Raw genomic sequence first — 144,179 nt, forward strand, 5'->3', positions numbered from 1 at the left:
CTCCCATGCTCTTGGATAGGCAGAATTACTATTGTCAAAATGACCATACTACCCAAAGTGTTACATAGATTTAATGCAATTCCTACTAAAATCCAATGACATTATTCATAGAAATATAAAATTCAATCACGAAATTCATTTGGAAAAATTAGAGACCCAGAATAGCCAAGGGAATCCTTAGCAAGAAGAGTGAAGCAGGAGGCATCACACTACCAGACCTTAAAAGATACTACAAAGAAATAGTAATAGAAACAGAATGGTATTGGTACGAATGGTACAAAACAGAAGACACAGAGACAAACCCACATAAATAAAATTATCTCATACTCAACAAAGGTGTCAAAAATATACACCGGAGAAAAGATAGCCTATTCAACAAATGATTCTGGGAAAACTTGAAATTCATATGCAACAAAATGAAATTAAGCCTTTATCTTCCACCCTTCACAAAAGTCAACTCAAAGTGGATCAAAGACAGGCACTAAAACAGAGACTCTGCACCTAATAGAAGAAAAAGTAGGCCCAAATCTTCATCATGTCAGCTTAGGACCTGACTTCCTTAACAAGACTCCTAAAGTGCAAGAAGTAAAATTAAGAATCAATAAATGGGATGGATTCAAACTAAAAATCTTCTTCTCAGCAAAGGAAACAATCAATAATTTGAAGAGAAAGCCTACAGAGGGGAAAAAAATCTTCACTACCCTCACCTCAGATAGAGCACTAATCTTCAGGATATATAAAGAACTCAAAAAACTTAACACCAAAAATACAAGTAACCCAATCAACAAATGAGCTAAGGAACTGAATGGACACTTCACAGAAGAAAAATACAATTGATCAACAAATATATTAAAAAATGTTCATCTCTTGCAATTAGAGAAATGTAAATCAAAACTACTCTACGATTTCATCTCTTGCCAGTCAAAAAGGCAATTATCAGGAATGGAAGCAATAATAAGTGTTGATGAGGATGTGGGGAAAAAGGTACACTCATACATTGTTGGTGGGACCACAGATTGGTGCAACCACTTTGGAAAGCAGTTTGGAGATTCCTCAGAAAACTTGGAATGGAACCACCATTTGACCCAGCCAGCCCTCTCCTAGCCTATACCCAAAGGACTTAAAATCAGCACACTACAGTGATGCAGCCATGTCAATGTTTATAGCAGCTGAATTCTTGATGGCTAATATGGAACCAACCTACATGCCCTTCAACAGAGGAATAGATAAAGAAAATATGGTACATATACACAATAGAATATTACTCAGCCTTTAAGAAGAATGAAATTATGGCATTTGCAGGTAAATGGATGGGATTGGAATATCATGCTAAGTGAAATAAGTCAATCCCCCAAAACCAATGTTTTCTCTTATAAGAGGATGCTGATCCATAGTGGGCAATGGGTAGGGAAGAATGAAGGAACTGTGGACTGTAGAGAGGGGAGAAGGGGAGTGAGTAGAGGGGTGGAGTGGGTGAGGATGGGAAGGAGCGTAGATTGAGACAGACATTATTCCCTTATATACATGTATAAAAATTTTTTTTAATTATTTAGCACTGTCAAAAAAAGTGGAAAAAATAAATAAATAAAAATTTTAAAAATAAAGAGTTAAGGTGTTCCTGAAGAAGAAGAAATTCTGACTGTGGACTGTAGTTCACCATTGTGCTTGAGTGTTCCAGCCAGCCCTCCCTGATGGCTGTGGAATTAAACTTTACCTTACAAGCCCCTACCACTGCATAAGACAGTTATTTGTGTAATAAATTAATCATCATCTGTTGATCATCTATTGATAGATAAAGTGATCTTATTCATTCTATTTCTCTGGTAGAGACTTAGTTGATACAGACATTTGTACGAGGAGTTAGGGTTCAGAGTAAAACAAATGTAAAACAAGCAAATATACAAAAGGTGTTTTGATATCATATAATGGGTAGGGGCCAGAAAGATTTTGAGACACGTGACATAAAAACCCTAGATTGCCTTGAACAGACTGCTGGTAGAGATATGACCATTAAAGGCACTTCTGGTAAAGCTCAGAAGTGCTATACTATGAGAAAGCAAAGGAGTGTCTATTTTTATTGTACAGTGGCAGCTTGTTAACTGAATCGTGCACTATACTAATGTCAAAGGGAAGACGTGAAGGAATGAACTCAGGCATTTATCTGAGATTTCAAGCAAAATGTTCAAAGTGCAGCTTAAATGCTTTTTTTTTTCTTCCTGTTTTAGTAAAATGTGAGTGGAAAGAGGTAAGTTGAAAGAATTGTATGAAAAAAAAAAAAGAGTCAACACATTTTTAGCTGGAGAAATTCTCAGCAAATTCAGACTTCAAGAGATGGCAAAATTATAAAATACCCCATGGAGAAAGTGTGCTCTGGAGAGAAGATCCAAAGTGTGGCTATACAACTCTTGTTAGTGCTGAAGAGATATGTGGATCTCCTCAGTCATCTCAGCAAAAGACAGGGATACAGAGAGGATTAACCAGGAAATATCTTTAAAGGACTGTTTAACCTAACAGAGGACTGTCCATGATATAAATAGGAAAGCTCAACATTTTTGAGAATGTTATATCAGCAGAGACACTGTCAGGTGGAACTGAAAGTAACAGAGACAGGACAGAATTAACAAAGTCTGCCAGACTCCAAAAATTCTAGAAACAAGAAACAGGTTAACAAAACTTACTCAACTTCAGACAAATTTTACCCTTGAAGAAAAATCAGGTATAACTCCAAAAGAGAGTAGTAGGCCCAAACTTTGGGCCACATAAGATCATTTGCAGGCCCTGAAACATAATGGGGTTTTCCCTGTTGAATTTCAAAATTAGTTGGAACCAGTAAGTTCTTTCTCCCTTCCATTTTCTTCCCTTGGGTATAGGAAATTTGTGTGATTATTTTACTATGTCTACCACACCATTGTATTTTGTGAACAGATAATATAATCTCTAGTTTCACAGATTCACAGATGGAGAAGTTTGACTCAGACAGAATCTCACATATTCTGACTGAGGTGTTTTGGTGATGAGATTTGAAACTTTTCATCTAATGATACTTAATAAGATTTTGGACTGCAGTTTATGCTGTAATTGATTAAAATTGTTGGAGACAATGGGATGAAGCATGTTTTAGCTAGCTTTTCCATCATGATGACCAAGTACCTGACAAGAACAAGTTAGAGGATGAAAAGTTTACTTGGGGCTCATAGTTGCAGAAGTTCAGTCCATGATTGGCCAGCGGCATTGCTCTGGGCCTGAGATGAGACAGCACATCTTAAGGAAAGAGCCCAGTCAAGGAAATATGCCTACCTCATATCAGGGCCAGCAAGCAGACAGAGATGGAGAAGGGATCTCAGGGAAAATGTACCTTTCCAGGGTACATACTCCAATGACCCACCTCCTACAGCTACACCCCCACCTGTCTATAGTTACCATCAGTCATTCAAACTAGGTTGGACTGATTAGGTCACAACTCTCACAATCCAATCACTTTACCTCTGAACATTGCTGCTTTAACACAAGAGATTTGGGGGAACGCCTCATATCCAAACCCTAATAGTGCAAATGTATTTTGCATATGAGATGGATATGAAACTTTGGTGATTGGAGAGAGGGAAGGATTAAACTATAGGAGATTCAATGATGGTCCCCAAAGATTCTAGTCCTTGGAAGCTGTGCTGATATCATCAGGAGGAAGTATTTATAGATGTGATTAATAAGGAATTTGGGATGGGGAAATTATCCTGGATTATCTAATTGTGCCCTTGATGCCATCACAATTCTCTTTATAAAAGGGAGACAGAAATTTGACACAGATGGAAGAGGAGAAATCAGTGTGACCACGGAGGGGGAGCATGGAAGGATGTGGCTACAAGCCAACAGATGTGGTTAGCCACCAAAAGCTGGAAGAGATAAGAAATGGCCCCTCTTCTCAAACTGAGGCAGGAAGGTAGACCACCTGTGGACAGGTAGTGTGAGAAGTCATCCTTATTTAGCAGAATCAGACTAGGTTGAGCCATGGGACACAGAGACCTGGCTTCTAGGAACTGCCAGGAAGCATGTGGCATTGTGTGGGAGTGGTCCTCTGTCTCCTTCTGGAATTTTCCCCTAAGAAGATGGCTCCCTAACTCCACCCTATCCTGTCCATCACAGCAAAAGGTCCTCCTGGTCCTTGCCCCCTTTACCTGTATATTATAAATAAAGGAGAGTTGGGTGACTCCATGTTATAGTAAGAGGACAGAGCTGGTATGCCAGACCCATCACGCCCCCTCTCACTAGAAAAGAGTATTGGCTCTTGTGTGTTCATTGAGTAGATAAGTTTTTTGGGTATTAGATAGAAAAACTGCCAACATCCTCCTCCGGCAGTTAACCCTTTTCTTCTTCACACGAGGCAGAGAGGACCCCCCACAAGGCAGGATAAGGGCCTCAAAGAAGGGAAGGAGGGAATGAGATCATGCCATCCTAGAAGGAGACGTCAGGCCTAGAAAACACCCTGTCTCTGCCTCTGACAGTTACAAACACACCAGCTCCTCCTTGGCTAGAACATCTTATCCTTGCCCCTGACAGCTTCAACCACAACTGCTTTCCTATTTACCCCTAGCCCTAGCCCTAGCCACAGTCAACCACAAAATTTACCCCTTCTCCAAGTGAAAGAATGGACATTTTTTAAGCTGTCTGTTTTATCTCAACTCCCTAAGGTTTCCCTCCCAGTAATGGGAACAAAGCCCTTAAAGCTGTTCCAGGAAACAGCCCCAAACAGAGAGTAAAAGAGTAATTGGAGCAAGATAGTATTCAGGAAGTTAAGACACCAGAATCTACACCCTGTTGTAAAACATTGTGAAACATGTTGTATGTTATCAGCAAACCCAGACCCCCTTTGAAATTTCCCGGCAGCTTTGTTCCCCTTTTCCCTTTCATGTGCGACCCCTCCCGATGTGTGGTCTCTGCCTTTATAAACCTACAAGATTTTCTGCTAGGGACTCGACTCCTGGACTCCTGAGTGAGTCACGAGTCGGGTCCCAGTGCGCTGGAATAAACACCTCTTGTGGTTTGCATCAAGTGATGCCTCCTGCGGTTGATTGGGGTTGCCTTCGATCCATGGGACAGAGTTGGGGTTTCCTTTTTGGGGGCCTTACACAAGCACTCCCTCTTCAGCTTACAAATCCTTTCTCCCACCCTTGTGCTAGTATAGGCTTAGAAATCACTTTCCTCCAGATTTGCTAAAGAAGACAACATAGAGTTGATCGGCCCCTTTCTGAATCCTACATTTACATATCATCCCACCAACCACCTATAGGGAAAGCCAAGTTCATAAAACTAGACAAAATACCCGATTGGCATCCCTCTCTTGGGACTCTTCTGACCTCAAAAGCTGTACTTTCTTTCTTTCTGTTACTCTAATAAATCCTGCTACTTTACTCTCACCCTTGTATCTGCAGATTTCATTCTTCAAATTTGTGACACAAATAATCCACCCGTCCAGGCTTTATGCTACTAAACCACCTGCTAGAGGCACAGTCCAAAGAAGACTTGAACTTGGCTCAGTGACACCTCCAGAACTGCACTTCGTTTCAAGTCACTAAGTTTGTGATAATTTGTTGAAGAAGACACAGGAAACTAATACAAAGGAGAGTAGGACAAGGATCCTTCCACAGAGATGGTCAGTCTGTAGTTTTTCTCTTGTGCCAGGTTAGCTCATATGCAGGTTAAGGGTGCAGAGTCAAGATCCCAGACTCTGGGAGTTGGGTGGAAGCAGGATTGTGGCCATCAGCCTGCCAACTAGTTTATTGTGGGAACAGCTATACATTTTATAGGTTTCTTGCCCAATCACAATGTGCCACGGGGGATCAGACCACCAGGTTCCTATATGGGTTCCCTTAGTTACACTGAGTTAACTTGGGGCAGTAGTTTACTTTCCTACGTAGGAGAAGCTGAACACTCCTCCCTGCAAGTTTTCCCTACACACTTAAGACATTCACTGCTGCCAGCCAAGAACTAGGATTTCTCCCAACATTAGTCTCAGGGTCCAGAGGCATGTCAAAAGTCATTATAACTCTTTACAGTAAGAGGTGGGGCACACAGGAGGAAGCATTAATTTATTCTTGAGTCAGGATGCACAAATGTTTTTCAGTGTAGAGATTAAATGCATTTTATCCAGAAAAATAAGAGAAAGAAGATGTTTAAATTAACAAAAACAAAGTAAAAAGGCACAGAGGTAATGAAAGAGTAGGTGTAGGCACAATGGAACAGAAACGTATTTGACTGGAGCAAATGATGAATAACAGGCTAGAAACGAAGTTAAGGAGGTAAACTGAAGACAATGAACATCATGTAAGACGTGGGGAACTCTAAAGATTTTTATAGCAGTAAGTCAACAAGGGTTTAGGAAACACTGTTGGGTCCATATTTTAGAGTGTTTACCATAGAAGCCATGTACAAGAAGAAACTACGATGGGGTCAGACAGAGATCACGAGACCAGTTAAGAAACAATGACAACACGTTGGTGAGATAATATGACAGAGGTGAGAGGAGGGAAGTTTAGAGTTATTTTTGAGGTCAAACTGCTGGGACTTGCTGACCAAATAAATATTAGGAATGAGAAAGAATCCAAGGCTTTTTACTGCAACCAATAATCGGATACAATGTCATTAGCTGGAAACAGAATGATGGGAGGAACTGTGGGCTGTTTACACCATCCACTCATTTACTTAGTAAATATTTACTCTCCACCTACTTTGTCCGGAATCTGAGCTGGTAATACTCAGTAAGGATTCAGATCCTTGATGGGGTCAAGTAGCACAGCAAGGTGAGGAAGGATTGGAGTCACTGAGGCACTTGTGTGACTTTTTGTTTGTTTTTGTTATGCTTTATTTGCTTTGGGTTTAATTTTGTGTGCAGTAGGCTGGGTGGGAAGGAGAGATAGTAAGTGAAGAGGTTTCAACCTGGGATGATGGTGAACTGGAAGTGGGGAAGGTGAAGAGTTTTCACCCCCAGGGCTGAATCCCATGTCAATAACAATGTCAGTGTTGCCTTGAATACCAAGGAACTTGATGACTTTTTTTGCTCATCCATTGACTTTGAAATGTCTTTGCTTTAAATATAAATGGCACACCCTAATCATAGTCTCCAGCAAATACTCCATAGCATTGCTACCATGGGGTCCTGCAGTGGAGCCCCTTCTAATTATTAAAGGACCTGCAAAGTAGCTGGTCCTATGAGCAAATGACTTCCACTCCACAGGACATTGCTGCAAGGGAAATGTTATTGTAATAGATACGGAAACCTGTAGTTTTCTCATTTTATTACGTGAAGAAAATATTATTTTGGACATTTTAATAGATGAGGAATTTAACTGGCAGAATTGAGATTCAAACCAAACATGTGACTCTTCAAACCCAAAGTCATGCTATTCCCAGCATAATGAGCTTCCTTATAAACACACAGCTTAAAATCCTAAAATAATCAAGTCACATAATTCTTTTGGTGGATTTGACCTAGATTCAGTTCTTTGGAGGAAAAAAATTGTAGTTTTTCTATTACCATCAAACTTTAGCATAATCACAGACATTGTCCTTAGTGGGTTTGACGATCAAGGAGTACATGAACACTTGGACATGCCCCATCTTTGAAGTTCAAAGTATATTTATTAATTTTTAACCAAGGTGTACAATGGCCCATAATATTCAAGGTAAATAAGAACTCATAGCGTAGAGTCATTTGCATGTTTTGTAGATAAATTATTTTCTTAAAAATGTTTTTTGTTGTTTTTGAAACATGAAAAGTTGACACCATGGATTTATCGACTCTTCTTTATCTTTTCATGAAAACCCAAAATGTTAGAATAATTAATCAAATTCTTCTCATGCTCTTCTAGGCCACTCTTTCCCATATCCTACTCACTCCTCACTTCTCCAAAATCTCCTTTCTTCGCTTTTGTCCAACAGCCTTATTTCCTAACTATTGAGAAAACAGAACTCCCACAAACTACAGATTTTTATCTAAAGTGATATGCAGTTGTCCCTGCTGATCCTAGGGAATTGCTCCAGAACACCCTCAGACCACAAAACCCAATGATGCTGGAGTTCCTTAAGTAAAACAGCATCCTATTCATATATAACCTGCACAATCGTCCTGCATACTTTAAATAGATTATTTTTAATACCTAGCACAATGTAGAAACTGAGTGGATAGTTGCTATACTGCCCTGCTTACAAAATAATGAAAAACAGTATTATTTAGCACAAATGCAAATTTTTCCAAATATTTTCAATCCATGGTGAATTCACCTTTTATTCCAATGACGCAGAACCCATGATTACAGAGGTAATCATGTACCAACTGTACACAGAAAGAAGAAATGGGAGAAATATATAAGATCAACCTTAGCTATTGTGAAAAGTCACTGGATGATGAATGGAACTGATAAATTAAGAAAAAGAATTAACAGCATCTAGAAGTACAGAAATACATATCTATTTAGCAGCCAAAACACTTTTAAAATGCAAACAGTTTCTTCTGAGGAATAGAGCTAGTGGGTCTACACATGAATGAGGATACTATTTTTTGATTTGAATGAAGGTACTATATTTTGACCTAAGTCTTTTGGAGACCAAAAAAAAAAATTAAATTAAAAAAATTTTTAAAAATTAAATTGTGAATTAAAAGCTATAAGAAAATACATGCAGATTATATTTGCTTTACTATTAAGCTGTTATTCTGGATAGGTACCATATTTTTTTCAACTTTTTTCAGTGTTATGCGATCGATCCATACAATTTACAAAGAAGTCTTCAAAAGGAATAGTTTCTTTTGTATTTTATTCAACTTTAGAAAGCATTTAAGTGCTCTCTAAAAGTAATTCACTGGTGAGGAAAGGGGAGAGTCCTGGGATTTTTGTCTGTGTCTATTAAACTTTAGTACTGTAACCAGGGTGAGGGGCTCCACTCAGCTGGTCCCATCATTGGACTCAACACATGATCAAAGGGGACAGAAGTGCTTTTCAGCACTAAAGGAGCCGCCAACCTTATCAGGAAATTGAAGATGCCAAAGAAAGAAAGTATCCAGGAGTGTTGTCAGCACTGCCACTGTAAAGTGGGTAAACTGGGGTGATGATAGGTTGGATTTCTTATCTGCAGAGTCAGGGACCAGACCTTAGTCCATGACAATTCACCAAGGTGATAAGAATCTCTGAGAAGTTTTGGTAGACAACAAGAGGACCTCAGAAGATAGTGCATTGACACCTCTGAATGACAATTCATCCAAAATTATCAAGAAGAAATATTCTTGATTAGGAAAACTTTGAAATGCAAAAGAAATGTCTAGGTTTCTGAATCTCTAATTTAAATTTCACATTATTTGTACCCCAGAAATAAAGATGAAGGCAAAATTTCTCTTTCAAAACCTTTGCCTTCTAATCATTCCCTAGATTACTCTAATACAATTCTTAAATTTAAAGCTAAACACTCAGGCCGTAGATTAAATGATTCAGGTGGACTTTGGTTTTCCAATACAATGGAATAATAAGGGATAATTTCCTATCAATAGCCTGATGCTCATATTCTGTCATTGATCACAGAATCTCTATAAAAATTAATTATTTGACATTGTTATAAACATATGCTACATAGCATAAAGGTTTTCAGTGTATATAATTAACAGATTTGAACAATAAAATTATCAGACACACAGTGGGCTTCCAGAGGAAGGACAATATTGATTAATTAAAAGGAAACAGGATTTAGAGTTGGAAAACTTTTATATTAGTTCCCACTCTGCTGTACATAAGTTTTTTTGGTTTCATTCAAGTCATGCATCGTTTTTAAACCTAAATGTACCTATAAGCAAAACACAGCTTGCTCTGTCCCTCTCAAAGTCTCTAAAGGGATTAAACAAACACATCTGTCCAAAAAGATTGCTATAGTGATTGCTTAATAAATGTTTGGTGATTAGTATTAGTACAAAATGAACACACATGTGCACAAGAGTATATAGCAAAGCTTTATAAAATGTATTTGACATTGTTATTATTGATTATTGATAGGGAATGTTTGAGACAAAGCACCAAGGAGAACCCGGGCAGGGGAAGCTGGGTAGGCTCTCAAGAGGTCATTGAAGTCAAGGACCCAGGACATAGGGTCTTAAACATTAGTGCATGTCAGAGAGCAGACCGTGCCAATGATGCAGCTCTCTGTGGCCTCCTGCCAGGGCTCTGAGTAGTTGGAAGAGCACTGAGCTGGTGACTCACTGGAAGTCAAGTTGCTGTAAGTGGGGAACCACCTGTAGTTAAGACAAGCGCCCCATTGAATTTAGGAGAGCATGAGAAAACTCAGGAAAGAGTCATCTCTTTGAAGCAAGGTGCGAGTTCTCAGTTCAGGCTCAGAGGGCTTTCTAGGAATTCCCTCTGGTCATGCTTGCATCTGTTCAAAGCTTCTCTCCCAAGTCTGCTTTTTTGGAGGAAACGTGACCTGTGAAGTACAGCTTCCTATAGCTACCCTATATTTAGGTGTCGCCTTCTTAATAACATTGAGGAATATGGGTTACTCTTAAAAAGAAAGGAAAGAGGAAAGAAAGGAAGGGAGGAAGGGAGGGAGGAAGGAAGGAAGGAAGGAAGGAAGGGAGGGAGGGAGGGAGGGAGGGGGGAAAAAGAAAGGAAAGAGGAAAGAAAGGAAGGGAGGAAGGGAGGAAGGAAGGAAGGAAGGAAGGAAGGAAGGAAGGAAGGAAGGAAGGAAGGAAGGAAGGAAGGAAGGAAGGAAGGAAGGGAGGAAGGGAGGAAGGGAGGGAGGGAGGGAAGGGAAGAAAAGAGGAAAGGTAAGTTATTTCCCTTTAGCTTTGTGTATAAACCATAGACAAGAAAGCCCTGGTAATTAGAGTTCAGTCTCACATATACTTCTATGCTTAAATTCAGTTTTCTAAACCAAAACACCATCACCAGTCACAAAATCCATTTTCCTTTCCCTCCATCATCTCCAGAGTGGTGTCCTTAACACAGAAGTCAAATCCTGCTTGGATGTTGCCATTATTACTGGACAGTTGTCAGTCTCTTCTGTCTTCACTCTTACAGCTTTATCCGTTCACTCATTTCCTCTGCTCCTCCAACTCGACCTGAGTCGGGCTTCGTTTTCTCTCATTTTGTTTTTCTAAATTAAAATATTCACAAAAGAAGATTCTGCCTCCTGCCACTCCCCTTTCTTTCTTCTCATTTCTAAATCCCCAGCAACATTAGTCCTCCCATTTTCTCTGAGAGTTTTTCACATTGTTTAACTGGGGTTGAAGGGCTTTGAAAAGAATAAGAGAAAGATTCTTGTCACATCCTAACACAGTTACACACTCTAACATTACTTTTTATTGATGTTGTTGACCTTGATTACCTGTCGAAGTAGTGTTTACAGGATTTCTTTACTTCCCCCTTTCCATACTTTGCATCTGAAGCAAGTAGCTAAATGAAGCTTCCACAAAAGTGATGGGAGTTAAGCTTCACCCGCTTCAAGGGAGAGATTATGGATATACTACGTGGAATCCTTCTGTATGGGAGACTTATCTCTTTTCTTCTTGTATTTATTTATTCAACAATGTATTCATGTAAGTATGGACTCATGGATGTTTATTTTATGTGTAGGGTTATAACTTAATTCTCCCGTATTGATTTTATTGCTCCTTCAATAAATATTGTTTTATCTTTGATCATTGGGGGCTCTTTGGGGTTGGTCCTATGTTAGAGTCATAAAAATTTCCCCCATTTTATTCTTTTAGATGAAAGAAGAAAAAGCATACCAGATGCACTCTTTTTTCAATTATGACAAAATCAAATATATTTATCAATATTTTTTGGTGTGTGTAATTTTTTTTTTAATTCACTTTGTATTCTATGCTTTTCCTCTTATTTTCCTTCTTGGTAATTTAGATTTTTAACAGTTCCTATATAAGTGCCTCTTGATTAATGATAAAATTTCTTAACCTTGGAACACAACTATTTTGATCTTTATTTTTTACTCATTTGTGGAAAATAATATGGTTGGGTATAAAAGTCTTGATTTAAACAATGAGTTTCCCTTAGTCCTTTAAAAACTTTAATTCACTATTTTTGTTATGCATTTTTGCTGACTCAGGTTTGCTGAAGATTTATCAGTCTGGGTTTCCCCCACCTCCAGTGGCTATCAAGATTAACAATAATCTCTCTTCTTAGGAAGATTCAGTGCAATGAGTCCACATTGAAATTATTTTCACTACTTCACTTTTATACTCAGAGCAAACTTTTGACCTAATGATTGAAAATAGTCAAATATTTTCTCTTCATATGCCACTTCTGTACCATTCTCCACATCCCAACCCTCTTGAGTTCTTCCTAATTAACATATGCATCTTTTACTGTTCTTTTTCTCTTGCTTTCTCTTATGCATGCTACATGAATTCTTCTGTACCTTCTTACAAATCATTAGCTGTCTTCAACCATATGTAGTTTATGAAATCCATTATAATAGGCTTAAATTTTTAAAGTATATTTTTGATTTTCAAAATTTACAATTAATTCCTTTCCTTTTTTTTTTCTAACCAGGGATTGGATTCAGGGGCACTTTATCTCTGAGCCATATTCCCAACATTTTTTTATTGTTATTTTTTAATTTGTTTTTTAATTTCGAGACCGGGTCTCACTAAATTGCTGAGGCTAGTGTAAAACTTAAATCCTCTTGCCTCAGCCCCCTGAGTGGTGGGAATTAAAGGCATGCTCCACTATACCTGCATCTAGTTTCAATGTAACATCTTTTGTGTATCTCAACAGGGTTGTTTTTGTTTGATTGTCTTCCCTTTTATTTTCCTCTGTGCTAATTCATCCCTGTTTAACCATCATTAATTGTTAATATTGCATCATCTGAGAGCTCCTACTGAAGGAAACACTGGGGATACCAGGTACATTTATCAGTCCACTATCTTCCTGGGTTCACCTTTTAGTTTTTGAGTTTGAACTTATTGCAAACCTGGGTCAGAGTTTACTACAATCCATTGCTACAGACAGCAGTTACTTGCCAATTTCTTAAACTCACTGTCAAGACCTAGGAATGGTGGGAAAAGACTTGAAGATTAGGGTTTTGAGTAATGAATCTAACTACAGACCTCCATGTATTTATATTAGTTTGGTTTTGTCCCATTATCCTTCAGGGACCAAACTCTTAGCTGTCACTTATCTACTTATTATGGAATCCACAGCGACTGACTTTATGACTTAGAGTTTGTTTCTGACCCAAAGATATATATCTTTAAAGAATGCCTATTTCTTCTCATTTTCTATTTTAGCTTATCCATCATTATTACATATTTAATTATAGATTTACAACTGTATGTGTTTATCATTGCAACTTGCAAGCATAAGAGTAAACTTCCTGTGCCTTCTTGACCATAAGCCTTCACATCTTGTTTTCTTGTAAAATATGTTTTTTCAAAACAAAAGAATAATTAAAAGATTATCAAGTTCTAAGTTACCACTCTGTCTCTAACAGTTCTAATAACAGCAACAATATATAAGAGACATATACACTGGACTTGGCATTATACAGAAGACTTTTAGTATTGGCAGGTAATGCTGAAGTATTTGGGAATAAGTCACAACTCTTCCTGAACCAACGGAGAAATAAGCTTCAGAGCAGATAAGGATTAAAACACAAATGGAAAAATCTCATTGGAACATGGTTTGAACTTGATGCACTGTTTTTCTAACTTACTTGTTTAATCCAAGGGACCTACTTATAGGAAAAACAAGACATCTACCAAACTTGTTGAATGAATTTCTAAGCACAGAGAATCATCCTACACCCTCCCCACAAAGGTCACATGTGCTCAAGATTGTGTCTGTCAGCTTTCAATTACTATAGCAAATTGTTGAGATAATCAATTTATAAAGAGAAAAGGTTTACTTTTATTCAGTCCATAGTCATTTGGCCCTGTTATTTTTCAGACTATACCAAGGCAGCAGCCTTGATGACAGGGAGCATGTGGCAGAACAAGACTGCTCACTTCATGACCAGGACAAGAAAGAAAGAGGAAAGGATTGGGGTCCTACTAATCGCTACAAGGATATACCTCCAAAGACCTCCCATCAGGTCTCACCCCTTGTTATGATTTATATATGAGGTGTCCCTCAAAAATGCATGTGTGAGTCAATGCAAGAATGTTCAGAAGTTAAATGAGTAGATTATGAGAACTGTAACCTCAAGTGGATTAATCCACTCATGTGGATTAACTGGTAACTATAGGCTTATAGAGTACAACTGGAGGAAGTAGATCATGGGGGACAGGCCTTTGTGGGTTATAATTTGTCCCTGGTGATTGGAGTTCTCTCTCTGTTTCCTGGCTGTCATGAACTGAGTAGCTTTCCTCCTCCCTATCCTTCAATCATGATGTTTTGCCTGCCTCACTTTGGGCTCAGAACTATGAAGTCAGTTGTCTATAGACTTAAACTCTGAAGTTGTGAGCCAAAATAGTTTTTCCTCCTTTAAATTGTTTTTGTCTTTGGGTCACAGCAACAAAATGTTGACTTAAGAGACCCTTAAAGATTTTAGTACCTCACAATGGTGCCAACCTGGTAATGAAGCCTTTACCCCATGATCTTTGGGGGCTACTTATCCAAACCATAGCAACAAGTGCCACACTAATTATACCAAACTGGAAAATGCAGACCAATGTTTGTCTCTCTCTTTCTCCGGAGAAAAATCAATGAAAGATGGAAATCAAGCAGCAGTATACTCCCATTTATGAATCTATCTGTGAATAATCTGGAGAGCGTGTGACAATAGAGATTCAATCCACCCTGGGTGTGGCCTGGGGTTTTGCACTTCTCACATGCTCCCAAGTCAGGTAGATTCTGGTTTTGAGTAGCCCTTCTTAGAGTTGGGCTTTTAATGCCCTCCAGGGATGCCCAAGGTCACAAATATTTATCATAATACAAAGACATTAGTGAAGTATTCTGGTGACATGTATTGGTTAAACGATTGAACATAAAAGATGTGAAAGTTCAGCTACCTTTTATAAAAAATTTTATAAAAATAGGTCTGGCATGGAGGTGCACACCTGTCATCCCAGCAGCCCAGGAGACTGAGGATCACAAGTTCAAAGCCAGTCTCAGCAACTTAGTGAGGACCTAAGCAATTTAGCAAGACCCTGTCTTAAAAAGAACAAACAAACAAACAAAAGACTGCAGATATGGCTCTGCAGTAACTCAGTAGTTAAATGCCTCTGGGTTTAATCCCTGGCACAAAAAAGAAAGAAATTTACAAAAATATAAGACTATTCCACTCATTTCACTATTTTCTTATTTAGAAGAATACAATTATGTTCATAAAATTGTCAAACCTATTAGCATGTAATGGGCTTATTTTCATTACAAAATAAAATAAATATCTATTTTCTAGTTCTCATTTGGATTATGGTAAATATCAGTAGATATAACTCATGCAGCCAAAGTTTTGGGGATGCCCAATAAATTAAAAGAGTTCCCCAAGTATTTGAGATTCATTGCTTTCTCTGGAGGATGGAAGTTTATTTTTCCTTGGTCAAGAGAAACATGAAGAAAGAGAAAATATGTTCTCCTACTTTAAAGATATGTTAAGAAAACGTTGAGAGCCCACATATTTCAATAAAACACCTTAGCACAAAGTACTTGTGGACATTTTTGAAGGAAAAAATAGAAGAGTTGACTATGGCGTGTGCTCTTTTAATGGAATGTCAATAAACATTCAGGGAGTTCTTCTTCAAGTCCCTTACTGTTGGGAAATGACAGAACAAGAAAACAAGTGAGTCTTAATCCCGAAATATGCTACCCTGCCACAAAAGTAGATGAGTCAGTTTATCCTTGGCTTCCTTAAAGCCTCATGTTTTCTCACCCATCTCATGGAGAATATTTGGGAATGTATTTTCATCCAACATAGCCAGTGTTTTCTTTGTTGAACATGCTATTTCTGTTCTATGAATTTCTTCTCTTTGAGAAAATACATGTGAGGCAATGAGTCAAAGAATTCATTTGTTAACTTTACATGTGGCAAAAACATCAAATGCTTCTGGAAGCTTCCAACCAACATTAAATTCCATGTGCTTAACTCAACTGCCTCCATCTTGCCTTCACCATCTGAGCTTTATAAAAACACACTCTTGACTATATCATTAAGCTTATTCTAATGGAAACCAGACATGGTCTCTCTTTGTTTGTTTGTTTGTGCCTAAAAATACAGTTGGCCTTTTTACAACTCTTTCCAAATTGGATTGTATTGCATTGGATTGACCACTTGGAGGTGCTGTCTCAACTACCTCCTTTTCTTATGCCTATAGGCAACATGAATGAAATTCCCCACTTGGTATCTTGATTCATTACTGAGTTCCCTTTTTAAATGGATCTATTTTATGTCTGTCTTAAAATAATATTGACTGAATTGGAGTCAAGGAGGCAGGTGCTTGTTGAAGGTCAATGAGGATAGTTCTGGCACTGGAGGCTAGTGCACATGGGGCCACAGTCCTCATACTCTGTGGAATGACAATCTAGCAAGTGCAAAAGGAACACAAAGATAAGTACCCAAATGGCTTTAATGCTATCAAGGACCAAAGACATGGAATGACACGAATGGAAAAGATAATTCTTTTCTTGTTCTTCTTCATAGCTCACACAGAAAGCAGAGGTAATGACTATTAGGATAGACATTCTTCTAAAGAGTTTTGAACTTTCCACTTCTTTGCATCAGGCTTTTCTTTGATCTTAGTACCTGAAATGTCTCAAATGTATGTATTCCTCGCAGCCTTGAAGACTCTCCTTCAAAATCTTCTATCAGAACGATGTCAGAAATAAACTCCTTGAGGCAAAATGTAAACATACATGAAAGAGTTAAAACAAAATCCTCAACAACTGTAATGGGTAATTAAAAATAATAATACATTTATTGTTCATTTGCTTTGTACCAAATATTCCCAACATATTCACACTCCTCATCTTCATAAGAATCAGTGAAGTCTGTATCTTGGTTTTCACTCTTTTGAAGATGAGAAAATAAGTACACAAAGTGTCTAATAGCTTCCCCAGCATCATAGGCAGTGGTTGCCCGGGATTTTGGCATTACTGGTTTTGAGGGATGTGCTGAAGCTCACAGAAAGTTACTCCATAGTAAATGTTCTCCCAGTTTAATAGAATAATTTTAACACTCAGTCTAGCAGTTTGCTCTAACTACTAAGAGCCACAGTGCTCAGTGTTCTTCCATACTGTAGGGTCGGGCACAGGGGAAGCAGGTGAGCCCAACATCTCTTCAGAGAACACATCGAAGGGGAATTAGTTTAAGCTTCAGGATTTCACAGGTGTTGCAATATTTAATAAGATTAATCTTATTATTAATAAGGTTAATAATAGAAATACGATTGAAGCCTCAGTTCTGGTTAACCGTAAATGTGAAAATTCAACACTTAGTATATCAACCTAAATAAGAGATGTTGATAATTCTGATCTAAAACCAACATGGACCTACCCAGTTAAGCAACATAAAACAGAACAACAGAAAATTCATTATAGGGTAAGTTAGTTTATTGGCATTGTAATTTTTAGTGATAAATTTGTTAACATCAGACCAATACACATAGAGTATTTTAACTCAGTATATTTTATTGAATACTCTTCGGTGAACTCTTTGAATCTAAAATATTTAAACTGTCTACCATATGCAAGGCACTAAACTAAGGGCAGACATCACATGTCAAGCAAAAAGGGGTGTTAATTCAGATTCTTTGTTTTAGGTAGCAGCACCCCTAATCATACTAACATAAACAAAAGTGAATATTTTATTGACATTGTTGGATTCAAGAATTCTAATGATTTATTGCTTGTTATTTTATCTTCTTTATTCTCTGTCTTGCTCCCTCTCTCACCTTGGTTGGTTTCATTCTGATGCTCTTTCTCCTTGGTGACATCTCTAGGATAAAAGCATAATCATCAGAACTAAGAAGGTGCTTTTTTCTCTTTCTTCGTGGCTCACAGCTGCTCTATATTCCCCAGCTTCCTGCCCAGTCTTAAGCCTGGGTGGGGCCATATGGCCTTTCCTGCCATATGAACTATATTTCTGCCAGTAGACTACAAGTATGCTGCTTCCAGGAAAAGGCACAAGGGAGGGTGTCCCTTTACTTGCTCTCTTTTTCCTTTTTTATGTCACTATCAGGGGCAACAGGTTAAGAATGGGATAGGATTAAAGGATAGAATAAGGTTGGTTCCCAAATAACTACACAGAGCAGCACCATACCAGTCATCAACCCATAATGGACTGTGACATGGCAAAGAATGCACTCTGTATGAAGCCATTGAGAATTCAAGGGTGTTTGTTACAATATTAGGCTTTCCTGTTTTTTTTTTTTTGTTGTTGTTGTTGTTGTTGTTGTTTTTATGGTACTGGGGATTGAACCCAGGGCCTTGTATTACACAGTGCAAGCACTCTATCTACTGAGCTATATTCCCAGTCCTAGGCTTTCCTTTTAAGTGGATGGGTCTTAGATTCCTTGATCACAGAAAAAAGATACATTTAGCTCCTGGTTTATGGGCATTCTGATTGGACTGAGATGAGATCTTAGGGTAATTTTGATTTGCATTTCTCTAATAGCTAGAGATGTTGAACATTTTTTTCATATATTTGTTGATTGTATATTTTCTTCTGTGAAGTGTCTGTTTAACTCCTTAGCCCATTTATTGATTGGATTATTTGGTTTTTTTGTTCTTAAGTTTTTGGGTTGTTTATTGCACTTTAACAGATGAATGGATAAAGAAAATGTGATACACACACACACACATATGATGGAATATTACTCAGTTTTAAAGAATGAAATTATGGCATTTGCTGGTAAATGGATGGAGTTGGAGAATATCATGCTAAGCGAAATAAGCCAAACCAACCAAACAAACAAACAACAACAACAACAAAAAATATTCAAAGGGCAAATGTTTTCTCTGATATATGGATGCAAATTCATAATAAGGAAGGTGTGCTAGGGAAGAATAGAGTTACTTTATATTAGGTAGAGGGGAGTGAAGGGAGGGGAAGGGGTGTGGGGATAGGAAGGACAGTAGAGTGAAACAGGCATTATTACCTCATGTACATATATGACTGCATGAACAATGTGATCCTACAATATGTACAATCAGAAAAATGAGAAATTGCACTCAAATTTAATGCATAAATTCATTCTACTGTCATGTACAACAAATTAGAAAAAAAATTTAAATTTTTTTAAAAAAATACTGCTATGGGCAGAGCTCTTTGCAGAACCAGCTGCTCTGGACAGGTGTAATGGGCTCTCTTAGTTGCCATGTTTGATATCCAGTGTCCAAATCCATGGAGAAAGAATCAGCTTTGTTCAAACACATGGACTGAATTTCCCTGAACAAGTATATTTGTATTATTAGAAAAAGAATGGTAAAGAAATGTGATAAGTAAATATCAATAAACACCTGCATACTTTTTTTTTTTTTAATGTTTACCTGTGTTTTATGTACTTAACATGTCAATTCATGCCTCCCTTTTAGTTACTGAGCTGGAAACTGGAGATACAGTGGTACAGAAGCCCCACATGGGTCCTGTTTTGATAGAGCAGGCTTTCTGGTGAAGGGGACAGACACAGAGAGGAAGAGGGGATCCAAGGAGAAAGGGAAATGTGGAAAGAAGGATGCGGAGGCCAAAACCAATCCTGAAATATTGCTATTTTTATGCAAAAAGATTGTTCTCACGTAGGAGGGACTCAACCATTAGATTCCTATCAACAGTCTAAATTTAAAACAAGATTTGGAAAAAAAAAATTCATAGTCTTTAGACATCATTTTGCATTTTTCAGAGGGTAAACTGACTGGCTGGAAGCTGTTAGCGGAGACTCTAATGAGTTAGCTTGTCCTTTAATCACATTTTTTAAAGTTATGGATTGCCTGAATATTTTGTGGAGTTTAGCAGGGGAGTACAAATTAGCTTTCTTTATGTCATACTGGCAGTTTTCTTCTGTCAATACCTCTATCACACTTAGGTTCAACGCACAACATTTTCCTTATTCAATTTTCTTGAAGAAAGACATCAAGTAAGCTAACAGATAAAATAATTACCTATTTGATTAATGTTTGTTGTCAGATGAGTATGAGTCTGAGCTGCAAAAAAAAACAGGTTAGAAATTCTATAGTTAATTGTAAATACGTGTTTAGTAATTCACAAGTTACTATTAGCAGTCAATTCCAGAAAGTCACAAGTCAGAAGAACCCTTTTAGGTATTGTTCAACAGTCACTGAAATGTGTGGACCCAAACGGACATGGTCCATCAAGGGTCTGGTGGTCTTCGTGGTCAAATTCGGTAGGTTCTGCCTTGGGAGGATGGTTTTGAACATGAGCTACAGTCTCACAAGCAGCAGCACCACAATCTTATCCTTTGCTACTTATCTCCATCTAGAAAGAATTTGATGACCAAATCCCCATTTGGCCCTAACATGAAGGAAAGGGTATTGATGGATTGAAAGAGGGTTCTGAGATGAGAAGGAAAAGAGCAAAATGTGACTCTGGGGAAGAGCCACACAGGAATCCACGGAGCAAAGATGAGTTTCCTGAACTGTGAATCAATCAAGCTCACTTCCTCTTCTCAGTTGATGCCTCAAGCTCATCTGCTTCTATTTTCAAAGGTCAGCAGTGGCAGTCTTGGGTCTGTGTGGGGCTTCAGCTGGAGTGAAAGGGGTGTCTCCAGCAGACACAGGTCCCGCCCAACAGGTTGGCCGGTGTGGGCAGGATTGGTAGTGAATCCCTATAAGGGAGTCCCTTCCTAGGACTCAGATCAAACTTTCTTTTTGTCAGGGTATCACTTCCTGTTTCCAAAATGATGAGCAGTTTGGGAAGCCAGAATGCAGGAAGAGTGTCATCTCCTAAGTAAAAGAACATGAATCAGAACTGCAATGTCTTTACCTGAATAGTAACCTAGATAACTGCTTTCTCACCTGTCAGTACTCAACTAGAAAAGGGGTGTTAGAGAGGTGTGTGATATCCATTGACAGTCATGAGTGAACGAGGCTGTGTCTGCCACCTAAGCAACTTGCAATCTCCTCCACATTGTGGGTACAGTGGAAACTCATTGATCAGGCAGCTGGTATCTCCATTTCCTTATATTCACCTTTGTTTACACTAATGTCAGCTCCTTATCAGAATAAGGCAAATGCATTAAAAATGGAAATACAGAGTAGTCTCAAGGAAGATTGTGATATATCTGAAGCTTCAACAAAGTGATGTTAAGACACAAACTTAGCCTTAAAAAGTGTGATTGTAGGACTCAAGAGCAACAGATCCTACTACCATTACAATCACAACTACAACTACTACTCATTAAGTTCTTTGAAATCTGTGCTTGAAATTTGCCATCATGAAGGAAAAATAAAAAAACCTCAAATGTTTCAAATTACTCTTGTCTGGGAATTCACAATTTTCCATGTGTTTCCAGTAAGGTTTGATTTCAAGATAATTTCTGGAAAATAAAGAAAAAAGAATTTGGGTAACTCATAAAAGCAAGTAATATGTGCATAATTGTGTGAGAAAAGCTAAAACAACATTTCACAGCTGGTCAGCATAAAAAATGACTTGTCGGTTTTACTTTACAGATAGCACCTGTATGTTTTAAATAATACATATGCACATTATTCATTTGAAGACTTTTTTACAGTATAAAGTTTCTGTGTATAGGAAATATGAAAATCTAGCTTTCTAAGAATTCATTTTTTATGATATTAAATAAAACGGATTCCAAAGCATATATTATCCATCACAATTGATAGATGGGTCATAATTTGTCCTATTCGGATAGCAGAGAAAATGATTTAGAATTTTATCAGGCATGCAGGAAACTTCTGTGAGAAAAGAAAAAATTCTTCACGTTGCAGGTCTCTTAAGTTTTCTTTCCAAGCAAAAGTGAATAATTGGTTCAATCCCTTCTTCTGTTGTCTGAGCTTTGATTGAAACTTTATCTTCACATATCAATGCAGCTGAGAGGGGACCCCGAGTTAGGGTGGGTGTTTGGGCATGAGCACTCATGTGTTGCATGTGCTAATGTGTGTGAGACTCTGTATGTACATTGGTGCAGTAAGATGCACGTTCTGCCATTGTAGAATAAAGGAAGGATTGGGAGGTTGGGAAAAGGAGGGGAAGATTGTTGAGGTGCAGTTTCACCCTCTAAAATCTTGAGATTGATTTCAAAGTTAGAACAGTAAATATACCCCTTTCCTGGCTGCCCAAAAGAAACCTTTGGTTTTGAAGTAAAGATTTTACTTTTACTGAGAACTAGAATTTGCAAACAAGGAGACACAGGGGGGAGAGATTCACCTGGGGTCTTCAAAGCTTGCATAAGTGTCCGGAAGCAGTAGTGGAGTCATTCTAATTCATGATAACCATGAAGAGGATACCAAGCGGACTCCCACTGCAGCAAGGTCTGGGAAGAAGTCTTGATGTAGGAAAGGAAAGCAGAGTTGGGAGATTGTGATTCTTCTGCATGGGAGGTAAGGTGCAGGTGTTTGGCTGGCAGGGAATATTTTACTGTCAGATATTTCCTCACTCTTACGGTTAAAACCATAGTTTAGGGTGGGGATGAGGAAATGACACTTTAGCAAATGGAAATTTGAGAAAATACTACATACGAGAACATAGAAATCCTGCAGAGTGAAGCTGTGCTGGAAATACAGAGCTCAAAGCACCTGCAGGTGTTTTTCTGTTGCTTCTTGTCCCCTCTGTGTTTGTATTTTCTCGCTTGGATTCCACGAAACTGTTGATCCAACTGGCTCCATCTCTAAACTGGGAGTGCCTTGCAAACATTAGTCATGGCTTATTCACCTTCACAAGACCCTAGAGAGCCTCACAAAACCCCCTACCCCTTGTTAGACTGGATAACTTTTAAGAGGAGTGGTAGATTAAGCAACAAACCAGAGTTACAGGATTTAGTTTTCAGAAGACTTGGCTACTAATAGATTTTTGACTACAGATAAGCTACTTGGACCTCTAGGTCTCCATTTCTCCCTGGTAAATGAAAGTTGCCTTAGATGATCTCTATGATTTGATAATTTCCAACTTAGCAATATTATGGAATAGTCTTTTTTCCTGCACAAAGTTGTTACTTAGAATAATAAAATAATGTACTAGAAATTAGTCCACCTAAACACAGTTGCCAGTATATTGTTTTCCTATGATAAAGAGAAATACTTCAATTGCTTTCATTCTATGCAAATTACTTCCTTGAATTAACATTGTTTTTCTAGAACATAGCTACTCATTCTAATTCACTAACATAAACTTTTTAACATATCACCAAATGAACTTTCTAAAGTGTTCAAGCAACTTACACAGAAAAAAAAAAAATTACTTCTAAGAGTTGTTCCAAATAAGTAGGAATTTATCCACTGTATTCACAAACTTTATTAGCTCCTTTCCTTGTGATGTGTTTCTAATAAATATTGAGCACTCGATATTCATATTTGAATTTTGTCTAAGTGTTCTTCAATGTATTCATAAACAATTGAATAATCTATCCAAACATAAATATCATTTGTTTATTAAATTTAAAGGCATAAAAATCATATCCAAGACTTATGTGAGAAGTTCAGCACTTTCAAAAGAGACAAACTTCAATAAGAAGAAAATTCAGTTGGAATTTCCTTAAATTCCAAATAAGAAATATTATGTGTATAAAAAGAATTATGTTTAATACATTTGAACCATTGTCATCCTACAATACCTTTCAAAATGATCCACTGAGATTAACAATGATGAAAAGGTTGAATTTCCTGAATCAAGTTGGCTTAAAGCCAAATACTGAATTTCACTAAAAAATGGTTTGAAAAACTAAAGTTTGCTATTTGTAAGAACAATGTATTGAACACTGGAGTAAGGATCATGAGCTTACTGCTGAAGTCAATTGGTTCGGAAGTTGTAATTGCTGGAACCTAGATCCTCTTCCTTTATATCCTGACCCATCAGGCTGGTAGTGCCGGCCTTGGACAACTGACTACTGAGAGCCTAGGACGGTGGAAATTCGAAGGCCACGGCCTTAACAACAGCAACTTCCCTACAGATCCTGACGAATTTCAGAATCCATCAGCAGCTATTGATTATTCCTGGGGCTTCAGAGGTACTTAATTTATGAGTGAGGATCAGATGTCAGAACACATTTTACTTGCCTCCCAGAGGACTGCAGAGGGTGTTCCAGTCAGAGGGAAATGGACCATCATTAGTGGACGCTCCTGGAAGTCCTCCAGAGGTTTATTGGTACTTTCAGGACCTCCAACCAGTCCTGGACCCTCTTGGTTCCCTTCCTGAGAAGCGATCATCAGCTTGGGGGCCACGGAGGCATCTGCGCTACCCTTCTCACCACCAGAGTTTAAAAAGATGGAAATGTGCTAATTATACCAGATTCGTTTTTCACTGGTGCTGTCGTGGATTAGCCCAAAGAACATTGGGAGGGGAAGTTTTCCTGCTGCTACAGTAGATCTTCTAGTTATTATGTCAGAAAGTCTTAGGAATTTCCTCCTACCTTCTTAGAATTGATAATTAGAGGAAACAAAGAGGACAGAGAAAAAGAGCAAGGGTGTAAATGCCACCCGCGTACTAATAAGTACCAAGCGCCTTCTCCACAAAGTATTCTTTTTCTCCTAAAAGGAATTTCTGAAGACTAGTAGTTTAAGGCCTATGGCGATGAGTGTTTGTTTCTACGTGATTGTACATATGGACATTTATCATTTTAATTATTTTTTAAGCAGGAAGAAAAAGAGAAAAAGTGAGAGCACAAAATTCATATATCCTTGGGGGGGGGGGATCGAGCAGAATTCATTTTCATAGCGAACTCTTTCCCGCCTTGCCTTTCTAAAGCAAAGGGCGTTCCAGTGGCTGGGATTAAGTGACAGATTGTGGGCACTGACTAAAGGCGCGCTTGAGAAAGGGGGGAGCCCATCGTTTGCACACAAAGCCGCGGAGTTCCCATGCCGCAGGCGGCCCTGCCCTGGGGCACCGCAGCGCTCCCAGCTCAGCGACGCGCCAGGAAGCGCCCGCGGCGGCTCTCCGGCAGCCCTGACGCTCTGCTGGTGGCCGGGAGAAGTTAGTCACCCGGAGACCGAACCAAGCTAGCGTCCGAGCTCGGATAGGCTGGGGAATGAGGAGGCAGGAAACCGGGTACCCGGCCCGCTGGGAGGAAGCGAAGGAGCGCGGGGGGCGAGGGGTCGCTTGGGAAGCCGAAAGCCCTGGCTGGTGGATGGTGTGGCACTGTCTGCAAGGCCAGAGCGCACCAGCATGCAAAGGGGAAAAACTTGCAGCAGGAACTTCCTACCCAGGCAAGAAAGGCAAGCAAGAAAGAGGCAGGGAGAGACTTGAAATGTCTCAATAACTTTAAAAACACACCAAAACATCCTTCCAGGAGATGAGGTAAGCCGAGGCTAACCAACCCGGATTGGTTGTGAAATAACAGACCGACCCGGAGTCGCTGTGGCTTTAAATGAGACCAAGTAAATTTTATGTTTTTCTTCCCAAATACTTTCCCCCCATCGCCCTCGCTCCCTCCTTTGTCCCTCCTTCCACTCCTCCAGGTCCCGGTCCCTTCCTCCTTCCTTGTCTCCCTTTCCTCGATCACCCTCCCCCGCCCCTGCTTTTGCCCTCCCTCATCTGATTAGGCGCGGACGGGGAAGGGTGGGAGCGGTGGGGGAAGCTCTCCCTTTAAGAGGCAGCGTGCAGTGACGAATTGTTGAAATTGCCATTGCAGGATGGCATGCCGCTATAAATTCATTGTTCCACCTCCTCGCATCTTCACAGCGCTCGCGCTGCTCTCCGCGCTCTCTACGGCCGACTGGGGATGACGGCGGGCAGGAGGACACCGCAGCCAAAGGGACTCGGACGCGCTACTTCAGCGGCTCTCCTCAGTTTGCCCCCCGCATTTTTGTTTTAATTTTTATGGCTTTTTCCCGTCTCTTTCTTCCCTTTCTCTGGGTTTCAGCAGAGCCGAGGAAACCCACGAAATAAGAAAGGAAGTGGCTCCGGAGCTTGGAACCTCCGCAGCCAGCCAGTCCGGAGCAGCAAGGGGGCGGGAGGCGGCGCGCACCAGTTGCCCGCCTGGTGCGCGATACCTTTTTTACTTTTCTTGGTGCAACGACCTTGGCTACATTTGGGTTTTTCTCCCTTTCCCATATTTGCTGAATCTCCATCACCTGGCTTTTTCTTTTTTTCTTTTTTCTTTCTTTTTCTTTACACCTTCCCCCCCCTTTCCGGAGCACAAATCCAAACATTTTCCAAACCAACAAAGAAAAGTTCGCACGCTGGCATCGCGGCCCGGACAGGCTGGCGCTGCTTCTGGTCCCCCTCCCTCCTACACTTGACTCAACCTTGCAAGCAAGTGTGTGTGTGTGTGTGTGTGTGTGTGTGTGTGTGTGTGTGTGTGTGTCCCCATCCCCCGCCCCGGTAACTTCCCGGCGAATAACAAATACCCATAAAGTCCCCGTCGCGCAGCCCCTCCCCGCGGGCAGCGCACTATGCGGCTCGGGTGGGCGTCCCTGCTGCTGTGCGCGTTCCGCCTGTCCCTGGCCGCGGCCAGCCCCGCTGAGGCACCTGCCCAGGATAAAGCCCGGCAGTCTCCGGTTGCTGCAGCGGCAGCCCAGCCCCGTAAGAGACAGGGGGAGGAGGCGCAGGAGAGGTTCGAGCCTCCGGGCCATCCATCCCCCCTGGCGCCGCAGCGCAGGAGCAGCGGGCTTGTGCAGAACATCGATCAACTCTACTCCGGCGGCGGAAAGGTGGGCTACCTCGTCTACGCGGGCGGCCGAAGATTTTTCCTGGACTTGGAGAGGGATGGTTCGGTGGGCACTGCTGGCTTCGTGCCCGCAGGAGGCGGGCTGAGTGCACCTGGGCGCCACCGGAGCCACTGCTTCTACAGGGGCACGGTGGACGGCAGCCCTCGCTCGCTGGCTGTTTTCGACCTGTGTGGGGGTCTTGACGGCTTCTTCGCGGTTAAGCACGCGCGCTACACCTTAAAGCCGCTACTGCGGGGGCCATTGACCGAGGGAGAGACCGGGCGCGTGTACGGGGATGGGTCAGCACGGGTCCTGCACGTCTACACCCGTGAAGGTTTCAGCTTCGAAGCCCTGCCGCCACGCGCCAGCTGTGAGACCCCCGCGTCCCGGCCAGGCGCCCACCAGCGCCCCCAGCTGCACAGCAGTCCAGGCCGACATGCAGCGCTGGCCTCACAGCTCAGGGACCAGTCAGCTCTCTTGCCTGCAGGGGACCCAGGACCGCAGACCTGGTGGCGGCGGAGACGCCGCTCCATCTCCCGGGCCCGCCAGGTGGAGCTGCTTCTGGTGGCGGATGCGTCCATGGCGCGGATGTATGGCAGGGGCCTGCAGCATTACCTGCTGACCCTGGCCTCCATCGCCAACAGGCTGTACAGCCACGCCAGCATCGAGAACCACATCCGCCTGGTCGTAGTGAAGGTGGTGGTCCTGGGAGACAAGGACAAGAGCCTGGAAGTAAGCAAGAACGCGGCCACCACACTCAAGAACTTTTGCAAATGGCAGCACCAGCACAACCAGCTGGAAGATGACCACGAGGAGCACTACGATGCGGCCATCCTGTTCACCAGGGAGGTAGGTCCAGCTGGGGTGGGTGCACCTGGCGCTGGCATAAGGAGGTAGGTGGAAGGGACAGTCTTGCTGATGACTTTGTTTCCCCTACAAACCATCTGCCACTATAGACTTGCTTAATTGCATCTTGCAGAAAACCCAGGCAGCCTCCAGCTCTGCTCCTGTGTTCAGATTAGCCTCCGCAATCATTCTTGCCTTAGTGACTAGACCTGCTTAGGCAATCAGTAATGCTGGATGTCGTCCAGTCTGAGATAGATTAGCACAGGTTCTCATACTTGGTGAAAGAGCACTAAAATGCTTGAGAAACTGTTCATAGTTTAATGGGAAGAGGGGAAAGCAAGATTTCCTTTGGAATCATCAATCTTTTGCTTTCCAGTGAAAGCAAACAAATAACTTTGTCTAACCTAATAGAAAGGGCTTGTTAGTTCATCCGGATAGTTCATCTGATGCTCTTCCTTTGTAAATGTCCCTACTTGAGCTCCTGCTGCAACACAAGGGAAGGGAAGACTTTCCGAAGGACCCCTTTTCCAATCTGGTTTCCTAGTGGAGTTCTTACAGGTCTACCTTACAGTCTCAGTTCCTGGGAAGGAAGAAATGTGGGAGGGTCAGGAGAACACAGAAGCCCAATCAGCTGACAGGACAAACTTGTGAGGTTGCTTAACAAGTTCTTGCTTAGTAGACCAGTGAATCACAAGCACTGTCCTTGCCAACTCAGCGGCCAAGGAAGGGTCACATCCAATTCACAGGTTTGGGTTTTGGAAGAATGTTTCTGAAGCTCCAGTGCACAAGATCTAGGCAAAAAGTCAAGACCTGAGCAAGGAGTATTTTCCCAGGATTTTAAGGAAGACCTTTACAGGAAAGAAATGGATCTTTATAAGGCCAGAGGTTCAGGGAAGAACACAATCTCTGTTTATGTAGTCATTAGACCACCACGTTAGTGCGACATTAACAAAAAGTCTGGATTGAATTGGGGCCTGGGTTGCTCATAGTTCTGAGCCTCAGTTTTCACAGTTCTGCTTTGATTGGCAGATTTCTGGATTCTCAAATGCCTGTTAAGAATCAACGTTTAAAACTCATTCTTGAAGTGTTTGAGACTCATCCCAGAATAGATGAAGGATTACAATCTTTGAAGTATTATCTAAAATCGAGAGATGGAACAAACTGAAAGGATAAGAAATTAAATGATGCATGAGACTTCAGAATCATGACTTCACTACCTGATTTTTCTCTTTTTACTGAGGCACCCATGGTATGAAGGAAAGTGTTGATAAATTTGGAGTGGTACATGTGGTTCATGGAGTGGACATAATGTAAACCACATGTAAACAAAGACACTGGAGGGCAGCATTTTAGGGAGAACCAGGCAGAGCTCCCGTGTGGTGCACAATGGAAAATCTTTCTCCTCATTAAGTGATATTCTGGAATCCATCCTTTAATTCCTCTGCACAACATTAGTCTTTGAAATGGTAGAACATTCATTTTGTAGCCCGCCCTATGAAGTTCTCCTGTAAAACTATCCCTTTCTTATTTAGTTTCCAAGTCCATTTTTTTTTTTTTTTCATAAGTAACTTTCCATGTCTGGGTTTCCTTGCTTTGCTACATCACAAGAGCCTGCCAAGCAGGAAGCTTTGGAGAGTTTATGGAAGGAGGCTCCCTAAAGAAAAAGGAAAAAAAAAAAAAAAACCTTTTGTAGGCAGACTGCTCTGAAGAGTAGGTCATTTTAATAATTCATCTCTAATACTAAAATATATTCTAGAATTCTAACATAAATCAAAATTGATAAAAGACCCATCACTCCTTGCCCTCTGACCCATAATTTTCTTAATTGTTTCCCAGACTAAAAGAAACGAGGCAGTGATTGTATATGATGTCTATCTATTGTTTTTTCTGGATTTGTTTTTTTGCTTGGGTGGTTAAACAGTTCTTATTTTCCAAACCATGAAACTTAATCAGAATATTTTAAATGGATGAGAGCAAGGAAGAAATAAACTGATGATCTATCTGCATTTTAATCAGTATGATAATAACATACTGTTTTCAAACTGATCTACACATGGGAAATATTTGACATGGGTCCTCCCTGGCCTCCTTGCCAAGCAGCAGCATACTTTAAGGAAAGGAAATCTCATTTAGTTTCCAGTTGGCCTTCTAGTGTACACATCTGACTTCATAAAAACCACAGTTGAAAAGCCAAATTAGTACAAGGTATTAGAATATATGCAGCTAAATTCAAAGAGTACTATTAGGTGACCGAGACAAGTATTTCAAGACTTCTATGCAGCATTCACTTGAGAGTACTCCAAATGCAGTTTATTTTTGCCTTATTCTCTAGAAAGAGAAAAACAAAAAGGCTGGAGGAGAGGTGATCTGGAAGTATCTATCTCATGGAAATCAGTTGTCTTAAGGCTTTAAGAATATCTTTCTCACCTAGTTCTATTTCAATGAGAAATGCCCAGAGTCGGCACCAGAATTCTACTTTTACAACTCTGTTTTGAATGTAAGAAGTGCGTCGCTTAGCAGCCAGATGCCAAGCCATCAAATCCATGTTTTGATAGGCTCTGAGTCCTGTTCAAATTTTGTCTCCAGATGTCTTCTCCTAAATTACTTGTTTTTCAGGCATGAAGCAAATGTGTGAGGATATGTTTTCCACTGTGTTTACTAGCCGCGGCCACCTTGAATGTTGTGTCTGGAAGGCAGCAGAATAGTGGCCATAATTTATCTATCGAACTAACACATTGCTCTCAGGTCTATACCCTGGCGTTTCAGTACAGTTCTAATTAGAGAAACTTAGCACCCCTCAATTTTCTGGCACAGAAGCCCTTTTCATTGTGGAATGGCACTTATGCTGGATTTCACACCACTTGTGCCATCAAATGGTAGAAATCGGACCCCCCCAGTCTTTATTTTTCCAAGAATCTTTCCTGTTCCTGACTTCCTCTTTTATTAAAAAAAAAAAAAAAAAATTCTTTAAAGACAAACTCTCAAACCCACTTTGTAGACCATTCACTCTCTTTTAAAAACAAAAGTCTCTCCAGTTGATGACAAAATTGAAAATTGTTTAACATCCCCTTCACCCTTGCATATCACCAACGAAAGCTTTATCCTGCTGTGGGTTGAAAGCATGGGATCGAAACTGAGTGTCTAAATTTGAATTCAAATCCATTTAAAGAAAAAAAAGGAGCCCTTATCAATGCATCATAGCCTACAGGTAAATTTTAACTAATAAAAGGCTAAATAACCCTGAAATGGGAAGACTAGTAGCAGATTAAGCAGCTCTAATTAGTATTATTAATATATGAGAAGTGTTCTGAAGACTCTAAGTTCGTCTATTAGAGACAATACCCCACCACACACAGAACCTATTGCCTTTCTGTGTCTCACATTGGGTACGAGCCTGTGTGCACCTGCCATGTGTGACACACTCACTAGACGGTGGTAGGTAGTAAGATGGAATTTACCTGGTCCCTGCACCGGGCTTATCACCAGCAGAGAGGATGCAGATATGTGCAGAGATCAGTCTAGTGTCAGGAAAACTGATAAATGCAGTACTGAGCCGTAAGCAAAGCCTATGAGAGGAAGAGGGAGGGGACTGTGAATTCTGCCAGAGGATTTTTATACAGGTCTTTTTGTACAAGTAGAATTCAAGTGGTCCTCAAGAGATGGATAGACTTGATTTGGATTCAACCACCTGTGATTAAGCACTTTATATGTACTACTCAGGGGTGTAAACCACACGATCATTAATCCTTTCAGCCGTCTACAACCAGTTTCATTCTTCTAGTTTGACAGATAAGAACACTCGTGTACAGAGAAACAGATAATTTTAGAGCAACAGCTGACAAATGGCAGAGAAAGAAGAGAGTGCTCTCTAAACTAAAAATATAATCACTAATTTATTCAAACATTCAATATGTTCCTCCTAGGCAGGGATTTAGAGATTTAAAAAGTGGCCACTTTCCCCAGAATCTATTCCAGGAAACAGAGAAGTGGATAATTTGGGTGGAGCATGATGACTTTTATGAAAGATGTGGTTGTAGGGTATCAGGGAAGTGTATGAGGTTGCCAATCACAACCCAGTTCAGTTCAGATTTGAAGAAAAGATAGGCGTTAGCCAGACCCATAAGGAGGATGTAGGCATTAAGAATACAACAGACGTTCATTCCTGTGGCCTACGGGTGTCCTGATAACTTTGCAAAATGCAAGGAGTCAGCTATGATAGGATAGGGAATGTGAGGGTGGAAAGGTAAGAGATGACCTGGAGAAGATAGTAACAACAAGGTTACAGATAAAGAAGAAACTGTCTACTACATTATCCATCTTCTTGGGATATCATAAAATGCCATAGAATGGGTGGCTTTAACAACGGAAATGTATTTTCTCTCAGTTTGGGAAGCTGGAAAGTTTAAGATCAAAGTTCTAGGTTTGTTTGGGGGTGAGGCCTCTTTTCCTGGCTTGTCCATGTTTTTGCTATGTGCTCAGATGGCCTTTCCTCTGTGAGTTCATTGAGGACACAGAAAGGTTTGAAAAAGATTGAGCTGTGGTGTCACTTAAACTGAAGAAGCTCACAGTAGTCTAAACTAAAGTAATGGCATTAGGAATGGAGGGGCACAGGTCCAGTTGAGAAGTGTTTAAAAGTTAGATGTGGATAAATGATTCTTTTCCTCTCTGATCAGGGACCCATCCTTATGACCTCATTTAACCTGATTTACCTTCTTATAGGCCCAATCTTCAAATCCAGTGGCATTGGGGTTTAGGAATTCAATTTAGGAATTTAGGGAGGACACAGTTCAGTCAGTCCACAGCACCACGGCAAGCAGTCTACGTTATAAATTAAATGCAGTGGGAATCAAAGGAATGAATATTAGTGGGAAAACAGCAATGATCAGAGGTGTGTTCTAGAATGAAAGTAGCTGGACTGGATCTAGTTGAAGCTAGGCTATCTCAGTAATCTAAACTGAAGAAACTCATGATGATCTAAACTTAAATAATGGCATTAGGAACTGAGCAGCACAGGTTCAGTTGAGAAATGTTAAAAAGTTAAATGTGGATAAATGACTCTTTTCCAGCAGCAAGACTATTTTGGTCTAAGGTTTGGGGACCAAAATATTCATAAGATATGCAGAAAATAGTGAACAGGACAGAGCAGGAAGTGTCAGCAAAGGAAAGCAGGAGAGTTGGGTTACATTGTGCAAGGGTTTGAATGCCAGGCCAAGGTCAATGGCGAGGGGTGGAGGAATTTTGAAAGATTTGTGCTCTAAGAAAGAAACTGATCACGGTGCAGAATTAGAAAAGTTACTGAGACACAGGACCAGTTAAAAGTCTCAGGTGATAGTCCAAGCAGGAAGGAATAATGGGAAGAATAAGAAATAGAGAGCAACTTTAGTGACTGACAGTAGATGTGGCAAGACAGAGAAAGACAAAGGCAAGTTAATGACATTATCAGGTTTCTTATCCATCACTTGTTTTCTTGTTTTCTGGAATATCCTTTGCAGTACAATTTGAATATTCAGTTGCCCTCTAAAATGACTGAGTTTTACCAGTCATACCCTCGGTATGAAGACCCTGTTGCTTTTTATTTACTATAAAAATTTTTTAGAAGTGCAGATGTCAGTGTTCAAGATAACATCAAGAATAACGTACTGATTTAACAATGCCATGAAATAAGTTCAGGAATTGAAATGTTTGGCTGCAGGTGTAAATTTGAGCCTCATACTGCTCCAGTGAGACTTTGGGCACTGCTGCCCCCTGAGCTTTAATTTCTTCTCTATAAATTGGAGAACACCTTGTCCAATTTCCTGATGTTAGTGATGAAGGGACTTTGTCTCAAAATCAGTAAACTATTTACATATTACTTCTTTTCTCCTATTTATTGTTTTTAAATATGCATGACAGTAGGGTGTATTTTGACATATTATGCTTATATGGGATGCAAACCATTGAAATTTTGATCCCATTCTTGTGGTTGAACATGATGTGGAGTTACCCTAGTCATGTATTCATATATGAGCATATGAAAATTATGTCTGATTCATTCTATTATCTTTCCCATCCCCCTCCCTTCCCTTCATTCCCACATACTTCTTACTGATAGAGGTAGAATGAGAAAAGCATCTGCTTTCCATGCACCATCTCTATCAGCTTTGCTCTCATTCTCCAGAATGACTCTTCCAAGCATCTCCTCCCTTCGATCTCAAGTGTGCTTTCTTTTACCCTTCCTTCCCCATATTTATCAGAGAACGTGTCCTATCTAGGAACTCTGGATCCAGACAATCTTTCCAGCTTTCTTAGCTAGTCCACCCCCAAAATCCTGAAATCCAGTCATAGAAAACTTCTCATCCTTCCCCAAACAGAGCCTGCCTTTTACCACCCATGTTGTATCCACAAGTCCTTCCTTGTTAGACTACCTTTCTTCCAGACTACAGAACCAGCAAAGGTGTCTCCAGTTCTTTGGAACCTTTACTGATTCTCTCAAGGAGGGTTCACTTCCTCTCCTGTACTCCTGCAACGGTCTATTCATCTTAGCACAGCTTGCTTTCCCTTTGACATATCTGGTTTGCTCACTGAATTATGATGTTTCTTAAGGATCAGGATTAGATCTTCTTTCACTTGTTCATTATAGTATCAGCACTTAAAACAGTGGCTAGCAGACTGTAGGCATGTAATAATTGTTTTAGGAATAAAAGTGCCTGGATTCCTTAGCTCCTAATATACGTGGGCTCTGCATATTTGGCATCACCCAGTTGTACCCAGAGGTGTGGTTAGAGATAATATAACATGGGTCATGGTGATGATAGGCCTAAAAGTCCCAATTAATACAGTTTGTGTTGAAGTGCAAAATAAAACCCTCATTATGATGGACTGCTATATAGGTAGCCAGAAAAGTAAATGACACCTGAAGAAGCAGATCCATGTTGAAGGCACAGAAATAAAAGGAAGTTGGATTTGTTCAGTTCATGCTGCATGGATGTGTGGATGTGTGGAAAAATCATACTGGAGACATTCATAAGTACAAGGAGCACATGTTAATCAAAGATAAAATATAATTTTAAAAAGTAATCATGTTCACAGAATGAAGATGCATGGGGAGTGTACATGTGTGTGTGATTAAACTATGTACCACCCCATTAATTCTTTATCACTAATCGCTCCTCTGTAAGAGCTGTGTGGAGAAAGGGGTGAACAACTCGTGTACATGAACCCTGTTTCCTACTCTTCTCTTGAGCATCACCCCTGCCTTACCAGGAGGTAATATTTACAGAAACAGAAATTGCTGTTATGTAACTTCTGTGTAAGGTGTTCTTCCTAAACTTGGGCTGTTGCCACTGTGGTTTTGGTGGTGTCTGCTCTTATCAGCATTTGTATTTCCTCACTGCTTATCAAAGCATGTGTGTGGGGCATGGGAGACCAGTCTCTCAATCAAGGCAGGAAATCCTTCAACTCCTGTGATGTGTTCGCCTTTGGATATTCACGATTGCTTGGTTCGTTTTTCCCAGCACTGGGACTTTCCAAGCTATGCTATTCTCTGGGCATTGGTCTCCCCAAGGCAGCATTATTTGCTCCCTGTCTTCTTCCACATAACCACAAACTTGTCTTGGGCTTCATCAGTACTTCTAAATTCCATGATAAATCACAAGATTTGCCACAAGCCAAGTCTTCTAAAAGGTCACACGTGGTGAATGGTCACAATGTCAGTGGCCTCCCTGTCAATTCTTTGTTGGTCTTGCAGACCAGCTTAGTTATTTTTTTATACCTTTATATTTTTACTTTTATGTGGTGCTGAAGATCGAACCCAGTGCCTCACACATGCTAGGCAAGTGCTCTACCACTGAGCCAAAACTCCTGCTCCTCAGATATATATATATTTTTAATTTTTTATTTGTTTTAATTAATTATACATGATAGTAGAAGGCACTTTGATACATCATATATAATGGAGTATAATTTCTCATTCTTCTGGTTTTACATGATGTTGAATCTCACTGGTCATGTAGTTACATATGTACATAGGGTAATAATATCTGATACATTCTACTATCCTTCCTATCCCTATACCGGCTCCCCTACCTTTAATCCCCTCTCCTAATCGAAAGTAACTATTCCTCCCTAGCTCCCTCCCCTTCGTGGATTAGCATCTACACATCAGAGAACACATCCAGCTTTTGTTTTGGGGTGATTGGCTTATTTTGCTTAGCATGATATTCTCCAACTCCATCCATTTACCAGCAAATGCCATAATTTCATTCTTTTTTGAGTTGGACACACTGTCTCAGTCTTGTAACCCAGCCAACACACACCAAAAGTCCACAGTTATATCTCTGCATGCTTTTGCAATTCTTCCATTTTACTAAGTCTTCTATTACATTTTTCTCTAAACAGTGGTAATAAGATATTGATCCTGTATAAGAAGAGCCATCTTTCAGCAAAGATATAATTAACCTTCAGACCCACAATAATAAAGCAAAAAAGTGTGTCACTACTTTTAATTCATTTACCTCTTCTGTAATAATGTATGCATAGGACCACATTTCTTCACTACCTCCTGCGCCAAATGTAGGTTATATATAACGATATATACATACATATATGCTATTGCTTCAATAGTACCAGTACTCTTACTCTGAATTTGAAAAGCAAATCCTATAGACATGAAATAAAGTTTGCGTATGTATCATTATAAACCACCACCAGAAAATAGAAAGGAATGTGATATGCTGAATTCTTAATAATTTGATACACAGGTTAGTTTTCATACATTTAGATGAGCATTGGTTCTCAAAGAAATTCAGATGTTCATTGTGAATCTTGAGAGTAAAACAAGTATATTGCTAAGTCTTGAAATCACGGGAGCGAAATGGAAAGGTTGCCAGTTGATAATTATAGCTATGGAAATATAATAGTGTGACTATGTAGTCAAGGGATTTAATCAGGGTGGCTGAAAAAATAACAAGTGCTTCTGTTCATAATTTTGTCACATGCACACATTTCCATGGCAAAAGGCCAGATGCATTTATTGCAATTCAAAGATGACAAGGAGAGCTGATGGCCCTTAATGAGCAATTGATTAGCAGTAAACAGAGAGAGATTAAGATTCTACTTGAAATGCCATTCAAGACAGAAAGGCCATTTCCTTTAGCTGTGACTTTTTACTCAACCTTATTAGTAAGAAGGGAAAATTTAGTTTTTGGATTTCACTATTTGAAGAAATAAACCCCAAATTATGAAATGAACATAAACCTTGATGCAAAACTACATAGGCATACAGAAATAACCTGCAGTATCTAGCAGCTCTCTTAAATGATGACCTGGGATTTGGTCTTAGGACAACTAAAATGATTGGAGAGGATGAGGATTTAAAAATGTATTTTACTATATTATTATCTCACAGACTGTTTATTATGCAAAAGTGTATCCCAATTTCAATTTTAAAAACTACTAATTTGTTCTCAACAGCTGTAATTTGGGATCCCATGGGATGACATATGAGAATACACAGGAAACTTTGGAGGGTGTTGTGGGTTTGGGGCCTTGATTCACCGAGGCCACTTGGCTGAGAATGTCTGCAGCTACACTAATATGGTGGCCACAGTGTAATTCATCACAGCCGGAAACACAATGTACAGAACACAATAATGACCCGAAAACACATGAAAGGGAGTACAATGGGGTGTCCCTTCACTTTGGTTGGATTTTTAGACAGCAGAATTGGGAAGAATTAGAAGACTGTGTTGACCTTGGGTCCGAGGCACAGCTTGCACGATCATAACATCTAGCTCTGTTGCCTAATGGCTGGAGAGGTCATACTAGCATGCAGCATAGGAAAGTGTGTGAGGGTTGCATTGAGTGTGACCACATGTCACCATTCAACTCAATTAACCAAATGTCCTTTGAGTTCCCGCATTATGGCAATTAGGAGAATGCAAAACTGGCAGCTATAATAGAAACAGTACTTTTAATTTCAACTTTATATAGTAATTAACATTTTAAAAATTTATTTTCCTTCTTACAGTTATTAATGTATGGCTGTCTGGAAATACTGTCTTATTTGGGGGGATGTCCACACTATTCATTAAATTTTACTGAAAATAATAGATAAGCACAAGAAAGTCTAATGTCTGTTCATTTTGAAATAACATTTAAAGAAAATATTGTCTTTACAAATCTTATATGCTAAAACTTATGGCTGAGTCATGTGCAGTGACACATTCTTGTAATCACAGTGGCTCAGGAAGCTAAGGAGGATCACAAGTTCAAAGCCAGCCTCAGCAACTTAGCAAGACCATAAACATCTAAGCAAGACCCTGACTAAAAATAAAAATATAAAAAGGTCAGGGATGTAATTCAGTGGTAAAGTGCCCCTGCGTTTAATCCCCAGTACCAAAAAATGAAAAAGAAAATGTGACTGACATTTTCTTTTTCATCTTCATATCATTCAATGTCTTCTTGAGGTTCCTTTCAGCCAAAACTGTGATTTTTAACTATTAGTGGAGTGCAATCATTTTCCCTTTTGAGAATCTCTTAAAAGCTGTGCAATTTTCTCACCAAAAAATTTGTATGCCCATATTCATTCTATACACATAAATAATATACCTGCATTATACATATTTTCTGAGGATTGATCAGGTTGAGAAACACTTAAATGCTGTGAGAGTAGAGAGTGCATATGTTTCTGAAGATGAAAACTATGAAATTACAACTCATTTTGGAAATCGAGAGATGATCTTTTGAGTGAATGTATATATGAATTAAACTTTAGTTTCCCTTTCAAGTTACTGAAAAATTTGTCTCATCATTAATATACAGATGTATTTTTTCCCCTGTGACAGAGAACAAATTATTAGGAGGATCTTCTGATAAATTTAGCATGTTTTAGGGTCAGAATATTAGGGCTTTCCTATACACGACCATCTGGGAAAGTCATCCTTGACATACCATATATGCTTTAGGACTTTGTTAAGGCTTTGATTGTAATGGACAAGGTACATTACTAACACATGCTTTCAGATGTACTTGAGTGCCTTTATCCTTTTGTGCTTCTGGTCCCAAAGTAGCTCAGAAGAGTCTCTGCCCTGGGTTTGTCTTTGGAACCTTTCCAAGAGCTGAGCAGGTGACACCATAAACATATCCCAGCCTTGCCATTTGGGGTGAGCAAGTGGCTGGACATGGTGGCTCTTTCTGGATGTAAATTGATTGTAATGATTTCTTTCTTTCTCCTGGGCAGGATTTATGTGGGCATCATTCATGTGACACCCTGGGAATGGCAGACGTGGGGACCATATGTTCTCCGGAGCGCAGCTGCGCTGTGATTGAAGATGACGGCCTCCACGCAGCTTTCACCGTGGCTCACGAAATTGGTATGCAGCGCCTTTTCTCCTCCCTGGCCAAGTCAAACACTTGTAGCAGCTGCAGCAGGAACCGAAATATTTGGCAATTAATTCCAGATTTCTTCTGGTTCAGATGTACCCTTTGGGGATTAAATTTGTTTATATTTGCACTTTTAGGGTTAACTAATATGTGAGAAGGAAGACGAAGTCAGCAACGTGGTGTATGTTTCCTTTTGACAGTGTCACTTAAAAGTTAAAGAGAAATTTGCTACTGCTACTATCTTCTTCCTGTCCTTTTAAGCTTTGCTAAGTGACTCCTAGACGAAATTTGTCACAGTCCACCTATGGAATGTGGAGATGTCCCTTTTGGAAGTTATTCAGCACAGTACTGGCTCACCCAGGGCTAATCAGTTTGCACAGAGGTTTAACATGTTTTGCTCTGTTGTGAGAGATGACAGCAGACTCTCATCAAAGGTAATCAGTAGCTTATGGATAATATTCCTGTCTCCTTCTCTGTAGCATGGGCAAGGGAAACCAAGCTGACACTTAACAGGTTTTGCTTTAAAATGTCATTTACCCAATTTGTTTGATTTAAGAAATGTATCCAAACCCTACAACTATAAATCTAGGACACAGTTAACTGTTAAAATACATACCTGCAATAAGGAATATGTGCTTTCTTACCACTGACCTAGGCCACTAGATGTATGAGAAATCAGCTCAATACTTAGAACTAGATGTTGCAATTAGACACTCTGGGTTCAATTTTTGGTAAAATACCTTTTACCTGGGTCGCATAGGTCCCAGGTAACTCTCAAAGCTTTAATTTTTGTATGTGAACAGTAGAGATGATAATATCTATTTTATGGAATTCTTTCAGGGGCCAAACTGGATGTATATATCCACATGTACTTCTCTTGTGCATTTTAGTTAAATAATTTATTTGTTTTCTTAATTTATATATCACCTTTTAGCATCATTGTTTTGGTGGGACAAAATATGGTTAGATCATTATTGTAGTTTTAAGGGTTTTTTTTTTTCTTATTTTTATTAAACAGATTTAGATGTTTTTACAGCTAAACCATAACTTTTAAATGAAAATTAAACCTTCTATTTCACATTCTTGGTAGGCAAAGAATATGTTCGCAAGGTGCAGAATTCTAGCTGCTGTATTTCTTTGAGGAGTCTAAGTAACCTCTAAAGGCATAATTTCATGAGTTCTAATACTGAAGCACTTAAATAGAATTAAATAGTTAAGTTTCACCTCTTATGGGATAATCATGACATTAATGTTTCTAACACTCCTGACGCTCTTATAATCTCGACAGCAACAACAAAACCCAAACATAAGCTTTAATGTAAATAACTGTACAACATCACAGATGAGAATTCAGTCCACAGTTGTGAGCATCCTTGGCCTCAGGAGCCAAAGATCTGAGCTGGAGTCCCAAGCGCTGCCTTAATGTTCTCTGTGTTATGTAAGTAATTTGGGCATGTTGCACTGGAAGAGCCCATAAACCTGAAGGTGTTTTTAAAACACAAGCCATTTGAGCTTTAAGGTAGGGGGCTTTTCCTCATGTGTCTCTCACTCATGCCAATTAAGCAGATTGATAAATACACAGTCTAATATAGATCATTAATCAGTATTTATTCCATATTGATGAATGTGCATGAGTAAGTGGGAGAAGGAATCATTGGAGTTGCTTAAGGCAACATCCCCATTCTGCAGTGGAACTCAAGGAATTCATCCAAGTATTCCAGAGGATTATAATTCAACAGAGGAGATTTTAAAAGTATACCAGTAGTTAGTCACCATTATCCAAAGTAAGAAAAGTCCCATACGAAAACATCTAAATCCCAGAGCAACAGCCTGGTTTGTCTTAGCAGGGTGGAGAAAAGACTAGGAATTGCCAGCCGAGCTGGGTTTTGGTGTCATCCACCCACAGGCCCCTGAGCTCCAGATCCTGCCCTTCACTGGAGAGATCGGGCATTCCTTAAGAAGGGCTCTTCCTTCCCTCCATCCTGCTCTCTGTAATGATCTGCTTTCCCAAGATGGCAGCATCTGGGAGGTCTTCCTGTAGGAGAAACACCTAGCTATCAATACAGCTTCTTCAGGGCTGACTCCCAAGCCAATTAGGCTGGAAAGAAAAGCCTGGCAGCGCCACCCTCCCCAGCCCCACCAAATTCCTCCAGTGCCTTGGTTACGCCAGTGTGTGCACAGTCTGAAAATCAGATATGATAAGAACAAATGTTGTACTGAAACTATGTACACATATACAGTAAGAACTTATCTTAATGGTACAGGATTATTGGACATAATTATAGAATAATGTCATAGAAATGTGGGCTTTCATATGCAAAATCAAACCTTAATCTTTAATGTATGATCATATCCTTGTGTCCCCTTTAATTTCTTGTTGGTTCACCTCTGTTTACCTCTTTAAAATTCTCTGTAAATCATTCTCCAAACAATTATTGCCCACTTGATTTCCCTTTTTGCATTATAAATGGCCTAATCTGAGACATACAAGGTCTGGAGGTAGGGAAATATGGATTTAATTCCCTGTTCATAAAGAAATCTGGCTTTCATTCACTTTATTTTCTAATTGCTTTATTATTTAATTTTGTTTTCTGCCTAAATATTATGAACATATGTTATAAAGTACCAGCCATAAAATTTTTAAGAAAGATAACCTCACAAAACATTCTTAGTCTTCAGTGTAGTATTAGAGTCATATCCCTACAGTCCCTGGGTCTTAGGTAATGCAGCTCACTGATCTGTTTCCAGTGCTTTTATTTTTGGATCTTTGCTTGAAGTTTTCAGCCAAACTCAAGCTCACCGTGTCCTGGATTCAAATTCTGCTCTATTCTTTCCATGCATTTTTCTTCCTCTCCTTTTATTACATGTTTGTTGATTTCCAGATTGAGGAGCTGTATATAAGACAGACTATGTATGGTGATAAAAATGACATTTGGAAACCTCAGTTTCCTGGTGTTTTGAATCTGCTTTAGCCTCATTCCAAACTGTGCAGTTTGCTTCATGCAAACAGATACTGTAAATGTGTTACTGAACTCAAAACACAAGCTGGGAGAACATTTTCAGGCTGTTCCTTTAATTTTTCTACTTTATTTCTTCTGTAAGCAGTAAAAGGGTATGTTTGATTAAGAATAACACTTCCCTGAACTGGCTTACAGGTTCTCATGGGAGTGTCCTGCTGCTTCCTCTTTTTCTCCATAGTGGTTTAAAATTTAAGGTCAGATTCATTTTGTGAAGGAACAAGTAAATCTAAATTTCCTTTTTTTTTTCTGCTAATTCTTCCAAAAAGAGAAAAGAAAGCAGCAGGGTTTTGGAGGTGCCTAGGTCACTGATGCCATTCCGGAAGATAGCTGTTGATTAGAAGAATCTACACTGGCAGTAATAAATAAATTGTCTTCCTCTTCACTTGTTCTGTGCATGTGAACATTGCCCAATTTGTTAGACTATTTCAAAAAGTTATTTCCAACCATCAAAAACACAGTCTCCGTCCATGTGCCTTGGGTGGAGGTAGGAATGTGTTTACGGCCATTTTACAATCCAAATGTGAACTGCAGAAAGTTTTCAAGTTGATGTAAGTTTACATTTTGAGTTTATATTTTTAACTTGTCAAACTTTTATTATAGACTTGTAATAATAAAGATTTCACCTGCTGCACACATGGTTGTTAAAAACAATCATTTTATTGATGTTGAGCCAGCTTCTAACACACTAGGGAGAACAATCTGATTTTATTTAGATTAATGAAATCCATAATTTGCAAACATGCCAAAGGTTTGCTTTATAGTAGTTAATTATAAAATGTGCTAAGTGAATCTCTGCACTATGAAAGACTCCAATGTGCTTCCTAAGCTAAAGCCAGGCAATTTTAAAAAGTCAAGACCACATACTCAGTGGCGACTTGGGAAGTGGCCGAGACACAACAGCAGGGCTGCCTGTGTTTTGCTGTGGTTCGAGGGTGTTCTCTGGTTGTGCTGATCTGCCTGTGACTACTCCCATCAATGATTAGATTAAACAAGGCCATGTTTTGAAAAGCTGTGGCAGCCCTTGACACACCATAGACCAAAGCCAAGTGCACAGCATCAGATGTCCGAACTGGCTGTGAGATGTGAGGTGTGAAGGAAGCTGGGATTTAACTTGTTTTTTATCCCCAAACCCATTGCTTTAATCAATTTGAATGGAGCATTTTTTTCTATCCAGTTTGGAGCAGTGCCATACTGTCTTTCTTGGCTCCAGATGAAAGGTCGGAATAGGTCTTTTCTATATGTCTAACATCATTGAGTGATTTAGTGCTTGTTAAGTTTTTAAAACATCAAATCCCAATTCGTGTTTCTCTGGGGGAGGCCTCTTGATTTTCTGCTGCATGTGTGGAAATCAAGTTGAAGGTGGCAGAAAAAGGAAAATTGCATATACTGTGTGATTGGTTTTTCCTCTAGTAATTAGGAATTTTTCTCTTTCCCTTCCAAATTAAGGGGTTTAGTAATATTAAAATCTATTAAAATCACTGAAGACTAGCATACCCGATAAGTGAGAGCAAAACCATCAGCGAGACAGTAAAGTTAGCTGGTCCCTTGGTCAAGCACATATTCTAAGCAGTTTACGTCTTTTATGTCACTTAATCTTCACAAAGTGCTCTGAGAAGTAGTTATGGGTCACCCAAGTGAGGAAGTAACTGACACACAGAGAAGTTTCTAAATCTAAGCCCAAGAACTATACCACTAGGATAAGATTTGAACTCAACTCCTCTGGCTCCAGAGCCCCGATTTTTTCCTACTATCCTGAAATGAATGATATTTTTAGAAAACATTTAGTTTAAAGGATATAATTTCAAATTTAATTCAGAAGGACATTGACACAGTTAGGAATAAGGTGAAAGGGATTATTTTCTTCCACCCAAATTACGTAATTGATATCACATTTACCCTTTATATTTAATGTTTCAAAACGGGCATTTGAGAGTTTTATCACTTCTGTATAAGGAGCTGTGTTGGACAGTGATCATCTGATTGTTAAGCTCATGGGTGTCTTCTTCAGTTCTAGATTATTATCCCATGTGAACTGTTGACTCACATTTTAATCCCTGGCCAAACCTTCTTGCACCTCCATAATCCCAGCTGGAAAATTAGGTAAAATGAAAACATGACCTCATTAAGAAACAGATGCTTCATCTGAGCAGCGCTTTCCCAAGTAAACACATTACAGAGCTTCTGGTAACTTTTTTTAAGATCTGGTGCTGTGTCCCCTTGACCATTGGTCAGTTTAGGATCAGGAGACAGGAGCTAGAAATTTAGTTTAATTTGCAGACCAAAGTTCAGAAAAACAACCAGTTTCCTTCCTGAGGTTAATACTGTAAGCCAGCCATAGCTGTGCAGCAATACCTGAGGTGAATAGGAAGCCTGCCTACCCGTTTCCTTTAATGTGTTCTGACTCCTCTAATGTTATCACTAATTTTTCAACACTAGATTCACTTATAAATTTAAAAAGATGAGATGTTCTTTAAATCTCTGTTGGGAATATCAAAGGTGAAATTATTTAACAACATTACCTCTGTGCCAATTTAAAAAGAAGATCATCACACTGGAAGAAAAATCCAATTGTTTGCTATTTCTGCAATAGCAATGTAACTCAGACTCATGACCCCAGGGGCTTAGATTTGACATGCACCATTAAATTTATTTCCTTAGTATAATTCAGAAAAAGAAATTCCTTCATGATCTTGTTTTGTGGGATGGGTACTCATTTGCAGGGCTTTTATATGTGTGACATGATTCAACATTAAGAATAGATGAATATTTCCTATCAAATTACACCTTGACTTTTGCCAATAATTTCAAACATCAAAATTTATTCTGAGATATAGGAGCATCTCACATTTTCCCCAATCTGTCTCTTGATCCCTTAGAAAATACTCATGAATTAGACAGTTGCATTATTCCGGAAATTTTACTCTACCTTCTTTCTCTCATCCACTCCCCCATTTATTTTATTTAGAAACCATTATCAAGTGAATTCACTACATAAGGCTGTTTGGCCTTTCGTTATCTCAGGATTTCAGGTGAGACGTTTCCAATTACATCATCAAGAATTAGGAATTCTCTATGAAAGATAGTATTGTAAACAGAATTGCTCAAGCAAACTGCTTTTCAGTGTTTTGCATGTCTGCTGATGAAAAATGGCTCTCAATAGAAATACTGTTTCTTCCCCAAAACACGGCTTCATGATATCTGGTTGAAGCCCCAATAGGGAATGGCTGCCCCTAAGTCCTCCTCCACCTTTTCTCTCTCTAGTTTTCACTCCCTGCTTTACTGAAGGAGCTTTCTCAAAGATTTTCTTTGAGCTCCCAATTCTCCTCCCTCTTCTGTTCCTACGCTGTGACTCTGGAGAAGGAAATGCTTCATCTCTTCAAGGGCATGAATTGCCTTTCCCCGGGTTTCTTGATTCCATTCTTGTGTCCCCTCAGCCAGTCTTGCTGCTCTGAATTACTCTCATAGCTCACCATTAAATACAACGTAATGGACGCAACGAACTACTTTAGCATTGTAAACACTTTTTCCAAAACTTCCTCAGATGCTTCATGAGCTGTTTTAGCCTCTGGGGCATGAATGTCTAAATCTCATCTTCAGGTAGACTTCTGGGGCCTGGCTGTTTCAGAAATCCTTCATCTCCAATCCACACCATTCATTTTGAATATCCCCATGAGTGATTTATGAACAAATTTTTCCCTGATAAGGCAGATGTTTGAGAAGCTTAGGTCCTTCTTGGATGATAAGTTTAAATTTTGATTCCCTTCACAACTCTTTGAAACACACAGTTGTCAGTTGTGATGTTGTATTTTAATTTCCTAGATCAAGGGTTACCAGCGTTAGTAAGCTTTGGTAGCATAGTGCTCTCTCTCATGTAAGCATCCCATTAAAGTATCTTCATGCTTGTATATGTACCTTACCATTCCAGGGTTCAAGAATATTGGGAAATTTAAGACTGACATCAGACATGTTAGTGTAACTGATTGGGGACTCACACTTTAAAAATTCCACTCCTCTTTGTTGTTCGCATCCTTTAGTATGTGTGTCACGTCTTTCCTGAAGAGCATCCAAACATTCCTCACATTGATCTTCCTTTTCAAATTCCCATCCAGCTCCTGAGGGGAAGTCACATGGGTCTCTCACTGTGACCTGGTTCCAGCCCCTCTGGAACTGGCTTCCTGTTTTGGGGTTGCTCACATGTTCTTGCTATTGCCTGTGACTCTCGCTGCCCTGCGGAGAGCGTACCTCTCTCAGCCAAATGACTGGCTTTCCCTGTGGAGAGCAGAACGCTCATTTGCTCTTTCAAATGACCCCCAGGCAGTCCTTTTCTTCCTGACTTTGGGGATCTTACAAAACTTACATCTCTTTCAGCTTTCGAGTAGGTGGAGCTAAGATTTGTGCATGATCAGAATGGCAATCTTCTCTGGTAGAATTTCTTAGATGTAACTTCAGTGGCAGTTAAGTTACTGAGGACTGAGATGGAGAAAACTGTTACATGCCTTTATGAGTAGGTCAGAATGAATCCCATTCTTACATATAACTATAATGCACTAAAAATTGATAAATAAAAAAATTCCATGGATTAACTAGTAAATTTGGGGAGCAAAAAATAAAATAATCATGATATGATGCCATATACGTGTCCAATGATCCATTAAATTGTGCCAAATATTTTAAAAGTAAGATGCCTTGCTGAAATAATTAAAATGTTTTACATTGATATGCCTTGACCCTCTATATGAAAGAAAAGAAAAAAAAAAAAAAACAAGGTATTTTGCCCAGCCCCTCAGAGTGAATTTGATGTTTGCCATACGGCCTGTATTTTAAATCAGAAATCTAAAATCTACCCTCCAAATGAAGTGAAAATCCCTTGATGCAATAATAAAACTGCTTGTGGAAAATGCTATTTATATCAATTTGGAGGAAAAGGCTGTTACTCCATTTAACACATATGAATATCTTATGAAATAGAATGCAAATATCACATTTTTCAAAATAGAAAATCTGGATTCAAATATATATATCATGTTACAGAAGTTACTTTGGGTCACTTTTCTTTTTTCTCTTACATACCAGAGTAAAAACTTAAGTTTAAAATTTCCACACAACTCCCACAGTGCAAGCTGATAAAGCTTCTACCTTGGAAAGTTCAGGATCTGCTCAGTGGATTCTCTGCAAGTGTTTGATGACGTGACTTCCAGTAATTTTAAGGAAGATTCTATTTTTCTGTGATCAGTGATCCTGAAAATCTTAACACACAGCTCAAAAATTAGATGCCCCCTCTTGATCTGCCTATGCATGTTATGGGACATACTGTATAATGTATGATGCACATTCATGCTGCTGACCACAAACTCAGCATAGCAGTGGAAGGGTTTCCCAGAGAGACCTTGCTAGTTTCATAAATACTATTGAAGTCAATTACTGAATAAATAGCATAAATATGTGGAGACTTGGAAGGTTACCGAGCCCTAGCCACTTAATTTCAGCCACAACAGCAGTCAGCTGCTCAGTGAATAATTTTGTTATGAGGTGTCAGTGATTTAACAAGTTGGCCAAAAGTAGTCGGAATGCAGCGTGAAAGATTTCCTCTCTGTTGAGTTTTACGGTGTACACTGGACTCCCGATTGAATGGCCAAAGTTTCTGTACTTGGCACTCAGGAATCAAAGGAAAATGAAGTAATCAATTTGCTATACTATATTCTACATGCTTTTCAGTGGGATTTCATAGGATTCTCGAAAGCTTTGGGAAAAAACGCTGCTGGGATGATTTGTTTTCTACTTTTTAGAGTTTCTACAAAATGCTAGAAGTGCTTACCTGAATTATTTTTTTTTAAAGTAGCCTTTTAGAGTTATTGAGGAAGGTCAATTCATCCTTAGACTGTTTGAAAACTGATATTAGGTAATAAAAAGCAATTTACTCAGATTATAGGAATGTGCTGATGTGCTGTGTGTAATGGCATCTGACTAATGGAATGGCCATGGTGTGGGCTGGGATTACAGAGAGCGTGGCTGAGAAGCTTAAGCACAAGTACCACCTGGCTGATCAATCACTTCCCAGGATCTTATTTGTTCTGCAGTCTCTAACCCTCCATGAAGGGCATCTTGAGCTTTCAGAGATTTCTTAAATGGAGACGGATATATTTTCAAAATAAGCTTTCTGCTTGTGAAACTAGTAACGAGTCACAGCTCATCAAGTAACAAAAAGAAAGTATGAAATAAGCTTACATTTGCATGGAACCTAAAAGCTAGTCACTTCCCTTCTCTATCTTTGCCTTCCCAGTCCATTTCACATAACTACCTATGTCCTTGATCAAGAAAATGAATCTCTGACATTCAAGAACCATCTCTTGAGTGTTTGCAAGTTGCATGGCATTAAGTTAAATGCAAAGGTTTCAACCAGGAATTGAGGGCAGATGCACTTTGATCTCATGGGGCTTAGGGTCGATCAGAGAAGGCAGAAAATTAGACAATCAAAATAATATGTGGTGAGGGCTATGACATAATCCCACAGTTGCCTCACAAATTCTAGATTCTAAACAAGGCTTTGTTTCTACATGTCATTGAGCATATGTGAGCCAGATGAATTATGGGACTATCCATTCTCTAGTTTAATTTTTCAGTTTTCTTCCAAATGTTCACCCAAAGTAATGGCTCCACTAACTAGATGCAGCTTTTATTTCCCTAGAGTGCAGTCTTTGGGTGAGAAAGAAGTTAAAATGAACTCATTTATAATTGGGGGACAAAAAACTCAAGTGTCAGCATAATTGTCAGGGAAAAATAAAATTGCAAAACTGCTCGTCATTTGCAGTTCCTTTTTTCACTCCCATATTGTGTGCTTCCTTGGTTCTCTCCCTTAGGACATCTACTTGGCCTCTCCCATGATGATTCCAAATTCTGTGAAGAGAACTTTGGTTCCACAGAAGATAAGCGCTTAATGTCTTCCATCCTAACCAGCATTGATGCATCCAAGCCCTGGTCCAAATGCACCTCAGCCACCATCACAGAATTCCTGGATGATGGCCATGGTATGTATCCTTCAGGACAACAGAGACTCAACGGGAAGTAAAAAAAAAGGCTGGTATTCTTAGGAGCTTTACTTTATTGCCTTCCCATAAAACGATGGTGGTTCAGACGGTGTCAAAATAGGAGCAAGGAAATTGATTGTCTGTTGGTGTGTAATGCCAGCATCCCTGGTGGCTTTATAGCTATGGTATTTTTGCTTTTGAATTGTAAAGTTCAAAAGAGAAACCGTGTGGGAGACCACACAGAATGCCTAGCGGGTGCCCTGAAAGCCTGGCTTTTATTCCCTCTCTTACCACTGGCTTCCTGTGAGAACTTTGGCAGACATCTTGGTTTGCCTGCTATTAATACAACTCTCAGAATTATTTGTTACATGCCTATTACAGGGGTGTGGTGTAGGTGTAGGTGACAGTTCTACCGGATTCTCTTTATGGCAACATGAAACCAGCAGAGGAAGCTCTCTAGCTTCTCATTGACTGGAAGAATTTGATTTCATTCTGACAGCAGATTCTCCTGCAAGTGAAATAAAAACTGCAGAACAGAAACAGAAAAGGAATCTCAATGATGGGAAAGCATTTTAAGAACTTCAAAAGAAAGTCTTTGGCTTATCCTTTAGAGATAATTCAGAGTATAGTATACACTTTATTAAACTCTTTAAGACTAGAATCGGAGCCATAAATTATATAGAAATACAGAGGAAGTTATAATTTTGGAAATAATAAATCCTAACCCCTAAGTAACTTCTGAAACAAGCTGTTGCAAATTTTCTCACATCCTTTATTACTTAAAAATAATAGGAAACCAGGAAGTGGACACATTAGAGTCAGGGAGCCATCTTCAGAGATCACATATTTCACTTCACTTGATCTACTGAAAAAGGGCATATTCTTCACTTTTGCTCTTTGAAAATTTTTCTCTTTGTAAAACTGGTGGTTGAATCAAATACCATAATAATTTTTCATAAAGTTATCTTGTGTATGGTTCAGCATCTGTAATGATGGCCTTTCCCAAATCCACAAAAGTTAAGACTTATTATATTCGTAATTTCTTAAGAGTGTTAGGCATCTTGAACTTCGGCTACACAGTGTCAAAACAATGATAGTTAAATTCATTTCGGACAGAAAGAAGTTCAGCTACACAGTTCTTTGATGTTAAATAGCCAGAATGTGTTCTTTCATTCATTCACACTACATCACTGATGAACTGTGAAGGCTTTTGCTGCTTGCTGCTATTTACATTTCCCATCCCTAGAACTAACCTGAGTCCAGCTTGGTGTTAAATTCTTCTCAATACAAAATAAATGCTGCTTATTAGTTGAAAGGACAGCCCAATCGCTTAAAAACTTCAGAATAGACTAGGAATCACTGTATTAGATTTTCCTTAGACTAATAATAAAATGAGCATTTATGTTTTATTAGTGTACAATGCTGGTTAGATGCTGATAAAGTCCTGAATTAAATCTTCATCTAATTATCTTTTTATCTACATGGATCAAGTCAATGTCAGATAAAGTCTGTCTTCAGTGGAACCTTAGCACTTCATCCCAAATATTACTTTTGCTGTTTTATTTTTTTAAGTTTGCTGAAAATGAAATAACATTAATATCTAATTTCAAAATCACACATTGTACATTCCAAAAGGTTGAGCTAAACCTTGACTCATTAAATGAATGGATTTAGTTGCTAAGACAGCAAATACTTACGGCTAAAATGGGACCAAATTTTTTTTCCTGAGCAAGTATTAGGTCAACTAATTACAATGCTGTGCAGAATTTTGTTCCTTATTGCCATAATTTTGGAATGATTCATTTATTTCATGTTTTGGAACTCATGGTCTTTGCTTTCTGTGCAGCAAATCAGCTTTCAGCCTCATCTTCATCTTTAAACATTATTTCTATATTTAAAGAAGTCCATGCTCTGAATTCTAACAGTTGTACAAGAAATTTACATGTTTCTTTTTTATCCAGTTTCTGTTCAAAAGGATTCTTGATACAGAACAAAAACATAATTTTTTGTAGATATATTATCTTATTCATTTGTGCTGATTAAAATCATCTGAATTTCCTGGATGCAAGTTAAATAAACATATTCAGTTACCAGAATTCTTTGAACAGAAAATGTTCAGTTTATTTATTGACTTTTTCCCTCAAATTTAGATTCTCTCACTTTTGAATATGTTGGTTTGTTTAGGCAGTGTTTTATTCCAGCCAAAGCAAAGAATTCTATTTGATGAGTCACCTAAAATATATAAATTAAATTAGTCAGCTAATTTATAGTGATTAAATCAGAATGATGAAAAATAAAGGAAAATAGTGTGAAATAGTGGCAAAACTAAATTATGTTTCATTTCTTCTCAAAGTAGCATACACAGAATTTAAGCAGGTACACTCTAGAGTACTGTTATTTAAATGTGAATTCAGACAGTTTAATAACTTTTTACTTGAGACTCCCCACCAGCAAAAACTGACTTGAGTCATTTTAAGTGTAAAGGAAGTCATAGGAACCAGGAAACCCAATTTCTAGATGATTGAGGTTCTGACATTTGAACTAAGGCACTTAGGAGCAAACCAAGGAGAATGTCAAAGCCCAAGGAAGGAAGGAAAATGAGCATAATATCTTTGTCTAGAGACCAATAGACTTCAGGAACCTTGTCATGAAACCTTTCACTTTACTCCTAGGGAGCTATGTAGGTTTCCACTCAGATACCAATCATTCATACGTTACACTTTTACTGTTTTTCTGCTCTAATTTCCTAGACCACTAACAATGTTAAACAATGAAAGGGTCATGGGGAGTGGAGAAGACTTCAGACAGGTAAACTGAGGGCAAGAAACAGCACTGTTTAACAATAAAGAAGAAACAAAAGCAGTAAAATAGAGCCCCAAAATATAAAAAGTCCAGTGGTCTGATACCATTTTCCAAGGGGTCTCTTTGTATTATCCCTAAAGCTACCGCTATGTTTTGGCATAATGGAATAAATTCAGAAAAAAAAAATGATTTTTTGTTATTGAGGAAGGTTAAGTGGTAAAAGTAATATAAAGAGTGCAAAGCAATTACTATTTTTTAAGTAGGTATTCTCACAAAATGTGTGTAATTGTGTGTGTGTGGTGCTGAGGATTGAACCCAGGTCCTCACACATGTGAGGCTAACACTTTGTCGCTGAACCACATCTCCAGCCATAAAACATATGTAAGTTTTGATGGTATCTTGGTATCTAAAGAGTACCGTATCTGGAAAATGCATTCTTGTGTAATATCTTATCACTTCCCTTCCCACCTCTAAAAGTGCTGGAGAGATGAGAAACTAAATTCAAAGCACTTGATTTATTTTAAAAATTATTAGCTATAAGTGGCTGGACATTTGTAGCACTCAACCACTGCCAAACTTAAATTCATTAGCACTGAGTGTTTCCTGATTTAGCTCCAACAAGAAATATGCAGCAATTAGTTTATGGTTAAGAAGCCAATGTGCATACTCAAAAGTAGCTGTGTCTGGAGATTTGTGATTCAGAAAGGAGTAGCCATTTCCCCTGGGACTCCTCCACCCTTGGCCAAGAGACTTGTGGAAGTCCTGAGTGTTTATACCCCCTAGTTCTAGGCAAGCTGGCTGGGAGTGTGATCTAAAGTAAAGGTAAGCACTGGCAGAGAAATTGTGCAGTGAAAGCAGACTATTGAATTTCCTCTCTCCAATGCTTAATAACCTTGAGGCCAAAAAAGATAGCTGTGTTTGCTATATCCCCAAGTCCACAGTGCCAGATGATAAGAAAGGCCACCACCTAGGTAGGGACAGCTCAAGATCACCCACAACACAGGCTGCTAAGGAAAATCTGCAGACAATCTTGAAATATTAATATGTAGTTGATTTAAAGAGCTCAGTTTATTTATAATCACTCACTAAACACTGAACTTTAGATTTTAAAAAAAAATGGTTTTGGAAAACCAGGTCTCAGAATCTTTTGCCAACTTTACAGCTTATCTGATTGTACAATTTAGCATAAGAGCTAAACATTCAGTTTTTAAGGTGGTAGTTAGCAAAATTCAGAGCATTATGGTTGTATCTTGATTTTCACAATAAATGTTCTTTATTTATTGTGCAAATGAGATGTTTTAAGGCTGGGGTGACCTATATTTTTCAAAAGCTTTGCTTCCTCCTTTATGGTGGAGCATTTTCAATTTTATTTCCTTGCCATTGCATCTGCTGATGTGCACCTCATGCCTCTTACAGCTTCACTCACAGACTCCTATTACTTCAGGTCAGTGCCCTTTGTTCCTTTATCTAACACTAGCTCCCAAATAACTCATTGAATAGCAGGCAAATGCACCCATTTCTCTTTTAATGCCAGATATTCAAGCTAAGACCCCCCCCCCCCAAAAAAAAAAATAAGTAAAAAAGAGGCACAGAGGCAGGGACATGAAGATAGGAAGCAACAAGGGAAAATATGCAGTCCTGTTGGTCCTCTTTGGAGGCTTCAGTGGGAACACTGATTGATTTCTTCTATGCAAAGGACATTTTAGGTCAATTCTTAACTTTATGCTTGAGTATTGAAAAGGATAGAAAGACAGAAACTTAATTACAGTGCTGGAAATACAGAAGAAAAGTGGAAATATAGAGCAATCTTCATCTGATAGTTTCCACTCAACATTAATATGAGAGATGAATAGTGCTATAAACTAGGTATATAAAACCAGAGATCACCTGGAGGCAAGAGCTAACTTCCACCTCATTGATAGACTTCGGTGGCCAGAAAGAGAAGCCACATTCTTTTTGCATCCTTTTCAAATTACCTCATTTCACTTTTTTATATTTTGCCTATTTTAAACATTTAATTCACCATGGACAATAAAAATGTGATTTCTTTTGACTTTATTTTATAAAGTATTCATTTTGTACACATAATATGTTAAAGCAAAGAAAGGAAGGAAAGAAGAGAGGGAGGCAGGGGCAAAGAAGCAAACTGGCAATTTGTGGAACAAAACAAAAAAAGTAAATGTTGGTAGCAAAGCCCAGATAGAATTTCAGACTAGGATAATTTCCTATACATGTGAAGTAGATATGAAAAAGTGATTGAGAATAAGAGATTAAGAGAAAGTCAGAAGTAGGTCAGGAGCCTATAGAGGTCAATATAAATGATCCTAAAAATTGATCAATTTCCCTTTCCCTCCAACTGTGCATTTTGAAAAGAAAAAAATGTGTATCCAATACACTATTACTTCAATTTTAAATATTTTATACTATGAGATTCAGAATCATGCTGTATAATGACTTTGGAATGGGTCTGCCTTTACGCAGAGACGTTCATACTATTTTGTTGCAGAAGGACATACGTCAACATGAAAAAGACATCCATAGACTATATGACTCAGAGTCAGCAGAAATGGTGCAGTAACACATTCGAGGACTGTGAACATGGTGGTAATAAGTTAGTCAATCAATTAATGAAAGAAATCATTTTATTTTCAAAGGTCATCTTCACACAACCGCTAAGAAAAAAAAAAATCAAAGATCTGATATACCTAATTCGTAGTAGCGAAGCAAATGTGCTTGGTTTACAAAATTTGTATTTCTGAATGAAGTGTCATGAAGAGCGACCACATCTTCAAGTCTCCTTTTTGTGGGGTGATTTCACTCATTGTCAGCCGATGAGGCACAGCCAGTGTCAGTGACTTCATATCCACAGAAAGGTGGCGACTCATTTTGGCTCAAGATAAGTGAGGCAGACCCATGCCACATGCACCCACGGTAAAGACTTCCCAGATCATATCTGCTTACCCAATTCCGTGATCTGTGCCTTGTAGTACAATTTTTTTAAAAGTTTCTTAAAACAGCACTTTTGAGGAATTGGAAAGCATTCTTGCTGATTCAGATTTGTTGACAGTCTTCAAACATCAGCAGTCTGCTAAGCCTTCCTGGTTTCCACTGCGTTCTTTTTCCATGTAGCAATGAAGATAACACTCTCCGTGGAGTTCTGTGTGCCTCATCTTGGTCCTGTAAACAGAGCTTAGTGAGGTTTTCCTATCATTCTTTCCTATTAACTTGATGTGGATGTTTTCCTTTCAACTTGATGTTTTTCCCACACGTTCTCTTTGGCAGGCCACTTACTTTTAATGCTTTTTCTGAGTTCCCTTCAGAAGCTTTACCTCTTCAAACACCCTGGCACAGAAGTTAAATGGGAACTTTGCTCTTTATTATTTTCATATAATGCCTCTGTCACAGATGGACAAATTCTAAGGTATTCACTTTGAAGAAACCTGAATGTAGCTATAAAAACATTTGCAGAACACTTAAAATGGGCCACTTCTCAGTAGCAAGTAAGGATTTGAATTTTTTGAATAAAAAGAATAATACATCTAAAATGTTGATAGATAGATATGTTGAACAGAGAACTATCATTGTTTCCTGTTTTTCTGTTCTCCCTTTGTATCTTTGTTTGCTAATTTTACCTTTAGACTATGATAGTGAGAAGAGATGATTTTCTTCACTGGGAATTAGGGAGAGGGTAACTGCCTTGGCCAATGGCATGCACCTTGATAGTGTTTCACTAGCCTTATAGGTAGACCAGTTGTTTGTACCATTAGCATGCCTGCCTTTCAGCAGCAGTGTAAGACAGATCTCCACATGCTTACAGAAGGCAAATTGGCTTGCAATGAGGGCAGGTACTGGGCATGAGGCCCTAATAGCCTTGTGGCCTTGGGTAAATGATCTGCGTCTTATGTTCCTCAGTTCTCTTATCTATAAAGTAAGCAAAATAAATAAATCTGCCTCATAGGGGTCTTGTGAGGATTAAATAGGTTATTACATGTAGATACCTGAGAACAGTATGTCATTATTGTTTTCATTGCTATTATCATCAGTGCATAAATCCTAAAATTAAGGAAACAAAAAAAATAAATAGATGGGCAGAGTGCATGCATGAGTATGTGACAAAAGAAGATTAATGGAGTCAACTCACTGGGGAAGGAATTCTTAGGCATGCTTTGTGAGGGCAGAGAGACATGTGTCACCTGTGGATTTGCTCCATCTGTGTCCCAGCTTCTTGTGGACTCCTCATCTCACTCCTGCTTGCCTGTCACCACCCTGATCTCTGGTATTTGCAGGAAGACACTAATTTGGTTTTGAAAAATGTATTCCAAACACCCAATAGATACCTGTTCACCAAAGAATAGACACCAAGGGAAGAGAAAGAAGAGAATACCAAAGATAAATTCTGTTTCTTAAAGTTGTAGAGGATTTATTATTACTATTAAGTACACTATCAGATCTCCTCTAGGTCCATCCTAATTTTGGGGGGAGGGTGCTTCAGCACAATGGCTATTTTCAAAGTATTTATTACAAATAATTTCGTGTACTCATATGCCGCCAGCCCCACCTCCACTGCAGGCACTCCCCAGCGCATCGCCCGCTAAGACGCTGGAGGGCGCTGCTGAGTCGGAGGCGCGCCGCCCGTGCTGTTTGCAGAGCCCCTTTTCCAGGCGTCACACTGCAGATTGTGGGTGCATGGCTCTTAAGCCCTTCCTGGAGTCTTTCATTTTTAGATGTCTCACCTCAGTGATGTGAATCCCAAACCTCGCGCAGTGGTCAATTTCGTTTATTCTTTTAGGTAACTGTTTACTAGACCTACCACGGAAGCAAATCCAGGGCCCCGAGGAGCTCCCAGGACAGACCTACGATGCCACCCAGCAGTGCAACCTGACCTTCGGCCCCGAGTACTCGGTGTGTCCCGGCATGGACGTCTGTGCCCGCCTCTGGTGCGCCGTGGTGCGCCAGGGACAGATGGTGTGTCTGACCAAGAAGCTGCCGGCTGTGGAAGGGACGCCCTGTGGGAAGGGGAGAATCTGCCTGCAGGGCAAGTGTGTGGACAAAACCAAGAAAAAGTACTACTCAGTAAGTGGTCACCCAACGCCTGGAGACCTAGCATGGGCCCGCCTGGGCACTGTCATAGAGGGCTTTATTTCTTGGTTGAAAGATTCTCCCTCCCCCCATCTATATAAGCTTCACCTTTGACCTGCCCTCGCCACCTTCAGTAATCAAACACTGGAGAAGATTTGACAACAGGAATTTCTTTAGGAATTATAGCCTTTCACAAATAAATGTATGACCCAGAACCAGTCTGACTGAGACCCCAAGTAGGGCCCCAGAAATTATTTTTTGAAGGCTCACTTTCAGATTCCTCTTGCTAAAATTCCAAACTATATATTTAATGTAATTATTTAAATTTAGTAAGGAAATGGTAGGAGAGTCAATGCCATGGTCCTTACATGTATTTGGCAAGCTCCAAATGGCCACGTTTCTTCCCTTGGTAGCAAGTTCATCTAACCTGAGGAACTGCAGTAACCTCCGGCTGTTCCCGGGAAACAGGTTTGCACTAAATGCATAGTCCCAGGTCAGGTCACAAACTGCCCCTTCATTTTCAAGGCCAGATCATACAGAGTGTTCACTCTCACTTGGAAGATTTTGCAGAGTCCTGGAGAAGTGCTGCCTTGTGTTCATCACCTGTGTTTCTGCAGGCTGTCACCAACACCAATCTTTCAACACTGTCAGACACCCTGACACGGGCAGCCAGAAGTAGTTCTGCACACTTTCCCTGGGCAAAATAGCATGCAGAATTTTTCCTTTGGGAGTCCCTTGGCTTCCTTCTGCAGTGTTTTCCCGGGACTAGACCTAGGTTGTCATCACAGAGCTCTTCCTTCCCTGTAGGGTACATGCATGAAGGTTCCAGGTATCCTTCAGTTTCAGTCACATCTAATTAGGACTTCAGCCAAGCCATCTCATTCAGCCAAATACATTTACATATGGTTCAGAGTCTGTCACAGACAGACAGAAACATGAGGTCATCAGAGGGACCCTAGAGTTTCGGGTCTAACAGGGGAAAAAGACATGGACATGCAGACTCAACCAAACAATGCCTGGCCTCCTGCAAAGCCATCAAAATTTTGCACTTCATCAAACACGTGAGATCAGATTTTACGGAAAGAGGACAAGGTCCAGTGGTTACCAACAGAGTTGTACAATATCAGAAAGCATGATTTAAAATGCCCATAGAAAATAGAAGACATTCTTTGTGGTGTACTTAGTACTTAAAGACTGGGAAAAGATGAATTGCTTAGAATTGAAAATGGGTTGCAATTCCAGAGCATGACCATGTTCAATTCCGTGAAAATGTAACTACATATGTCATGAAGTTTCCACCGTCCCGTTACATGCAAGTTATTTCCAAAGGTACCTTTGAATGTTTTCCTCCTGAGTTAAAAACAAACAAACAACAACAACAACAAAAAAAACCTTATCTTTTCTATTTCAGACATCAAGCCATGGCAACTGGGGGTCCTGGGGACCCTGGGGCCAGTGTTCTCGCTCATGTGGGGGAGGTGTACAGTTTGCCTATCGCCACTGCAATAACCCTGCACCCAGAAACAGTGGCCGCTATTGCACAGGGAAGCGAGCCATCTACCGCTCCTGCAGTGTCATGCCCTGCCCGCCTAATGGTATGCTACTGTCCTGTCAGTAACTACCCTATGCCACATGTGTTTGAACTGTGACAGAAATAGAGAGGCTGAAGAAATAGCATGATGCTACACAGTTCCAATGGTATGCAAATCCATAACAAACATGTGAGTGATGTTTAAATTATTATAAACAAGTTAGTGTATTCAGGGAATTGAAAGACAATGATCCTGCTTTCAACTTTGTATATATAAAATCTTTGAGCACTGGTGCATAAAGAAGCTCTGTGATAAAGTCAGCATCATCTCCTTAAATATTTAAATGTACAAGATTACATCTAAGTCTCAGAACAGGTCAAATGTTAAAGTAACGTGTTTTTTTTTTTTACCCTAGGTAAATCTTTTCGTCATGAGCAATGTGAGGCCAAAAACGGCTATCAATCTGATGCAAAAGGAGTCAAAACATTTGTAGAATGGGTTCCCAAATACGCAGGTGTCCTGCCAGCAGATGTGTGTAAACTGACTTGCAGAGCCAAGGGCACCGGGTACTACGTGGTCTTTTCTCCAAAGGTAACTACACTCTGCCTGTGCAAAAGCAAAAGGTATCCTTGGTGCAAATTATTTGGTAGAATGAAGGCTACAGATGCCAAACGTAAGCAGTCATTATCTTGGGGGCGGTTTGAATTTTGGAGACTTTTATTTTCATCTCTATAATTTTATATTTTAAAACTTTATACAATGAATAAAAATTATGTTTTCAACAGAACAAGTAAATGTTTTAAAAGTTATTTTTGAAAATTATAACTCACTGTCAGGGAAAGCAAAGTGTGACCTGAACTTCAAAATAGCCATGAAAACAACTAGTATTTCCTAGGCACATTTGCAAAGGGGAATATAAAGCAAGCAGCCTTTCTATTTTTCTGTCATTTACTTAAGACAGACTCTGCTGAGTCAGGAAGATGGGCATCAAGATCATTGTCTCTGACCAAGCTTTTGAATAAGTCTTGGACCCTGAATGTGAATCCGTGTCCTTCCAGTTAAATATATTTTATGTTTGTGGTTATCCCTTATTTTTCAAAGATGAGCATTTTCTGCTTAGAAAATATACTGCAGGTTTCCCTTTCTTACTTTCACTATTGTGCAGCAACTTTCAAATTCTGTTTAACTAATTTGCAAACAGGTGCAACATTTAAAAAATGTTCTGAAACTGGTCTTCAGATATGTACATTATTGCAAACTAAGATAATGTTTAATTTAAGTGATATCTTAGAAATATATTTCTTTTAGTATGAAATAATATATTTTCTTTAAAAAATAATACAGAGAGCCAGGCTGGGTGGCACACACCTGTAGTGCCAGTGACGTGGGAGGCTGAGGCAGGAGGATTCCAAGTTTAAGTCCAACCTCAGCAACTTAGTAAGGCCCTGAGCAATTTAACAAGACCCTGTCTCAAAATAAAATATAAAAGGGCTGGGGATGCTGCTCAGTAGTAAAGAACGCCACTGTTCAAACCCCAGTACCAATAAATAAATAGCACAGAAAAATAAAAACAAGAACCTGGAAATAGCACTATCCAGAGAACCATTAACCTGTTGAAGTATAGTCTACTTCAATTTATATACACCACACACCTTCAGTCATACTCAGACATATATATGAAAAGAAAGAGTTTTGTCTATGCACAAACAAATGCAAGTTTATATATGTGAGCATACGTACATGTTTGTGTTATAAACACTCACATGCATAAGCCACAATTTATATGCATGTTATTTTCAGCTAGATTTTTAACAGCAATTTATACTCCTTGTTTCAAAATATATTCATTCTCTTTCAGTAGTATTTTTCTGACTTTCCCATGTTTTATTTTCTACACTAAACTGTTGGTCTTTATTTCAATGTCTGACATTTAAATGCACAATGAGGAATGCTCTCCATCCAATCACACGGGTTTGAATAAGTTTAGATCTTCAAATTTGCTACCCTAAGAACATTTATACAGTAAAGAAGAATCTTTGTGTCCTTAATGTCCTTAAGCCTGCTTATATTCAGTTCTCCACAGGCACCATAGTTGCCCCAGTAAATGAAAAAAATTGTTTCAATTAATATAAAAAACCAAGATGCTACTGTGGGAAAGAGTTATGCACACCAAAATGGAGACAAGTACCTAGGATGGACTAGCACTTTAAGCTGAGAGAAGGGGCATTACTTAGATTTCCCCAGATCTTATTGCTAATATAGCAAGGATGTTTCAGTTAGAAACTCCTGAAAACTAAGTGGTGAGTGGATTTTTGATTGCCGTTCTATTTTTCGATATATGATTTATTCCAATCAAACTTAAATGAGAACTTGCAAGTTTACCAAAGGAATCAAACTGCAATGCACCCACGTGCCCACTGCTGCTGTGTCCGCCGTTTCAGGTGACTGATGGAACTGAGTGCAGGCCCTACAGCAATTCCGTCTGCGTGCGCGGGAAGTGTGTGCGCACTGGCTGCGATGGCATCATTGGCTCAAAGCTGCAGTATGACAAGTGCGGGGTGTGCGGAGGAGACAACTCCAGCTGTACAAAGGTGATTGGGACCTTCAATAAGAAAAGGTAATACGATAGAGCGCTTGCCCTTACGTGAATTGAGCAAAGCTTTAGACTCTTGCAAAATTGATACAGGGGATTCGCATTACCTCATAAGCTGTTTTTAGGGCAAGTCTGACAGGGTGCTAGGAACGTATTTCGGCTGTGAGAAGGGAGGGAGAGGATATGAACAAAGCCCTGATAATTCAGGAGAAACTCCTGGTGCCTCTGGAAAAAGATGGACGGCCACAGCTGTAGAGGTCAAGAGAGGACAGCATCCAACAATCCTGATATTGTGCAGATCTATTATTCCTAAAACATAATTGATAAAAAGATGCCTGGTTTCCATTTTAACTGATTTTTTAACAAGGCAATTCTTACTAGCCTGAGTTTTTCTTGAGAAATCATTTTTTTTCTTGCAAATTGTAAGTTTATTGAAGCAGTGTGGGTACCAATCTGGGTTTACAGTGAATATTCTGTTTTATATCTACACTGAAGGAAATACATAAAGAAATGCCTCCTGCATCCTTAGTTGTGCTTTAAGTACTTAGGTGTATAAATTACCAATTTCTGGCATGAAATACTATGCTAACAGATAGGATGGCTACCTCTAATGGAATACAGGATTATTTTTCTTCTTTGCAAAACCACATCTATACTGAGTGGGATTAGCTGAGTGGACCTGTATTCTTGATGTAGGTACTCTTTAGAGAGTAATGCACAAACCAAATTAATTATATAAGAATTTATTTAAAAGATTAAGCACGATGTCAATGTAAAGAACTGGAAGTTTTCTTTGATATGATAAAAATCTGTGGCTAAAAATTTATTCTGAGTTAAAATATGTGCCACTAATCTTAGTCAATCATGAAATAGTAATTAACTACCCAACCACATTGAACCATCTGTGATGATAAGCCCTGCACATTCAATTATATCCTGCATTTTTATACATCTCAAAGGTACAAGACATGTTACAGATGACGAGTTCAGCCTTTTGTTTTACAAATGAGAAAACTGACACTATAAAAGTTTAAGAAACAGATTTCTACATGGCTAATGGCTGTTGACCTGAGCAGAGGCTGTAACTTAAGTACAGGCCATTTTGTAATTTAAAAAATAATTTATAAAGGAAGGTAGGCATGGAGAGAGGAAGGAAATAAAGATTTATAAACTAGATGGGGAACAAAATTAATATAAATAACACCATATACATATATCCTATGTATTCTTCTACATGAAGTTTAAACCCCTTTTTCAAATGCTAAGTATAACATTTAAGTTTTTATGTTGACAACTAGTATCTGCACACTTGATGTCACATGAAAAGATGAAGAAAGTCATGATAAAGAGGTTCAGTACAACCTCTTACAAACTGATTTGACCAAGACTACATTATGTAGTACAATGACCTGTTTGAATGTCCCAAATAAAGTACCTAGGGGTAACATTGATCTTGGAGCTGGAATATTTACAACCAAGTTCTAGTTCAAAAATAATTCACTAACCACGTCATCTTTGAAAAGTCACTTAAATTTCCTTACCAGGATATTTCTCAAAAGTAGAATGGAAGTAGTAGCAATTATCTTGCAATTAATGAAACAATAGAGAGGATTAAATGGTGTAGTACACACTAAAATATTTCAAGTTCATACCTGTTCACAAATATGACCTCTCCTCCCTTATTTTGGTAAAATAGTAACTTAACTGCTTAAGCCCAAACTTTGGAGTTGACTTTTCTCTTCTCATTTTCTCTCACATCCCATATTCATCCACCAGCAAATCCTGTTGGTTCTCTTCCCACCATTTATCCAGATCAGTTGCCCCTCACCACCATGATACCTTCATCCCCAATCACCAAATCTTACCTGGCTCATCGGTAGTCTTCTTACTGATATCGCTGGCCCTGCATCCTATAGCCTCTTCTTCATACAGCAAGGACAGTAACTGCTTTATTACCCAATCGCATCCTGGTGTTCCTTGGTCAACACTCTCTGACGGCTCCAGTGTTACTTAGTGTCCAAGACTGGTTTGTAACCTGCAAGCTACTAAAGGATTTGGCCCCTGCCCTGCTCAGTGGTGCCTTCTCAACATGGTTCTTTGTCTCTGCTCCAACTACATTGGACTTCCCGATTCTTCTCAAACAACCAACCATCATGCATGTGCCGTTTCCTATGCCTGAGACACTTTTCCCCAATTAATAAGCTACTCTCTCTCTGGAATTCCTGTAGATCTCTGTCAAATGTCACCTTCCCAGATAATGGCTACCCTACATAAGTAGGAAGACCACTCCCCCAATCCCACTAGTACTCTTTGTCTTCTGACCTTGCTCTGTTTCTTTGGAGCTCTTTATAATGGATATAAGTTTTGTTTGGGGGAAGGGCTGTGGGTTTGACTGCCCCCCCCAACCAGCTAAAATGTCACTTCCATGAAAGCTTGCTTGGTATGTGAATGAATTTACTCCTTTATGACGGGCACTGCTCTTGGCACTGTGCAGGTAGCCCTGAACAAAACCCAGTTTCCTTGCTCTCCCAGCCAGATTTTATAATAGTTAAGTGAAAACAACTGCATTTATTTATGGTAGTCAAGGAACCTGGTTGCTCTCCAGAATTTAAATGATACCTCCCGGGGTGTAGAGAAAGTAAAACATTAATGAAACCATCTTTTACTAAGACACTATGAAATCAGGGCTCTAATCCTTAGCCTTACCAGTGTCTTGTAAAATTCAGTTTGAAAATCTGTTATGATGTTCACCTCACTGATTCTCAGCAAACTGAGGCAGGCTCTGAGCAAGATAAAAACAAAAAGCTCTCCTGTTGAGTTCCTTACCCTGCAATCTTTCTTTTCCTTACATCTTGGTATCATTCATACTCTGGACGTAACTAGAACTTAGTTTCAGTTAACTGGTATAAAATATGGATAAGGATTCAGGCAAGGAGACATGTGAAAAGTACTCAAATTGGGTTTCAAGAGACCTGGCTTCTAAGCCTAACACTGCCACTAGTGAGTTAGAGTGAACTTGTTTAAATACTTGAACAAATCCCCATTTCTTAGTCTTTGTATGTGAGACAAGACTCTCCAACATTCTTTCTGTCATTGCTTGAAGCTACTGTAGATTTGCATATCATTGATTGGTATTAGACACTACAAAAAAAAGTCCTGGAAAAAGGATTATGCATAATGTATTACGTTGTGATAATGACATTGATATTGATATTGAATCAGGTTAGAATAAGCAATGCCCTCAGCACTGCATCTTCTCTCTTCAACTCTTGGAAGCTCTGACACCGTTTGGCAATTACCGTGGAATAGATACCCAGTAGACTGGGCACTCTCTTGGGATGAACTTTTCCTCTCATCCAGAGGAAATGCTGGAGCAGGAGAATTACTTGGATTTTTAGTGTGTGGATAATGTCCCCTTAACTTCTAACTTTGATTAAGAAATAGACAATTCAATTCCATACATATCGGTCACACTGTACAAGCAATTTCTATTGAACTGCACCAGGAGTTCTACTTTAAAAAAAAAAAAAAACTAGCAGATTACGTACAGTAAATATATGGGGATTATTAGAAAATTTGCTTACAGAAGCAAAGATTTTGGCAAAGGTGACTCCTTCTCACTGGATTAGCCCATCGGTGCTTAATTAGCATTTGTGTCCTAGCATTTGCCACAGGCTCATGAGTATTAGAGATACCTGTGACTTTTCCTCTTCTCCTAAGCAGATGACTGAGGGACCTATCTTATTTGTCACCACTTTATTTGGTTTGTCATAATGTGTGGAGACTAAGCATTCAGGGAGATTTGATAAGGCATTAAACATTTATTTTTCTTTTGTTTCTATGATAGTACTAAGTTATCATTACCTAGTTACAAAATTTTAATTTCCATTTAGTGTCCTGTCTCTTGACACTAAATGTCTTAATGGTCATAGAAGAAATGGAAACAGAGCCGCTGCTCTGACATCAGAGCAACAAAGTACTAAATCTGTGCCCTTGAATCAGTCCACATGGGAGCAGTGTGAGAATTCAAAGGCTTCTCTTCTTGGTTCTTCACCCTGCATGATGGCCATTCAGTTGACCTGGAGTGTGGCACAAGTTTTGGAACTTCTTTCTGAAAGGTCTCCAGGTGATTCTGATATGCAAATAAGTTTGAGAAACAGTAAAAATTGCTAAGAGAGTAAATGAGGGCATATTTTTTGGTTATCTTATATATCACATTTTATCTAGAAAGAATGTAAAGTAGCTTTGTAAAGGTGATAGGATTTGATAAGGATGGCCATGGTTGAATAAATCTTTACATGAAGTTGGCATGAATTTTTTAAATCAAGGTAAGTTGCTGACTTCATCCTAATTTTGAACATCTCATATATACAATATACAAATGCATATTGTCATTTTTAATGTGCCATTAGAAAATTAATTTCTAAAGCCAATCTAAATGAATCTTTTAAATACATTGAAACTTTGTATGAAGATGAGGGAAGATGTCTAGAGAGTTTCTTTTTGTTTATCCATTTGTTGAGAGTATGCCTATTTTCTTTCTTTTCCCCCCTCCTCTGTGGAAATTCCTCTCTCCAGTAAGGGCTACACTGACGTTGTGAGAATCCCTGAAGGGGCAACCCACATAAAAGTCCGACAATTCAAAGCCAAAGACCAGACTAGATTCACTGCCTACTTAGCCCTGAAAAAGAAAAATGGTGAATACCTAATCAATGGAAAATACATGATCTCCACTTCTGAGACCATCATCGACATCAATGGAACCGTCATGAACTACAGCGGTTGGAGCCAGAGGGACGACTTCTTGCACGGTATGGGCTACTCAGCCACAAAGGAGATCCTAATAGTGCAGATTCTTGCAACAGACCCAACAAAAGCTTTAGACGTCCGCTACAGTTTTTTTGTTCCCAAGAAGTCTACTCAAAAAGTAAACTCTGTCACTAGCCACAGCAGCAATAAAGTGGGATCGCACCCTCCACAACTGCAGTGGGTGACAGGTCCCTGGCTGGCCTGCTCTAGGACCTGTGACACAGGCTGGCACACCAGGACGGTGCAGTGCCAGGATGGAAACCGGAAGCTAGCCAAGGGATGTCTTCTCTCTCAGAGGCCTTCAGCATTTAAGCAATGTCTGCTGAAGAAATGTTAGCCTGTGGTGTGTGCTCTTGGGCACAAAGATGACTGTAGAATCCATCACTGTGGTGAACATGAGGTCTACCCAGCGCACAGAAAGTCGTGCTTCCTTGTCATTGTCACCAGGAGTCCAATTATGGGCAGAATCTGCTCTCTGCGACCAAAAGAAGATGTACACTGCTTCGTGTGACAATGGTGACCTTGGAAATATAGGAAAACTTGGTAGTTATTGAACATCCCCTGGACCTACAAGAACGGAAAACACACTGACGAATGTAGAATCAGGGGACGTTTGAAGATGGCAGAACAGTCTCCGCCCCCCTTGTCACCTACCTCTTACAGAATGTCTTCAAAGACATCGTAATCATTTTCACCCATGATGCACAGTAGCTTATTTTTACTGTTTGTAAATACCTTCTCCCTTGGTATGTCACTTTATATCACTTGGTTCTATTAAATATATATATATACATATATATATATAAATATATATATATATATATTTCTATAAAATAGTGTTTGACCAAAGTAGGTCTGCAGCTATTTCAACTTCTTCCAGTTTCCAGAAAGAGCTGTGGATGTTTTACTGGAAATTAAGAACTTGCTGCTGTTTTAATAAGATCTCATATGTTTTCTGACTACAAGAGATAGATAAAAGGTATTCAAAAACCATTTTAACAGCAAGCATCTTCTGAGAAATTCTGACAAAGAAAAGGATCTCATTGTATCTAGTCATTTAAATACACACACGGGTCCATTTACTGAAATCTTTGAATGCCTGTATTTTTTTCAGGCAGCCAGCCAAATTAATATATTCTTAGGATATAGAAGTAGTGTGTGTGTGTATGTGGTCAGCATTCAAGTGTAAAACTCTGTTTCCTAGTGTTGGAATTTATAGGAGAAAAAAAAAAAAAAAAAAACATGTTATCCAGTTTTCAATTTAGATTTTCACAACTGCTTTCTCTTTCTCTGGCTCTCATTTGATATCTCACAATGTGTAATGTATATGCAGAACCCACATCCAACATCCTCAACACTGGTATACCTCTTACCAGCAAGCCTTTAAAATGTGTTTGTTTTTGCTTGTTTGTTTGTTTTGTTGATGGGTTCCAAAACACCTGCAATGTTTTGTACTTCTTGTCAACCTGGTTTAATAGGAATATTAAAGATCACTTGGAAATTAGTCACAGCTAGAAGAGATCTTTATCATTAATATTGTTAGTGCAAAGAAAAAAACAGTGATTAACATGAATAAGACTGTTTCCACACCATAGGCAATAATTTCATAATATTTTAATATATTTCTACCATACTAAAGATTTTTCTCAATTGGAAAGTGTTTGGTTGTATCAGTAAGTGATAAAATATGATTTCCAGGAAGATTTTGCTCTTATTTCCAGAGCTTTTCTAAGTAGTTTATAAGTTTGAATAGTTAGATGTTGAAAATATTTTACAATCATGCACATAAAAGTCTTTTTTTTAGACTATAAACTACATTCTCCCATTTCATAACTCAGAAAATCAAAGGTATTTATTTCACTGGGATTTCTTTCTTCTTTGTGAAATATTGCAAAGTCAATTAATTGTTTTATATGAAATTTTATAATAATCATACCAAATGTGCCTATTGTTAAAGATTTGCATATAATCATTTTAAGGAATTGCTGATTGAGTTCCATTACGCTTATGAGAGTTTATTTTTATTATCTGATATTTATAACATAAAAGAATTACACAATTGATCTGGCTTTTCATATCTATTTCAGTGGATCAGGAATATGAATGTCTCATTCTTTGAAGTATTTTCCTAGGAAATTATTTTTTAAAACAGATAATAGTTTTACAAAACAAATGACCATGCTTCAGATTTTCATAGACTGATTTTTCCTTAGAATTAGTAGTTTTATCTTAAGAAGTTATTTCAAAAAATGGAGTCTATACAAGACTGATAACTATATTTGATGGTGATCACCAAATACCAACGGCAGGGAATAAAGCCAGTCGGATGGGTCAGAAAAAATTTAAAACCTCATTAATTCAAAGAGAAATAATAATTTAATTTTTTTTTCAATTTTAAGAAGAAATTTTAATCAAGTAATTCAAATGTGACAAAATTCATTTTTATCTTTTGTGGTTATATTTCCAACAACATTAAAAAATTGAAGAGTAAACAAAGCTGTCTCCTACTCTTCTTTACTATACTGTATTCATAGAATTTTTTAATTAACATTTGTCAGTGATTCACTCTTCCCCCAGATAATGAAGTTTTATACACTTCTTGATAAAATCCTGAGGGGTTCAAAGAAATAAACCACTATTCCATGCTTGTAAGGAGTTTCTCTATCTTTTTTTTTTTTTTTTCTAATGAGTTTTAATAGATTGACTGAGGAATGTATGTCTAAACCCCTGAGAAAAATGATACAAATTGGAATCTGAATTTCAGAGATGGAGTGTTTAGTAGACATAAAGAATAATGAACAAAAGGAAAAGTCCTTTATGAATCCGTCTAATTCAGTCCAGTTTGATTTTGTACTGTCTATCCTTTCCATTGTTGCACCTTGAATTCTTTTTTTTAAAGTATAGGATTCAAGATGTTGAAAAAAGAAGAAAATGTATAGTTTTTCAGAAAATGCTCAGGTTTGTAAGAATCTAATCTCGTTTATATCACTAAACACTTCAGAATAAGTTTCATTAAGAACAAAGGGAGCCCAGAAGAAAATAACATGTATTCGGTCTAGATAAAAGATCTAATTAAGCCCTGACTTTTTATTTTCAAGTATGATAACATTGGTATAACTTATTTGACAAATTCAACTCCCTTTGCCTTCCTGTGGAAACAGTTTTATCCTATGAAACTAAGAGTTAAGGGATGAATCACAAATTTTAAAGAAGTTGCAGCACTGAAAAATAAGTAATTTATTGTTTTTGCAACTGGTATGTGAATTTGTGTGATAAGATTATTTATTCTTATTTAACAAAAGTATGTGCAAATTCTTCTATATTTAAAATGTTCTGCTGTTGTCCTGCTTTTTAATTTATGCTTCATGTTTGTGTATAAAGTACACTTTGTGAGTTTACATAATATACAGCACTGGTTGCTTTTGTATTTTTTTTTATGGAAAGGTTTCTGCATGAAATAGATCTATGTGTATGTGTATATATTCTTCATACACCCTTACTCCAACACTATCATTTTTCATAGTAAGGAAAATTTTAATTCAACCTTCCATGACTAAAAGTGTCATTACTTGTAGCTATGTTAATAAGTCTTTCGTATCCCATTAACACTATTTTTACCAAGTCACAGACAAGAAAAATGCTTATTCAATCAAATCAGGTGCAAGTTTTAAACTTGAATACAACACATAGCTGGGAGCCTCCCATACAAGCTAAGACAATAGCAAGAATCAGGCTCAGTCATATCACTGATGAACATAGACAAGGAGTTCTTTGTGCATGACATGAAAACTGTGCATGCATACCTCTGAAAGGTATGAATGGTAATGAAACCAGAAATCATCTTTTAATGTTCGAGATACTTCCCAAAATCAGTATTAGTTATCTCTAGTATCCATAGGATTCCTTAGATGAACACAAATTGGATTTGCATGGTTCAGATGCTGGTAGCCCTATGGGGCTGTCCACTGTCCACTGTCCACTGATTAAACGTGTTTGACATTTTGTGACATCATTCAGTCGCAGAGTATGATGACTATACCTGGAATAAGCAAACACCATTGGTAAGACCATATTGCCCCTTACTGTGACTTCAGTCTGATCCCAGCAATACAGCAAAGGACTACTATAATCACTGACCATTCCCAGAGTCAATCTCTGGTACTGATGCTTCCCCATGGACTCCTTCCTTGTTAACAAGGTCACTGTAACAGTTTAGGTGAGGACATCAGTTAGATTCAGAAGTCTATGACTTAGAGTTCACTATTTATAAAATAAGATTGAATTTTCAAAAGTAACTGAATTTTACTAGGTTGAATGTGAAAGGATGAATAACAGTACTGATTTCTTTATAACTAAACTTGAAGTCACACAGATACCCTATTTATTTTTAACATTTCAAAGCATAAAATAAACGAAATAACCTGGAGTACAAAAGTGGACATCTAAGTCTGTAATAGAACCAAATTCAAGGTGCTTTATCACTTAAGTACACCAAAAAGGCACTTGTATGTTTTCTCTATTATTTTTTTTTTCATTTATCAGGAGCATATAGTTCTAGATCAATTCATTAAAAAAAAAAGTTTTCCTAATAGACCTTTGTTAACATGAGCTACAGAAATAACATACTGAATTTTATCACTATGAAACACATTTGTCTACTATGCATAATTACATTCTATTCAATTAAAGTAAGGGAACATATTGAAACATGAAACTATGCACTAGTTAACCAAAATATGAGAATACAGATGGTGTTTGGATCAGCAAAGCATTTAATCTAGCAATCGCCTGGTGCCATGGTACAATTTTAGTGCAATTTCTGTGGGGAAAATAAAGGAATATGTTGTTAAATGTTGTTGGTTTTGTAGGAGAGTAAGACTTTAGCATTCACAGTAGCTGTCTCAGTTAATTGTACCCTACTAATATACTAGCACTTTGGCAATAATTTTGCTGTCTCTGGTCCTTATCCTGTGGCTCCATTAACTACTTGTGAACTGCATAGGTCCAATGAAAACATAAATAATAGTCCATGTTCTAAGGCACTGCCACACTAGTGACTCATAGTACAACACTGAGAAAAACTCATTTTTAAATAAAACAGGGAACACTTTTCCTTTAAATTTTTCTTTGGCACATCTAATGAAGAATTGTAACACTCTTATTGAGGTGCTAACATTTTCCCTAATCTGCTATCAAATATGGTATATCTTTTCAAAAATGTTTTATTGGTGCATTATAATTATACATGTTAGTATAATTCATTGTTACATATTCATATATTCACACAACAGAATTTGGTCAGTTTTATTCCCTACAACCATCCTGTCCCTCCTTCATCTCTCCCCGATCCCCCTTCTTCTACTCGACTGGTCTCCCTTCCATTTCTAAATTACTGTTTTTTCTAACATGATTTTACATTTTCCAAGAAAGACCTCCAAGCTTTTCGTCAAGTCTGAGCACAATTTAATACTGAATGTTCAGGAAATAAACACATTCAGTGGTCATTTTCGACTAACTGTGGTCAATAACAGAGACCCTATGTGCCTCTGATAATGTTTAAGTTGCCATCAAAACTTGAAGAGTGTCAGTCCAGAGTCATGCTTAGATGAATCATGTTTTACCCATTTCATGCAAATTCCTGTGGTTTTGGCCTGACATTTTTAAAACTTTTCAATACTTTATGACCACATTAAGCATGTAGTGACCGTATCTAAGCCTTTGAACAACTCAGTCTACTGCTACCTAAACTGATGGTATGTTTAAAAGAGAAGTTTATACTCTGGGTAATTTTGTAAGGCTAGATCTTGGATTAAGAAATATTGATATGGTATCTGCATTATGCACTCAGGCATGACTTTGTTGGTTGATCTCACTACATTTAACAGTTGACAAACTGCTTAAATTTTGTCAATGATTTATCAGTCAGTGGAAATCATGCACATGCTTTGTAAGTAGACATTGCAGATAACTAAGTAGATAGCCAAAATATGTTATATTTGATGTGAGCAATGGCACAAATTTTTGATTTCTGTGTTAGTGTCTTGTGAGTAAAGTAATAAACCTACATAGGTTTCACCTTGAAACACATCTTCATGGTAGACAATAATAATGAAGATTTACACAGCTGGACATAAAATTTGAAATGTAACTCTTGTTTTCCTCAGTTTTCCAGAAGAGATGGTGTATAAAACAGTCAAGAGACCGAAAATCTTGGAAAACCAAGACGGTCTTGGTTAAAAATATCCCTTCAGTTTTGGCAAACTACAAATCAAAATCAACACTCCAAGCATTACTGTGTCTTATAGGCTGCATTCCACAACTGCTCTGTTATTCAGGTAAACTGCTTGAACTGAGCCACCTGGGACCTATTCTGTAAGACTTTTCGTTGAGGAACAATATCCTACTTTGTAAAGCATTTCCCTGTGTGTGACTTACCAACTGTAAAATTAAGCATTGGTCTTGTGGTTTCAGTGGATATAATAAATACAAATTGTAAACTAGGTTAAAGTATGTACTGCATGTTTTAGAGTTGAAAACTATTGTCCATATATTTTTAATTTTCCCATAACCTTGGTAGCAAAAAGGCAGATCTCAAGAAGTCCTAGGTTATCTATAATTCTATCAACTTTCAACCACTTTGGCAAAAACAGTATTTTTTCTTACCTAAATTACTATAGAACATTTGCTTCAAGTTCTTACCAGGCTATCATTCCCTAAAGTCTGCCTAGTATTAAAATTGGAGTGTTCAATTAGAAACAACAAACAATAACTTTGACTTCATTTTTGTTTTTTGTACATAAACTTGTACCAGATATAAAATTAAAGGAGTTGAGATATGACTACAAGCATAGAATTTTTTAAATTCAAAATTCATTAGAAGACTATATATTAGCTAACAAATTTGTAGCATTAAGTTTCCTAAGGATATTAATTCCTTCTAAAACCCTGAAATCATTACTGTTTTAGTGTATGTTGCAAACACTGAATTTCCCTCTCATGGCAACTTGCAGCTTAGAATCATTATAATTTATAAATTTTAGCCATAGTAGGATGTATACATTTCAAAGAAATCATTAAAAACATCTATACTTTTTAAAAGATGGTATATAAACTTGGCCATCATGCTATGACTATTTTTTGATCATCTCATTGGATCAGACACTATGGTAAACATCTCACAAAACTTCTCTGTGATCTTATGAAGGTGGTCTTAAGATTCCAGTATTACAAGTGACCTTCATGATTACCATTAGTGGTTATCTAGCTTTCACCAAGTGCCAGGCATTATTGAGAGTAACTTACATATTTATAATCCATCACTGGCAGCTTTAATCACTGAAAGTCTTAAATCCTTATGGACTGTGTTGAGGGAGGGATTACAGGGTGAATGGAGGGCTGTGAGGGATTGGGGAAGTGCAGAACTGTTTAAAGACACTAATGTGGGCCCCCACAGTAAATCAATAACAGTCCTAAAATTCCAATAAAAATTGCAAGAAAACTACAGAGTATAAGGCAAGCAGTATGGATAAAGTCAGGAGCCAAGAGTGGTACAAAAAGATTGTTGTTAAGGAGAGAGGATAGAGAATTTGACTTGGAAAACTAGTAAATTACTGGCAAGTGTAAAAAGGCACAAATCAGTATAAGGGGTAGCTTTTAAAATAGAGAATGAACAAAGAAATGGTTAGAAATGAAACTGGAGATGATGTGAAGACCAAATTATTCTTAATGCTTATTTCTTTTGTGTTTTTCTAGATATACCATTGAGTGTTTTCTCTGCTCAATTATACTCATATTTACACACAGAACTAGTGATCACAGTCTGTCCTCTGTATCCACAGATTCTCCATCCTTGGATTTTGACATCTGTGAAGGATCCTGGAACCAATTGACTGTATGTTTTTATGTAGACACAAGTGAGGGGTTTATAGTGGAAAGTCCTAGTTTTCTTAGTTCTGTCCACGTCTGTCACATGGGTAAAGAATCAAACTCCAGAATGATCAACTATCTGGGGTAGTCCCAGGGATGGAGGAAAGCAAGCCGACCCAGGACCTCACTTAACGTCCATCTGTGAAAGGACCTATAATACAGATGTTTCTTTGTGCTACCTGCCCAGAGTGTCTTGTGTCCCTATTTCCTCCTAACTCAGGATTTGTCTTCAATTGGAATCATAGACCTTCTGTTGCTGCTATTATTTATGACTAAATGCATTTAAATCTTGGAAAGCAAAAAAGTGCATCCTTGATCACTTTTAAGGAGGTTCATTCTATAAACAGTAACTGAACTCATTTTATGTTAAAAAGAGTTTTCATCTATGAAGATGTTGAGAGTCATGTACCTTTTCATCTTCCAAATATGTCTGGTACCTACCAGACATTGTAAATAAGTTGCCTAGATCGCTTCTTCAGCTCAAGCTTTTTTACTGTCCCTCTGCCTACTCAAAGATGTTTTTTCTTGTTCCTTGGATCTCCCTAGTATGTTTTTAGGCAGTTTTAAGGGACAGGATCAGGCATAAGATGCAATAGACACAAGAGGTTTTATAGGGAGAACCCTGAAGAAGTTTCTGAAGGATGAACAGCTCTGGTTGGTCAAACAGGATGTTCATCTATGAGAACAAGCAATAGATGCCCCTTCCTTCCAGGTTATGCTTAAACAGCCAGTTACTGCTATCCACTGCTATTACCCAAGTCAATGCTACCAATATTTTCTACCCTGAACAATTACAAATACCTGGTAGAGCTGCCTGCTTCCATCAGCAGCAAGACTGGTCATGGAAAACTGTAAATCCGATCATTTAACTCCTCTGCTAAAAATTCTCCAGAACATTTCTGCTTTTTTTCAAAGTAAAGAACAATGTCCTTTCCAGGATCTAAAGAGCCCCCACAGGATCTGGTCTGGCTACCTCTCTGATGTTCTCTCCTATTTCCAGCTGATTGACCTTCCTGCTATTCTTCACTGCATCAAAGATGAACCGTGTCTAAAACCTTATGACTAGAATATTGTTCTCCAGATATATACTATTTTCCTCCCTTCCATCAAGCCTCTGCTTCATGTAGTCTCTCAACCCAGACCACCTAAATCTAATAGATACTTCTATTTTTCTTCATGGAATTTATCATCACTTGAAATTTCATTATGTACCCATTTATACAAGTTCATCAACACTATCATATACTCAGATCTACAAATGTACATATTTTGAGCACTGGATCTTTATTTTTCACTGCTATATCATCAGCTTCCAGGAACACAATGGACATGTAAGTGCTTAATAAGTAGTTTTATACATAAATGAGTGACTGAATTGATGACACTCTAAGCAGATAATCAGTATTAAGGGGTTCAAGGAATAGTCAATGCTATCACACCAAGCGGGCAAATGTGACAAAATATATTCAATATGTAACACCATTAAAAAAAAACATTTTAGAAGAAAATTCAATCCAGGACTAGGCTAGGGAAGCAAGGGATTCAAAATAGTTACAAGAACTCAGTTATTTGATTCCAAGATGGATCTTCTGTTCCAGTTATGATGCTTTGTAGAAGGCAAAATTCGACAGATATCCACAATTCCCATCCCTTGATTATTCAAACACCAACCTAGGTACTGCTCTGAAGGTATTGTGCCACGTATTTAATGTTACTACTCAACAAGTGTTCAAATAGGAAAATTATCCCAAATTAACTTGAATCTCACCAACTCTGAAACGCAGAAGAGAAAAGAAAAAAAGGGAAATCAGAGATATTCCAAGCATGAGAAGGATTCCATGGTTCCATTGCTGACTTAGAAAATGGAGAAAAGGAGTCACACACTAGGGAATTCAGGTACATCTAGAAGCTGAGAACCACTGTGGCCCATAGCCAGCAAGAAAACGGACTTGAGTTTCCCAACTGCAAGAAACTGGATTCTAGCAAAAACATGACAGAGTTTTACTACACTTTGGATGTGTACCCCAAAGTTCATGTATTGAAGTCTTAATACCCCATACAACAGTGTTGAGAGGTAGTACATTTAAGAGGGTATTAGGTCATGAGGGCTCTGACCCTATGCATGCATTAATGCCATTGCTATGTGAGGGCATTAGTATCTCTAGATTGGATTCCTCATAAAAAGATGACTTTAGTCCCCTTGGTTCTAGCTCACCCTTGCATCCTCTGCCATGTCATGAGGTAGCAAGAAGACCCTCAGATACTGGCTTCTGGTCCTCAGACTTCCAAATCTTCCAAAACTGAGAGAAATTAATCTCTTTTATTGATAAATTACCTATTCTGTGTTATTTTGCTATAGTAACATAAAACTGACTAAGCCAAACTTGGAATCACATTCATTTTTGAAGCCTACAGAACACATATCTTGACTCCAGCCTTATTAACACCCAGAGCATATCTTACAAATATCTTGACTCCAGCCTTGTTAACACCCAGAGCAGAGACGTAGCTGAGCCACTCTGAGCCTCCAGAACTCTGAGATAATTAAAGAGTGCTATCAATAGCTGCTGAACGCTTGACTTTGGTTTTGGTACTAATGGAAAATGATTGCACAGATGAAAACAGGCAAAGATCACAAGCTAGAGTGGAACTTGAGAAAGGCTGCATATTAGAAACATGAGCAGAATGAACAAGGTTAAGACCAGTTATTGGGGCTAAAATACAAGGGGAGAACATAAGAAAAACAGAGTATCACAGTTACTAGATTTGGCACAAAAGCTTGGAGTAAGATCACTATCCAATCTAATGTTTGTATACAGTCACTTGAGGGGTTCAGATATACACTCTGACTCAAAGACAAGTTTACCTAAAAGCTTGGTGCAGAGCAAGACTGTAGCCACAGTGAGGATAAGCAAAAACATTGCTAAACGTTGGTCACATAATTTAAAATTTTAATGAAGGTTTTTGGTTATAAAGTGCTGTTAGCCAACCATCCCCAAATTTAGTGGTTTTGTGAGTCAGAGCTCAGTTGAGTGAGTGCATCATCTAGCTTCAGTGTCCAAGCCAGACTCATCCACAACACCTGGTGTTGATGCAGGGGCAGCTGGGAGGTCAGTTCCTGCTGGGTCCCCTCTGTCTTTTTGTAGTCTTGTCAAGTAGGGTCCTCTCCAGCAGGGTTCTCATTCTTCTTACAAAACATCTTCCAACAGCAGCTGTTTCCAAAGACTCAAGAGGCATCTACAAGGCTTTTTCCGTCCTATCCCTTGAAGTTCCATCTCTTAATCACACTAATTAAAAATTTTACATTATGTGAATCAACAACTTTCAAAGATCCTTCCTTGATTCTTTCAAAAAGCTGAAAAATTATAAAATACTCTTTGTTCTTTGATTAACAACTTCTTAATTTTGGTTTTATTTATTTATTTATTTATTTGCTAACATCTCATTTGTACACACACACAAAAGAAGTGGAGACTTTCATTTCAGAAACAACAACGTTTAGAATTGCAAAAGCATAATAGTCAACAATTAAATGGAGAGCATTACCCTTTGTATTCATTTGAGTACGTAACAAGCTAACTGAAGACAGTAAATCATGCAGACTTGTAATTAACTTGGTGCACCAGCCCTGACTCCGGAATCTTTCTGGTTGGGGGGAAGTTGAATTGATTTTTGTTGTCTTTTTCTTTTGTTTTACCAGTCTGCATGTCTTTCTGGGGGGTGGGTGGAGGAAATTAACATTTCTAAAGGATTTCGTCATTCTGTAGACCAGGAATGTCATTCTGTAGACTCGGAAGAGAGGTTCCAGATTTAAGATTGCAAAGAAAGTTATCAACTTGGCATTATTCAACATAAAGTTATATGTGTTAAGCTGCACATCATCATTCCCCTAAATATGCTAGGCCAGATGTATACAGTGGTATGCTGAAATCTTCACACGTCTACTGGGTCATTTCAAGAGCAATTGAAACCTCTTTAATTAAAAGGATGAAAACAGGAAATACATCATTTAGGAAATGTCTGTGGCACTTTAATCTGGATCCATTTAATGAAGAACAATCAAGTTCCAGCTCCTTTAAGCTGACAAACTTTATTCCTAAACACTGTCAGTTTCTCTGCGATTGGTCCTACCTGGGTTAAAGATTATGAGAGAATCCATGGGAACTATGGGCCCAGATTTTAAAAGGCATCTACAGCTCAACAGGAGATCTTTGAAATGACAGCCTCTGTGTGCATTCATCTCATATTGAGAAAACGAAGCTAAACTTTGGTAGTGCTTCTGGAACCCCTTATTGCTATCCCTATAATCTACTAGAGATAGATTCTCAAACCCTTTATGGAATTTTGACATTGACCTCCATAACAGAATCAGACATAAAATCAGAACTGTCATGGTAAACCCATTTTTTTTTAACTTTGGGTTCATCAGAGGACATAGAAATTACAACAAAATTGCTATGGGGTACAACTTAAGAAAAGACTAATCACCACGGAGAAGTTCAAATTTGAGAATCTTTATTAAGCCAGCCAGCTGACTGTCTCATACAATGGCCCCAAAAAATGGCTATTGGGAGAACGGCCCCCACCATAGGGTTGTAGGGGTTCTTATACCTAAAATCACATCAATCATAAGTGTCTGTTGCTATGATTCGAAATTACAAACTAACATCACGAGATCATCAGCAGAGGGGGAAGTGGGTCAAAAGGACCCTCACCTAGGTACAAACTAAAGAATGGTTACTAACATCCACACAATCACCATTCACATGGTACATTGTTAGGAGCAATAGGAATCAAAAGAGAGCAATTTTTCATTAAATAAGACTTGTCATTTTGTATTTGCTAAACATGTCACCCTAAGTAACTGACGATGAGGACAGAGGTGGGGTGTTCCCATGGGAGAAGCTTATTTCCTACATAACATGGAGTCTCAGAGCAAAATGGAGGCTGTCTAGCCTATAACATTCTCATGGAACCAGATTTGTCAGCCCATCATAAAAATGTGCCCTAGAGAAATATATTATTTTCCTGAAAATAAGTCTTCTCTCAAGGCACTTCATCTCTGATCTTTCACTTACATTTTTTCTGAAAAATCCTTATTGTATAGGAATTACAATATACTTCTTTAAGAACTTGATTAAAACTGTGGTTTGCTTAATAAATGCACATGCCTACAAAATACTGCACACAATTTCCAAAGAATTCATAGACCTCCAGAAGATAAATAGGGGAATTCAATGTAATACAAACCAAAGATATATGTTGTAAATAAATTTTTTCTAGTAAATATCTCTTTGTAAATGAAGAAGTTGCTGTTAAGATTAGAACATATTTGGCAGACATTGATAATCTTAAAAAAATGTTTCCTTAGCACCTTGTAATATGGCCTCTGATAATATTGAATGTAATAGCAAACAAGACACAGTTCCAGCATCAATGACCAGGGTAATGCACATATAAGTGATAAGAAAATTACATTAGAAGGAATTTCTTCTATGATATTACTAAAATGCAATACCAATTATGTGATATGATTGCCAAAGAAGCAACTAGATTTTATAGCACATTTGTACAATTATACACTGATATTCTTCCTGATCTGCTTGACAAGATATGTAGCAGACTTCCAAATTTCTCATTCCACTTGCTTTCCTGGATCCATACTAACCATACATAGTAGGGCAGATGCCCAACAAGAGGCTAGGTCTTTGAGCAGTTGAATGACAACTATTAACCACCTTTGAGTTCCTTGTTATGAACAAACAGGGGTTTTCTTGAGGTTTAGATAACTACCCGATGATCTGTTTCTTTCTGAGAGATGTATTTTTGATTCAGCTTCCATGGGAATTGAATTTTTCAATCCTGGGTATAAAAATTTAATAAGAATATAAACAGATGGAAGATCCACTAGGGAAAAGAGATAAGAAAGATGAAGACCTTAACACTGTGTTCTGTTTTGTATAGGAAAAAAAAAGTTGGAATTTTAAAATAATGCAGCAATGTGTTTTCAAACAGTTTCAAACACATATGTGTTAGTCTATTTCTGTGACAAAATACCTGAGAAAAATAGCCTAAAGGAGAAAATATTTATTCTGGCTCGTGGCTTCAGAGTTTCACTTCCTAGTCTATTGGCTCCATTGTTGAGACCCATGTGAGATAGAGTATCACTGTAGGAGGGTGTGGATTCACCTCATGGCGGCTAGGAAGTGAAGCAAAAGAAGGAAAGAGTGAGAGAGAAATAGACCGAGAAAGATGGGGGACAGGGACATGGTATGATTAACCCCTCAAGAACAAGCCTCTGATGACCTATCTACTTCCTCCAACTAGACTCTGTCTCCTAAGTTTCCACCACCCCTCAATAGTTCATTCAGCTGAGTCCATGAGTGAATTAATCCACTAATAATACTAGTGTTCCCATGATTCAATCCCTGTGAACCCTGTTGCATTAGGGATCAAGACTTCAACACTTAAGTCTTTGGTGGATACTTCATATTCAAACCATAGCATAAGGGGAAGGAAAACCAAAAAAATTTTTTTGATAACCAAAGAAAAGGATAGAATGAAAAACCAGTGAGTTGGTCAAAGTAAGAAGGAATGTCAAAGAACATTTCATTTTCTGAAAGTTCTTCCAATTGCAGGTGTGTCTGAAGTAAGGTAACTGTACAGGTTCATTTTCTACCACATCCCTCCCCTAATAAAAAGTTTTCCCAACGTGTCAGTGTATTCTTTGTGTGTGTGTGTGTGTATGTATGTATATATATATATATACATACATACACACACACAAATATATATATTCTTTGTGTATATATATATATAAAACGTTTAAGTTATATATATTACTTATAAGTATGTTTAATAATTCTCCCAATATTTCCTTTTATCCTATAGACTGCTATATACTTCATGCATTCAGTACATGATGTTGACCTATTACAAATTCCTAGTTTTAATTTTTCTGTATGTATTAGTGAGTTTTCATCACTATAAAAATACCTGAGGCATCTAACTTTATATAGATAGAAGGTATATTTAGTTTGCATGTTTAAGGGCATGGCACCAACATCATCTCAATTCTGGTGAGAACCTCATGGCGAATGGCAGATGGCAATTACAGGAGCAACAAGATATGCTGCAGACACTGCTAATAGTAATCTCCATTCCGCTTGCCTGGGCAAGTAGCCACAGTGTCACATCTTCAGCCAGAAACCAGACAACTGGGCAGAGCCAAACTCCGGCTTGGAGAACCAACATCCATGGAGAACTGCCAAAGCAGTCACATGAAAAGTTCCAAGGGTTCATACTTGGAACACTTCAAGTCCCAGTTGTCAAAAGACCTCCCACCAGGTCCCATCTACCAAAGGTTCTACAGCTGTTCAATAACACCATCCTGGGGACCTAGACTTTAAACACAATGGAGGCTTGGGGGACATAAGCCATATTCAAATCATACCACCCAAGTACAGTTTATCCTGAAAGGGAAATTTCGCCCACCAGGGCACACTTAGCAGAGTATGAAGATAGTTTTGATTGTCACAATGGTAGGAGGAATGGTACTGTACCTGGGCAAAATCCGGAGAAGATGCAATGCACAGAGCAGCTTTCCACAATAAAGAATTATCCCTCCCAGAGTATCAATAATACTGAGGCTGAGAAACTGTTCCTGAACATATCACTCCTGTCCTAGTCTGCCTGTATGATGAACATTCCCAAGAAAGTACCTCTTATTTTCTAATTAGATGTGAGTCAGCATGCCTATGACTTGCTGCCATAGAAGTTGGAGCAGCAGATCTGCAAACCAATTCTTGGAATACTGGCACTTGATGTGTATTTCCTGAGAACCAAATAACCTCAGGCAGATTACGAACCCTGGGCATTATTGGGATACTTGGTAGATTATGCAGGTGAGCATGGCATAGACTGATGACAGGCAATTACCATAAATCACTATAAGTCCAATTTCCAGCCACACGCAATTGATTGCAAGAAATCTACGGAAACTGGCTCTAGCCCATCCATTTTAGAAAATTAGTGTTGTCCCCAAAGCCAGGTTTGCACATTTTCTGAATGATCTAGCCAGAATGTTTTCCATATAGCTAAATGAAAAGAATTGAGAAAAATGAAAGTTTTGTTCCTTAAAAAATCTTACTTTAGGTGCAAATAGCATGTAGTTTTAAATAGTAACTGCTGTAAATGAATGTGTTCCAGCGTCTGGGGAATTCTAGGAGGTCCAAAAAACACCACCACAACCAACAAACCTAATTCAGTTTCCAATACAAGTCACTCACTATAGATATTGGTTCTTTGATACAAGAAGCTTTTGTTTAAGAATTCTAAAACTTTTGCTAAGGAGTAAGTGTTGTTAAAAAAAAAAAAAAAAAAAAAGCTTGTATGTGAAGATTTATGCCAAAACATACTCCTAAACTTTGCCACTTATAATATCCTTAATGTTATTCTAATTGACCTAAGAGTGGAAAAATGAGGGAAACAGTTTCTTTTCCTTTTCTTTTTTCCAACACAGTTCCCTATTTTTGATCAATCCCAAAAAAGAAACAATAAACAGCATTTTAGATATTAAGAGTAAGTATTTATATAGGCATATACATGTATATATGTGCATGTATGTGTGTATATGTATATTATACACACACACACACACACACACACACACACACACACCAGAAAGAAGAGAGAGAGAAACAGAAAAGAGAGAGACAAGAGGCACAGAGAGCAAGAAAGAGGGCCATAAGAATTACATCTGAAAGTAGGTGAGATCAGGAAAGGACACACTATGAAACACTGTTTACATTTTCATGAGGTTATTATTTATTTTTAGATATATACAGTGTTCTTGCCACTAGATTCCATCCTGCCAAGCCAGAAGGATTCCTGAGGTTCTAGTTTACTTCTGCTGTCTGAAGCCATTACCTTCCACCTCCTGAAAGACTCAACACCACAGCTTTCAAGTCAACGCCAAAGACACTATGTCTCCAAAAAAGTGTACAATTTGAAAAATTATTGAGCTTTGATGTGCTTTGTTTTTTCTCTCACAGAAACGATTCTCAATCATAACAATCAACCTTGGCTCAATTCAAAAGCTGAGGCAGTGACTGACCCACAAAAGCACAGAGCAATCAGAACTGGGGGACCATCTCTATAGCTGTCCTACCTGGCTTCTGACTCACTGGGACAGTGAATCAGATGGGTAGTGAATAATCCCTTTTGTTAGTTCAAAGTTAAGGTTTGGAGGCAGCATGTTTTCCTGAATGTTTAACCAAATCTTCTTGGCTAAGTTTACGAGGTCAGAGCTACAAACTTCCAAAACACTATTACATTTAGAGCATAGTGGGTTCTCATTTGTGGGGATTCCATCCACACCTTTTAGAATATTTGCTGCTCCATTTCTTTGTCCCAGAGTGTGCCCAATGCTGCAATTCAGTCAATGATGGATACTAATAGCATTCAAATTGCAACCAACTTCTCTGGCCACATGTCCAACAATTATACCTGATTATACATTTATGGCTTTGTGACAAAAGCCACCTTCTTTCCTGAATTTCCTCTATGTGCCAAGTCTCTGTGACTTTGAAGTTGCCGTTCAATTATCCTTAAAATACTCTATTCAATTAAAATGCACGTTGCCCATGAAGACTGCCCTACTGTGCTGCTGCTACACACACACTCGCACACATATTCCTAGTGCCTAGTCAATCAGTCACTCCATCTTCTGAATAGCTACATGTGAGTACCTATGGCATTATATTCTTCTATTTTTGCCTTGTCTTAAAATTACTTGCGTAAGTCTGCTTCTTTCTCTGCCTCAATTACTTCTCCATCCCATGTTAGATTATAAACCTGTTGAAGGCAAAACTCACGTTTTACACTCTTTGTCCATAAAAATCACTTCAGATTTGTAGCATAAGTGATTGCTCACTCAGGACTTGCATTGCAGTATTATCTTGGGGAAAAAATCATTGATATCAATTTATAATACCAATTTAGTTTTTAAATGAGATCTATCTTTAGACTGTGAGTGTTATTTATTATGCATTTTTGCATTAATTTTTGTTTTTCAAAAATGTACTAAGATATTCGTTTTCTTGATAACAGCTTATGAAGTCTCCCCTTCTGCCCATAAGTTGCCCTTCACCCACCTTATCTTAAACAGGAATATCCATTGAATCTAAAGGAGCTGAGGAAAGGTTAGTAGGACACGTTTTTCTTCGACTATAAAGATTCAAGTAATACAAAACCTAAAAAATCATGTCATCCACTCTCCTCTCCTAATTCTAAAGATGATGCGAGCACATGAGAGTCACAGAATTCAGGAGAACATAATCCAGAAGCACCTTTTTACTTCTTTTTATCCTTCATCAGGTAATTGTTTCGGGTGTGTGGCCAAGAACACTGCCCAATGGGCATCAGTTCAAGGTCCTTGGCTTTATCAGTACTATTCTGCACAGTATGATCTCAACTATCTTAGATGAAAATACACTGTTTTATTTATTTATTTGGTACTGGAGAGTGAACCCAGGGTTGCTTTGCCACTGTGCTATATTGCTGGATGTTTTTATTTATTTATTTTGAAACAGGCTGTCACTAAGTTCCTTAGGGTCCCCCTAATTTGTTGAGGGATGGCCTCACATTTGCCATCCTCCTGCCTCAGTCTCCCCTGTCTATGGGATTACAGGTGATCGACACCAAGCCTTGTCAGCAATACATTCTAAAATAAAGAAGACAAAGAAGTCATCTTAGGTCACAGGTGATTTCACTTTATTTTATTTGCTCTTTGATTTTTATGTTTTAAAATAGATTTGTGTTTCCTGGAAAGATCATATAATAGAAACATTATAGGAAAGTGAAGGATTTTCAAGAAAGTAGAAGAGAAATATCTCTGCCTTAACAGGAGCTTTTGCAGGGCACCTCATATCCAAACCATAATATACATGTCATTACCCACACTCTGGCCATAGTTCCAGGAATCAAGACTGAACCCTAATGTAATGCATGGATCTCAGGTGATGACATGTCAGTGAAGACACATCCATTGTAACAAACATTCTGGAGCGGGTGTTGGTGACTGGGGAGGTAGTGCCTGTGTTGGACCAATTGTCCTCTCAATGTTGCTTTTAGTTTTCTGTTTTGAACCTACAACTGATCTAAAACCATTGAAAGAAAAAATGCCCAGATCTCACTCTAGACCAATTAAATCCAAAACTCTGAGGTTGGTTTTTTTTTTTGGGTTTTTTTTGCATTTTTTTTTTTTTTTTTTTTAATCTCAGGAGCTGTCAACAAGCAGTCAGGTAAGCAAAGTATTTCTGCATGTCCTTGTAGCAATGCCTTTATTCCTTATTCTATGTTTTTTTCCCATAGGTTAATTTGGTTTGATTTTTAGTTACTCATCTTTGAACAAGAAAATTTCTAACTAGATATGCTTTTCGCAGTGAAAGTGTGACTTGCGCCCCTTAAGAGCCACTTGAATTGGGAGGGGCATCATCTCTTCATCTCTGAATCTGTATATTCCCTTTTTCATGAAGAACTGTATATTCCCTTTTTCATTTTGCAGAACAGGGCAGGAATTTATCTGGAGAGCCCCTGGTGAACTGAGCTTAGGTCTCTTCAACACTAACAGCAAGGTGTTACGCAAATGCCAGAATCAAGTGAGTTCACAGATCTTTGGATCTTCAGCGTGCTACTGAAAGCATTTTCCCATCTCCACCAGTTTCTAACCCCTCTTTTTTCCTGATCTTTTGCATGCTGAGATTTGTAATCTCTAAATGAACATCAAGAAATGAAATGTGGTGGGAAAAACAAAAGGCTCTTGATTTAAATAGTTCTGATTTTAGTTCATGAACAGAAGTAGATGCAGCTCAGAAGTAGATGCCTACATTTGGAGGAGATCAGCTCCTTTGGCCGTGTATCCAGAACCATCATGGAGAGGTAAATGTGTCTGCCTCCTTGCATAAGTGGCTTCTTTGTTTTCTGGACTCAGAACTTGAATCCTACTTTATAGCCCAAGAATATGCTTTTCAAATGTCATGACAGAGATTCAATTAGCTCTCCTTTCATGTGTAATGTACAGTGCTGTTGCATCATTATAAATATTTAAATAGGAAGTTAAGTATGAAGTTTGCCCAGTGTGTTAATTTGGGAATCCCATATACTTCAATAATTCAATACTAGCAAAACTCAATTTCTGGTGTGCGCCCTATGTTCCTCAGCACTGGGCATAGTCTAGAAGTATACCTGGATGGGCCAGGGATGCTCCCAGACGATGAGCCAGATGATGAGCCAGGGATGGGCCAGAAGCCCTCTCTAGCATCCCTGCTCCCAGTCTGTATGCTTAGGCCAGATCTTCCATCTTGAAGCATCTCTTGCATCCTATTACTCTCCAAGCTTACGCCTTTGTTCATTCAACAAACCTGGACCCAAATGCTCCATCTATGGATAACAAATTCTCAACATCTGTGAATCTTTGTCTCATTATTTGCTGCTGAGGTATTTAACATGCCTACCTACTCCACAGCATAGAGAGTGGACTCCATAAATGCTTGCTTGGTGCTTCAGCATTGCTCCTTCTTCTCCTAATCACTCTCTGGATAGAGTTCTACTTAAGCTGTTCCCACCTACCAAGTGCCTTTGGTTGAAATAAAACTACCAGTCTTGGTCATCCAGGCTGCGTCCAAGCCTGGCTTCTCTGCTCTCCTTTGATCTTCCCTGTCTCCTGTGGCATGAGCTCACCCACTCATCCAACTGGACTAGGCTCTCGTCCATGTCCTAACCTCTGAAGATCCCCTTCCCTCTTAAGGGGACTCTCCCTCATCCTTCTGTTGTCGCAATCCTACCCTTTCTCCAAGGGCTGATTAAATTGCTATTTCCTCCAGGAAGCTAGGACAGCCTCACTCCAAAGATATTCTTCCAAATTAGAGACTGAAATTCATCCCCTGCTTTTTTAAATCAAAAGTCAAATAAACAAAGAACACACCAAGAACTTTAAAAATTCATGGTGAAGTCAACAAATGTAAGAAAATAAATACTCATAGGAAAAAAAAAGAAAAAGAACAAACTTCAAGCATTCCAAAAGACGTTTTAAATTAAAAAAAAAAAAACAACTAATTTTCATTCGTATTTTTTTTTTGCTTTTAAAAAAGTAGATAAGTCAAATGTCATCTGTTTCATTTTAGCTTATCCTTTTCTCATTTTAAAAAAGGACCTGTGTTTGCATTAATTCTTTATGCAATGAAATTCTTAGATCCCAAGGAGTCTGGGGTATGTCCTGTTTGCATACTAAGATTTCTTTGTGATTGAAGAATAAGATGTGTACATGTAGGGCTGAGAAAGAAACCTCCATTTGGGGCATCAATATTAGTTTCGACCTTTCCAATCTGCATCTGAACTGTCCATGTCACAAAGTACAAAGCTCCTTCTCACTGTTACTGTAACCTGCTTTCCTAATATATGCCAATCAACCGGATGCCAGTGAGTCTGTTGTGTTTATTACATTTTGTCTTCTCTCCACCCACAGAGGCCCCCCACTCTCAACTCCCACATTGTGAGCAAGCCTTTGAGTCACCAAAACCTTGTTAGCAAATTTTCCAGCAAACAGATTTTTTTTTTTCGAATATTTTTCCACCTTCAGTTGATGGGCTTCCCTGAAGTAAACCAGCCATGTTTGTGCTAAACTTCTAATGGAACTTCACTTCCACTCACCCTAAATAAGTGAATGACAAACTGAATATACTAACAAACCAAATCATGAATAAAAATAGAGACAGACACTCACTGAGTAAAAGAGAAAGAATGTGTGAGAAGGAAACTTTGAGGGAGAGAATGAATGTTTATTCCTGTGGCTCCTGTGACAAAAATCTTAATGAATGTGTTTTTCCTTAAACTAAGTATAAATATCTTAACATCTGAGAGAATTAATTTAGGAAGTTCAACCCTCGTTTTATTTCCATTGGATTTATTCCAAAATTATTGGCTCTCTTTACTGGCATCAAAGTGTTGATGAACCTATTATTACTATTAAGATTGAAAGTGTCCAAGTGAACTTGAGATCACAATGATCTAGTCACATGCTAACCAGGCTTGCCTAGGTGAGTGGAGAGGTCCATTGGGACAAAGCCTTACCCAAGGTCGAGCTGAATGAAAGCTAGGCCTCCTTCCTCCTAGACCTTCCCCAGGTCTCAACTGCAAGCCCTCCTTTAGTTTTGGCTACATACTTCTCCCTTCCACTTCCTCTTCCCTTCCCTCCTTCCCCCACCTCTTATTTAATGTCGCTATATCTTTTGCCAAAGTGTCACCTTTGAACTAAGATGAATAGCTTATTAGCAACAGGGAAATGAGGGGGGGGGGGGGAAGCCAACCAAAAAAAAATTCCTGTCTTCAAAGTAGAAACACTTTTCAAATGGTCGAACTTCTAAAACTTCAACTTACCAGACAAATAATAATCAAAAAAATATTAGGTATCTTTTTATAAATATTTTCAAATACTACATCGTATTTGGTCTGACTACTGCAAAGTAGATGCTCATTTAATGCTTACTTAGTAGTATAAAAATATATTAAAATCATGTGAGAAACTCTCACGTATATTATGGACCTAGGAAATGAGAAGTCAATTGAAGTGCTGGTTAGAGTCAGTGTTTGGTTTGTATGCAGTCCAATCAGGGCTCAGGACAAAGTCCGCTGAATTGATGCGTGAGAGAAGAGTTTATTTACCTGTGGGAGAAAACACATTCCCAGAGAGATCACCAGGAACCTATGATGCCAACACTAATTAGAATATCTGTGGTCACCTGCCCTTCTGCATTTTTATGGGAAAAGATCAATAATTCATGACTAGAAGGCAAACTGCCTGCCAGTGCTGTTAGCAGCACCCTTTCATCTGTTGATTCAAGGGGCCAAGTCCACACTCATGTCTCAGAACACTTCACATTTCCAAGTCACGCTTCTGCATGCCTTTCTGTGACCAGCATGACGCCACCATCAGCCTCTCCTGTTGCTTCTCCTCCCACCACAAATGCTGACCAAAAGCAACATTTCTTCGTACTTCAGGAACTCAGCAAGCAACAGGACCTCCAATCCTCACCAGGTAACCTGGGACCATGCCCACCCACAAATCCCTGTGCTGCCTTTGTGATACACCATCTGATTTAAGGTAAAGGCAAACAGGACAAAAGAATGAGTGAGCAGAGAGGGGGATCCAAGTGAGATTGCGACCAGAGTTAAATACCAATCATGCATCATTGTGACTAGAAAGGGGACAGTCCTGTCTGGGGACAAACCTTATGTAAAGCTTCCAAGGGAAACACCGAAATTCTCCATAAGCCAGGAGGTAGTAAGGTTTAGTTTTCATTTGTGTATGCTTATTTGCATAATAAAATAATTCAGGAAGAAATCACTTAGATTCACTAGAAGATTTTTTTTCTGATGCTCTTATTTTTTTTCTCAAACTTTATGCAAGACTTGGCCTAGCATACAAAATAAAAAAGAAGTAGAAAACACTGACCACTACAAATTAATTGTAAAGAATGTGAATCTTACTCTGAAAACTATAAATAAAAACTTAAAATTAAATACACTTCACTGTTAAGAAATGTGGAGCATTTGGGGGAATTTATATGTTAAATGTTTTCTTATTTAATGTCACCCTCAACATTGAGGCCACATTATGATTCAGACAGTCCAAGGTATATAAGGATTCCAAAAAGTAAAAACTTATATCATGAATTCTTAAACTGGTATATATCATGACCATGTGGAGTTCTAAAGTATGCTAGCATAAGTTATTATTTGGACACAGATATAAATTTCAAAATAGAGTCAAAAATTTCAAAAGATCGCTGTTTCTGCTTGTAACACAGTCACAGGAACTGGACTTGAATTCATACTAGCAACAAGGAAATTGACCAGATATGTAAAAAACACTATTTACAGGCATCAGACAACTGGCAGTACCAAACCAACACCTGAGATAAGGGAAACAAAAGGGGTCAACTATAGACTACAGAACTTTCTTCCCAGAAGCATTCCAAATATCAGAGCAGAGAAGGGACGCCCGAGCCAAGCATGACAGACCTACTGAGCAGACAGAACAGAAATTAGAGCTCAGAGAGGCTGAAGATTCAAGCTGAACTGCAAGACAAGACATGGAAGATGTGGGAGAGAGCAAGCAAATAGCCCTAGGTGGACACTGGGAGCCCTACCTTGGCTGACCAATAGGTAATATATGCATGGGATAAACTAAGCATTGCATGGAGTAGAAATAGGGTAGAACTCAATGAGGCTGTGCAAAAAACAAACAAACAAACAAACAAAAAAACATTGGGTAGCTTAAATTGAACATTCCCAATGTTTACTCAGGGGTGAGACAAACTTGTATTGATCAGTCAAACTGGACAGACCTTGTTGTAGGAGATACTGTATGTCACCCTTTGAAAGCTGAAAAATAAAAGTCAAAATAATCCACAAGTAATGAACTTGCCTCCCAAAATACACCTTCATGATCTTTAAATGGTGGGCCTTAGATGTAGCTCAGTGGTAATTTGCTGAGCATGTGCTGGGCTTAATTTCCAGCACCACAAACAAACAAAAAAAATGAAATTCTTTAAGTGAAGACCACAAGATCTGCATGCATAGCACTGATCTGCATGCATATCACCATAAATTCATAATATCCAACATCATATGAAAAATTATTAAAACCTTCAGGAGGAAATCTGTCTCATGATCATGAGAAAAGTTGATCAACAGAAACAAACCAAGAAATGACAGAGATGACAGATCTACCAGGCAAGTACATGACATATCCTCAAGGAATTAAATGAAAAGAAGGTCATGCTACAAGAGAAACAGGAGATTTAAAAAAAATGTGGCTTACAGATTTGACAGATTTAATATTAAAAATGAATTATAATTCTACACACTACCAATAAGCAACAGACTATTGAAAGGTTACAAATTTCATTTCAACAGCATAAAAATGTAAAATACTTAGGTATGGAATAAGATAATTCAAGATCTCTATAGAAAAATTGTAAACATTGCTGAGTGGAAGTAGGTAAAATTAATTAAGAAGTATATAAAGTTCATGAATTAAAATGTGTAATGTTAAAATGTCAACCAAATTGATGTATTGATAATTTTAATCAAAATTTCAGCAGTTTTTTTTAAAATTAACAAGATGATTCAAAAAATTATCTTAGAATTCAGGTGATCAAAACAGAGAGGGGAAGAAAGAAGGAAGGAAGGAAGGAAGGAAGGAAGGAAGGAAGGAAGGAAGGAAGGAAGGAAGGAAGGAAGGGAGAGGGAGGGAGGGAGGGAGGGAGGGAGGGAGGGAGGGAGGGAGGGAGGGAGGGAGGGAGGGAGGGAAAAGAAAGAAGAAAAAGAAAAGGATGAAAGAAAGATGGAAGAAATTACTAATTGAATTCAAGACTCACTAGAAAGCTGCATAATGAGGATAAGTTGGGATTTTAAAATATATAAACACGTTGCTCAATGGAAAAGGAAAAAAACCTTTAAAAATAGATCTACATTTAAGTGTTCATTTGATTTTAATAAATGTGCCACTGAAATATGATGGAGAAAGGAGAGGGTAATTCTTTTTTCTTTCCTTTTTTTTTAACTAATCTTGGTAGAACAACTGAATTTTATGGTGGAAAAATAAAATAAACTTCAACACTTGCTTTTTACCAGGCAGAAAATTTTCTCAAAGTGAATCATAAACCTAAATGTAAAAGCTAAAACTATAGAGCTTCCAAAAAGAAACAGGAAAAATCCTTTGAGAACTCAATGAAGGAAAGAATATTTAAGGGTACAGACATCTTGTTTTGTGCTCATAAAATCAAACACTCGTTAAGAGTGGAAAGAAATGAACTTGTACAAGGCGCACAATTCGGACAAATCATGAAACTTTTACCCTGCAATCGGAAGGCACATGCTACACTCATTTCTCTGGTACAGAACGGTGGGCACAGAAACTAGATTTGCCCAATCAGAAGAATCCTCCTATCTTCAAATTTGAAACCTATAGAAAACAGATTACAGGGAATTGACTCTAATGCCAGCTACAGCCACACCCATTTCCCAGAACATGGGTAGCAGAAAGAAACCTCCAGGAATCAGATCTGGAAGGAGGGGTCCTGTAAGCTGAGACCCTCCCAGTGCAGTGGGAGAAGTAGCAGGGTCCTGCCTGGACAGGCTCTGTGGCATCGTCATTGCCTGGACTGTTTCCCAGTTCCCTATGTTCCCAAATTTTCCTGAGCCTAGATTGCAACCTTCCTGGGAATTCCATGAGCTATTCAATATCTATTCAATATTCTTTACTTCTTACAATGGTCCCAGTTAGTTTTTACTGCTTGGTCCTAAAAATTCTGACTAATACAAATTGCACAAAGTACCAGGCATGTAGTGAAGATATTTTATATTTCTAATCTTGTCCCCATCTGCAGACACATAAACCCTCCTTGAAATCACCCACAGATACAAACTGAACATCTGGAAAACAGAATTCTTGATCTTCTTCCTCCTCATGGACTATCAATTGGTTAACATAAACATATTATTTTTTCTATCATGCATCAACTAAGATGCAACCAAACATCTCCCTGAGTACAATAATAATGAAATGTCATAAATCTAGTACAAGTCACACATCCCCATTCACTTGCATCCTATCTCAATTTGTCACAGGTGATATACTTAGCAGACCACAGGGTACCAACTCTCCATCCACTGATCAAACAACAGCATCTCTGTTGCCATCTGACTGTTGAGTAATCCAGTTCCTGAATCTCATCTTGAGATTTGGCTTCCCAGAACCAATTCCAGTACCTGAAGTTACTGACATCGTTTTGGATTCCCTGTAAGCAAATAATGAGATGAAGATTTTTGAGAAAGTGAAATATTTGAAGTATTCCTACAATATAAGTAAAGGAGTAAGGATGCCAGACCAGAAAGGGCAATTCAGAGGCCCTCTACATTCCACAGAGATCTCACCTGAGAGGCATCCTAATTCATGTATGGAGTGTTTCTAGTCCCCCACACCTCAGAATTCCACACAGCAGGAGAATGAGCAAACTCATAGCTACAACTAATAATGCAAAAGCATCTCACAAATATGCAAGCAAAAGACTAGACCTAAGAGTACTGTTTTAGTTACTTTTTTCATTGCTATGACCAAAAGACCTAACAAGAACAATTTTAGAGGAGGAAAGGTTTCAATTTTAGAGGTCTCAGTCCATAAAGGCTGACTTCATAGCTCTGGGCCTGAGATGAAGAAGAACATCATGGTGGGGGAAAGTAGCTCAGGACATGGCAAGAGGAAGCAGAAAGAGAACCATTCATCAGGGACAAAATGTATGTCCCCAAAGCATGCTCCTAGTGACCCACCTTTTGTAGCCACACCTTAACCTGCCTTCAGTTACCACCCAGTTAAATCCTATCAGTGTATTAAGTCATTCATTAGGTAACCCCTCTCATAACCTAAGGACATGGCCTCTGAACCTTGTTGCATTGTCTCACACATGAGCTCTTGGGGGACACTCCATATCCAAACAATAAAAAGTGGGAAGTACATATTCTTTTATGTAAAGCAGGCCAAACCTATCTGTGTTAGAAGTTAGGACAATAATGACCTCAGAAAGGCTGTAATAGAAAAGAAGGCAAGGAGCATGCCTGAAACTAAATCCCAATTTTTCCTGATCTGGTGCTGTTTACATGAATATGGTCAGTTTGGAAACTGAGTTTGCAAGCTGCAAATTCTAAAAATAATTTTAAAGCTTTCTTACTTTTTAGTACAATGACAATTACTCATCACAATTCTTTCTCCCATATCTCCTTCTATGCCTGAAAAAAAAAAATAACTAAAGTTAATTTATTGCAAACTAAAATAAAGCTGAATAACCTTCTGTAGTTACACATTTTTTCTTCTGTTATATGATCAGGGCACCTACTTTTCCTGTAAAAACATTAGGAAATATGATCAAGAATGCAGTATAATTCTGTAGGTATCTCTCAGAATTTTTTGAGATCAGTAGATAAAAAAAAAAAAAAAAAAAATGGCCTCAGGTCCAGTAACTTTCATTTCAAATCACTTCAGAACTAATCTCCAAAATACACAGGGTCACACAGTCTTGTCACTAGTAGTTTGAATTAATTTAGCACAAGGAATTTCTCCAAGTTTGATAGACATGTTTCATCATGCTAAACACTTGACAGGCTGAAAAAAAAATGTAGAGATGAATAAGAAAATGATAAAATAAATTCTTGTAAAATTTTTACCAGGCAGAATTACCAAGTATTCATCACCAACATGACATTCCATATTCCATCTGAGAAGTTAGTCTTGATTACCACGTATAGGGCAATATCTCAAAGCGCACCTCCATCACATCTTCCCTCCAAGATTGAAAAAGGGACTTACAAGATAAAGGTTTATCTTTGATTTGTTTCCATCACTACCTAACAAATCATCTCCTCTTTAACACACACACACACACACACACACACACACACACACACATACACACACACAAATAGAAAATGCTAGACAAAGAGCAAAATAGTTTAGCACTGCTATAATTGTGAAATGGGGACAGGTAGCAGCTTTATGATCCTGAGTTTTCCCTGTTCAGATAGCATGGTAGTATCAAGACTATCAACTCAGTCTTCCTTGGAGCTGTTAGCTCTTTGTTTGTGATACCCACATAAATATAGTAAATACATACATGCATGTACTTATGCATGTGTATATAAATATATGTATGTTTGTATGCACACATGTGAATTTCATAACTCTCCCCAGAACCATCCAGTGAAAGCCAGTGAGGTGAAATGTGCAGGTTCTTCTGCATCTACTAGGATGTGTAGAAGATGCTCTGCCAAGGCCACGCGTCTGCAGCTTGTGGGTGGCAGCTGGTTCCATCACTGAGGACTGGGATTCAAACCAGGCTATCTGACTCATATCCTTGACTATAGTTTTGACCACAGTAGTAGCACAGAAACTCATTTGGAGAAAGAATTTTAAAGATTGTCTAGTCCAACTCACTAGCCTGTGTTTAATGTGTATTAATTCTCTAAGATAAAAAGGCAAAAATATTTCCGAAGCAGAAGAAATATGTCAGATCTTATTCTTTGTGACACATTAAATAATTTAGTTACTCCTTAAGCAACTCTGCCATCTGATTTCCTATTGGAGGAATTATCCTGTTCTATAATCACCTTTTCTAAAACAAGGAAGAAAAAAATACACTCACAAGTGGTCAAATGATAAATGTCAATAAATGAATTATAGTTCATTATTTTCTACCTCTCCATAGCTTGAGAAAAGCAAAACTAAGATGTTCTAAGTCAAGCTATCAACATCAACTAACAGATCTGTTTGCCAGCCCGTTACATATTGATACATAAATAGAAAAAGATTGCTCACATAAAATGCCAATTATATTTCCAAGAAGCACTTTCACCCTTCATGTCTAAAGTTTCATCTGTATTTTACCTGAGAAAGAAACGTGTGCTTTCTCAGTGTTGAGCTCTTCTTTGCAGAAAAAAGGAAAGAAGTTGTTACCTAAGTGGAAAAAAAATTTAGAAATGAAAGAAAAGAGAAGAAGGGTTAACATTTATGGTTTCAAACGTAGACCAAAGCTAAAATCCTTTTACGGTTTTCAGACTCAATCATACAAGCAATTCCTTTACTTATTCCCCAAAAGGGATGGAATAGGGGGGACCTTCGTGGTAATCACTGAACAAAACTCAGACAGAATTGTGGTCCTGTTTCCCACATTGGCATAAACATCCTTCCCAGGGATTTGACTCTGTAGCACCAAGACTGTCTGGCATAACCAACAAAACCATAGTTGGCACAGGTATCTCCCTGGCTCTGGAGTGAGATTAGATGTAAGAAATATCAACATTCACCAAGGCCAGTGGAAGTAAATTTAAACTCTCTCCTACCACCAAACAAACAACCACAGCCACATCTTAAAAACTCCCATCAGGACGACTGATCTGGGCCCTACAGCCCTGAAGTGGCTTCTTGCATGTCTTAGTCCTGTAATTAGTGGTGGGTGTTCCCTCCGGATGTTCAAGAGTTAGAGATTTGGTTTGAGTGTTGTTCTGAAGCTTATCCAAATAATTCTTCTGTGTGTGTTCCTCACTTCTCTCACATGTTTTCTTTCCCAACCTACTCCTCACCTATCCGATTTTATCCCACAGAATCGAAATATTTCTTTTCAAGTCTAGAATCTCCTGTTGTGTTTTACTAGTTTAGTACCTATACCCTACTATTTTTAAAATGTCCACTGGACTTTCTAGAAGCTAAATAATAGAATAATTTCTTTTGTCCAAAATTGTAGCTGAATTGAAGAAGATCCAAGTTCTTTTTAGCCAAAAATACAAAATTTTATTGTTCATATGTTATGGAGGTTCATTTCTGTTTTTATGAATCTTTACAATCCCAACAACTCTGGAGACTAAGGCAGGAGAAATACAACTTTGAGGCTAACCTGGGCAATGTAGCAAGACCCTCTCTCAAAATAATTAAAAAAAAAAAAATAGAAAGGCTTGGAATGCAGTTCGGCAGTAAAGCACCCCTGGGTTCAGTCTCCAGTACCAAAAGAAGGAGGAGGAGGAGGAGGAGGAGGAGGAGGAGGAGGAGGAGAAGAAGAATCTTTTAAACAGAACACAAAAAAGTTAGAATCAGCTTGAAGAAAACTTTTTTTTATTATTTGTTTAGCTAGCATCCTATTTTTCCTGCCTAAGTGCACCATGATTTCCAAGTGTTTGAGGAATTATCCCCTTCCCTTCTAGAAGACTATAATTAGGGGTCCACCCCTCTCCTAGCTAAGCAATGGAGATGTTACTCAAGATGGGCAATAATTTAGAGCTCTCTGGAATTTAAGTCTTGAGCAAAGGACAAAGTGAGTTTTTGTGGCTTATCCATTTCCATAGTGGCTTCCTGACTAGATCCTTCATGTTATAGGACGCTTCCTGTGGTTCTTGCTCAGTTCTCTACTTCTGACTTTCTTTGCCTATCTCTAAGCCTGTATCTTCAGATTATATGTTAATTTTGAGAATAACTAACCACTCACCACAAGTCTCTTTGGCTTATATTAGAGTTCATTTCTGTACCATGAAACCAAATAAAAACAACTGATATTCAGTTAAGACTCTTCATTCATTCTTAAATGGATAATACCATATGTTAGATTTATAGAACTGTAATCAATTCAATGAAAGCAATTGATACTTCTTCATGATCAATACTGTTCTGGGTTGGTGATGGAAAATTATAAGAAAAAGGAAGACATTGACCACAAGTGGTTACCTATAGTTGAGAGTAATCCACATTCAACAATTATAGTTCCCCTGCAGACAAAGAACTCAAAAGGAATGCATTCAGTATCCTAGCAATGAATTTTCTTGTCACCCACTTGGTATCCCAAGCCCAAACCTATAATTCAACCCTGACTTCTCCCTCTTCCTCAGCCACCACATCTAACTAGTCACAACTCATTCACTGAGAAAATACTTAATACCAAACCACGTTGATTATACTTATTATGTAGTTCTGTCTTCTTTCCATCCCCAAAGCCTCTACTTTAATTCAATTCCTCATGATGCATTTATCACCTGACTAACTGTGGCTCCTTACTAACTGGCTTTTCTCTCTTTGTTCCTTACAATCCATCCTCCTTTCAGAAAACAGAATTATCCTTGTAAGATCCTAATCTGATCATGCTACTTTCCTTCTGAGGCTTGCCAGTGTTTTAGGAAAACCTCCAAATGTCTGAGTATGGTATTCCTGGCCCTTCAAGGCACTTGAGAACTGTTTTGGAACAAAGTGAGCTGGAAAAGAAAGGCCTGTGATAATCTGGCTGGTGCTTATCTCTCCAGCTTCATCTCTCATCACTCTGCGCTGCAAGCATCTTGAGTTACTTACCGGTGCTCTCATCTCCTGGCCTGGGCTCATCAGCTCCTCTGCCTGGATGCCCTTCCTCCTCCCTGCCCTGGTTTTACCTGAAAACTCCTACCCGTCTGTCTTCCAGACCAAGGAGAGCTGATCCTCCTTCCTATTGCCACAGCAGTTATTCTGAGCATATGTCCAACTCAAAATTCATCAACCGATAGCTAATTTTCTCTATCTTCGTGTGCCTTCTTTTCTAGACAGATTCCGTTCTTTCAGTCTGGAAACAGTGTCTTGGTCATCTTTTTATTTCCTATGCTTAGTAGCAACCAGTATATGAAACTATCAAATGAATGCATACTGACTGACTGAGTAAATATAAAATATTTACAGAAACAGAGCAAAAAGCACCTTTTTTACAGATCACAAACGACGGAGCAGGTCTGGATAGAATATACCATAAGCATTCCAATTGCAAACATAAAAAACATCTCAATACCTAGACATTATAGAGTTTCAGGACTTTCTGAAGATGCCAACCTTAAATTTTAAATTAAAAAATGAATTTAAAAAAAATGACAGTTGCTACAACATAGCAAACAAATAAACTTTCTAGATTCATGGAAAGCTTCTTCTGTTAACTCAGCCTATAATGTCTCAGAGAAGCATTGGAAAAGCTACAGATATTCATAAAGATATGGATTTTGTGGTAAAACAGTTAATAGATTGATAAGTGATCTAGTCCAACAGGAATAGCTTTAATTCATACTAGTAAAGATGACCTAAGTCTGTTCTTTCAAATCCAAGAAGAAATGGGCAAAATTTTCTGTCAATCTTCTCTGAATACATGAATTATTATTATTATTATTATTATTATTATTATTTAGGAAAGCTGTACAAGAAACCAGAAAATCATTGGGCTATTATGACTGATATTCTTCTGAGATAGAGTCAGCTGGGATAACAATGGTAAACACAGAAGCTTGGTTTCACAGATATTTGTAACAACAAAGAGAAGGTAACACATTTTTGATAAAGAGCTTGGTAAACTGGCTACAAAAGACATTTGGTACAGTCCTTTAAGAACATGTCAGGGCTAGGGTTGTGGCTCAGTGGTAGAGCGCTTGCCTAGAATGCACGAGGCCCTGGGTTGCATCCTCAGCACCAAGTAAGAATAAAATGAAGGTATTGTGTCCACCTACAACTAAGACAAAATAGTTTTTAAAGAAATTTTTTAAAATAAGAATGTGTTGTCTGGCCACTATAATCCCAGACACTAAGGAGGCCAAGGCAGGAGAATCACAAGTCCGAAGCCAGCCTCAGCAACTTAGTGAGGCCCTAAGCAACTTAGCAAGACCTTGTTGCAAAATAAAATATAAAAAGGGTCTGGGGATGTGACTCACTGGTTAAGTGCCCCTGGGTTCAATTCCTAGTACAAAAAAAAAAAAAGGATGCATCTGTCTATCTTCTCCTACTGTAATCAGGTCTCAGTCTTCAGCACTTTGCCTACTCTTCTCCATATCCTGTAGCAAGATGATTTTTCCTTCCTACAATTATGATTTTAGGGAATTAATTATCACCACTTAGTATTAATCCCAAATCTGTAACTCCTGTGCTAACCTCTAACTAGATTTCAGGTTTTTGTATACAACTTTCAGTGAACTTACCCTTAGGGCTGAAAAGAAAAAAATTGCTGAGTAAATACATTTTTTTACTCTAATTCTTCTTTTACCCATCTGTTTCTGTAGTCTCTGCCATTCTTCCAATATCATGTCATCCTCAACTCTTTTTATCATATCTTTTCCCCTATCACTGAATGCTCTAGTAAATCAGTTAGTGTGAATACCAAGTATCTAGTACACGTCAGTTTTTTAAAATACTGGCTAAACAGGTGAAATATCATATATTTCGGTGTAAGCAACACTAATGCTTCTGATAGTGTCCTCCTGACCTACCATCTACTGTTTCCATATAGCCACTTCTACTCTTCATCTTGTTGTGTGTGTTTTTTTAACTTATATTTATTTTATTATTGTGTGGTGCTAAAGATCAAACCCGTGCCTCACACATACTGGACTAGTGCTCTGCCATTGAGCCACTACCCCAGCCCCACTCTTCATCTTCTATAAAGACATCATGCTGGCTCTCAGACTGGTTTCCTCCTCTGGATTCTTCATACTTATAAAACTTTGTCTTCCATAACTCTACAACTTAAGTCCCTGTTCTCTACCAGCCAATTTACTGTGCCGTTGACATTTCTTCTCCCTCAGCTTTGCTCAGAGTCCCCTGCCCAATATGCCTTCGTGACTGTCTCCACGTGTCCCACATCCTACTTGTCTTCTAAAAGCTTGCTTATTTTTACTTTTTTAAGGATTTGTACAATTCTGCCATAAAATCCTTTCACCTAATGTATCAGTGCCTTCGGTGAGACATGCACAGTAACTTGGATTCTTTTTACACACAAAAGTTCTGAATGCATTAGTCAAGGCAGGCTAACTTATGCTGCACTGACAAGCAACCCCTGAATCTTGATGACTTAACAAAATTTCTTGCTTACACTACAGTTCCCATGAAAGTAACCAGGTAGCTCTGCTACACCATTACTTGGGTATCTCAGCAAACAGATTTGGGGGGGCGCCGCATATATTTGGTGCTGCATTATCTTCAGTTGCTATGGCAAGGAAAGAGAGAACAGAGGAATTGTACAGGGCATGTTCATTGCCAATAAAGAGAGGTGACACAATAATTCCACTCATGTGACCTTACCTAATAGCAGGTGGGCCACACGCTGTAAAAGGGCAAGCAGAATACTCAGCATTACTGTCTGCATCACAATAAATTTGTATTAATAATCTCAGCTTTGTAGAAGGAGTTCTCAACACTGGCACTGTAGTGCTTCACATTGGGATATCATTACCCAGAGGGAAAAAACCTGAGGCCAATGACTCTCTTTCCCATCAGATTCAGTATGTCTCCTGCCATCAGACTAGATGGAAAGCAACATGAAAGAGAGCATGAGCTCAGAATGTCAAGGTCCAGAGCCCAGGCACATTAGGAACTCCATCAGTGCAGATGAAAGTCTGCTAATTACTGATGCTAAGTTGACCAATAAATATGCCCTGGAATAGATCTGATGTGATAAAGGCAAATCATACCACTGAAAGGTGGTAGCTAGAAATTCCTGTGATGGCTCAGACCATTGGGGCTGCTATAACAAAAATACCATAACCTGGGTGGCTTATGAACAGCACTTCTGGAGGCTAGCAGATTTGTTTTCTGGTGAGAGTCTGTTTTCTCTTAGATGTTTCTCACTATAACCTCATATGATGGAAAGGGATAGCTAACTCTTGGGCTATAAAGGCACTAATCTCAATGATAAAAACAGAGTTTTCATGATCTACTAGCCTCCCAAAGTCCTCACCTCCAAAACACTATCACCATTAGGATCTGGTTTCAACATGTGAATTTGGGGGAAACATAAACATTCAGACTGTGGTGCTTGTTTTGGAATTTTTCACTGTTTCAAGTGTATATGCATTCCTCATATTAGAGACAATTCTAAGAAGTTCTACAGTTTCCTTTGTATCCCAGCACCCTGTTATTAAGGAGTACTCAAGGCTACTTCATAGTATACCAGAGCTCTCTCAGACTATTGGTGGGTGGGTATGACGTCCTTTTTTCCTGGTGTTTCCTTTTTTAGTGGAGAGGTTTCCATAGTTGGCAGACCACGGGCTTCCTCGCCCTCTTATCCAGCCCCACACAGCTGTTGTCACAGAAGGGGTTTATTTCACAGGCGAGAGTGGATAGAGGCCCTGGGCAAGAGGAACCAGCATCTTGCTTCTGTTTCTCTTGAGAAACGGCTACCCACCTGTCCTGCCTTACTTCTCCGTGGATGAGTCTGTGTTTGTAGGTAGAGCTTGCCCAGTCAAGCAGCCCTTTCCAGGTGAGTAAGGTTACAGTCATTGAGGTTTGATATATAGATGCTGACGTGCTTCCAGATATAAAATACTTTCTCCAGTTTTAACAGTATCAAAAGTGATTAATTTTTGTTCTCCATGGTTAGACTCATTTATTGTATTTGTTAATTGTTAGATAACCAATTATGAAAAGTGGGGTACAACTTATTACATCCCCTGAATAAGCTTAAAAGATTGCTGTTCTTAGCATGATTTCTACTGCTATCACACAATGCCACAGTCTGGTAGTTTGCAAACAACAGAAGGTCATCTCATCATTCCAGAGGCAGTAGAGTCCCAGAGCATGGGGCTGCCTCTGGTCAGGGTCTTGTGCTGTGTCATGACATGGCAGAAGGCACCACAGAGTGAGAGAGCACATGAGATACAGAAAGTGGAGGCAAAAGGGGGCCGAATTTACAACAAACCAACTTGCAAGAAAACTAACCCACTCCAATGGAAAGGACATTAATCCATTCATGGAGACAGAGCCCGTGTGGCCCATCCACTTCTTAAGGGTTCCACCTCTTCGTAGTGTTACAATGGCAATAAAGAAGGAAAGCTGAGGCTCATCCAACTACATGTTTTTTTCCTCATTAAATTATATCCTGCTGCTCAGGTTCATTTTTCACATTAAAGTGTAGTGTAAATGTGTCATTGTGTTATTCTCCTTTTAAAACCCACTTTTATGAAATTTTAGGTTGTTGGATATAAAGAGCTAGCATCAAAAAAATATATATATATCCACTTGAAGTTCACATAATGACTGTTTTTTAGTGCCACCTTTTGGGTGGTCTTGTTATTACATAACATCAAAATTTTAAAACTGGAAATTCAGTGTGGGTGTACAGATCCAGTTTACACCCTTAGTTTTTCACATTAACTATGTACTTTTTGAATGAGGACTCAGTTTACTTGCATAAAATAGGAGCATGAAATATCCCTAGAGATTTCTAAGTCGTGGAATAAAAGCTTCATCAAACCCACCCGTATGTCCTCGTCCCCCAAAACAAACCCTAACAATCACATGCAGATAACATTTGAATCTAATTATGTCAACTCCTTCCCTGTCAGTTAACTCAGAAAGCAGTGGACACTGTGGCTGCCTGGAGCACCTATGTCATTGATTGACAGCCAGAGAAGACTGGGCGGCTTTTCTGATGTCTCAGGGTTGACAAGAAGTGGAACAAAACTCAAACTCCAGTTTAATAATTCTAATTCCATGCACTGGGTTTACCCATGCCAAAGAAAACACTTCTTCTACAAGCATCCCCTGGTACTTAAATCTCAAAGTGGGTTAATCTGAGTGACATGAGTTATCTGCTCTCTAACTGTCATAACAAAATGATAGAACTGCCCACTCTGACTCACATCTGGTATTTTAAAAACCAACAAAAAGGATGAGAATGAGCCCAACAACAAAGATTTCTCTGCTTTAGGTTAGAAAGAGAAAACATTATTGACTGGATTATTGATCCAGCACCTACCAGGGACTTTGGTGAATTATTCACTAAAGAGTCTATTTGACATATTTCCCACTCATTCATCCAGGTTCCCAAAGTCCTATTCATATAATTCTTAGATTATTGAAAAGTAAGAAACCTAAAAATATTAATTCAGTTGACACAGAAAATATTTCACAAACATAATTTTTAGTCCTCAGGTCAATAAAAACATTCCTTTAAAGATGATTTTATAAGTTATTTTAATAAAAGTATAGTAGATTTTCATTGAAATTTAATGTTCCTTATATAAGCACTTCTTTTACATTTGAATTTTAAAAAACACAACTGAATTTGTATCTTTTAAGTCATTGTAACTGTAGAAACAAAATTATTCTAAATATCTTTGCTTCCAAGTGAATCAAATTATGTACCAGATTATGATAATTAGATCATCTCAGTTATTAGGTCAAATTTACTCTTTCTGCTCTTTGCTGTCAGCCTCTGTTTCTGTTTTGTTTTCACTCCAAAGTGCTTTATCTTTTTTTATGTTCACATTTATAGATTGTCCTAAATCTTGTTGATCGGGGCTCAAGTGCAGAATATAAGGTGTGAATTCAAGATGTCCAGTAAGGAGGCTGTGAGTGCTGTACCTAATGTCAGAGAGGAGTTGTGTGGAAGAGCCTCCTAAAGCCTTCTGAGCTGAGGCCAAGGCAGATGCAAAGCTAATGACAGCGCATACAAAATAGAAGAGAGCAGAAGACTTTTGGAGTCTCACTCAAGAAGCCCACTAGCTCCTCACCGAAAACCTGAGTCTATCAAGAAGTCAGGGTGTCTTAATGAAAGCAAAACCACTGTGGCCATGGACTTGGGAGTCCCTGGTGGTGAGCTATAGACAATGGTTCAGTGTTATGGTTTGGACATGAGGTGTCCCCCAAAGCACATGTGTGAGACTATGCAGAGAAGAAATAATTAGATTATAAGAGTCACAACCTAATCAGTGACTTAATCACATGAATGGATTGAGTGGGTAGCAACTGTAGGGGGTGGCTAGAGGAAGTAGGTCACTGCAGGTGGGGGAGTTTGAGTTTTCCTTTATGTCCCTGGTGACCAGAGCTCTCCTTCTACTTACTAGCTGTGGTGAACTGAACATTTTTCCTCTGCCAAGCCTTTCTTCCAGGATGCCTGCCTCCCCTCAGCCCAGAGATATGGAGTCAGCTGACCATAGACTGAACTCTGAATCCATGAGCCAAAATAAATCTTTCCTCCTCTAAGTGTTTTTGTCAGGTCTTTTGGTCACAGAGATGAAGGGCTGACTAAAACATTCACCAAAGGCAGAGTTACCTTTTGAGAAAGAGTTCCCGTGCTTCCTTCTGAATCCACCCGTGAGTTCCCCCAATGGTTCAGCCTTGGTTCAGTGCCTCCCTCCAAACTCACCTACTTTAAGAAACACTGCCTCTGAGTGCAAAAGGAAAGAACGGAACAAGGGGCAGCACAAATCTAGGATCTGTCACTCATATAAATGTGCACATTCCATACCATATTAGAGGGTTTGGAGATTTCCCAAGCTTTGGGATTTTTTTTTTATTATTATATGCCCCATGGTATAATGAAACATAAATTTATTTTAAAGGTTTTATCCTTCTAAACAGGTATGATGCCCATTTCAAGGTTTGGCCAATGACATAATTAAAGCCAATTAGTCATGTGCCACATATTTCAACTCATGAAGTGGAACAGTTTAGTTTGGGAATCAGCATACATGTCCACGAATACAGGAAAAGGTTTACTTGACAACTTTTTCAGAGTCCTATTGAAAATTTCAGTTAATATCAAATTCAGTTTATTACTAAAGTACAAACACACATTCAAATAATTCAAATCTCATTGCTCTTTCTTTAATTTCTTAAAGTATTTTTTATTTTATTTTAAATGACACTTAATTATACAAATTTAAGGAATACAGTGTGATATTTTGTATACATTACCTTAATGATCAAAACAGGGAAATTACCATATTCTATCACCTAAAACATTTAGCTATCATTTCTTTGCAGTGAAACATTCAAAATCCTCTTTTCTTGCTATTTTGAAGTACTCAATACATTATTCCTGGCTGTTGTCAACATACTGTTTAAAGGCATTCTGCATCTTATTCCTCCTAACTGTAACTTTGCATCCACTAACCAACCTCTCACCACCAGTCCCCACCATCTTCTCCAGCCTCTGGTAACTACTATTCTACTTTTCCTATCAGATGGTCCTTTTTAGACTTCATCAAGATACCATTTCTTCCAATAGTGGAAAAGAAACACAGTGTCCAAACAAGTTTCATTTCTCTTTTTGGTTCACAAAACGCCACAACTCCATTAGTGTTGTTTAGGCTTGAATGGAAGCAGAATTAAACACCCACAGGAACTTTCCTCACAGCAAATTTGAGAATTATGATTCATTCAGTGGCTCCTCTTTCATAAATTGAGAAACATAAATATGTATTTTACATAAAATCCCCCAAGATTGTCAGTTATTAATCTAAACTGCTCTCATTAGGCTCCCAGTAGAAAATGTATGAGATAAAGTTGTCACTTATGGAACTTTACAATAAATATGCAATTCAACATACCAAAAAGAAACACTTTCCATCAAAGGTAGAATTATCTTTTATAGCAATTATATGGTCTAAAGTACTGAAATAAGAACCACTTATGTGGGATAACTTCTAGTTATAAAGTAACATTAAACATCAACAACTATTTAGGAAATGCAGTAAAGCTAAAAGTGTATATTTGTTATATTATACTATATAAGTTTATATGACAGAATAAAATTCTAGATGAAGGCAACCATTAATATTTTTTATGATAAAACAAATGATATGCCTTTACTTCGTGTGCAAACAGAGGAACAACATGTATCCCATTTGTTTACAATAAAAATAAATTTTAAAAAAAGTTTCTTGGTTCTCATCTGTTTTCTCTCAGGGCTTGATAAATGTTGTTCCAGGCCCTTCTAGCTTTTAGGGTCTGAATTGAAAAATCTGCTGATATCTTCATTGGTTTTCCCCTGAATGTGATTCGATTCTTTTATCTCGCAGCCTTTAAAATTCTGTCTTTATTTTGTATGTTATGTATTTTCATTATAATGTGCCTTGGTGTGGGTCTGTTGTAATTTTGTATATTTGGAGTCCTATAAGCCTCTTGTACTTGACTTTCCATTTCATTCTTCAGATTTGGGAAATTTTCTGATATTATTTCTTTGAATAGATTGTTCATTCCTTTGGTTTGTTTCTCTGTGCCTTCCTCAATCACAATAATTCTTAAATTTGGCTTTTTCATGATATCCCATAATTCTTGTAGGTTCTCTTCCTGATTTCTTACCATCTTCTCTGTTCGGTCAACTTTGTTTTCAAGATTAAATATTTTTCTTCAATGTCTGAGGTTCTGTCTTCCAGGTTTTCTATACTATTGGTTATGCTTTCTATGGAGTTTTTAATTTGGTTTATTGTTTCCTTCATTTCAAGAATTTCTGTTTTTTTTTTCAGTATCTCTAACTCTATTGAAATTATCTTTTGCTTCCTGTATTTGGTCTTTTAACTGTTGATTGGTGCAATCATTCAATGCCTGCATTTGCTCTTTCATCTCATCATTCAGTGCCTGCATTTGCTCTTTCATCTCCTTGTTGCTTCCCTGATCATTTTAATTATGTACATTTAAACTCCCTTTCTGACATTTCTTCTGCCATGCATTGATCAGGTATCAGTGGGAATCTGAGATACTGCAGATTTCCTCTATTGGTTTAGAGTGGGCCCTGCTCCAAGAAGCTTCCTGCAGACTGGGCCTGCGCCAGAGGGAACCTGGCTGCGTGTGGAAGGAGGAACCAGGCTGTTAGCGGAAACCTCTCGCTGCCCAGTCCTGCTCTGAGAAGCTGCTTGTGGTCTGGGCATGCAGCTGGGTCCTGGGCTGGGGGCTAGCTGTGTGAGGAAAGCATCTCACTGGGAGGTCCTGCTCTGAGAAGCTGCCTGTGGACCGGGCCTGCCGCCAGAGGGAGCTTGGCTGTTCACAGAAGCCTCTTGCTGCCCGGCCCTGCTTCAATAATCTCCCTAGGGCCTGGGCCTGCTGCCTAGGCCAAGCCTTTCCCAGTGGGAGAGACTCACCCAGTGGCTCTGAGTTGGTCCTGAGTCTCTTAGTACCTCCTCTTCTTGAATGCTGAGTTCTGGAGCGACATGAGATGCAGTCACCCTCTAGTCCGCCATCTTGGTCCTTGTACCTCTTAAGTTATATTAAAAACCATTGCTTTTCCTTTTAAATGTCTAAATGGGATGGTGCTTGGGATTTACTCTCCTGCCACGTGTTTGAGAACAAGTTGGTCAAAACTGACCTTTGTCCTATATACTCTTAAATGTCAGCTGTGATTCCTCAGAGATCACTCTTGGGGACAAGGTGCCAAGCATCCTGGCTTCTTCTGTTTTTCTCTACAAGATGTGCCAACTGTCAGGATGGGTCCAGGTCTGGCTGACCATAAGTGGCTTCTCTTGGATGCATCACGTTTCTTTCTATTGCCATTGACCCGTCTTTTAGTAGAATGTATACTGGCTAGCTTCCTGTTCTCTAGGATTCTCTCAATCTCCCTTATCATCAGATCAGGTGACTCACCAGAGGTGCAGGGCCCGGAGAGGGGGTCCTGTCATTCTTTGAATCCCGGACAACTTTAGATTGAAAAGCCAAAATACTGGCTGCTTTTTCCATGGCCCTTTCACTTTTTGCATTGTTCACCATGATTTTGAGTTTAAACACCTGGCAAGACAGTTTCACCTCTCATTTTCCAGAAATCCAGTATGGGTCTGGCTGCCTTTCTCCATAAGAAATGTGGGTTCCCCTGATGGATACTCAGTTAAGATCTTCAAGACTGTCTGTGCTAAAGGCTGTCTATGCTAAGCCCATGGCCAACATCATTCTAAATGGAGAAAAACTGAAAGTATTTCCTCTAAAAACTGGAACAAGACAGGAATGCCCTCTTTCATCCCTTCAATTCAATATTGTCTTTGAAACTCTAGCCAGAGCAATTCTTAACAGGAAGAGTAAAGAAGGTGGTATCAAAATACAAGACTTTGAACTATAGAGCAATAGTAACAGAAAAGACAAGGTATCATCACCAAAATAGGCAGGTATACCAATAGTACTGAATAGAAGACACAAAGACAAACCCACATAAATACAGTTATCTCATACTACACAAAGGAGCCAAAAATATACAATGGTGAAAATATAGCCCCTTTAACAAGAGGTGCTGGGAAAACTGAAAATCCTTATGTAGCAAAATAAAACTTAAACCCCTATATCTCGCCCTGCAAAAAACTTAACTCAGAATGAATCAAGGTCCTAGGAACTGAAAGATTGTAATTTTGCCCATCATGGGGAGCAGAGGCTTTTTAAAGAGGTGATTCAGGGAAAATGAGATTATCAAAGGCAACCATTGATGTTAATACATTATTTTAAATAATTTACCTGGAAGGGAGCTGTCTATTTTTTAATAAAATATATTATGAAAAAATTTATATATATAGTTTTTATTTTGAATCATTATAAATGGAAAGATAACAAACCAGTCTCATGAACCCTTCACCTCGATTTCCTTTATGTTAACCAGGGTTTAGTTGTCAAAATGAATAAATTAACATTGATTTGATGATAAAACTGCACACTATTTCAGATTTCACCGGTTTTTTCTCTAATCGTTTTTCTGTTTCAGGAACCATTTCAGAATATATTCAATTGCATTACATTTTTTATAAAAGCATGTATACTTTCATTTTGGATAAATAAAAAAGTACAAGTAGCATAATAAATATCTTTGAATTATAATTTAAAATTTGATATAAATACAAATCTAGTGCACATCTTTGCCAAGAATTTTATGAAAATTGAAAAAATAGTTGAAAGTATCTATGGTTTTAGTATAATTTTACTACATATTTATATAGTATATATTATATGTAAGTTATATTTACATATAATTATGGTTGTAGTATAATTTTTATTTTGCTCTCACTGTATACTCATTTGTATTTAATTTATTGGAGAAGCATAAAATCATATGAGGATACTGAAATAATGAGTTTGCACACTCTGAAAAAGTAGAATTTATGTTTCCATATATTTTTATGGTATTATTTGCATTGTTTCTAGAAAGATATGTTTCAATGACTACAAATTATCTTGGTTAGATAAAAAGATTATTTGCATAGGTAGAGCTACTACTCTGAAATATATGAAAGAGAAGGAAGGAAGGAAGGAAGGAAGGAAGGAAGGAAGGAAGGAAGGAAGGAAGGAAGGAAGGAAGGAAGGAAGGAAGGAAGGAAGGAAAAAAGAAAGAAGGAAAGAAAGAAGGAAGAAAAGAAAGAAAAAAGAAACTTCATCCATTCAAAGCTTTTCTGAGGAATTGTGGAATGGAGAGCTACCTTTAAGTTTTTTGTGGAAACTAACTTTGCAACCAATATGTATAGATTTGTTAATGATGACACAGAGGATGAAGGCTGTAGGAATTAAGAGACCACTGTTTTAGTCAGTTTTTTCACTGCTGTGACTAAAAGATCTGACCAGCACAATTATAGAGGAGGAAAGGTTTATAGGAGGGCTCCCAGTCTCAGAGGTCTTAGTCCATAGAAGGCCGGCTCCATTCCTCAGGGCTCCAGGTGAGGCTGAACATCATGGTGAGAGAGTGTAGCAGAGGGAAGCAGCTCACATCATCAGGAAGCAGAGAGAGAGGGAGAGAGACTCCACTCTCGAGATACAAAATATATACCTCAGAGCCATGCCTGCCTCAATTCCCACCTCCCCCAGCCATCAGGGACTAATTCACTGACTGGATTAAGACTCTTAAAACCCAATCATTTCTCCTCTGAACCTTCCTGCATTATCTCACTGTGAGCTTTTGGGGGACACCTCACATCCAAACGGTAACAATCACCTACTTGTTACATTTGGAACTAACTAATTACAGAGCATTTTATCAAGGTTTCCAGGACAAAGGATGAAGAAAACTCAGAGAAGACCAGAGCAACAGTGCAAATATAATTACATAGTTAAAGAACATGGTCTTTAAGAAATGGAGTCATTTACCCCAGAGAAAGAAAGCTAAAATCAATCTTCAATTTTAAGTTTGGCTTCTACCCAGAGGATGTAATCACCAAATATACTGACCCCCAAACAGATGGAAGTAATTATAACAAAATAAAGATAAATGTAAGATAAAGGAAGGAAAGTCTTCCTGATTGTGGAAGCTATTAAGCTGCTGAAAGTTCAACTGTGTTTTTGTTTTTAGAAAGTAAATAAGGAAAAGAGTTGCATGTCTTTACTTTTTCTTTGTTTAGCACTATGTATATTTGCATTCTTTAACAATATGTCCACTTGTAGGTATTAACAGACTTAATAAAAATAGAACAACAATTCTCAAATATACTTTTATTTGTTCAAAATTATTGATCAACTTTATATACTTTTATTTTCTGGTACTACAAGATATTCAAACACCTTTTGTTATTTTCCCTGTTCAGTCAATTCTATACTATGAATGTGAGGTGTTCCCCAAAAGCTCACCTGTGAGACAATGCAAAAAGGTTCAGAGGAGAAATGATTAGGTTGTAACAGTCTTAACCCTCTCTGCAGGTGCTCTTTTCACATTACTGATTGTATCCTTTGCTGAGAAAAAGCTTTTTAGTTTGAATCCATCACACTTATCAATTCTTGTTTTCATTTCTTACACTTTAGGGGTCTTGTTAAGGAAATCTGGTCCTAAGAACTTACAAAACTTCACACCAAAAATACCAAGAACCCAATCGATAAATAGGTCAAGGAACTGTATATCTTCTTTACAGAAGATATACAGGCAATTAACAAATTCATGAAAAAGTGTTCAACATCGCTAGTAATTAGAGAAATGCAAAGTAACACCACCCCAAGATTTCATCTTACTCCAATTAGAATGGCTATTATAAAAAACACAAGCAATAATAGGTGTTGGCATGCATGTGGGGGAAAAAAAAGCACACTTGTACATTGCTGGTAGAGTTGCAAATTGGTGCAGGCACTCTGGAAAGCAGTAAAGAGATTCCTTAGAAAATTTGGACCCACCATTTGACTCAGTTATCCCAATCCTTGGTTTATATGCCAAGGACTTAAAATCAGCATACTACAGCCACACAATGTTTGTTACAGAGCCACATCAACCTTTGTTGCAGCTCAATTCACAATAGCTAGATTTTGGAACCAATCTAGATGCCCTTCAATTGATGAATGGATAAAGAAACTGTGGTATATAAACACAATGGAATATTATTCAGCCATAAAGAAGAATAAAGTTATGGCATTTTCAAGTAAATGAATGGAATTAGAGAATATTATGCTAAGTGAAATAAACCAATCCCAAAAAACCAAAGGCCAAATGTTTTCCCTGATAAGTGGATGATGATACATAATGGGGGTGGGGGATGATACATAATGGGGGTGGTAAGAGAAGAATGGAGGAACTTTGGATTACTTAGAGGAAATGAGATAGGGAGGGGGCAGGGGTATGATAGATGGTGGAATGAGACAGACATCATTACCCTATGTACATGTATGATTACACGAATGGTATGAATCTGCATCATGTACAACCACAGAAATGAAAAATTGTACCCCACTTGTGTACAGTGAATCAAAATGCAGTCTGAAAAAAAAACAAAAACAAAAACAAAAGAATCCATGGCACAGATAAAATGAATAAAAAGAAGAAGAAGAAGAAGAAAAAAGAGTCTTAACCCAATCGGTGAATTAATCTCCTGTTTGGGATTACCTGAGTGATAACTTAAGTGGTAGGGTGTTTCTGAAGAAGTGGGAATTGGGGCGTGGCTTTGGGGTGTGTATTTGTATCTGGCCAGTGGAGTCTCTCTCTCTCTCTCTCTGCTTCCTGATAACCATGTGAGCTGTTCCCCTCTGCTACACTCTTCCACCATTACGTTCTGCCTCACCATGAGTCCAGAAGGATGGAGCTGGCCTTCTATACACTAAGACCTCTGAAACCATGAGCCCCTAATAAACTTTTCCTCCTCTAAAATTTTTCTGGTCAGATCTTTAGGTCACAGAAGTGAAAAAGCTGACTAAAACAGTCAGCCACTGCACCAAGGAGTCCTGGTTCCTTTTATTGGGAAGTAGTGTGTTAGTCAGCTTGGAGTCACTGGGACCAATATACTTGACAGAAGCAATTGAAGGGAAAGGTTTATTTTGGCTCTCTGCTTCAGAAGGGTCAGTTCATGGTCAGCTGATTCCATTGCATTGGGTCTGAGGTGAGATAGAACCACTTGGTGGAAAGCTACCCAGCTCATGGCAGCTGGGAAATGGAGAGAGTGAGGAATGGACGCAGAACAAGATATAAATTCCAAAGGGCACTCCCCCCAGTAACCTACATCCTCCAAACAAGCCCCACCTGACTCCAGTTTCCACCATCTCTCAGAAATCCACTCAACAAAATGATTAATACATTAAGTGGATAAATCCACTGAGGATGTTAAACCCTCAACATCTAATCATTTCCTAAAAGCAATACTTCTGGATATTGCTGTATTGGGGATCAATTCTTCAACACATGAGCTTTATTGGAGGGGGACTCTGTAGACCCAAACCATAACAACCATAGTTTATTTTTGTTTATTTTTTTTTCTGCCACACATTGTATGGAAAAGAAAATGTAGATGTAGTCAATGTTATTCTGTAGACTGAGAAAGTAGCTTTCTTTTGAAAGGCAGATAGAGTGAAGGGTTGACTATATCAGCCTCATCAAAATCAGTTTTGATCAGAGCAGCCTTTATACCCAGTTCAACTCAGATTTCCTTGTCTCTCAGGAAAGACTTGTCAGGTATCTACTTCAGATCCTCCTTCTAGAAAGTTTTTTACCTCTATACTCTTCCATCCCAAACTTCCATTTTTCAGGAATAGCCACCTAAGAGAAAAGTGGCAGGGAAATATTTGGAGCACTTCCAGACTCAAATCCTTTACTCAATCCCAAGCAGCACTAAGAAAGTTGGTTTGTTTCTCTTTTTGGCAAGAGAATGTTCTTGACTATGGCAAGTCTGCACCTTACCCCAGACCCAGGTCAGCAAACCCCTCAAGCAGAAATACGACCACCAATTTCTGACCACCTAAGATTTGCTTTTCTGTGGAATGGAATTTCTACCGTTAGAAGTTTTTTGCATGTAATGTATTGCAAAAATGTATTTTCATCTGCTTTTTCTAGTCAGTACAATGGAATCATTTGTATCATATGATACAAAAATTCATTGTATCATATGAATTTTTGTTGTCAGGCAAACTTGTCTTTTATGAGAACGTCATGTTACCCTCTCTTTTTCTGTACAAATTTTGGAAGAGATCTGTTAATTCCACAAAGGAAGTATTGACATTTAATAGATCAATTTAAGTGCTCATTTCATTCCTTAGATATGTCTTTAAACTCAGGTACATTTCATATCCCCTAATTTATTTAGATCTTCCTTAATTTCTTTACTAAAGTTCAGTATCCATAGAAGGCTTATAAAAACTTTATGAGATTTATTGCTATATACAATTTTAACATAGTCATAAATGTATATTTTATTTGACTTTATTTTCCACATTGGTGTTAATGGGTACAGAGAAGCAAAGAAATTCTGTGCATTATTCCTTTTTGGAAAAAATTCATTATACTTATTTATTAATTCTAATTATCAGTAATTATTTAGTTTTCTACTGATAATTATTTCATTTGCATATAATTATTCTTCAAAAAGAATGCTTTCTTAAAAACTAATGGCCTCGTATCACTATTTGCCAATGACATGATTCTATATTTAGAGGAGCCGAAAAATTCCACCAGAAAACTTCTAGAACTCATAAATGAATTCAGTAATGCAGCAGGATATAAAATAAACACTCACTTAAATCTAATTCAGTTTTATTCATAAGTAATGAAACCTCTAAAAGAGAAATTAGGAAAACTACCTCATTCATAATAGCCTCAAAAAAAATCAAATACTTGGGAATCAATCTAACAAAAGAGGTGAAAGACTACAGAACACTAAAGAAAGAAATTAAAGAAAACCTTAGAAAAAGGAAAGATCTCCCATGTTCTTGAATAGGCAGAATTAATATTGTCAAAATAGACATACTACCAAAAGGTCTATACAGATTCAGCGGAATTACAATTAAAATCCCAGTGATGCTCCCCTTAGAAATAGAGAAAGAAATCATGAAATTCATCAAGAAGAATAAGAGACCCAGAATATCCAATGCAATCCTGAGCAGGAAGAGTGAAGCAGGTAGTATCACAATAGCAGACCTTCAACTATACTACAGAGCAATAGAAACAAAAATGGCATGGTATTGGCACCAAAATGGGCAGGCAGAATAATGGTACAGAATAGAGGACACAGACACAAACCCACATAAACAGTTTTCTCATACTAGACAAAGGTGCCAAAAACATACAATGGAGAAAAGATAGCCTCTTCAACAAATGGTGCTGGGAAAACTGGACATCCATACATAGTACAATGAAATTAAACCCCTATATTTCACCCTGCACAAAACTCAACTCAAAATGCAACAAGACCTTGGAATTAGACCAGAGATCCTGTACCTAATAGAAGAAAAAGTAGGTCCAAATCTTCATCATGTTGGCTTAGGATCAGACTTACTTAACAAGACTCCCAAAGCGCAAGAAAGAAAAGCAAGAATCAATAATTGAGATAGATTCAAACTAAACAGTTTTTTGCCCAGCAAAGGAAACAATCAAAAATGTGAAGAGAGAGCCTACAGAGTGGGAGAAAATCTTTACCACACACACTTCAGGTAGAGCACTAATCTCCAGAATCTATAAAAAACTCAAAAAACTTTACACCAAGAATACAAATAACCCAATCAATAAATGGGCTAAGGAAATGAGCAGACAATTCATAGAACAAGATCTACAAGCAATCAACAGATATATGAAAAAATGTTCAACATCTCTAGTAACAAGAGAAATGCAAACCAAAACTACCCTAAGATTTCATCTCACCCCAATTAGAATTGTGATTATCAAGAATACAAGCAACAATAAATGGTGAGGATGTGGGGAAAAAGGTACACTCATATATTGCTGGTTGGGTGGCAAATTGGTGCAGCCACTCTGGAAAGCAGTATGGCGATTCCTTAGAAAACATAGAATGGAACCACCATTTGACCCAGCTATCCCACTCCTTGGCCTATACCCAAAGGACTTAAAATCATCATACTACAGTGATGCAGCCATATCAATGTTTACAGCAGTTCAATTTACAATAGCTAGACTGTGGAACCAACCTAGATGCCCTTCAGTTGATGAATGGATAAAGAAACTGTGATATATATACACAATAGAATATTATTCAGCCATAAAGTAGAATAAAATTATTGCACTTGCAGGTAAATGGATGGAGTTGGAGAATATCAGGCTAAGTGAAATAAGCCAGTCCCAAAAAACCAAAGGCTGAATGATCTCTCTGATAAGCAGTTGATGATGATACATAAAGGGGGTGGGGGGAGGTAAGGGAAGAATGGAAGAAAGATGTCATGTAGATGGAAATGAGGGGTGGGAGGGGTCGAGGGAAGGAAAGATAATAGAATGAGACAAACATCATTACCCTATGTACATGTATGAACACGCAAATGGTATGACTCTACTTCGTGTACAACCGGAGAAATGATAGTTATACTGCATTTGTGCACAATGAATAAAAATTAAAAAATAAAAAGAAATAGCCTACATCATGCATAACCAGAAGAATGAGAACTTATACTCTATTATATGTGATGTATCAAAGTGTGTTCCACTGTCATGTATAACTAATTAAAACAAATTTTTAAAATGCTTGATAAAAAATTGTGATGACAGTTATCTTATCACATATGGAGTATTCCCAATATTTCCCAGTTAGGTATGATGTTTGCTGAAGAATTATCACTTAAACTCTTGATCACAAATGTTCCCTTCCATCCATTGTTTCTTAAGAATTTAATTACAATGTGTGTTACACTGCTTCTTGTCACTGTGACCAAAATACATGACAAGGACAACTTCAAGGAGGAAGAGTTTATTCTGGCTTACAGTTTGAGGTTCAGTCCATAGTTGGCCAGTTCCAACACTCTGATCCCCATTGAGGTGGAACCACATGAGCAAAGGGCACAGTGGAGAAAGCTGTTCAGTTCATGGCAGCTAAGAAGCAGAGAGAGAGAGGGCAGGGAAGATGAACCCTTCCAGGCACACCCCCTGTAACCCACCGGCGGACAGTACCACCCAGTTCGTCTGTTCATTCAAACTAGGACGGACTGATTAAGTGAAACCTCTATCAATCCAATCATTTCACTCCCAAACATTCCTTCATTAACCCAAGAGCTTTGGATAACACCTCATCTCCAAACTGTAACAGAATGAGGAATGCTGACTTTTACCTAAATTTCTGTATTATTTGTAAAAGTGTCATGTTTTTCTAGTTGTTAAGCTAAGACATCACATTTATTGATTTTTCTTATGTAAAACCTCTGTTGAATTTCTAAATTAAAGCACCTGGTCAACATGTATGTATCTTCTTTTTTATACATTGTTAAGTTAGGTTTGCTAATATTTGGCTGAACATTTTTGCATCAAATGTTGCAAGTCTGATGACCTGAAATCTTATTCATTTTTTGGGGCTATTTAAGTATAAAACTTATGGTCTCATACAACTGGCTTTAACATTCCTTCATCTTATATGCTCTGGAATCTTTTGTTGCTGCTTGATTCCCCACCAAAATCTCCCATCTCAGGTGATGTTTCTTCTTCCTGAAATGCATATATGAAATTTTCTTTAGTGAGTCTATGCGAGCAAACTCCTAGGGTTTAAAAAAATCATTTGTTATTTTAAAAGATCATTCTTTGACCATGTTTTTCAAGTATATAATTTTGCAATGACAGTTATTTTCTCTCAGGATATTAAATATCCACATCACTTTCATCAGCCTTTTACTGATGAAGAGAAATCTCCCTTAGAATAATTACCTTTCTTCTAAACATGGCTGTTCATTCTTCTGGTCTGGGTTTTAAATTTTTTGTGTATCTTTGTCATCTGAATTTGCACTGTTCTATTTAGGTTTGAATTTTTTTTAACCTTATTCTATCGTCTATGTTTCTTAAATTGTCTTATCTTCTTTTCATACCCTGGATTTTCCTGTATCATTTGAAATTTCTGTTTATCTTTTTCCACATCACTAATTTGCTCTTCATCTTTGTCTACTCTGCTAATAAAACCATTTTATTCAGATTTTGTCCTTAGTCATTTTTATAGAGTCTCACATCTAACTAGTTTTTAACCATATTTTATATTTGATGATAGATCCAGTATCTAATTTTTTGAAAGTTTGATTCTGTGATTTTTTTTCCATTCTGCTGACTCTCTCTAATCATAGCTTACTGATTTGGTCTGCTTTTGTTGTGGCTTTGTTTTTATTTTCCCCATGAGCTCACATTTCTGTGGCCATTATCTGAGCCCTGAGCCACGATGGCTTTCATGGGAGAGGGATTATGTCTGGTCCTGCCAGATCCCGGGGGCAGTACAGGCAAGGACTTTGTTACACTGAATATTTGTAGGTTGAGAATTGCAACCACCCAGGAATATGAATTTTGTCTGTAAAACCAAAATCTAATGGTTCAAGTTACAGTATTGTGCATGCAAGGAAAATTTGTTACTGTGAGTAAGGTAGAGAAGGGCTCATGAGAGCTGAGATCAGGTACATCACACAAAGCACAGTGAGAAGTTGAGATTTTCTCATTAAAAGGACTAGGAGGCATAGTTTTTGCAGTAAAGAAGTCAAATAAATCTGTACAACAAATTACTATGGTTGAAATTTGTGGAAGATGCAATATGTGAAGCATACATTTGAATTTTCCCCCTTAACCTGCTGTATTTATTTACTTTGACAGAATTTTATATAGATTTTTCTATAGAGTTCTATAAAATTTATGTATCATTTTATTTTATTTTATTTTATTTTATTTTTTTATTGTAAACAAATGGGATACATGTTGTTTCTCTGTTTGTACATGGCACAAAGGCATACCATTTGTGTAATCTTAAATTTACATAGAGTAATGTTGTTTGATTCATTCTGTTATTTTTTCCCTTCCCCCCACCCCTCCCACCCCTCTTTACCCTCTATACAGTACTTCCTTCCTCCATACTTGCCCCCCTCCCTAACCCAAACTCTAACCCTAACACTAACCCTTCCCTCCCCCCCATTATGTGTCATCCTCCACTTATTAGCGATATCATTCGTCCTTTGGCTTTTTGAGATTGGCTTATCTCACTTAGCATGATATTCTCCAATTTCATCCATTTGCCTGCAAATGCCATAATTTTATCATTCTTTATGGCTGAGTAATATTTCATTGTATATATATACCACAGTTTCTTTAACCACTCATCAATTGAAGGGCATCTAGGTTGGTTCCACAGTCTGGCTATTGTGAATTGAGCAGCTATGAACATTGATGTGGCTGTATCTCTGTAGTATGCTGATTTTAAGTCCTTTGGGTATAGGCCAAGGAGTGGGATAGCTGGGTCAAATGGAGGGTCCATTCCGAGTTTTCTAAGGAATCTCCACACTGCTTTCCAGAGTGGCTGCACTAATTTGCAGCCCCACCAGCAATGTAAGAGTGTACCTTTCTCACCACATCCTCGCCAACACCTGTTGTTGCTCGTATTCTTGATAATCGCCATTCTAATTGGGGTGAGATGGAATCTTAGGGTAGTTTTGATTTGCATTTCTCTTATTACTAGAGATGTTGAACATTTTTCCATATGTTTGTTGATTGCCTGTAGATCTTCTTCTGTGAAGTGTCTATTCATTTCCTTAGCCCATTTGTTGATTGGGTTATTTGTATTCTTCGTGTAGAGTTTTTTGAGTTCTTTATAGATTCTGGAGATTAGTGCTCTATCTGAAGTATGATTGGCAAAGATATTCTCCCACTCTGTAGGCTCTTTCTTCGCATTGCTGATAGTTTCCTTTGCTGAGAGAAAGCTTTTTAGTTTGAATCTATCCCAGTGGTTGATTCTAGCTTTTATTTCTTGTGCTACGGGAGTCCTGTTAAGGAAGTCTGATCCTAGACCAACAAGGTGAAGATTTGGACCTACTTTTTCTTCTATAATCTGCAGGGTCTCTGGCCTGATTCCGAGGTCCTTAATCCATTTTGAGTTTAGTTTCGTGCATGGTGAGAGATATGGGTTTAGTTTCATTCTGTTGCATATGGATTTCCAATTCTCCCAACACCATTTGTTAAAGAGGCTATCTTTTCTCCATTGCATATTTTTGGCACCTTTGTCTAGTATGAGAAAATTGTATTTATTTGGGTTTGTGTCCGTGTCCTCTATTCTGTACCATTGATCTACCTTTCTATTTTGGTACCAATACCATGCCATTTTTGTTACTATTGCTTTGTAGTAGAGTTGAAGATCTGGTATTGCAATACCCCCTGTTTCACTCTTCCTGCTAAGGATTGCTTTAGCTATTCTGGGTTTCTTATTCTTCCAGATGAATTTCATAATTGCTTGCTCTATTTCTGTAAGGTACGTCATTGGGATTTTAATTGGAATTGCATTGAATTTGTATAGCACTTTAGGTAGTATGGCCATTTTGACAATATTAATTCTTCCTATCCAAGAACATGGAAGATCTTTCCATCTTCTAAGGTGTTCTTTAATTTCTTTTTTTAGTGTTGTATAGTTCTCATTGTAGAGGTCTTTCACCTCTTTTGTGAGATTGATTCCCAAGTATTTTATTTTTTTCGAGGCTATAGTGAATGGGGTAGTTTTCCTAATTTCTCTTTCCGAAGATTCATCACTTATGTATAAAAATGCGTTGGATTTATGGGCATTGATCTTGTAACCTGCTACTTTACTGAATTCACTTATGAGTTCTAAGAGTTTTCTGGTGGAATTTCCTGGTTCCTCTAAATATATAATCATGTCATCAGCGAACAGGGATAGTTTGAGTTCTTCTTTTCCAATTCGTATCCCTTTAATTTCTTTGGTTTGTGTAATTGCTCTGGCCAGAGTCTCAAGAACGATGTTGAATAGAAGTGGTGAAAGAGGGCATCCCTGCCTTGTTCCAGTTTTTAGGGGGAATGCTTTCAGTTTTTCACCATTTAGAATGATATTAGCCATGGGCTTAGCATAAATGGCCTTTACAATGTTAAGGAATGTTCCCACTATCCCTATTTTTCTAGTGTTTTGAGCATGAAGGGGGTGCTGTATTTTATCAAATGCTTTTTCTGCATCTATTGAAATAATCATGTGATTCTTGACTTTAAGTCTATTAATATGGTGAATTACGTTTATTGATTTCCTGATGTTGAACCAACCTTGCATACCTGGGATGAAGCCCACTTGATCATGGTGCACTATCTTTTTAATATGTTTTTGTATGCGATTTGCTAAAATTTTGTTGAGAATTTTTGCGTCGATGTTCATTAAGGATATTGGTCTGAAATTTTCTTTCCTTGATGAGTCTCTGTCTGGTTTAGGTATCAGGGTGATATTGGCTTCATAGAATCAGTTTGGGAGGGTTCCCTCCTCTTCTATTTTATGGAATACTTTGAGAAGTATTGGAATGAGCTCTTCTTTAAAGGTTTTGTAGAACTCGGCTGAGAACCCATCTGGTCCCGGACTTTTCTTTGTTGGAAGGCTTTTGATGACTTTTTCTATTTCAGTACTTGAAATTGGTCTATTTAAATTGTTTATGTCCTCCTCGTTCAGTTTAGGCAATTCATATGTCTCTGGAAACCTGTTGATGTCTTCGAAATTTTCTGTTTTGTTGGAGTATAGATTTTCAAAATAGCTTCTAATTATGTTTTGTATTTCAATCCTGTCTGTTGTGATATTTCCTTGTTCATTCCGAATTTTAGTGATTTGGGTTTTCTCTCGTCTTCTCTTTGTTAGTGTGGCTAAAGGTTTATCAATTTTGTTTATTTTTTCGAAGAACCAACTATTTATTTTGTCAATTTTTTGTATTGTTTCTTTTGTTTCCATTTCATTGATTTCAGCTCTGAGTTTAACTATTTCCTGTCTTCTACTACTTTTGGTGCTGTTCTGTTCTTCTTTTTCTAGGGCTTTGAGCTGTAGTGTTAGGTCATTTATTTGTTGAGTTTTACTTCTTTTATTAAATGCGCTCTATGAAATAAATTTCCCTCTAAGTACTGCTTTCATAGTGTCCCAGAGATTTTGATATGATGTTTCTTTGTTCTCATTTACCTCTAAGAATTTTTTAATTTCCTTCCTAATATCTTCTGTTATCCATTCATCATATAATAGCATATTGTTTAATCTCCAGATGTTGGAATAGTTTCTGTGTTTTACTCTTTCATTTATTTCTAACTTCAATCCATTATGATCTGATAGAATACATGGTAGTGTCTCTATCTTCTTGTATTTGCTAACATTAGCTTTGTGGCATAATATATGGTCTATTTTAGAGAAGGATCCATGTGCTGCTGAGAAGAAAGTGTATTCGCTCTTGGTTGGATGGTATATTCTATAAATGTCCGTTAAGTCTAAATTATTGATTGTGTTATTGAGATCTATGGTTTCTTTGTTCAATTTTTGTCTGGAAGATCTGTCCAGTGGTGAGAGAGGTGTGTTAAAATCACCTAGTATTATTGTGTTATGGTCTATTTGGTTTCTGAAATTGAGAAGGATTTATTTGACATACATGGATGAGCCACTGTTTGGGGCATAGATGTTTATGATTGTTATATCTTGCTGATTCATGCTTCCCTTAAGCAGTATGAAATGACCTTCTTTATCCCTTCTGACTAACTTTGGCTTGAAGTCCACACTATCAGAAATGAGGATGGATACTCCAGCTTTTTTGCTGAGTCCATGCGCATGGTATGTTTTTCCCCATCCTTTCACCTTTAGTCTATGGGTATCTTTTTCTATGAGGTGAGTCTCTTGCAGGCAACATATTGTTGGATCTTTCTTTTTAATCCAATCTGCCAGTCTATGTCTTTTGATTGATGAATTCAGGCCATTAACATTCAGGGTTATTATAGAGATATGATTTGGTTTCCTGGTCATTTGGTTTATTTTAAAAATTTTATTTATTTATTTGTTTGACACAACTTGTTTCCTCCTTTATTTGACAATTCCTTTAGGATAATTCCTCCCTTTGCTGATTTGCTTCTTTGTTTTTCATCTCTTCCTCATGGAATATTTTGCTGAGAATGTTCTGTAATGCTGGCTTTCTTTTTGTAAATTCTTTTAGCTTTTGTTTATCATGGAAGGATTTTATTTCATCGTCAAATTTGAAGGTAAGTTTTGCTGGGTATAAGATTCTTGGTTGGCATCCATTTTCTTTCAGGGCTTGAAAAATGTTGTTCCAGGCCCTTCTAGCTTTTAGGGTCTGGATTGAAAAATCTGCTGATATCTGTATTGGTTTCCCCCTGAATGTAATTTGGTTCTTTTCTCTCACAGCCTTTAAAATTCTGTCTTTATTTTGTATGTTAGGTATTTTCATTATAATGTGCCTTGGTGTGGGTCTGTTGTAATTTTGTGTATTTGGAGTCCTATAAGCCTCTTGAACTTGATTTTCCATTTCATTCTTCAGATTTGGGAAATTTTCTGATATTATTTCATTGAATAAATTGTTCATTCCTTTGGCTTGTTTCTCTAGGCCTTCCTCAATCCCAATAATTCTTAAATTTGGCCTTTTCATGATATCCCATAGTTCTTGTGGATTCTGTTCATGATTTCTTACCATCTTCTCTGTTTGTTCAACTTTGTTTTCAAGGTTAAATATTTTGTCTTCAATGTCTGAGGTTCTGTCTTCCAGGTGTTCTATCCTATTGGATATGCTTTCTATGGAGTTCTTAATTTGGTTTATTGTTTCTTTCATGTCAAGGATTTCTGTTTGGTTTTTTTACAATATCTCTAACTCTTTATTGAAATGATCTTTTGCTTCCTGTATTTGCTCTTTTAACTGTCGATTGGTGCGATCATTCAATGCTTGCATTTGCTCTTTCATCTCATCGTTTGCTTCTCTGATCATTTTAATTATGTACATTCTGAACTCCTTTTCTGTCATTTCTTCTGCCATGCTGTCATTGGGTTTTATTGATGTAACATCTAGATTTGTTTGCAGCATTTTCTTTCCTTGTTTTCTCATATTGTTCAGGTATCAGTGGACCGCTGAGATATTGCAGATTTCCTCTATTGACTTACAATGTCCCTGAAGATTTCTATATATATCCCCCCTTAGCCTTCAGTAGGCTGAAGTCCATAACCAGTTTTCTAAAACAATCTTCCTCACCACATGCACTATGTCCGCTGACATCTCACGCTGTTCCACCGGATAGCCGCCCAGAGCCCTGGCGCAGCTGCTCCAATTCCAAGCGACGTGCCGAGCCCATATTTCTCCTTCTCCTCTGGGCAGCCCCCTGTGTTCAGGGGTGGTCACGTTCAGTCCAAACAGCTCACCAAGCACCTTCTCCTTTGGGCAGCCTCCCAGAGCGCGGGTGGGTTGCGCCGAGTCCAAGTGCTGTGGTGAACAGCCACCTCTTCAATGCTCCCAGCTGTCTGCGATCACTGCTCCGGTGGGGGGAGGGGCGCCTCGCCGGCAGTTCTACTTTGCAAAGATCCCTGCTTTCGGGGCTACCGCCCTGTCCGGGGGCTACCGCCCCGTCCGCCTGCCCAGTGGGAAACACTCACCCGGCTGCTTTGAGTTGGTCCCAAGTCTCTCAATATCTCCTTTTCTTGAGTCCTGAGTCCACGCTGCTCCTCCGGATAGCCGCCCGGAGCCCTGGCGCAGCTGATCCCATTCCAAGCGATGTGCCCGTATTTCTCCTTCTCCTCTGGGCAGCTCCCTCTTCAATGCTCCCAGCTGTCTGCGATCACTGCTCTGGTGGGGGGAGGGGCGCCTCGCGGCCGTTCTACTTTGCAAAGATCCCTGCTTTTGGGGCTACCGCCCCGTCCAGGACTCCTGCCCCGTCCGGGACGCCTGCCCAGTGGGGGACTCTCGCCCGGCTGCTTTGAGTTGGTCCCAAGGCTCTCTATATCTCCTCTTCTTGAGTCCTGAGTCCTGGAGCAACACGAAACGCAGCCACCCTCTAGTCCGCCATCTTGAATCCCCTTTATGTATCATTTTAATGGACATACATTTTATCAGTATACTAAACCAGTCTGTTTTATTGAAATATATGTACATATACATATATTTACATAAGCTATCAATAGATCCTATACATACATTTACATAGTTTTATAAAGAATATAAAACATAATGCTTTGTAAATTTTTTTAACTGAAAGAGGTATTATTAAAAAAGTTACTATACCTATAAATTTTTTTTGCAGGACATTTTTATGAAACCTACCATTAAATCATATACATTCCTTTAAATATACTTTAAATTATTTATATTTGAATATTTTTATTGTTTAATATTATTTAAAAATCACAATGAAGTTATACTCCGTGTATGTATGATATGTCAAAATATATTCTACTATCATGTGTAACTAAAAAGAACAAATAAAAAATTTTAAAGAATCACAATGAAGTTGTGAATTTCAAATCAAATTTGTTTTTTGCTGATACATAAGGACATAAAAAGCATACATATTAGTTGGGTAAGATGTACTATTTTAATGTGTCTGCATTACATAATATTTAAATCAGAGTAAACATGGTTATTTCCTCAGTTGTCATTTCTTATACTGAAAACTTGTAGAGTTCTTTCTTCTAGCCTTTGGAAAGGTAGTGTATAGTATTATTATCTATAGTCACCCTGCTATACAATGGTTCACCAGAACTTCTTGCTCCTCTTTGACTCATTACGCATTGACAGACCTTTCCCCATCCCTGGCCTTCCCTACTTTCCTTTGCCTCTGGTAACCACCGTTTTTACTCCCAACTTCTATTACATCAACATTTTTTGGTTTCACATATCTGTGAGATCATGTGGTCCATGTCTTTCTGCACCTGACTCATTTCATTTAACATAACTATCTCTGGTCACATATATGGTGTTGCAAATTGTAGAATTTCATTCTTCTTCATGGCTGAACAGTATTCCATTGTGAATACAGACCATATCTTCTTTAACCATTCATCAGTTGATGAAAACATAGCTTGTTTCCATTTCTTGGTTATTGTGAGAAGTGCTGTAATGAACATGAGAGTATAGCTAGCTATCTCTGCAACATACTGATTCCATTTCCCTTGGATGTAGACCCAATAGCAGCAATGCTGGATCATATCATAGCTCCATTTTTATTTTATTTATTTATTTTTTTAGAAACCTGCACACAGATATCCATAATGGCAGTACTAATTTACATTCCCACCAACCGCGTGCAAGTGCCTCTTTTCTCCCCTTTCTCAGTGAACTTGTTGTCTTCAACCTTTTTGATAATAGCAGTTCTTGCTAGAGTAAGACACTATCTCATCATGGTTTTGATTTGCATTTCCCTGATGATTAGTGACACTAAACACTTTTTTGTAGACCTATTGGCCATTTGTATGTCTCCCTTGAGAATTATCTATTTAGGTGTATCACCCATTTTTTAATTGGGTTCTTATCCTTACTCACAATCAGATATATTCAAAATAAATCTATGTTGGAGAGTGTATGAAAAAATGGGCACAGACATGAACTCTTTAGAGTAGTGAAAAATGGGTGTTTTTGAAGGTCAACTTGGAACCCTGTCAAAGCTTCTTTATACATTTCTAAACTTTAACCTAGAAATTTTAGGTTAACATTTTTAACAATACGATGGAAGGAGAGAGAGTATAATAAAGCAAGTATGTACAATGGTGTTCCCTGCATATATTAGGTTCTACAGAGAAATAAAACTGGTAGGAAATTACCAAGAGATTTATCACAAGGAAGTGACCCACACAACTCTGAGAACTGTCAAGTCCCCAGGATATACAGAGTCAGCTAAGAATCTGGAGACTCAGAACATCCACTGGTCTAGTTACAATTCAAATATGAAAGCCATCAAACCAGACAACCATTGGGGTAGTTCCAATCAGAAGGATGGCAGGTTTGCAAATGAACAGGTGATACTTCAGTCTGAATCCAAAATAGGAAAAGCCCAATTACTTAGTTCAAAGCTATCAGGGGGAGGAATTCTTTCTTATCCAAGCTCCCAGCTAATTTGAATACACCCTCCCACATTATGGTGGACAATCTGCTTTACTCTGTCTACTAATTTATTTTTTATTTTTTGAGGGGAATGGGGTAACTAGGGATTGAACTCAGGGGCACTCGACCACTGAGCCACATCCCCAGCCCTATTTTGTATTTTATTTAGAGACAGGATCTCACTAGGTTGCTCAGGCCTTGCTTTTTGCAGAGTCTGACTTTGAACTCAAAATCCTCCTGCTTCAGCCTCCCAAGCCGCTGCGATTACAGGCATGCACCACAGCTCCTGGCTCTGTCTACTAATTTAAATGTTAATCTAGTCCAAAGAAACTCTCACAGCAATGTAAGAACAATACTGGACCAAATTAGACACCTGTGACCCACCCCGCTCAAGCTGATACACAAAATTTGCCATCACAGAAATGCACTTCATTTCTAAGGACATATACAGACTGAAAGTGAAGGGCTAGAAGAACACATTCCATGCAAATGAAGTAAAAAAATAAAAGCAGAAATACTCATATGGGATAAAATAACCTTTAAATCTAAAGCAGCAAAAAGAGACCAGGAAGGTCATCATATAATGACAAAGGGGTCATTCAACAAGAGCAAATCAAATTCTTGCAATATAAGCATCCTGTATTGCAGTACTGAAATATATAAAGCAATAAAACCACAGGCAGAGAGAGATTACAATACAATAATTCTGGGGACTTTACACCCAACTTTTGGCAATGGACAGATTATCCAGACCAAATATTAGCAAAGAAATAGAAGAGTTAAATTGAACCCTAGAACAGATGGACCTAACAGATACCTAGAGAACATTCTATCCAACAGCTAGAAATGCAGATTTTTCTCATTAGCACATGCAACATTCTCCAGTTCCAATAAACTTAAAAGATTGGAGTCACATCAGGTATCTTTTCTCACCACAATGCATTGAAACTAGAAATTAACAAGCAAACTTGGAAACTACACATATATGTGATATTAAACAACTTACTTTTGAACATCCAATGAATAAATAAAAAATATCAAGAAAGAAATTTTAAAATATTTTGAAGCAAATAAAAATGAGAATGCAGCATACCAAAATTCATAGGACCCAGCAAAAGCAGTATTAAGCAGGAAGTTTATAGCAACACTTGTATCAAAGAAGCAAACCATTTCAAATAAATACCCTATACTGCATCTCAAGGGGCTAGAAAAGAAAAAAGAAAAAAACTAAACTGGAAATTGGTAGAAGGAAAAATAATAAAGATCAGTGCAGTAGTAACACAATAGAGACTAAAGAAAAATACAGAAGTCACTGAAGCAAAGGTCTTTTGGTTATTCAAAATGATGAACAAACTTTTAGCTAGACAATGAAGAAAAAGAAAGACTCAAATAAATAAAATCAGAGGTGAACAGGGAGACATTACAGCTGACCACAAAAGTACGAAGGCTCATTAGAGAATTTAATGAAGAGCTGTGTGCCAACAAACTTGCTAACCTGTGAGAAACGAATGGATGTGTCTTCGTCCGTCCTCCCAAAGGATGAATTCTCCTCTGCAGAACTAATCAAACGATGCTGCTTCTAAACAAAACAATGATTAATAAAGACAAATTTCTAGAAAGTAAAAACTAGACTGTACAGAACCAAGCATGTAAAAACAAAGACTTAAAATTAATTTGAAAAAAATCTTTATAATATATGATACTTCTCAAAACCAAAAAAAAAAAAAAAAACTCATGTTCTTACCTTTTCATAAAAGGAATAGAAACCTCAATGTTACTCTCAAAGAAATGTATTTATGAAACCTCAAAATAATGCAATGGAATCAGATCAAGGAACTTCTTTGTGAAACCGTCTGCTCCCCTCCCCAACCTCATGGTCTTCATCAAGTTCACGAACTCATCTTCACCCCAAACTTTGCATCCTGCAGGTTTCTCTTTTTTTCCCCTATTTTTTTCTGTCTTTGGGGAGCTTAATGGTATTAATTTTCCATTGTCTTTAAAACTTTCAGATCTGTATTTAAACAAGGATTTCTTTTCAACATGGCACCTGGGTGACCCACAGTCTCAGTTTCCTCTCAGAGCCAAGTCCTGAGATCCCGGCTACTCAGAAGTGACAAAGAGGGCTCATTTATAAATTCTTTTCTATTCCCAGAAAACCTTTTGCAGGCTAGGTGCAGTGACACACACCTGTAATCCCAGCGGCATGAGAGAGGCTGAGGCAGGACAATCAGAGCTCAAAGCCAGCTTCAGCAACTTAGCAAGACCCTGTCTCTAAATAAAGTATAAAAAAGGAATGGGGTTGTGGCTCAGTTGTTCAGCAGCCGCAGGTTCCCCCATATCAAAACCAAAAGCAAAAACAAAAAAACCTTCTGTAGTTTTTCATTTCTACTTTTGGTTTGTTACATGAGATATCTCGAATTTTCACTTTTCAAAACTTTCTACTTTTTCAAACATAGAGAATGAAAACTGCTTTACTTGAGCCTTCTCTCTTACCGCTCTCCCACCATTTCTGCACAGGTTCTCTCTCTTCCCTTGATACACAGGTGTTCAGAGCAGAGCTTCTGTGTCTAACATGTGTGTGTCAGAAGGTCTCGTAATGTTCCCTGTGACTTCACCTGCTTCTTTTATTGCTCTCTAATTTCTTATGTGAAATATAAATAGCTTGTGCAGTTGCCTTGAGTTTGGATCCATTCCAGTGGCTCAATAAGGAGAAGCAAGTGTTCCATTCTTCCTCTAAGGAGAAATATTTATTCCTAATAAACATTATTTCTAATGTAAAGATATAAAAGTTTATCATATATTTATCTTTCCTTGGTGTAACTTTCTCTTTCAAACTTAGCTTTTTGGCCATATTGGATAGTACATGTGAAATTTGTAGGTCAGTGTCTATATAAAATAAGTGCTCAAAAAATACTAGAGATGATAATAAAACCCAGAAAACATTTATTTTTACCTACTCGGAGTCCAAGGCATTTATTTAACTAGACAGTCATGAAACTGAAATTTTTATTCTCTGTTTTCTGGCTTTAGCGAAATATTGGAAATTTGGAATGCATTTCTTCAGTAATAAATACTAAAGCATATATATGGTATTTTAAGTTATAGAATCTACAAAACATGGCACTAAATGCTTTTGGAAAGGAAAAAAACCTTAGAACAGCATCATATTCTGCAGTTCTACAGACTGAATTATATTTAAAAAGTAGGCTTATTTACTATTACAATTAATCATTTCCTGACACTGGTAACAATAATGCCATAAGATACAGAAGTCTCTGGAGGTAGAAAAAAAGCATGTTTTGCATTTCTGATGTGAACAAAGCTCTAATTGAGGCAAAATTCAATGAGGAATAATTTCTTCACCAAAGACTTATAATAAATCACATACGTAACAATTTTAGACCATTCAAATAAAGATGCATCAATTTGTATATCTACCATTATTCAAAGAGCTAAAATTGTATCTAAAAATTATAGAATATTTAAGCTACAGCTGTCCTACCTGCTTATTTTACAGATATAGAAACTAAGACCCAGAGATTCGGTGACTAAGTTCATCGGTCAGATGTGACACATCTGAAATTAATTATCTGATTTCTTAACTCAATTCCTTTCCTCTGTACTCTCCATCCCCCTTACAAAGTTTTAAACAAAAGAGAGTGTGCATGTGTATTGTTCATTGATTATGTTAAACATTAAAATTACAGATTATCTGACTCACCAATTATTAGTAATGTAAGTTAAGATCAATTTTTTTAAGTTTCCTGAGCTTCAATCACCTCGTCTGTGAAACAAAAATACTAACACACAAAGATTAATTAACTAATATATGTAGAGTTTGCATGGCATACAGTAGACTCTCAATAAACTCCAGAATGATCATTATCATCAGAACAAAATCCTAGAAAAACATGAATTCAGATATGACATCATGGAAAATGGCTCCTTTCCCCTGCCTTGTTCCCTTGAGTGGACTAACTCTTAATTTCAGAGATGCAAGAAAGGGAGAATAAAGCCTAGAAGGGACCAGCAGACAAAAAGTGGGACAGAGAGTGAGTGAGGCCTTCCACACACATCCCCTCAATGTTCTCCCAGCTACAGTTCCTATTAGGTAGGGAGACCAAGAGAAAGATTGCTTGAATCATTGCTGCTGTTTTAGATTGGGTCTGGAAAGTCACCCAAAGGCTCATGTGTTGCAGGCTTGGTTCCAAGTGGATGGAGCCATTGGGAGTTGGTATAAATTTTATGAAGTAGGCCTATTTGGAAGAGGTAGGTCACATCCAAAAATCAATAAGTGGGTTAAAAAGCTTCTTCACAGCAAAGAAAACTATTAAGATTGACATTTGAAACAGTGGATTCCATAAAAGCAGGTTGTTCTCACCAATGGGAGTGAGCATCATCCAATCTGCTGAGGGTTTCAATAGAACAAAAGTGAGAGGAAGAAAAAATTCGCTCTTTTTTCTTCTTTCTTACCTGCTGAGCTGGGACATTGGTCTTTCCCTGAACTGAGGATGGGGATTTCACCATAAACTCTCTTGGCCTTAAGCATTGTACTTGGTCCAAAATTTTATCACCGATTTTCTGGGCCTCCCACTTTCAGGTAGCAGATCATGGAACTCCTCAGCCTCCATAATCATGTGAGCCATAAATTCCTTTTGAATTTTATATGGGGAATTGTATAAATATATATAACACATATATAGTATGTATATAAACATATTTATGTGTGTATATATATATAGTATAAATAGACATGCATATACACAGATGTACATACATACATATACTTAATCCTCAGTTTTTCTGGAGAATCCTAATACATATGGTCAGTGTTTCTTAGAAAACTTTCTCCAGGGAAGAGTGTTCTCAGAAGAAACCGGTTCAGAAGAAAGGATTCAGGAAAATTAGGGGTTCATTCAAATGTTCCCATCTTATATTTCAAATTCCTACACTTTCTCCATTAGGACCTTGACTCCGATATATAATGACTGAAAGATTATGCATAGTCCATTCTCTGGCTGCAGGAGATAAAGATCACTTTCACTGCATGCCTTGAAATTAGGAGTTAGAGAAAAATGTGACTTCTCTGTTTTTTTTTTTTTTTTCTCTCAAGGTTTCCAAAGTACAAGTTGATGAATTTCTCTTTTTATAAATTGGTGCATTATACTTATACACAATAGTGGGATTTGTTGTTACATATTTGTAAATGCACGCAACAAAATTTGGTCAATTTCATTCCTGAGTACCATTCCTTTCCCTCTCTTCCTCCCTCTCCCAGTCCAAAATTTTTCTTAAATGACCAGATAACAAATTTTTCGAACTTGTGGTCTATACAGTCTCTTTTGCAATTCTTCAATTCTGCCTTGCATTGCAAAAGTAGTCATTAATAATACATAAACAAGTGATTGTGACATTATTCCAGTAAAACCTAATTGATAAAAACAGATGATTAACCACAGTTGGTCAAGCCCTGCTTCAAAGCAATTATCAAAAGCCACCCAACTACAAACTCCTTTTGATTGCTTTTTCCTCATGCTGTTCAGGTGCCACTCTGCTGCACAGACCTGAACCTTATCCCACAGGATGATCAGTGAGTGATCCTTTCTAGAATGTTCTCTCATACTCTTGTCTGTTTTTGAGTCTGCTTAGCCCAGTCATCAGATCTGAGAAAGGGGGTTGGGTGCATGCTGTCCTCATGGAGTTGGGGAGGCTGACAGGGAAACAGTAGACTGGGCCCGGGAAGAGCACCAGGAAAGAGAAGTTGGTACAAAGCTGGGCAGCCAAGCTGGTCATTGCTGGGACAATTTGGGCTTCATTATTTCAGAAAAATAAGTAGGAATGTATAAAATTGCCTCCCATATTGACTCAGGAGATGAAAGAGAAGCCTTTTCCCATCCACTCTTACTTTAGTCAAAGGTTCCCACATGACTGTTAATACCCCTGTGTTTATCATTGGCAATGTAGGGCCATCATCCAGGGGGTCCCAAGGAAGAAAGCATTCAATGCACAGGGCACAACTGAGGTGAAGTCCTAGCACAATTAGTGAACGGGAGCCAAGACAATGTGGAGCAGGCTGCAGAAGGTCCAGCGTAAGTACTGCCAACAGTTCACCCACAGGAATGTTTGAGGCGTTTCCAGACTGACGGGGTCCTAAAAACAAGAGGTCACATGGCAAGAGGGCAAGATTGATGTACAACTGTACATCAATCCATGAGCAAATCTCCTTCACTGATAACTTGGGACACTTTCTTTTAACTTCCCTGCACTTTCAACATCATGTCATTCTGTTCTTATCTGACTTTTTATCCCATATCCCCAGAGATCATGGACTCCCTTTTATTCCACACCATTCACCATAAACAGCCTCAGATCACTTGTGTTTTATTCCTCTGCTTCATTGTCCAACACAACAATTATGGAATCTTACTGATGGGAAGACCAACCTGCTTCACTCATCTAAAAACTTGTGCCACTTTGAAATCATCTATATGAAAGGATTAACCATAATCACCTCACTGCACAAACAGAATGGCAGAATGTATTCCTCCAATCTAACTGTAATTTTTTGAACCTTTTCACCAATCTTTCATTTTCATTCTCCCCATGAGGTGAAGAACATGCTGAATTCTCTAAGTCACTTAGTATACAAAGTACATAGATATCTAAACATTACACTGCATTCCATAAATGTATACTATTGCTATGGGTCAATTAAAAATAAAAGCAATGTGACCACTACATGCCAGTCTCTGATTTAACTGTTCCATAGCACTGATGGGAAAAAAAATGCTTAGCCAAAATTCAATCCCTACAGCCTCACTGATCCCCTTGAGACCCTTTCCTAATTTCAAAGTCCATCATATTAATTAGCACCTTTCATCTACTGACTATTCTATTCCAGTGTTATCTCTGATCCTCCCAACAATGTTTCAGGTCAGGGATTAACACTTCACACATGAGGAGTCTTTAGATCCAAGGATACTCACAGATTCCCTGAAGCCACAAAGCAAGGATGACACAAAGTAAGCTGCAAAGTGAGAATGGGAAAATCAGAACTCATCTGGGGATTACCTGTCTCTAACCCCAGCTCTCTGTGTTTATGCATAGGACAGGAAGCCCTCCCACACTTAAGACATGGTGCTGCTGAAGGATGGACTTCAAGTGGGATGACCAATTACTTAGAGAGATTGGTTGACTCAACATCACATAAATATACTAGTTCAGATAGCCATCATAATCATTGTTGGAGTCCTTAGCTTGATGGATGGCCTGAGAGCCATCTAGAGCAAGAGAATTTTCTGAGACAGTGTTTCCAACTACAACCATCTAAATCCATTGCCCCCGGTAGGCTGGCAAATATAATTTTCTATGGGTGACAAATACTGGGAGGCATAGCATAAAAATTCAAAAGTACCTAATATGAGTAATTCCTAGGTACTGCCAGTTCTAGATGCCCCAGAGGATTGCCAGTGAACTGCAGTAGTTCATAATTCAGTTGCTCATTATCAGTAAAATAGAAAGGAGCATTATAGAGTCATAAGTCCTTCTTCTAGGACACAGGCTTAGAAATCATTCAATTCTGCTCTATATTATTGGCAATCACTCTCCAAATATCTTGACAATGGATTTCCAGTCTCTGCTTAAATACCTTTATAGTGTTAAAAGGGGGCAATAAAAATTAACAACAACAAAACAAACAAATAAAACATCTCCTACCTGTATCGCCTGATCAATAAATTGCAAGCTGGGTGGAGGAAAAAGCAGTAGTAAAATTTGAAATTTCTTATTCTGTGGTCTCATACGCCTCCTGCTGGCTGAAATTGTCTGCTGCTAATGACAGTGTGTATTAAACTAAAATTACTATGCTAATATTAATTCACTGTAAGTGTTAAAACATCTTGAGGATATGATTTTCAATTCACATGACATCTGGAAGTCATGTGTATTCAGAGTCAGCAAATGTTGCATGAAGTACACGCTTTCCAAGAGCTATTTTAAATTTTATCTTTTGTCACCACCTGGTGGTAGAACATTTTCTCACTTCGCTTATTTTCACTGTTTTTGTTGTTGCTAAGGAAAATCTCTAAACCAGGAATACCAGATAATTTAAGATTTGATAGCCAAGAATTAATATATACTACTGCACATAATAAGTATCTGCTGAATGAATAACTGAATGGGTTTAATCTCAGTTTTAGTGAATTGCAAAGTATGATTTTTTCATTTGAACCGCATGGAACTCTCAAATGTGATAAAAGTGCTCCAAGTACTCTTGCCAGAGTTGTTTTTCTTTCTCTTTAATGAATAATTTATTTTTGGTATAAACTCATATGGCCACATAATTTAAAAAGTAGTTGGCTACTTTCATAGTCAACTGAAATGTTTTTATTATTCTTTTAAGAATGTACATACATTTTATCTTGTAGTACTTTTTTAAAAAAAATTTACATAACCCCAAGAAGGAAAGAGGAAATTTCATAGACATTTCTTACATATGATTGAAGATGCCTAAAACCTTTGCAAATTCCTGACTGGAACTATTAAGAAAACCAAGTTGCATATCATTTGTTGTAGATCATCGCCATCTTGTGGCCTAAGAAAGAGGTACTAAAGGCTGTGGGTTCTTAAGGTGGAATTTTATTGCTAGGAAATCCATATTTATAATTAAAATGAAATTTAATAATTGTAAACAAAATCAGTTATAAGTCTAAAAACAAGTTATTAACCAATTATATAGATTAAAATGCCAAGAGGTATTTGATTAAAATTTATTTCTAAGCTCCAATTTTACTCAGACTCTATCATGTTAGGCAAATTACTTAACCCTTTTGAAGCTCAATTCCACATCTTTTAAACACAGGGAATGATTTATTCTGATCATAATGTTCTTACTTCTGCAAATGCATGATTTGGGGTTTATAGAAGTTTTGAAGTTCTAATAAAACTTCAACAAATTTTCAGTCTCCAATATTTGTCATAGTTCTGAAAATGTAACCCACTGAAAATAGATGTTTTGTGTCTACTTTCTCAATTTTAATCAAATAATTTCGAACAAATAACCATTTGCCCACTAATGCTTTATGAACATATGTTCCCTAAAGCTGTCCTAATGCCAAACAGCTTTTCCACTTCTAATTGGTAAATCCTATGGTATGAAAATGTGAATGAAAAGACTTCCATGGTTATAAAATATGCACGTTAGTAGTTTATATACACATGTTTACACTAAAACAATTCTAGCAGCTCCTACATATTACCACATCCTCCCATTTCATGGCTGCTTGTTGAACACTGGATATGTTATAGAATTATGGAGCATTGTTTCCATAATATGTGGATCACTGAAACAAAACAAACGTATAAGGATTAAACAGAGATTAATACTTTGTTTCTTTCACTTTAAAAAACATGACACTTTTTTTTTCCTTTTTCAGAAATTGCCTCAGTGCAGAAAGGACAAAAATGTTTTAAAAACTCAAATTGCTCATTGTGATAAGTTTTACATTAAATGTTTGAACTGTTGTTAGGTTATACCTACAAATAATAAAAAATGGTTAAAGTGAATAAATTAGAACATTTTAAGATTCATGTTTATACAAGGCCATATGTGCTTCATAAAAAGACAGAAATACAGGGAAGAAGAGGGGTCTGGACAATATGTGATCTAGGTGCACATTCAAATCAAGGAACAAAAACTATATAAAGATGAGAGTGTAAAACTTATACAAGGACTAAATGTTATGCATTATTCTTACTAGTGCCATGAACAAATTCACATTTTGCTTATAAGTATACATATATGTCATATGTATATATTTACGCAGTACTGCAAACACTGGAAAAGTGCTGGTCTTCAAAAAAAAAAAAAAAGTAAGTGGATTAGATGTTCTTCTGAGCATGGAGTTTTTCAGTTTAGTAATTGGCAACTCCTACATTCATGTCTCTGTTGAAGCGATTAAAAAAGAATCATTTCCCAGAACTACAGGTGCACAACAGATTGGAGTCATTATGCAAAAGAACAGAAATCTGGAGAGTAACCCAGAGAATAAAAAAGCCATGTTCCTGGCAATCCTTTTGCCTTGAACTCACTGGGTTTTTTTTTTTTTTTTTTTTCCAGCTCTATTTGGATATACAACATGAAATATGAAAAAATATAATGGTTTTGAAGTAACCCATTCAAGATTAGAAAAGTGTGCCTTGAATGAAGCAAATTTTCAATAAGAACACACAGGAGACAGAAATGGATCAAAGGCCAAACTTGCATTAATGTATTTTAAAAGCTGAAATATAGGCAAGGGAGTTGACAGACTGGAATACATTACACAATTTTTATTTAAAGTTACACACTTGCTGCCTATTCTGAGTTTCCCTTCCGCCCCAATTCAAGGGAATCACATTTACCCTCACAGATCACAGGCAAGTCTTTTGGTCACCCCGGGGCCACCTCAAGTATCTGAAATCTGTCTCAAAGCCAGTGTGGGCTCCAACTGCTGGTCACCATATGCATGCTGAGCTCTCTTGTAAGCTAGAGATTTGAAACTGTATTGATGACTTTACCACCATGTTTCATAATTCTGTAGAAATATCTTGTAAGTCTAAAACAACTTTCTTCTAATGTCCTCTGAAATCTCTAACCTTTCTCGTTGGTAGAACGAAGGAACAAATGAAAAGAAATAAAATGAGATCGTAAAAAACAGAATGCTAAAGAGCTCCTGTAACAAAAGAGGGAAGTGTAAAAGAATGTCTGCACACCACACTGAGGAGCAGCGATGTTCCACGTTTGGGAAAGGCCTCTTGTGAGGCATAGAGGAATAATCCTCCTAATTCAAAGATGAAGAGAAGGAGTTTGGACAACATAGAACCGAATGGGGACTTAAGATGCACGAGTGTGACTGTCAATATTAAATTTGAAGGAGAAATTCAACATGATGACCATGAACTAATGCAAGATTCAAAGAGAACCGAGGTAGACCAAAGACGATATCAAAATGACAGATGGTGGGAACGTGGAAGAGCAAGTAACCGACAAACAAAACCGGTAACTCAGAAGGTGCTGTTAAAATATGTTTTAAGTCTTGAATTGACCATTCAACTTTCAACAATGAGTTGGGTTGCAACTGAAGAAACCCAAATTACATGTAAGACAGCACCCACTCTTGAGGGCCTGAGGACCAGCGTGTTACCCCACCCTTTGAAGGGTGAAGGGTTCTGCTTCACTCTGTCATTCTTTCTGATTTGATCTTTCCTGAAAGGTGGGAAGCAAAGTTTTTGTTGTCCGAGTAAGCAATCTAGAAAGCGGAGACAATAAGGAGTTAGAAAGTATCCCGGAAAGAAAAGTTTGGAAGAGAGACCAATGAGGGAACTCAAAGGGATGCTTCTGGCCGAGGCCAAGGGGAGTTGGGAAGATCTGGGGAGGAGCAAGGAAAGGCGGAGATCAACCGGGAGCCCAGAGAGGGGCGGGATGGGGTGGGGCGGCGAGACCCGAGGGAGGCCAAGGGCGCGGAAGTGGTAGTGCGAGTGTGTGAGCGACGCGAGTCTGCCCCGGGGCTCTGGCTTCTCACCATTGTCCCGGTGGCTTTCCGCCTCTGGGAGCATTGTGAAACAGTTCCTTCCTCCGGGGCCTGGGGCCCCTCCCTTTTCGTTGGAAGAGCCGCTCAGCTTTTTCTTAGGGACCTGGGGGTGGAAAGGCTCCCTCTGGTTGCTTTCACAACGCGGGCGCAGCCTTTCCCCTTCCAGTAGGAAGAGCAGGGAGGGGTGGGGAAGGAAGCCGATTTCCTCTTTTCTCCACTACACACTTTCTATCCGCCGCGATCGCTGCGGCCCCCGAGTAGCCAAGTGGGGTCCCTTAATGGTTCTGCTCATCTCGCCTCTGGCCTGCAACAGCCGCACTTAGATGGCAATCTGCGGACCGGGTGGGACTTATTTCTCGGATGAAGAAGAGAAAGCTCAGTTCCTTCCTTCAGGTCTAGGAAATGAACCCTGTTCTAGATCACCTATTACGGAAATGCGCACACGGGTCCCCACAAAATGTCTATGTGGCGCGAGGCTGCGGGGTGGGTGGAGAGTAAAGATCAATGGAGACCCATTTTACAATCCTGAGCCTAGGAAGTGTCCCCAAGTCTTTATAGGGGTAACTCAGAGCCAACACCAACCAAACTTCCCCTAAGAAAAGATGGAGCAAAGAACACTTTGCAGAAAAGAAGCTCCTGGCAGGCCAGGGACCTGGAGAGGTGGGTAGGGTATTCTATCTAGAAAAGACAGCCCAGGCTCATCGTCCAGACTAGGGAAGAAAGGGCTGTGCGGGCAGGGAAGGAAAGTTAGGGGCCGCTCCAACGAAGGGAAATCTTGGTAAAGGGACTCAACTATCCACCCGGACCGTCCCTCCTGGGAGCTGCAGCCCAGCGCGGGAACTGAGTTCCCGCAAAGGAGGGGCTGCGAGAAGGCAGGGTGGTCCAGGAAGTCTGCGGGGGACAGGCATAGTGGAAGGAAGCATTTTCTCCCCGGTATAGCCCGGGCTGTACAAAGTGCCGGTCACAGTGCCCCTTCTGCGTCTTCCGCCCCCAGATTGACGAGTTGTGGCACTAAGCCAGCGGGAGGCACCCCTTCCCCCGCCGGGGGCCCGCGGCGCTGAGCGCGGTTTAACACCGACTGAGCTCAGGGGGCGGCGTCTTTGGGATGGAAAGGCGGCCAAGAGGGAGGAGGGGCTGATTCCAGGGCTATAAAGGGGCGGCCGGGGCTGCCCGTTTCTTGCACTCGCTGGAAAGCCGCTACGAGCCAAGCGCTTACTGCGAAGCTAGAGCGCACAGTCCGGCGGAGAGGCAAGAGTCCTGCTCAGAGTGAGCAGTACCGCGACCTAGGCGGAGACGAAGGGTAGCGCCAGGCACCGATCCTCGAGTTGCCCCCTGCCCCGGAGGCGCCGTAGAGCGCTTCTTGTTCCCGAAGCGGCCACTCCACAGCGCCCACCGTGCGGTGCTTCCAACTCTGCGCTGGAAGAAAAACTTCCCGCGCGCCGACAGAATCTCGGCGCCTTCTAAGTGACTGGGAGGTTCGGCTGTAGCCGGTCCTCCGCTCACTTTCAAAGAATAAGTCATTGTTAACTTTGACAATCCAGAGCAGGGCCAGCTCAGCTCAGCTCCCCCTCGCTCTGAGTGCTGCATCGCGCGGAGTCTCTGATGCAGAGATCAGTCCCTGTGGAGTCCCGAAGGCACAGGCCGGTCGGCGACATGGGGGACCCTGAGCGAGCGCCACGGTCTCGGAGCTCTCAGCCTGCACGCATGTTGCTGCTACTCTCCGCGGCCGCGGTGCTGTTGATAGCTCCCGGCGCGCATGGGCGCCCGGCGGAGGAGGACGAAGAGCTGGTGCTGCCCGCACTGGAGCGCGCCGCAGGACAGGAGACCACGCGCCTCCGCCTAGACGCCTTTGGCCAGCGGCTGCACCTGAAGCTGCAGCCCGACCGCGGCTTCTTGGCGCCAGGCTTCACACTCCAGACTGTGGGGCGCAAACCAGGGCCTGAGGCGCAGCGTCTGGACCCCACCGGCGACTTATCACACTGCTTCTACTCCGGCACTGTGAATGGTGACCCCAGCTCGGCCGCAGCCCTCAGCCTCTGCGAGGGCGTGCGCGGGGCCTTCTACCTGCAGGGCGAGGAGTTCTTCATCCAGCCGGCGCCCGCAGCTGCCACTGAACGCCTCGCCCCCGCCGCCGCCGAGGAGGAGCCGAACGAGCGGCCACAGTTCCATCTCCTGCGGCGGAGGCGGCGGGGCGGTGGCGGCGCCAAGTGTGGAGTCATGGACGATGAGACCCTGCCCTCGCAGGGTGCAGAACTTGAGGGCGAAGACCTTGGGGCGCAGTGGCCTCTGCGAGACCTGGAGCCGCAATATGCGGGACAGCCAACAGGTAGAAAAGTTTTCCCTACTTGACTCTCCATTCATTCCCCTTTCCCCATTTTCTCTATGCAGTGTGACTTGGTAGACTCTGCCCGCAGTCAGGAGAATGTTTGCAGACAAATCGGAGACCTGGAGTGGAAAAAAGGAGTTTTGAGGTTGGGGTTGGGGAACCCAAGAGTGGGTTAATAAAATCCTGCTAGAACATTTAATTCAGTTTTCCCGAATAATGAACAGCGAAAAAATAGACAAATCGACTTCAGGCAGACTTAGGCAAAACATTTCGACTGAGAAGGGAGTTTGTAACCCGATTCCTACACCTTAGCCGAGCGCGTTAGGGTTTCTGTGTGTGCTCTTTGGGCTGCAGCTTCTCGCTGAGTTTTGTAACTGCTGTTTTTGCGTGCTCTCCGTCCGCGCTCAGAAGAGGGCGGAGACAGAGAGGCCAGAAGACTGATGGTGACCTCAGAATGTGCCCGTGAGCCTGGACGAACTGCGCTACCGCGATGTCTATTCTGTGGGCTTCTGTGCCCTACCCCCCTTAAAAGGCTGACGGGGACGGCTGGCGGCAGCGGGGCGGCTCTGCAAAACCTGCTTGGGAGGTCTTTGCCCGCTTGCCCCGCCTCCCACCCCGCCTCCCGTTTTGCGCTCCTTCTCGCGGCCATAATCCTACTCTCTAGCACTGTTGAGGGTGAGTGGCCGCTGAGCTTTCCTGCTACGCCTCTCGCCGCCTCCTGACTCTCTGTGTGTAGGGCTTACTGTCCAGTTCTTTTCATTTTATCACTCTGATGTCTTTACTTTTTTAACTTTTTCACGTGTCTCGATTGGGAATCTCCGGTTTGCGTTTGCTCCTACGCTCCTGGGAGGAGTTAACGCGGCCATAGCTCAGTTTAGGACCTGCCTGCTAGATGGGTCTCAGTCAGTACTCGGAGGGCCCTTTTCCAAATAATGAAAAGTGATTTAAGGAAGGAACTTATTTCTGTGGGGCATGGGAGTGGGGTAGTAGGCTGCGGAGCAGAGTGGGTGGTCCTTGTGCCCGGAATTGGCAAAAGCAGAACACCCAAGGGACCCCTGGAATGAGAAAGCTGAGCAATGCAGGCTGAGATTCCTGAGGCCCGGCCCCTTGGCAACAGTCCCAGCCCTGCCCTAGGCTTTCCACGTGGAGCCCGATGATCTCATTCAGGATTTGAGTCCAGGGCGCTCTGCCTGCTGCCCTTGCTCCAAGATTTTACTACAGCTGGGTAGGGTGATGTGTCTTGTTCAGCTTGTAGGAGTTCAAAGGCACAGAAGAAGCCCTGCTCTCTTACACAGGAAAATAGCCTGAGCACTCCAAGGAGCACACGGTCTTTTATTTAAAGCAAAAGAGAATAAACTTTAAAAAAATTACATTTCCAATAAAAATATGCAAATATTTTTGTTATTGTTGTTCTGGGTATATTTAGGTTTTATTTGCTTTGACTAGTTAGGCTTTCCTTATATACTCAGGGGAGGTAACTATTCTTGGAGAGACTGCCCAAAAGCAAACTGTCCTTTTTTCTTTACAGGAACTGGAAGCGTAAGAAAGAAGCGATTCGTGTCCAGTCCCCGCTATGTGGAAACCATGCTCGTGGCCGACCAGTCAATGGCAGAGTTCCATGGCAGTGATCTAAAGCATTACCTTCTCACCTTGTTCTCAGTGGCAGCCAGGTTGTACAAATACCCTAGCATTCGAAATTCAATTAGCCTGGTGGTGGTGAAGATTTTGGTTATCTATGAGGAGCAGAAGGGGCCGGAAGTGACCTCCAATGCTGCGCTCACTTTGCGGAACTTCTGCAACTGGCAAAAACAGCACAATCCGCCCAGTGACCGGGATGCAGAGCACTATGACACAGCGATTCTTTTCACCAGAGAGGTGAGAAGGACATGATGTCAATGATTATATTTTCTGCTTGGGAGTCAGCATTATACCAACTGAATAAAAGGATTTCAGTAATTTTTTTTTTCACTTAATTTTTAAAAATGGTTAGCATGATCCATCTTGCTTATTTCTACTGCAATCTTAGTGTCTCGGGTTACATTATTCTCTTTTAAAAGCATAGGATAAGTCTTGATTAGAGTCACATAAAGCCTTTCTAGCTCAACAATAATGAATGTAAATGCTTCCAAATGTAGGTAAAGACATATACACTACTAGAAAATAAAATTCAAAGGTTCATATTGTTCATATTAATAAAGACTGATCTTTACTCCTTATAGGACCTATGTGGGACTCAGACGTGTGATACCCTTGGAATAGCTGATGTTGGAACAGTGTGCGATCCCAGCAGAAGCTGCTCAGTCATAGAGGATGATGGTTTACAGGCTGCTTTCACCACAGCCCATGAATTAGGTAAGTTTGTTTCAGAGTATAAATGAAGCCCAATTCAAATTGATGAAACGATATATCAATTTGAGAGGAGAGTATGCAGATTATATTGTTATTTTAGGTACCAGTGTGTCTTAGAAGGTATTTTCAACTGTTTCAAATACAACCATGTTTATTAGAATAAAACTTTAAATAGTATGAGCTGTGGACATATGGAACTTTGTGTTTCTCTACACCTGGTGAAAAGTAGACCTAGTTCAAAATAAATTGTCTCCTAAATAGATTTCTTCCTCTATGATGTAGAGACAGATGAATCCCTGTTGGGAAGAAAAAATCATGTTGCAAGTGATCTGTATTTCAATCTGGGTTTTGGATTGCTTCCTAGGTCACGTGTTGAACATGCTTCATGATGATTCGAAGCAGTGTGCCAGCCTTAACGCAGGGAACCAGGGTTCCCACATGATGGCCTCAATGCTCTCCAATTTGGATCACAACCATCCTTGGTCTCCCTGCAGCGCCTACATGATCACATCATTTCTGGATAATGGTCATGGTAAGATACTTGAGCTGCTCTCTTTAGAAAACATCCAACCTTTTACACGTAGGGTTCTAGTTAACCAAGCTCTTTTTCTATTTTTTTATTTTTATTTTTTGTATTTTTCCCTTTCAAAATTACATTTCACTGTCAGGATCATAGATACTCAGATCTTAATTCCTGATAAAAGACACTGTTTCTGGCTGAGTATCTCTAAAAGGCCATTCATTCATATTTTAGCAGAAAAATAGAATCTTGTCATGGTTAATCCAAAAATCCCCTATACAGGATAATCTCTTAGTAGTAATACAAATCTCTTTGGCATTTTCTCCCAAAGCGCTGCAGTTTTTAGATAACTTCGCTTTATAGTACTTCATATGATGAATATCTTGGGAAACCTGATCTACACCTTGCATTATTTCTTTACAGACTTATTAATATTGTTTTTTTGTTTTGTTTTGCTTTTGGTAGGGGAATGTTTGATGGACAAGCCCCAGAATCCCATCCGGCTGCCATCCGATCTCCCTGGCAACGTGTATGATGTCAACCGGCAGTGCCAGTTCATGTTCGGGGAGGAGTCTAAACACTGTCCAGATCCAGCCAGCACGTGCGCCACCTTGTGGTGCAACGTCAACTCGCCCTCTGGGGTTCTGATGTGCCAAACCAAGCACTTCCCCTGGGCGGACGGCACCAGCTGTGGGGAAGGGAAATGGTGTATTAACAGCAAGTGTGTGAACAAGACAGACAAGAAGCATTTTGATGTGAGTTTTTCCACCAAAACACATTTACACCTCTTTAAAATTGAGAAGTTAAAAAGCTAAGTGATGCTTAATGATTTCTTGCTGAGATAAATACCCAAATCTATGTCCTCCAGAGAAGAATGCAAGATAGCTTATCTTTGGAATTCATTCTTTTTCTCATATTTTTTTTCTTTTATTCCCTAAAATGGTCTCTTTGGAGAATTCTGACAGTAATGATTTGTGTCCCCTTTTAGGCTCCAATTCATGGAAGCTGGGGACCTTGGGGGTCCTGGGGAGATTGTTCAAGAACCTGTGGTGGAGGAGTTCAGTATACAATAAGGGAATGTGACAACCCAGTCCCAAAGAATGGCGGGAAGTACTGTGAAGGCAAACGAGTGCGCTACAGGTCCTGCAACGTTGA

General features: G+C 38.7%; 2 protein-coding genes across 5 annotated transcripts in view; both read left to right on the forward strand.

Moving 5' to 3' along the window:
* The first annotated feature begins 24,965 nt into the window (after positions 1 to 24,965).
* Positions 24,966 to 74,783, forward strand: ADAMTS5 (ADAM metallopeptidase with thrombospondin type 1 motif 5). Of its 4 annotated transcripts, none has more exons than XM_079156435.1 (9): positions 24,966 to 25,407; positions 25,742 to 27,608; positions 38,824 to 38,956; positions 48,844 to 49,011; positions 56,603 to 56,886; positions 58,304 to 58,487; positions 58,840 to 59,015; positions 60,866 to 61,041; positions 73,665 to 74,783. In XM_079156435.1, the coding sequence occupies exons 2-9, from the start codon at positions 26,505 to 26,507 to the stop codon at positions 73,684 to 73,686; spliced, it is 2,247 nt and encodes a 748-aa protein (XP_079012561.1). In that variant the 5' UTR covers positions 24,966 to 25,407; positions 25,742 to 26,504; the 3' UTR covers positions 73,687 to 74,783. The 4 variants fall into 4 exon arrangements, with proteins under 4 accessions (XP_079012561.1, XP_079012558.1, XP_079012560.1 ...); XM_079156432.1 differs by lacking the exon at positions 73,665 to 74,783 and adding an exon at positions 65,596 to 68,066 and having other exon boundaries at positions 24,972 to 25,407; XM_079156434.1 differs by lacking the exons at positions 24,966 to 25,407; positions 73,665 to 74,783 and adding exons at positions 25,468 to 25,487; positions 65,596 to 68,066.
* A 64,208-nt stretch (positions 74,784 to 138,991) lies between these two features.
* ADAMTS1 (ADAM metallopeptidase with thrombospondin type 1 motif 1) overlaps positions 138,992 to 144,179 on the forward strand; it is an 8,692-nt gene continuing 3,504 nt past the window's right edge. Inside the window, exons 1-6 of the mRNA XM_079155715.1 lie at positions 138,992 to 140,155; positions 141,684 to 142,030; positions 142,375 to 142,507; positions 142,869 to 143,036; positions 143,490 to 143,779; positions 144,013 to 144,179. The exon at positions 144,013 to 144,179 is cut by the window's right edge and continues 20 nt beyond it. Coding sequence (XP_079011841.1) covers positions 139,432 to 140,155; positions 141,684 to 142,030; positions 142,375 to 142,507; positions 142,869 to 143,036; positions 143,490 to 143,779; positions 144,013 to 144,179 — 1,829 coding nt within the window. The 5' untranslated portion in view covers positions 138,992 to 139,431. The remainder of the gene's footprint in view (positions 140,156 to 141,683; positions 142,031 to 142,374; positions 142,508 to 142,868; positions 143,037 to 143,489; positions 143,780 to 144,012) is intronic.

The sequence above is a fragment of the Sciurus vulgaris genome, assembly GCF_902686455.1.
Source record: "Sciurus vulgaris genome assembly, chromosome: 10".
NCBI lineage: Eukaryota > Metazoa > Chordata > Mammalia > Rodentia > Sciuridae > Sciurus > Sciurus vulgaris.

What these genes read in the sequence shown, in the direction of transcription:
- ADAMTS5 (XM_079156432.1), top strand. Translation starts at nt 26,505, where the DNA reads ATGCGGCTCGGGTGGGCGTCCCTGCTGCTGTGCGCGTTCCGCCTGTCC. An exon ending in ATTCCTGGATGATGGCCATG is followed by an intron (nt 49,012 to 56,602) that starts GTATGTATCCTT and finishes TTATTCTTTTAG; the next exon opens with GTAACTGTTTACTAGACCTA. An exon ending in CATGCCCTGCCCGCCTAATG is followed by an intron (nt 58,488 to 58,839) that starts GTATGCTACTGT and finishes TTTTTACCCTAG; the next exon opens with GTAAATCTTTTCGTCATGAG.